Source organism: Medicago sativa, chromosome 3 (genome assembly GCF_051527215.1).
Source record: "Medicago sativa cultivar Bolivia chromosome 3, Bolivia_mono, whole genome shotgun sequence".
Classification (NCBI taxonomy): domain Eukaryota; kingdom Viridiplantae; phylum Streptophyta; class Magnoliopsida; order Fabales; family Fabaceae; genus Medicago; species Medicago sativa.
The window spans coordinates 53,167,720-53,311,898 of NC_140751.1; the positions used below are offsets into that span (position 1 = coordinate 53,167,720).

Genomic DNA, 144,179 nt, shown 5'->3' on the forward strand with positions numbered 1-144,179 from the left:
AGCGAAAGAAGGATGAGTTAATAGTAACTCTTAATGAGATCTATACTCTAATTGAGTGGGGTACACAGCTACAGGAGTACCCTTGATAGACTCACCTATACGAATGTGGAACTTAGGCCGGTCCTATGGAATTTTGAGGCAGAATTTCTAGAGCATTCGTTAAAACCGGGATACACGTGCAGGGCCTTAAAACGCACGGGCTTTTAGAATACACCTATGAAAAGGTTTGTGTGTGGATTCTATGTCTGAGATAGAGTTCAATGCTGTAAGCAACTCTTGTTAAATCAGAATACCTTCCACTATGCAAAGGTTCAAGTTGTTAACAACACCTTTGTATATTAGCAAATCTTATGGAAACGTTTTACGTTATTTCTCGAAACCATTTTGAAGTCAAGTGGGGGATTGTTGGAACACTAGTTAAAGTCTAGTGAAAAAATTGGAAAGAAAGAAAACACTATGAGAAACTAGTGTGTGGGTATGTGACTTAAAAATGTCCCACATTGGAGAGTCACCCCAACTAGTAAGTGTTTATATAAGGGTGGGGTGACCTCCAAGGGTGTGCCCTTGGGGTACCCATTTTTGTGAACGGGTGAACGCTTACAAAATACATATATCACACGCGAGACGACGACGCCGCCGTCCGTCCGACCGGCCGGGCCGGGCTTGGGCTTGGGTCGTGGGTTGGAAAATTGATATATATTTTTTTGTCACTTGAAAATGTTAAATTAATTAATTAATTTTTCATTATACGAAAGCGTTCGCGTAACAAATTGATGTGTTACACTTCGACCCGATCCAAACCAGTATCCAGAAACTTCCGGATATTTCCAATTAAGAAAACGCGTTTGCTTTGCTTAAGGATTAAGCAAACTTAATCCCCAAGTCACGCGTAAAACGCGTTTGCTTAAGGATTAAGCAAACTTAATCCCCAAGTAATTCTCGCGAACTCTGCCTATAAAAGGAGAGCTCCCCCCACTCATTCTTCACACCAAAATCTCACAGTTGATGCTTCCTGTGCGGTTTTCTCTCTTCTCCCTTCGATTTTAAAGTATGTAAGTTAGACAAATCTCTGTATGGTCTAAAACAAGCCCCTAAGCAATGGCATGAAAAGTTTGACAACTTAATGATTTCGAATGAGTTCAAAGTGAATGAAAGTGACAAATGTATCTACTACAAGTATGATAAAAACATTTGCACTATCATATGTCTATATGTAGACGATCTACTCATATTTGGGTCAAACATTCCTGCCATAAATTCTGTGAAATCACTGTTGAGTAACAACTTTGATATGAAGGACCTAGGAGAAGCTGATGTAATTCTTGGCATCAAGATTACTAGATCAGATAAAGGAATTTCCTTGGATCAGTCTCATTATGTTGAGAAGATATTAAGGAAATACAACTACATTGATTGTAAACCTGCAAGCACACCTTATGATCCAAGTGTAAAACTTTTTAAGAACACTGGAGATGGTGTTAGACAAACTGAATATGCGAGCATCATTGGCAGTCTCAGATATGCCACTGATTGTACTAGACCCGACATTGCCTATGTCGTGGGACTCTTATGCAGATTTACAAGTAGGCCAAGCAAGGAGCATTGGCATGCTATTGAGAGAGTCATGAGATACCTGAAAGGGACTATGACATTAGGACTGCATTATCAAAAATATCCTGCTGTACTTGAAGGGTACAGTGATGCAGATTGGAACACCTTGTCGGATGATTCCAAAGCGACCAGCGGCTATATATTTAGCATAGCTGGAGGAGCTGTTTCTTGGAAGTCTAAGAAGCAGACCATTCTGGCTCAGTCCACAATGGAATCTGAGATGATAGCACTAGCTACTGCTAGTGAAGAAGCAAGTTGGCTAAGATCCTTGCTAGCTGAAATCCCTTTATGGGAGAAACCATTACCAGCTGTGTTAATTCATTGTGATAGTACCGCGGCTATTGCAAAGATTAAGAATCGTTATTACAATGGTAAGAGACGACAGATAAGGCGAAAACACAGCACGATTAGAGAATGTATCTCTAATGGAGCGGTTAGAGTTGATTTTGTACGTACAAATGAAAACTTAGCTGATCCTTTGACGAAAGGACTTAATAGAGAGAAAGTCCGAGAAACATCCAGTAGGATGGGACTAATGTCTATAGCCCACTAAATGATGGTAACCCGACCTATATGACTGGAGATCCCAAGATTTAGGTTCAATGGGTAAAAACAAGTCATGAAGTGGTAGAACATGCTATGAGAGAAAGAATATAGAAAGCATGATCCTGCAGCGAAAGAAGGATGAGTTAATAGTAACTCTTAATGAGATCTATACTCTAATTGAGTGGGGTACACAGCTACAGGAGTACCCTTGATAGACTCACCTATACGAATGTGGAACTTAGGCCGGTCCTATGGAATTTTGAGGCAGAATTTCTAGAGCATTCGTTAAAACCGGGATACACGTGCAGGGCCTTAAAACGCACGGGCTTTTAGAATACACCTATGAAAAGGTTTGTGTGTGGATTCTATGTCTGAGATAGAGTTCAATGCTGTAAGCAACTCTTGTTAAATCAGAATACCTTCCACTATGCAAAGGTTCAAGTTGTTAACAACACCTTTGTATATTAGCAAATCTTATGGAAACGTTTTACGTTATTTCTCGAAACCATTTTGAAGTCAAGTGGGGGATTGTTGGAACACTAGTTAAAGTCTAGTGAAAAAATTGGAAAGAAAGAAAACACTATGAGAAACTAGTGTGTGGGTATGTGACTTAAAAATGTCCCACATTGGAGAGTCACCCCAACTAGTAAGTGTTTATATAAGGGTGGGGTGACCTCCAAGGGTGTGCCCTTGGGGTACCCATTTTTGTGAACGGGTGAACGCTTACAAAATACATATATCACACGCGAGACGACGACGCCGCCGTCCGTCCGACCGGCCGGGCCGGGCTTGGGCTTGGGTCGTGGGTCGTGGGTTGGAAAATTGATATATATTTTTTTGTCACTTGAAAATGTTAAATTAATTAATTAATTTTTCATTATACGAAAGCGTTCGCGTAACAAATTGATGTGTTACACTTCGACCCGATCCAAACCAGTATCCAGAAACTTCCGGATATTTCCAATTAAGAAAACGCGTTTGCCTTGCTTAAGGATTAAGCAAACTTAATCCCCAAGTCACGCGTAAAACGCGTTTGCTTAAGGATTAAGCAAACTTAATCCCCAAGTAATTCTCGCGAACTCTGCCTATAAAAGGAGAGCTCCCCCCACTCATTCTTCACACCAAAATCTCACAGTTGATGCTTCCTGTGCGATTTTCTCTCTTCTCCCTTCGATTTTAAAGTATGTAAGTTAGACAAATCTCTGTATGGTCTAAAACAAGCCCCTAAGCAATGGCATGAAAAGTTTGACAACTTAATGATTTCGAATGAGTTCAAAGTGAATGAAAGTGACAAATGTATCTACTACAAGTATGATAAAAACATTTGCACTATCATATGTCTATATGTAGACGATCTACTCATATTTGGGTCAAACATTCCTGCCATAAATTCTGTGAAATCACTGTTGAGTAACAACTTTGATATGAAGGACCTAGGAGAAGCTGATGTAATTCTTGGCATCAAGATTACTAGATCAGATAAAGGAATTTCCTTGGATCAGTCTCATTATGTTGAGAAGATATTAAGGAAATACAACTACATTGATTGTAAACCTGCAAGCACACCTTATGATCCAAGTGTAAAACTTTTTAAGAACACTGGAGATGGTGTTAGACAAACTGAATATGCGAGCATCATTGGCAGTCTCAGATATGCCACTGATTGTACTAGACCCGACATTGCCTATGTCGTGGGACTCTTATGCAGATTTACAAGTAGGCCAAGCAAGGAGCATTGGCATGCTATTGAGAGAGTCATGAGATACCTGAAAGGGACTATGACATTAGGACTGCATTATCAAAAATATCCTGCTGTACTTGAAGGGTACAGTGATGCAGATTGGAACACCTTGTCGGATGATTCCAAAGCGACCAGCGGCTATATATTTAGCATAGCTGGAGGAGCTGTTTCTTGGAAGTCTAAGAAGCAGACCATTCTGGCTCAGTCCACAATGGAATCTGAGATGATAGCACTAGCTACTGCTAGTGAAGAAGCAAGTTGGCTAAGATCCTTGCTAGCTGAAATCCCTTTATGGGAGAAACCGTTACCAGCTGTGTTAATTCATTGTGATAGTACCGCGGCTATTGCAAAGATTAAGAATCGTTATTACAATGGTAAGAGACGACAGATAAGGCGAAAACACAGCACGATTAGAGAATGTATCTCTAATGGAGCGGTTAGAGTTGATTTTGTACGTACGAATGAAAACTTAGCTGATCCTTTGACGAAATGACTTAATAGAGAGAAAGTCCGAGAAACATCCAGTAGGATGGGACTAATGTCTATAGCCCACTAAATGATGGTAACCCGACCTATATGACTGGAGATCCCAAGATTTAGGTTCAATGGGTAAAAACAAGTCATGAAGTGGTAGAACATGCTATGAGAGAAAGAATATAGAAAGCATGATCCTGCAGCGAAAGAAGGATGAGTTAATAGTAACTCTTAATGAGATCTATACTCTAATTGAGTGGGGTACACAGCTACAGGAGTACCCTTGATAGACTCACCTATACGAATGTGGAACTTAGGCCGGTCCTATGGAATTTTGAGGCAGAATTTCTAGAGCATTCGTTAAAACCGGGATACACGTGCAGGGCCTTAAAACGCACGGGCTTTTAGAATACACCTATGAAAAGGTTTGTGTGTGGATTCTATGTCTGAGATAGAGTTCAATGCTGTAACCAACTCTTGTTAAATCAGAATACCTTCCACTATGCAAAGGTTCAAGTTGTTAACAACACCTTTGTATATTAGCAAATCTTATGGAAACGTTTTACGTTATTTCTCGAAACCATTTTGAAGTCAAGTGGGGGATTGTTGGAACACTAGTTAAAGTCTAGTGAAAAAATTGGAAAGAAAGAAAACACTATGAGAAACTAGTGTGTGGGTATGTGACTTAAAAATGTCCCACATTGGAGAGTCACCCCAACTAGTAAGTGTTTATACAAGGGTGGGGTGACCTCCAAGGGTGTGCCCTTGGGGTACCCATTTTTGTGAACGGGTGAACGCTTACAAAATACATATATCACACGCGAGACGACGACGCTGCCGTCCGTCCGACCGGCCGGGCCGGGCTTGGGCTTGGGTCGTGGGTCGTGGGTTGGAAAATTGATATATATTTTTTTGTCACTTGAAAATGTTAAATTAATTAATTAATTTTTCATTATACGAAAGCGTTCGCGTAACAAATTGATGTGTTACACTTCGACCTGATCCAAACCAGTATCCAGAAACTTCCGGATATTTCCAATTAAGAAAACGCGTTTGCCTTGCTTAAGGATTAAGCAAACTTAATCCCCAAGTCACGCGTAAAACGCGTTTGCTTAAGGATTAAGCAAACTTAATCCCCAAGTAATTCTCGCGAACTCTGCCTATAAAAGGAGAGCTCCCCCCACTCATTCTTCACACCAAAATCTCACAGTTGATGCTTCCTGTGCGATTTTCTCTCTTCTCCCTTCGATTTTAAAGTATGTAAGTTAGACAAATCTCTGTATGGTCTAAAACAAGCCCCTAAGCAATGGCATGAAAAGTTTGACAACTTAATGATTTCGAATGAGTTCAAAGTGAATGAAAGTGACAAATGTATCTACTACAAGTATGATAAAAACATTTGCACTATCATATGTCTATATGTAGACGATCTACTCATATTTGGGTCAAACATTCCTGCCATAAATTCTGTGAAATCACTGTTGAGTAACAACTTTGATATGAAGGACCTAGGAGAAGCTGATGTAATTCTTGGCATCAAGATTACTAGATCAGATAAAGGAATTTCCTTGGATCAGTCTCATTATGTTGAGAAGATATTAAGGAAATACAACTACATTGATTGTAAACCTGCAAGCACACCTTATGATCCAAGTGTAAAACTTTTTAAGAACACTGGAGATGGTGTTAGACAAACTGAATATGCGAGCATCATTGGCAGTCTCAGATATGCCACTGATTGTACTAGACCCGACATTGCCTATGTCGTGGGACTCTTATGCAGATTTACAAGTAGGCCAAGCAAGGAGCATTGGCATGCTATTGAGAGAGTCATGAGATACCTGAAAGGGACTATGACATTAGGACTGCATTATCAAAAATATCCTGCTGTACTTGAAGGGTACAGTGATGCAGATTGGAACACCTTGTCGGATGATTCCAAAGCGACCAGCGGCTATATATTTAGCATAGCTGGAGGAGCTGTTTCTTGGAAGTCTAAGAAGCAGACCATTCTGGCTCAGTCCACAATGGAATCTGAGATGATAGCACTAGCTACTGCTAGTGAAGAAGCAAGTTGGCTAAGATCCTTGCTAGCTGAAATCCCTTTATGGGAGAAACCGTTACCAGCTGTGTTAATTCATTGTGATAGTACCGCGACTATTGCAAAGATTAAGAATCGTTATTACAATGGTAAGAGACGACAGATAAGGCGAAAACACAGCACGATTAGAGAATGTATCTCTAATGGAGCGGTTAGAGTTGATTTTGTACGTACGAATGAAAACTTAGCTGATCCTTTGACGAAAGGACTTAATAGAGAGAAAGTCCGAGAAACATCCAGTAGGATGGGACTAATGTCTATAGCCCACTAAATGATGGTAACCCGACCTATATGACTGGAGATCCCAAGATTTAGTAGAACATGCTATGAGAGAAAGAATATAGAAAGCATGATCCTGCAGCGAAAGAAGGATGAGTTAATAGTAACTCTTAATGAGATATATACTCTAATTGAGTGGGGTACACAGCTACAGGAGTACCCTTGATAGACTCACCTATACGAATGTGGAACTTAGGCCGGTCCTATGGAATTTTGAGGCAGAATTTCTAGAGCATTCGTTAAAACCGGGATACACGTGCAGGGCCTTAAAACGCACGGGCTTTTAGAATACACCTATGAAAAGGTTTGTGTGTGGATTCTATGTCTGAGATAGAGTTCAATGCTGTAAGCAACTCTTGTTAAATCAGAATACCTTCCACTATGCAAAGGTTCAAGTTGTTAACAACACCTTTGTATATTAGCAAATCTTATGGAAACGTTTTACGTTATTTCTCGAAACCATTTTGAAGTCAAGTGGGGGATTGTTGGAACACTAGTTAAAGTCTAGTGAAAAAATTGGAAAGAAAGAAAACACTATGAGAAACTAGTGTGTGGGTATGTGACTTAAAAATGTCCCACATTGGAGAGTCACCCCAACTAGTAAGTGTTTATATAAGGGTGGGGTGACCTCCAAGGGTGTGCCCTTGGGGTACCCATTTTTGTGAACGGGTGAACGCTTACAAAATACATATATCACACGCGCGACGACGTCGCCGCCGTCCGACCGGCCGGGCCGGGCTTGGGCTTGGGTCGTGGGTCGTGGGTTGGAAAGTTGATATATATTTTTTTGTCACTTGAAAATGTTAAATTAATTAATTAATTTTTCATTATACGAAAGCGTTCGCGTAACAAATTGATGTGTTACACTTCGACCCGATCCAAACCAGTATCCAGAAACTTCCGGATATTTCCAATTAAGAAAACGCGTTTGCTTTGCTTAAGGATTAAGCAAACTTAATCCCCAAGTCACGCGTAAAACGCGTTTGCTTAAGGATTAAGCAAACTTAATCCCCAAGTAATTCTCGCGAACTCTGCCTATAAAAGGAGAGCTCCCCCCACTCATTCTTCACACCAAAATCTCACAGTTGATGCTTCCTGTGCGATTTTCTCTCTTCTCCCTTCGATTTTAAAGTATGTAAGTTAGACAAATCTCTGTATGGTCTAAAACAAGCCCCTAAGCAATGGCATGAAAAGTTTGACAACTTAATGATTTCGAATGAGTTCAAAGTGAATGAAAGTGACAAATGTATCTACTACAAGTATGATAAAAACATTTGCACTATCATATGTCTATATGTAGACGATCTACTCATATTTGGGTCAAACATTCCTGCCATAAATTCTGTGAAATCACTGTTGAGTAACAACTTTGATATGAAGGACCTAGGAGAAGCTGATGTAATTCTTGGCATCAAGATTACTAGATCAGATAAAGGAATTTCCTTGGATCAGTCTCATTATGTTGAGAAGATATTAAGGAAATACAACTACATTGATTGTAAACCTGCAAGCACACCTTATGATCCAAGTGTAAAACTTTTTAAGAACACTGGAGATGGTGTTAGACAAACTGAATATGCGAGCATCATTGGCAGTCTCAGATATGCCACTGATTGTACTAGACCCGACATTGCCTATGTCGTGGGACTCTTATGCAGATTTACAAGTAGGCCAAGCAAGGAGCATTGGCATGCTATTGAGAGAGTCATGAGATACCTGAAAGGGACTATGACATTAGGACTGCATTATCAAAAATATCCTGCTGTACTTGAAGGGTACAGTGATGCAGATTGGAACACCTTGTCGGATGATTCCAAAGCGACCAGCGGCTATATATTTAGCATAGCTGGAGGAGCTGTTTCTTGGAAGTCTAAGAAGCAGACCATTCTGGCTCAGTCCACAATGGAATCTGAGATGATAGCACTAGCTACTGCTAGTGAAGAAGCAAGTTGGCTAAGATCCTTGCTAGCTGAAATCCCTTTATGGGAGAAACCGTTACCAGCTGTGTTAATTCATTGTGATAGTACCGCGGCTATTGCAAAGATTAAGAATCGTTATTACAATGGTAAGAGACGATAGATAAGGCGAAAACACAGCACGATTAGAGAATGTATCTCTAATGGAGCGGTTAGAGTTGATTTTGTACGTACGAATGAAAACTTAGCTGATCCTTTGACGAAAGGACTTAATAGAGAGAAAGTCCGAGAAACATCCAGTAGGATGGGACTAATGTCTATAGCCCACTAAATGATGGTAACCCGACCTATATGACTGGAGATCCCAAGATTTAGGTTCAATGGGTAAAAACAAGTCATGAAGTGGTAGAACATGCTATGAGAGAAAGAATATAGAAAGCGTGATCCTGCAGCGAAAGAAGGATGAGTTAATAGTAACTCTTAATGAGATCTATACTCTAATTGAGTGGGGTACACAGCTACAGGAGTACCCTTGATAGACTCACCTATACGAATGTGGAACTTAGGCCGGTCCTATGGAATTTTGAGGCAGAATTTCTAGAGCATTCGTTAAAACCGGGATACACGTGCAGGGCCTTAAAACGCACGGGCTTTTAGAATACACCTATGAAAAGGTTTGTGTGTGGATTCTATGTCTGAGATAGAGTTCAATGCTGTAAGCAACTCTTGTTAAATCAGAATACCTTCCACTATGCAAAGGTTCAAGTTGTTAACAACACCTTTGTATATTAGCAAATCTTATGGAAACGTTTTACGTTATTTCTCGAAACCATTTTGAAGTCAAGTGGGGGATTGTTGGAACACTAGTTAAAGTCTAGTGAAAAAATTGGAAAGAAAGAAAACACTATGAGAAACTAGTGTGTGGGTATGTGACTTAAAAATGTCCCACATTGGAGAGTCACCCCAACTAGTAAGTGTTTATATAAGGGTGGGGTGACCTCCAAGGGTGTGCCCTTGGGGTACCCATTTTTGTGAACGGGTGAACGCTTACAAAATACATATATCACACGCGCGACGACGACGCCGCCGTCCGTCCGACCGGCCGGGCCGGGCTTGGGCTTGGGTCGTGGGTTGGAAAATTGATATATATTTTTTTGTCACTTGAAAATGTTAAATTAATTAATTAATTTTTCATTATACGAAAGCGTTCGCGTAACAAATTGATGTGTTACACTTCGACCCGATCCAAACCAGTATCCAGAAACTTCCGGATATTTCCAATTAAGAAAACGCGTTTGCTTTGCTTAAGGATTAAGCAAACTTAATCCCTAAGTCACGCGTAAAACGCGTTTGCTTAAGGATTAAGCAAACTTAATCCCCAAGTAATTCTCGCGAACTCTGCCTATAAAAGGAGAGCTCCCCCCACTCATTCTTCACACCAAAATCTCACAGTTGATGCTTCCTGTGCGATTTTCTCTCTTCTCCCTTCGATTTTAAAGTATGTAAGTTAGACAAATCTCTGTATGGTCTAAAACAAGCCCCTAAGCAATGGCATGAAAAGTTTGACAACTTAATGATTTCGAATGAGTTCAAAGTGAATGAAAGTGACAAATGTATCTACTACAAGTATGATAAAAACATTTGCACTATCATATGTCTATATGTAGACGATCTACTCATATTTGGGTCAAACATTCCTGCCATAAATTCTGTGAAATCACTGTTGAGTAACAACTTTGATATGAAGGACCTAGGAGAAGCTGATGTAATTCTTGGCATCAAGATTACTAGATCAGATAAAGGAATTTCCTTGGATCAGTCTCATTATGTTGAGAAGATATTAAGGAAATACAACTACATTGATTGTAAACCTGCAAGCACACCTTATGATCCAAGTGTAAAACTTTTTAAGAACACTGGAGATGGTGTTAGACAAACTGAATATGCGAGCATCATTGGCAGTCTCAGATATGCCACTGATTGTACTAGACCCGACATTGCCTATGTCGTGGGACTCTTATGCAGATTTACAAGTAGGCCAAGCAAGGAGCATTGGCATGCTATTGAGAGAGTCATGAGATACCTGAAAGGGACTATGACATTAGGACTGCATTATCAAAAATATCCTGCTGTACTTGAAGGGTACAGTGATGCAGATTGGAACACCTTGTCGGATGATTCCAAAGCGACCAGCGGCTATATATTTAGCATAGCTGGAGGAGCTGTTTCTTGGAAGTCTAAGAAGCAGACCATTCTGGCTCAGTCCACAATGGAATCTGAGATGATAGCACTAGCTACTGCTAGTGAAGAAGCAAGTTGGCTAAGATCCTTGCTAGCTGAAATCCCTTTATGGGAGAAACCGTTACCAGCTGTGTTAGGATGAGTTAATAGTAACTCTTAATGAGATCTATACTCTAACTGAGTGGGGTACACAGCTACAGGAGTACCCTTGATAGACTCACCTATACGAATGTGGAACCTAGGCCGGTCCTATGGAATTTTGAGGCAGAATTTCTAGAGCATTCGTTAAAACCGGGATACACGTGCAGGGCCTTAAAACGCACGGGCTTTTAGAATACACCTATGAAAAGGTTTGTGTGTGGATTCTATGTCTGAGATAGAGTTCAATGCTGTAAGCAACTCTTGTTAAATCAGAATACCTTCCACTATGCAAAGGTTCAAGTTGTTAACAACACCTTTGTATATTAGCAAATCTTATGGAAACGTTTTACGTTATTTCTCGAAACCATTTTGAAGTCAAGTGGGGGATTGTTGGAACACTAGTTAAAGTCTAGTGAAAAAATTGGAAAGAAAGAAAACACTATGAGAAACTAGTGCGTGGGTATGTGACTTAAAAATGTCCCACATTGGAGAGTCACCCCAACTAGTAAGTGTTTATATAAGGGTGGGGTGACCTCCAAGGGTGTGCCCTTGGGGTACCCATTTTTTTGAACGGGTGAACGCTTACAAAATACATATATCACACGCGCGACGACGACGCCGCCGTCCGTCCGACCGGCCGGGCCGGGCTTGGGCTTGGGTCGTGGGTCGTGGGTTGGAAAATTGATATATATTTTTTTGTCACTTGAAAATATTAAATTAATTAATTAATTTTTCATTATACGAAAGCGTTCGCGTAACAAATTGATGTGTTACACTTCGACCCGATCCAAACCAGTATCCAGAAACTTCCGGATATTTCCAATTAAGAAAACGCGTTTGCTTTGCTTAAGGATTAAGCAAACTTAATCCCCAAGTCACGCGTAAAACGCGTTTGCTTAAGGATTAAGCAAACTTAATCCCCAAGTAATTCTCGCGAACTCTGCCTATAAAAGGAGAGCTCCCCCCACTCATTCTTCACACCAAAATCTCACAGTTGATGCTTCCTGTGCGATTTTCTCTCTTCTCCCTTCGATTTTAAAGTATGTAAGTTAGACAAATCTCTGTATGGTCTAAAACAAGCCCCTAAGCAATGGCATGAAAAGTTTGACAACTTAATGATTTCGAATGAGTTCAAAGTGAATGAAAGTGACAAATGTATCTACTACAAGTATGATAAAAACATTTTCACTATCATATGTCTATATGTAGACGATCTACTCATATTTGGGTCAAACATTCCTGCCATAAATTCTGTGAAATCACTGTTGAGTAACAACTTTGATATGAAGGACCTAGGAGAAGCTGATGTAATTCTTGGCATCAAGATTACTAGATCAGATAAAGGAATTTCCTTGGATCAGTCTCATTATGTTGAGAAGATATTAAGGAAATACAACTACATTGATTGTAAACCTGCAAGCACACCTTATGATCCAAGTGTAAAACTTTTTAAGAACACTGGAGATGGTGTTAGACAAACTGAATATGCGAGCATCATTGGCAGTCTCAGATATGCCACTGATTGTACTAGACCCGACATTGCCTATGTCGTGGGACTCTTATGCAGATTTACAAGTAGGCCAAACAAGGAGCATTGGCATGCTATTGAGAGAGTCATGAGATACCTGAAAGGGACTATGACATTAGGACTGCATTATCAAAAATATCCTGCTGTACTTGAAGGGTACAGTGATGCAGATTGGAACACCTTGTCGGATGATTCCAAAGCGACCAGCGGCTATATATTTAGCATAGCTGGAGGAGCTGTTTCTTGGAAGTCTAAGAAGCAGACCATTCTGGCTCAGTCCACAATGGAATCTGAGATGATAGCACTAGCTACTGCTAGTGAAGAAGCAAGTTGGCTAAGATCCTTGCTAGCTGAAATCCCTTTATGGGAGAAACCGTTACCAGCTGTGTTAATTCATTGTGATAGTACCGCGGCTATTGCAAAGATTAAGAATCGTTATTACAATGGTAAGAGACGACAGATAAGGCGAAAACACAGCACGATTAGAGAATGTATCTCTAATGGAGCGGTTAGAGTTGATTTTGTACGTACGAATGAAAACTTAGCTGATCCTTTGACGAAAGGACTTAATAGAGAGAAAGTCTGAGAAACATCCAGTAGGATGGGACTAATGTCTATAGCCCACTAAATGATGGTAACCCGACCTATATGACTGGAGATCCCAAGATTTAGGTTCAATGGGTAAAAACAAGTCATGAAGTGGTAGAACATGCTATGAGAGAAAGAATATAGAAAGCATGATCCTGCAGCGAAAGAAGGATGAGTTAATAGTAACTCTTAATGAGATCTATACTCTAATTGAGTGGGGTACACAGCTACAGGAGTACCCTTGATAGACTCACCTATACGAATGTGGAACTTAGGCCGGTCCTATGGAATTTTGAGGCAGAATTTCTAGAGAATTCGTTAAAACCGGAATACACGTGCAGGGCCTTAAAATGCACGGGCTTTTAGAATACACCTATGAAAAGGTTTGTGTGTGGATTCTATGTCTGAGATAGAGTTCAATGCTGTAAGCAACTCTTGTTAAATCAGAATACCTTCCACTATGCAAAGGTTCAAGTTGTTAACAACACCTTTGTATATTAGCAAATCTTATGGAAACGTTTTACGTTATTTCTCGAAACCATTTTGAAGTCAAGTGGGGGATTGTTGGAACACTAGTTAAAGTCTAGTGAAAAAATTGGAAAGAAAGAAAACACTATGAGAAACTAGTGTGTGGGTATGTGACTTAAAAATGTCCCACATTGGAGAGTCACCCCAACTAGTAAGTGTTTATATAAGGGTGGGGTGACCTCCAAGGGTGTGCCCTTGGGGTACCCATTTTTGTGAACGGGTGAACGCTTACAAAATACATATATCACACGCGCGACGACGACGCCGCCGTCCGTCCGACCGGCCGGGCCGGGCTTGGGCTTGGGTCGTGGGTTGGAAAATTGATATATATTTTTTTGTCACTTGAAAATGTTAAATTAATTAATTAATTTTTCATTATACGAAAGCGTTCGCGTAACAAATTGATGTGTTACACTTCGACCCGATCCAAACCAGTATCCAGAAACTTCCGGATATTTCCAATTAAGAAAACGCGTTTGCTTTGCTTAAGGATTAAGCAAACTTAATCCCTAAGTCACGCGTAAAACGCGTTTGCTTAAGGATTAAGCAAACTTAATCCCCAAGTAATTCTCGCGAACTTTGCCTATAAAAGGAGAGCTCCCCCCACTCATTCTTCACACCAAAATCTCACAGTTGATGCTTCCTGTGCGATTTTCTCTCTTCTCCCTTCGATTTTAAAGTATGTAAGTTAGACAAATCTCTGTATGGTCTAAAACAAGCCCCTAAGCAATGGCATGAAAAGTTTGACAACTTAATGATTTCGAATGAGTTCAAAGTGAATGAAAGTGACAAATGTATCTACTACAAGTATGATAAAAACATTTGCACTATCATATGTCTATATGTAGACGATCTACTCATATTTGGGTCAAACATTCCTGCCATAAATTCTGTGAAATCACTGTTGAGTAACAACTTTGATATGAAGGACCTAGGAGAAGCTGATGTAATTCTTGGCATCAAGATTACTAGATCAGATAAAGGAATTTCCTTGGATCAGTCTCATTATGTTGAGAAGATATTAAGGAAATACAACTACATTGATTGTAAACCTGCAAGCACACCTTATGATCCAAGTGTAAAACTTTTTAAGAACACTGGAGATGGTGTTAGACAAACTGAATATGCGAGCATCATTGGCAGTCTCAGATATGCCACTGATTGTACTAGACCCGACATTGCCTATGTCGTGGGACTCTTATGCAGATTTACAAGTAGGCCAAGCAAGGAGCATTGGCATGCTATTGAGAGAGTCATGAGATACCTGAAAGGGACTATGACATTAGGACTGCATTATCAAAAATATCCTGCTGTACTTGAAGGGTACAGTGATGCAGATTGGAACACCTTGTCGGATGATTCCAAAGCGACCAGCGGCTATATATTTAGCATAGCTGGAGGAGCTGTTTCTTGGAAGTCTAAGAAGCAGACCATTCTGGCTCAGTCCACAATGGAATCTGAGATGATAGCACTAGCTACTGCTAGTGAAGAAGCAAGTTGGCTAAGATCCTTGCTAGCTGAAATCCCTTTATGGGAGAAACCGTTACCAGCTGTGTTAATTCATTGTGATAGTACCGCGGCTATTGCAAAGATTAAGAATCGTTATTACAATGGTAAGAGACGACAGATAAGGCGAAAACACAGCACGATTAGAGAATGTATCTCTAATGGAGCGGTTAGAGTTGATTTTGTACGTACGAATGAAAACTTAGCTGATCCTTTGACGAAAGGACTTAATAGAGAGAAAGTCCGAGAAACATCCAGTAGGATGGGACTAATGTCTATAGCCCACTAAATGATGGTAACCCGACCTATATGACTGGAGATCCCAAGATTTAGGTTCAATGGGTAAAAACAAGTCATGAAGTGGTAGAACATGCTATGAGAGAAAGAATATAGAAAGCATGATCCTGCAGCGAAAGAAGGATGAGTTAATAGTAACTCTTAATGAGATCTATACTCTAACTGAGTGGGGTACACAGCTACAGGAGTACCCTTGATAGACTCACCTATACGAATGTGGAACCTAGGCCGGTCCTATGGAATTTTGAGGCAGAATTTCTAGAGCATTCGTTAAAACCGGGATACACGTGCAGGGCCTTAAAACGCACGGGCTTTTAGAATACACCTATGAAAAGGTTTGTGTGTGGATTCTATGTCTGAGATAGAGTTCAATGCTGTAAGCAACTCTTGTTAAATCAGAATACCTTCCACTATGCAAAGGTTCAAGTTGTTAACAACACCTTTGTATATTAGCAAATCTTATGGAAACGTTTTACGTTATTTCTTGAAACCATTTTGAAGTCAAGTGGGGGATTGTTGGAACACTAGTTAAAGTCTAGTGAAAAAATTGGAAAGAAAGAAAACACTATGAGAAACTAGTGCGTGGGTATGTGACTTAAAAATGTCCCACATTGGAGAGTCACCCCAACTAGTAAGTGTTTATATAAGGGTGGGGTGACCTCCAAGGGTGTGCCCTTGGGGTACCCATTTTTTTGAACGGGTGAACGCTTACAAAATACATATATCACACGCGCGACGACGACGCCGCCGTCCGTCCGACCGGCCGGGCCGGGCTTGGGCTTGGGTCGTGGGTCGTGGGTTGGAAAATTGATATATATTTTTTTGTCACTTGAAAATATTAAATTAATTAATTAATTTTTCATTATACGAAAGCGTTCGCGTAACAAATTGATGTGTTACACTTCGACCCGATCCAAACCAGTATCCAGAAACTTCCGGATATTTCCAATTAAGAAAACGCGTTTGCTTTGCTTAAGGATTAAGCAAACTTAATCCCCAAGTCACGCGTAAAACACGTTTGCTTAAGGATTAAGCAAACTTAATCCCCAAGTAATTCTCGCGAACTCTGCCTATAAAAGGAGAGCTCCCCCCACTCATTCTTCACACCAAAATCTCACAGTTGATGCTTCCTGTGCGATTTTCTCTCTTCTCCCTTCGATTTTAAAGTATGTAAGTTAGACAAATCTCTGTATGGTCTAAAACAAGCCCCTAAGCAATGGCATGAAAAGTTTGACAACTTAATGATTTCGAATGAGTTCAAAGTGAATGAAAGTGACAAATGTATCTACTACAAGTATGATAAAAACATTTTCACTATCATATGTCTATATGTAGACGATCTACTCATATTTGGGTCAAACATTCCTGCCATAAATTCTGTGAAATCACTGTTGAGTAACAACTTTGATATGAAGGACCTAGGAGAAGCTGATGTAATTCTTGGCATCAAGATTACTAGATCAGATAAAGGAATTTCCTTGGATCAGTCTCATTATGTTGAGAAGATATTAAGGAAATACAACTACATTGATTGTAAACCTGCAAGCACACCTTATGATCCAAGTGTAAAACTTTTTAAGAACACTGGAGATGGTGTTAGACAAACTGAATATGCGAGCATCATTGGCAGTCTCAGATATGCCACTGATTGTACTAGACCCGACATTGCCTATGTCGTGGGACTCTTATGCAGATTTACAAGTAGGCCAAACAAGGAGCATTGGCATGCTATTGAGAGAGTCATGAGATACCTAAAAGGGACTATGACATTAGGACTGCATTATCAAAAATATCCTGCTGTACTTGAAGGGTACAGTGATGCAGATTGGAACACCTTGTCGGATGATTCCAAAGCGACCAGCGGCTATATATTTAGCATAGCTGGAGGAGCTGTTTCTTGGAAGTCTAAGAAGCAGACCATTCTGGCTCAGTCCACAATGGAATCTGAGATGATAGCACTAGCTACTGCTAGTGAAGAAGCAAGTTGGCTAAGATCCTTGCTAGCTGAAATCCCTTTATGGGAGAAACCGTTACCAGCTGTGTTAATTCATTGTGATAGTACCGCGGCTATTGCAAAGATTAAGAATCGTTATTACAATGGTAAGAGACGACAGATAAGGCGAAAACACAGCACGATTAGAGAATGTATCTCTAATGGAGCGGTTAGAGTTGATTTTGTACGTACGAATGAAAACTTAGCTGATCCTTTGACGAAAGGACTTAATAGAGAGAAAGTCCGAGAAACATCCAGTAGGATGGGACTAATGTCTATAGCCCACTAAATGATGGTAACCCGACCTATATGACTGGAGATCCCAAGATTTAGGTTCAATGGGTAAAAACAAGTCATGAAGTGGTAGAACATGCTATGAGAGAAAGAATATAGAAAGCATGATCCTGCAGCGAAAGAAGGATGAGTTAATAGTAACTCTTAATGAGATCTATACTCTAATTGAGTGGGGTACACAGCTACAGGAGTACCCTTGATAGACTCACCTATACGAATGTGGAACTTAGGCCGGTCCTATGGAATTTTGAGGCAGAATTTCTAGAGCATTCGTTAAAACCGGAATACACGTGCAGGGCCTTAAAATGCACGGGCTTTTAGAATACACCTATGAAAAGGTTTGTGTGTGGATTCTATGTCTGAGATAGAGTTCAATGCTGTAAGCAACTCTTGTTAAATCAGAATACCTTCCACTATGCAAAGGTTCAAGTTGTTAACAACACCTTTGTATATTAGCAAATCTTATGGAAACGTTTTACGTTATTTCTCGAAACCATTTTGAAGTCAAGTGGGGGATTGTTGGAACACTAGTTAAAGTCTAGTGAAAAAATTGGAAAGAAAGAAAACACTATGAGAAACTAGTGTGTGGGTATGTGACTTAAAAATGTCCCACATTGGAGAGTCACCCCAACTAGTAAGTGTTTATATAAGGGTGGGGTGACCTCCAAGGGTGTGCCCTTGGGGTACCCATTTTTGTGAACGGGTGAACGCTTACAAAATACATATATCACACGCGCGACGACGTCGCCGCCGTCCGACCGGCCGGGCCGGGCTTGGGCTTGGGTCGTGGGTCGTGGGTTGGAAAATTGATATATATTTTTTTGTCACTTGAAAATGTTAAATTAATTAATTAATTTTTCATTATACAAAAGCGTTCGCGTAACAAATTGATGTGTTACACTTCGACCCGATCCAAACCAGTATCCAGAAACTTCCGGATATTTCCAATTAAGAAAAGGCGTTTGCTTTGCTTAAGGATTAAGCAAACTTAATCCCCAAGTCACGCGTAAAACGCGTTTGCTTAAGGATTAAGCAAACTTAATCCCCAAGTAATTCTCGCGAACTCTGCCTATAAAAGGAGAGCTCCCCCCACTCATTCTTCACACCAAAATCTCACAGTTGATGCTTCCTGTGCGATTTTCTCTCTTCTCCCTTCGATTTTAAAGTATGTAAGTTAGACAAATCTCTGTATGGTCTAAAACAAGCCCCTAAGCAATGGCATGAAAAGTTTGACAACTTAATGATTTCGAATGAGTTCAAAGTGAATGAAAGTGACAAATGTATCTACTACAAGTATGATAAAAACATTTGCACTATCATATGTCTATATGTAGACGATCTACTCATATTTGGGTCAAACATTCCTGCCATAAATTCTGTGAAATCACTGTTGAGTAACAACTTTGATATGAAGGACCTAGGAGAAGCTGATGTAATTCTTGGCATCAAGATTACTAGATCAGATAAAGGAATTTCCTTGGATCAGTCTCATTATGTTGAGAAGATATTAAGGAAATACAACTACATTGATTGTAAACCTGCAAGCACACCTTATGATCCAAGTGTAAAACTTTTTAAGAACACTGGAGATGGTGTTAGACAAACTGAATATGCGAGCACCATTGGCAGTCTCAGATATGCCACTGATTGTACTAGACCCGACATTGCCTATGTCGTGGGACTCTTATGCAGATTTACAAGTAGGCCAAGCAAGGAGCATTGGCATGCTATTGAGAGAGTCATGAGATACCTGAAAGGGACTATGACATTAGGACTGCATTATCAAAAATATCCTGCTGTACTTGAAGGGTACAGTGATGCAGATTGGAACACCTTGTCGGATGATTCCAAAGCGACCAGCGGCTATATATTTAGCATAGCTGGAGGAGCTGTTTCTTGGAAGTCTAAGAAGCAGACCATTCTGGCTCAGTCCACAATGGAATCTGAGATGATAGCACTAGCTACTGCTAGTGAAGAAGCAAGTTGGCTAAGATCCTTGCTAGCTGAAATCCCTTTATGGGAGAAACCGTTACCAGCTGTGTTAATTCATTGTGATAGTACCGCAGCTATTGCAAAGATTAAGAATCGTTATTAGAATGGTAAGAGACGACAGATAAGGCGAAAACACAGCACGATTAGAGAATGTATCTCTAATGGAGCGGTTAGAGTTGATTTTGTACGTACGAATGAAAACTTAGCTGATCCTTTGACGAAAGGACTTAATAGAGAGAAAGTCCGAGAAACATCCAGTAGGATGGGACTAATGTATATAGCCCACTAAATGATGGTAACCCGACCTATATGACTGGAGATCCCAAGATTTAGGTTCAATGGGTAAAAACAAGTCATGAAGTGGTAGAACATGCTATGAGAGAAAGAATATAGAAAGCATGATCCTGCAGCGAAAGAAGGATGAGTTAATAGTAACTCTTAATGAGATCTATACTCTAATTGAGTGGGGTACACAGCTACAGGAGTACCCTTGATAGACTCACCTATACGAATGTGGAACTTAGGCCGGTCCTATGGAATTTTGAGGCAGAATTTCTAGAGCATTCGTTAAAACCGGGATACACGTGCAGGGCCTTAAAACGCACGGGCTTTTAGAATACACCTATGAAAAGGTTTGTGTGTGGATTCTATGTCTGAGATAGAGTTCAATGCTGTAAGCAACTCTTGTTAAATCAGAATACCTTCCACTATGCAAAGGTTCAAGTTGTTAACAACACCTTTGTATATTAGCAAATCTTATGGAAACGTTTTACGTTATTTCTCGAAACCATTTTGAAGTCAAGTGGGGGATTGTTGGAACACTAGTTAAAGTCTAGTGAAAAAATTGGAAAGAAAGAAAACACTATGAGAAACTAGTGTGTGGGTATGTGACTTAAAAATGTCCCACATTGGAGAGTCACCCCAACTAGTAAGTGTTTATATAAGGGTGGGGTGACCTCCAAGGGTGTGCCCTTGGGGTACCCATTTTTGTGAACGGGTGAACGCTTACAAAATACATATATCACACGCGCGACGACGACGCCGCCGTCCGTCCGACCGGCCGGGCCGGGCTTGGGCTTGGGTCGTGGGTTGGAAAATTGATATATATTTTTTTGTCACTTGAAAATGTTAAATTAATTAATTAATTTTTCATTATACAAAAGCGTTCGCGTAACAAATTGATGTGTTACACTTCGACCCGATCCAAACCAGTATCCAGAAACTTCCGGATATTTCCAATTAAGAAAACGCGTTTGCTTTGCTTAAGGATTAAGCAAACTTAATCCCCAAGTCACGCGTAAAACGCGTTTGCTTAAGGATTAAGCAAACTTAATCCCCAAGTAATTCTCGCGAACTCTGCCTATAAAAGGAGAGCTCCCCCCACTCATTCTTCACACCAAAATCTCACAGTTGATGCTTCCTGTGCGATTTTCTCTCTTCTCCCTTCGATTTTAAAGTATGTAAGTTAGACAAATCTCTGTATGGTCTAAAACAAGCCCCTAAGCAATGGCATGAAAAGTTTGACAACTTAATGATTTCGAATGAGTTCAAAGTGAATGAAAGTGACAAATGTATCTACTACAAGTATGATAAAAACATTTGCACTATCATATGTCTATATGTAGACGATCTACTCATATTTGGGTCAAACATTCCTGCCATAAATTCTGTGAAATCACTGTTGAGTAACAACTTTGATATGAAGGACCTAGGAGAAGCTGATGTAATTCTTGGCATCAAGATTACTAGATCAGATAAAGGAATTTCCTTGGATCAGTCTCATTATGTTGAGAAGATATTAAGGAAATACAACTACATTGATTGTAAACCTGCAAGCACACCTTATGATCCAAGTGTAAAACTTTTTAAGAACACTGGAGATGGTGTTAGACAAACTGAATATGCGAGCATCATTGGCAGTCTCAGATATGCCACTGATTGTACTAGACCCGACATTGCCTATGTCGTGGGACTCTTATGCAGATTTACAAGTAGGCCAAGCAAGGAGCATTGGCATGCTATTGAGAGAGTCATGAGATACCTGAAAGGGACTATGACATTAGGACTGCATTATCAAAAATATCCTGCTGTACTTGAAGGGTACAGTGATGCAGATTGGAACACCTTGTCGGATGATTCCAAAGCGACCAGCGGCTATATATTTAGCATAGCTGGAGGAGCTGTTTCTTGGAAGTCTAAGAAGCAGACCATTCTGGCTCAGTCCACAATGGAATCTGAGATGATAGCACTAGCTACTGCTAGTGAAGAAGCAAGTTGGCTAAGATCCTTGCTAGCTGAAATCCCTTTATGGGAGAAACCGTTACCAGCTGTGTTAATTCATTGTGATAGTACCGCGGCTATTGCAAAGATTAAGAATCGTTATTACAATGGTAAGAGACGACAGATAAGGCGAAAACACAGCACGATTAGAGAATGTATCTCTAATGGAGCGGTTAGAGTTGATTTTGTACGTACGAATGAAAACTTAGCTGATCCTTTGACGAAAGGACTTAATAGAGAGAAAGTCCGAGAAACATCCAGTAGGATGGGACTAATGTATATAGCCCACTAAATGATGGTAACCCGACCTATATGACTGGAGATCCCAAGATTTAGGTTCAATGGGTAAAAACAAGTCATGAAGTGGTAGAACATGCTATGAGAGAAAGAATATAGAAAGCATGATCCTGCAGCGAAAGAAGGATGAGTTAATAGTAACTCTTAATGAGATCTATACTCTAATTGAGTGGGGTACACAGCTACAGGAGTACCCTTGATAGACTCACCTATACGAATGTCGAACTTAGGCCGGTCCTATGGAATTTTGAGGCAGAATTTCTAGAGCATTCGTTAAAACCGGGATACACGTGCAGGGCCTTAAAACGCACGGGCTTTTAGAATACACCTATGAAAAGGTTTGTGTGTGGATTCTATGTCTGAGATAGAGTTCAATGCTGTAAGCAACTCTTGTTAAATCAGAATACCTTCCACTATGCAAAGGTTCAAGTTGTTAACAACACCTTTGTATATTAGCAAATCTTATGGAAACGTTTTACGTTATTTCTCGAAACCATTTTGAAGTCAAGTGGGGGATTGTTGGAACACTAGTTAAAGTCTAGTGAAAAAATTGGAAAGAAAGAAAACACTATGAGAAACTAGTGTGTGGGTATGTGACTTAAAAATGTCCCACATTGGAGAGTCACCCCAACTAGTAAGTGTTTATATAAGGGTGGGGTGACCTCCAAGGGTGTGCCCTTGGGGTACCCATTTTTGTGAACGGGTGAACGCTTACAAAATACATATATCACACGCGCGACGACGACGCCGCCGTCCGTCCGACCGGCCGGGCCGGGCTTGGGCTTGGGTCGGGGGTCGGAAAATTGATATATATTTTTTTGTCACTTGAAAATGTTAAATTAATTAATTAATTTTTCATTATACAAAAGCGTTCGCGTAACAAATTGATGTGTTACACTTCGACCCGATCCAAACCAGTATCCAGAAACTTCCGGATATTTCCAATTAAGAAAACGCGTTTGCTTTGCTTAAGGATTAAGCAAACTTAATCCCCAAGTCACGCGTAAAACGCGTTTGCTTAAGGATTAAGCAAACTTAATCCCCAAGTAATTCTCGCGAACTCTGCCTATAAAAGGAGAGCTCACCCCACTCATTCTTCACACCAAAATCTCACAGTTGATGCTTCCTGTGCGATTTTCTCTCTTCTCCCTTCGATTTTAAAGTATGTAAGTTAGACAAATCTCTGTATGGTCTAAAACAAGCCCCTAAGCAATGGCATGAAAAGTTTGACAACTTAATGATTTCGAATGAGTTCAAAGTGAATGAAAGTGACAAATGTATCTACTACAAGTATGATAAAAACATTTGCACTATCATATGTCTATATGTAGACGATCTACTCATATTTGGGTCAAACATTCCTGCCATAAATTCTGTGAAATCACTGTTGAGTAACAACTTTGATATGAAGGACCTAGGAGAAGCTGATGTAATTCTTGGCATCAAGATTACTAGATCAGATAAAGGAATTTCCTTGGATCAGTCTCATTATGTTGAGAAGATATTAAGGAAATACAACTACATTGATTGTAAACCTGCAAGCACACCTTATGATCCAAGTGTAAAACTTTTTAAGAACACTGGAGATGGTGTTAGACAAACTGAATATGCGAGCATCATTGGCAGTCTCAGATATGCCACTGATTGTACTAGACCCGACATTGCCTATGTCGTGGGACTCTTATGCAGATTTACAAGTAGGCCAAGCAAGGAGCATTGGCATGCTATTGAGAGAGTCATGAGATACCTGAAAGGGACTATGACATTAGGACTGCATTATCAAAAATATCCTGCTGTACTTGAAGGTTACAGTGATGCAGATTGGAACACCTTGTCGGATGATTCCAAAGCGACCAGCGGCTATATATTTAGCATAGCTGGAGGAGCTGTTTCTTGGAAGTCTAAGAAGCAGACCATTCTGGCTCAGTCCACAATGGAATCTGAGATGATAGCACTAGCTACTGCTAGTGAAGAAGCAAGTTGGCTAAGATCCTTGCTAGCTGAAATCCCTTTATGGGAGAAACCGTTACCAGCTGTGTTAATTCATTGTGATAGTACCGCGGCTATTGCAAAGATTAAGAATCGTTATTACAATGGTAAGAGACGACAGATAAGGCGAAAACACAGCACGATTAGAGAATGTATCTCTAATGGAGCGGTTAGAGTTGATTTTGTACGTACGAATGAAAACTTAGCTGATCCTTTGACGAAAGGACTTAATAGAGAGAAAGTCCGAGAAACATCCAGTAGGATGGGACTAATGTATATAGCCCACTAAATGATGGTAACCCGACCTATATGACTGGAGATCCCAAGATTTAGGTTCAATGGGTAAAAACAAGTCATGAAGTGGTAGAACATGCTATGAGAGAAAGAATATAGAAAGCATGATCCTGCAGCGAAAGAAGGATGAGTTAATAGTAACTCTTAATGAGATCTATACTCTAATTGAGTGGGGTACACAGCTACAGGAGTACCCTTGATAGACTCACCTATACGAATGTCGAACTTAGGCCGGTCCTATGGAATTTTGAGGCAGAATTTCTAGAGCATTCGTTAAAACCGGGATACACGTGCAGGGCCTTAAAACGCACGGGCTTTTAGAATACACCTATGAAAAGGTTTGTGTGTGGATTCTATGTCTGAGATAGAGTTCAATGCTGTAAGCAACTCTTGTTAAATCAGAATACCTTCCACTATGCAAAGGTTCAAGTTGTTAACAACACCTTTGTATATTAGCAAATCTTATGGAAACGTTTTACGTTATTTCTCGAAACCATTTTGAAGTCAAGTGGGGGATTGTTGGAACACTAGTTAAAGTCTAGTGAAAAAATTGGAAAGAAAGAAAACACTATGAGAAACTAGTGTGTGGGTATGTGACTTAAAAATGTCCCACATTGGAGAGTCACCCCAACTAGTAAGTGTTTATATAAGGGTGGGGTGACCTCCAAGGGTGTGCCCTTGGGGTACCCATTTTTGTGAACGGGTGAACGCTTACAAAATACATATATCACACGCGCGACGACGACGCCGCCGTCCGTCCGACCGGCCGGGCCGGGCTTGGGTCGTGGGTTGGAAAATTGATATATATTTTTTTGTCACTTGAAAATGTTAAATTAATTAATTAATTTTTCATTATACAAAAGCGTTCGCGTAACAAATTGATGTGTTACACTTCGACCCGATCCAAACCAGTATCCAGAAACTTCCGGATATTTCCAATTAAGAAAACGCGTTTGCTTTGCTTAAGGATTAAGCAAACTTAATCCCCAAGTCACGCGTAAAACGCGTTTGCTTAAGGATTAAGCAAACTTAATCCCCAAGTAATTCTCGCGAACTCTGCCTATAAAAGGAGAGCTCACCCCACTCATTCTTCACACCAAAATCTCACAGTTGATGCTTCCTGTGCGATTTTCTCTCTTCTCCCTTCGATTTTAAAGTATGTAAGTTAGACAAATCTCTGTATGGTCTAAAACAAGCCCCTAAGCAATGGCATGAAAAGTTTGACAACTTAATGATTTCGAATGAGTTCAAAGTGAATGAAAGTGACAAATGTATCTACTACAAGTATGATAAAAACATTTGCACTATCATATGTCTATATGTAGACGATCTACTCATATTTGGGTCAAACATTCCTGCCATAAATTCTGTGAAATCACTGTTGAGTAACAACTTTGATATGAAGGACCTAGGAGAAGCTGATGTAATTCTTGGCATCAAGATTACTAGATCAGATAAAGGAATTTCCTTGGATCAGTCTCATTATGTTGAGAAGATATTAAGGAAATACAACTACATTGATTGTAAACCTGCAAGCACACCTTATGATCCAAGTGTAAAACTTTTTAAGAACACTGGAGATGGTGTTAGACAAACTGAATATGCGAGCATCATTGGCAGTCTCAGATATGCCACTGATTGTACTAGACCCGACATTGCCTATGTCGTGGGACTCTTATGCAGATTTACAAGTAGGCCAAGCAAGGAGCATTGGCATGCTATTGAGAGAGTCATGAGATACCTGAAAGGGACTATGACATTAGGACTGCATTATCAAAAATATCCTGCTGTACTTGAAGGGTACAGTGATGCAGATTGGAACACCTTGTCGGATGATTCCAAAGCGACCAGCGGCTATATATTTAGCATAGCTGGAGGAGCTGTTTCTTGGAAGTCTAAGAAGCAGACCATTCTGGCTCAGTCCACAATGGAATCTGAGATGATAGCACTAGCTACTGCTAGTGAAGAAGCAAGTTGGCTAAGATCCTTGCTAGCTGAAATTCCTTTATGGGAGAAACTGTTACCAGCTGTGTTAATTCATTGTGATAGTACCGCGGCTATTGCAAAGATTAAGAATCGTTATTACAATGGTAAGAGACGACAGATAAGGCGAAAACACAGCACGATTAGAGAATGTATCTCTAATGGAGCGGTTAGAGTTGATTTTGTACGTACGAATGAAAACTTAGCTGATCCTTTGACGAAAGGACTTAATAGAGAGAAAGTCCGAGAAACATCCAGTAGGATGGGACTAATGTCTATAGCCCACTAAATGATGGTAACCCGACCTATATGACTGGAGATCCCAAGATTTAGGTTCAATGGGTAAAAACAAGTCATGAAGTGGTAGAACATGCTATGAGAGAAAGAATATAGAAAGCATGATCCTGCAGCGAAAGAAGGATGAGTTAATAGTAACTCTTAATGAGATCTATACTCTAATTGAGTGGGGTACACAGCTACAGGAGTACCCTTGATAGACTCACCTATACGAATGTGGAACTTAGGCCGGTCCTATGGAATTTTGAGGCAGAATTTCTAGAGCATTCGTTAAAACCGGGATACACGTGCAGGGCCTTAAAACGCACGGGCTTTTAGAATACACCTATGAAAAGGTTTGTGTGTGGATTCTATGTCTGAGATAGAGTTCAATGCTGTAAGCAACTCTTGTTAAATCAGAATACCTTCCACTATGCAAAGGTTCAAGTTGTTAACAACACCTTTGTATATTAGCAAATCTTATGGAAACGTTTTACGTTATTTCTCGAAACCATTTTGAAGTCAAGTGGGGGATTGTTGGAACACTAGTTAAAGTCTAGTGAAAAAAATTGGAAAGAAAGAAAACACTATGAGAAACTAGTGTGTGGGTATGTGACTTAAAAATGTCCCACATTGGAGAGTCACCCCAACTAGTAAGTGTTTATATAAGGGTGGGGTGACCTCCAAGGGTGTGCCCTTGGGGTACCCATTTTTGTGAACGGGTGAACGCTTACAAAATACATATATCACACGCGCGACGACGTCGCCGCCGTCCGACCGGCCGGGCCGGGCTTGGGCTTGGGTCGTGGGTCGTGGGTTGGAAAATTGATATATATTTTTTTGTCACTTGAAAATGTTAAATTAATTAATTAATTTTTCATTATACAAAAGCGTTCGCGTAACAAATTGATGTGTTACACTTCGACCCGATCCAAACCAGTATCCAGAAACTTCCGGATATTTCCAATTAAGAAAAGGCGTTTGCTTTGCTTAAGGATTAAGCAAACTTAATCCCCAAGTCACGCGTAAAACGCGTTTGCTTAAGGATTAAGCAAACTTAATCCCCAAGTAATTCTCGCGAACTCTGCCTATAAAAGGAGAGCTCCCCCCACTCATTCTTCACACCAAAATCTCACAGTTGATGCTTCCTGTGCGATTTTCTCTCTTCTCCCTTCGATTTTAAAGTATGTAAGTTAGACAAATCTCTGTATGGTCTAAAACAAGCCCCTAAGCAATGGCATGAAAAGTTTGACAACTTAATGATTTCGAATGAGTTCAAAGTGATTGAAAGTGACAAATGTATCTACTACAAGTATGATAAAAACATTTGCACTATCATATGTCTATATGTAGACGATCTACTCATATTTGGGTCAAACATTCCTGCCATAAATTCTGTGAAATCACTGTTGAGTAACAACTTTGATATGAAGGACCTAGGAGAAGCTGATGTAATTCTTGGCATCAAGATTACTAGATCAGATAAAGGAATTTCCTTGGATCAGTCTCATTATGTTGAGAAGATATTAAGGAAATACAACTACATTGATTGTAAACCTGCAAGCACACCTTATGATCCAAGTGTAAAACTTTTTAAGAACACTGGAGATGGTGTTAGACAAACTGAATATGCGAGCATCATTGGCAGTCTCAGATATGCCACTGATTGTACTAGACCCGACATTGCCTATGTCGTGGGACTCTTATGCAGATTTACAAGTAGGCCAAGCAAGGAGCATTGGCATGCTATTGAGAGAGTCATGAGATACCTGAAAGGGACTATGACATTAGGACTGCATTATCAAAAATATCCTGCTGTACTTGAAGTGTACAGTGATGCAGATTGGAACACCTTGTCGGATGATTCCAAAGCGACCAGCGGCTATATATTTAGCATAGCTGGAGGAGCTGTTTCTTGGAAGTCTAAGAAGCAGACCATTCTGGCTCAGTCCACAATGGAATCTGAGATGATAGCACTAGCTACTGCTAGTGAAGAAGCAAGTTGGCTAAGATCCTTGCTAGCTGAAATCCCTTTATGGGAGAAACCGTTACCAGCTGTGTTAGTTCATTGTGATAGTACCGCGGCTATTGCAAAGATTAAGAATCGTTATTACAATGGTAAGAGACGACAGATAAGGCGAAAACACAGCACGATTAGAGAATGTATCTCTAATGGAGCGGTTAGAGTTGATTTTGTACGTACGAATGAAAACTTAGCTGATCCTTTGACGAAAGGACTTAATAGAGAGAAAGTCCGAGAAACATCCAGTAGGATGGGACTAATGTCTATAGCCCACTAAATGATGGTAACCCGACCTATATGACTGGAGATCCCAAGATTTAGGTTCAATGGGTAAAAACAAGTCATGAAGTGGTAGAACATGCTATGAGAGAAAGAATATAGAAAGCATGATCCTGCAGCGAAAGAAGGATGAGTTAATAGTAACTCTTAATGAGATCTATACTCTAATTGAGTGGGGTACACAGCTACAGGAGTACCCTTGATAGACTCACCTATACGAATGTGGAACTTAGGCCGGTCCTATGGAATTTTGAGGCAGAATTTCTAGAGCATTCGTTAAAACCGGGATACACGTGCAGGGCCTTAAAACGCACGGGCTTTTAGAATACACCTATGAAAAGGTTTGTGTGTGAATTCTATGTCTGAGATAGAGTTCAATGCTGTAAGCAACTCTTGTTAAATCAGAATACCTTCCACTATGCAAAGGTTCAAGTTGTTAACAACACCTTTGTATATTAGCAAATCTTATGGAAACGTTTTACGTTATTTCTCGAAACCATTTTGAAGTCAAGTGGGGGATTGTTGGAACACTAGTTAAAGTCTAGTGAAAAAATTGGAAAGAAAGAAAACACTATGAGAAACTAGTGTGTGGGTATGTGACTTAAAAATGTCCCACATTGGAGAGTCACCCCAACTAGTAAGTGTTTATATAAGGGTGGGGTGACCTCCAAGGGTGTGCCCTTGGGGTACCCATTTTTGTGAACGGGTGAACGCTTACAAAATACATATATCACACGCGAGACGACGACGCCGCCGTCCGTCCGACCGGCCGGGCCGGGCTTGGGCTTGGGTCGTGGGTCGTGGGTTGGAAAATTGATATATATTTTTTTGTCACTTGAAAATGTTAAATTAATTAATTAATTTTTCATTATACGAAAGCGTTCGCGTAACAAATTGATGTGTTACACTTCGACCCGATCCAAACCAGTATCCAGAAACTTCCGGATATTTCCAATTAAGAAAACGCGTTTGCCTTGCTTAAGGATTAAGCAAACTTAATCCCCAAGTCACGCGTAAAACGCGTTTGCTTAAGGATTAAGCAAACTTAATCCCCAAGTAATTCTCGCGAACTCTGCCTATAAAAGGAGAGCTCCCCCCACTCATTCTTCACACCAAAATCTCACAGTTGATGCTTCATGTGCGATTTTCTCTCTTCTCCCTTCGATTTTAAATCGTTCTTCTTCTTCTACTCCTTTCTGTCCCATCGGTTTCTAATAGAGCGGTTACGTACCGTATCGAGTTGAACCATACTTTGAGGTGTAATTCTCGAGCGACTATATATTGTGCAGTATATACTCGTAACAGTGATCTGGGCTGTTTTATCCTGGAGACGGCGTGGTTGTTAGTCTACCTTGCACAAACTAGGGTAGTGCCGCGAAACGTCTTAAAGAAAGCGACCTGGTCGTGACTCACCCAGTAATTTCGTTCGGTATAATTTTTTTTTTTTTTTTAAAACGAAAAACAACAATTTCAAAATCACAAAACGCACTTTATTCTGAACGGGAAGACAATTTTGACTTTGGCAACAGATCAAGTTTATTAGGAGACAAACAAATGTGATTGCTCATACTCTTGCAGGAGAGAAGCCACTTTTCTAGCTAATCCAGCTGTTTATTTGCATAAACCCATTTGTATTGAATCTTCGATTATTAATGAAATGTTATAAGCACATTTCTTTCCAAAAAAAAAATATATATTTGTTTATCTATCTCTAGATGTTAAATAATAAATTATTTAACTCACGATGGATCTTTTGGATTTCTAAGTTTAGTATGCTCCTCTTAGGTTTTAAAATATATTTCATTGTAAGTCTTATTTCGATAAGTTATGGTAATGATATTTATATTTGAACTCTAGTCGTTTTTGTTTTGTTCTTTATGATTCTTTATACTATTACAAGGTATCTGGAGCATGATTCGATCCACCTTAAACTATTGGTCACTTCCCCCGTATGTTTGGTTTCTTCTTCTTTTGTTTGATTGCTTATCTCTCTATTGGCTTCTTTTGTTTGATTGATCATCCCCATATTGATTCTTTTGTTTGATTGACTCTTTCTTAATCGATTCTTCTATTTGATTGATTCACTTTGTGTTGATTCTTTGTTTGATTGCTCATCTTCTTATTGGTTCTTATGTTTGATTGATTATTTTCATATTGAATTTTTTGTTTGATTACTTCTTCTCCATATTGAATTTTTTGTTTGATTGCTTCTCTCCATGTTTAGGCTTAAATAGGTCTTTCGTCCCTGCAAATATAGGTCATTTGAATTTTCGTCCCTGAAGTAACTAATCCTTTCAATCTGTCACTACAAAATTTAATCATTTGACTTTTGGTCCTAATTAGATTTTTTTTTGCTGAGGTGGGTTGTCATTAGCGACATGATGCCCATGTGGCAAGTGATGATTGGGCGAGGCGGTTAGCTTAAATAAGTCTTTCGTCCCTGGAAATATAGGTCATTTGAATTTTCGTCCCTGCAAATATAGGTCATTTGAATTTTCGTCCCTGAAGTTACTAATCAGATGTAATTTGGACCATTTTTCAAATGATTAATATTTACAATGGCAAAATGGAAGGATTAGTAACTTTAGGGACGGAAATTCAAATGACCTATATTTGCAGGGACGAAAGACCTATTTAAGCCTTGATTATTTTGTTTGATTGATCATCTCACTGCTAATTCATCTCGTTTGGTTATTTCTCTCGCTATTGACTCTTCTATTCGATTTTGATTTGGTTTGTTACGGTTTCTCTTTGATTGCTTTAAGTATAGTCTAGTCCTTTTAGGTTTTACTCTTTTTTCGCTTGTAACCATTATTTTGATAAGTTATGTTAATGATATTTATACTTAAACCCGAACCGTATGTCTTCGTGAGCTTAACTCAGTTGATAGGGACAACGCATAGTATATACAAGGTCCGAAATTCAAACCCCGGCCACCGTAAAAAAAAAAAACCAACCGTCTTTGTTATTTTGTTCCCTCTTCTCTCATTCTCTATATTGTTACCACTAAAGACACATTTTAATCATTAATTGTTCAGTTGTAGTTATTTTAAAAATGCACATGAATTAACATCTTGTAACTCTAGATTTCACCTATGCAAATGCTAATTATCCTCATTTTATATTACTTTTATGTCTCATATCAAGTATCACATTAAAATATTTGTTTATCGCATTATTTATCCTTTTTATTTGCACACATTAAAAGACCTAACACCTTAATGTGCTCACTAAAGTCACAAGCTTGCATGACCAAGCTTGACCTTTGTCATTTTAGATTATCAGTAAAATATTTATTACTTTTTTCCAAAGATATACCTTTGTTGTATCTTAACTCCACTCTCTGCGTTTTTAACAAGAGTGTCTATTCCATATTCGACGTCGACCGCTCCACTATCTAAATTTAACAATATCTTTATTCTATAAGTGTAGCTCGGTTCGTAACTATCAGGGACATTATTTGCTGGGGTCAGTGTTAGAACTCCGGATTTCCAATTTCTTCACACCCAAAGCATATAAATCTACCCACTAGACTACTTCACAGTAAAAAAAAAAAAAAAAATCCATGAGAGGAATATAATAATTTGATTTATATAACCATTCTTTTAAAAACTGAATCAATCTTGAATTAAAGACAAATGAGATGCCTAATATTGACACTTAGGCATTGATAAAGGTTATTCTATTAAAGGTGTCTATCATATGTTAATTTATGTGGAGGTGCAATGTACTCTTATTGAAAGTGTCAATGTTCGTTTGGAGGCCCTTACACAATAGAATTCCAGCTAAGGATATCTTGTTACGTCCTGATGTCTTACATGAGGATTCTCGCATATGCATGAGAGGATTAGGGGCAGATGAGTTTGTTGATTTTTTTTATTGTGATAGATTTGGTAAAATTTAGGACCTAAGTTTAAATTTGCTCAATATTTATAGGGTTCTCTCTAATTCTCCTTCTGATCATGCCACCCTATTAGATGGTTTGATTTTGTGCTCTAAAAAGATACAAACAAGTTTTAATGTTATTTTGCTTGGTTATGTTTGGAGTGTTTGAAAGGAGAGAAACGCTTGCGTTTTTGCAATAAGGAGATTTCGATCTACCATGTGTTTGATAAGGTGAAAGAGTTGGTCCTTTTTTAAATTAAAGCTAAGTTTTATAATTTATCTTTTCATTTGCATCTTTGGTGGGTTAATCCCTTAGCTTGTCCTGGGAAGCCCGCTTAGCTATCCATTTGCTTTCATTTTGTCGATTTTGTTGGTTATCCATTTGCTTTTGTTTTGTTGATTTGGTTTTGAGGTACTTTAGTATACGAATTTTGCTCTTCACCATGCACATTTTGCTCGCGCCCTGCAGCCGTTCCAATTATACCCTTGCGCATGTTAACTAACGCAAGTGTAAATGTATGCGTTAGTTAACATACGTTACGCAACTTAAGTAACGCAAGTGTAAAACACTGCGTCAGTTAACTTGCGCAGCCAATTAGCCATGTGTGAGTTAACTCACGCACATTTTGTGCATACAACCAGAAGAGGCAGAAACCTCTATTTTCCCTATTTTTTCAATCCTTTTTTCATACATTCATTCAAGCATACATTTTTCATCATTCATTCAAGCATTCATTCAATCAAGCATTAACTCATAATTATATTACGAAAAATAACATAATAAAATAACGGAATAAAATAACGCATAATGTCATAAAAACGCTAAAAAGCGCAAGTGTGATAGGATTACACCAAAATCCAACAAAATGTCAAACAAAAAAAACTACACAAGTCATAAAAGCTACACAAGTCATGCTGGTCCATCCCGTGGACTCCTACTCCTCCTCCGTGGAGCCGGCACCTGCTCCAGCATGCTCCACTCAGACTGTATGCCCTGCATGATGCGAAGAAGCTCTGGATTACCAAACACATCTGGATGCCCAATTGCACTTTCCACTCTAACTCTGATGTTGCTGATGATCTGGTATGGGTCGGGAGGATGTTTGGCCCACTGCTGCTCAACAAGAACCTCCTCGTAAGGAGGGACAGGACGAGGAGGGGCATCAGCTGCGTAGTCAGGAATGGCCGCAGGGGGGTTCAAAATAGGATGTGATACTCTAACGAACCATCTCATGTACCCCCTAGTATGAGACCACGGCTCGTTATCTGGAACCGGATGACCCCTCTGCTGATGGCTGAGGACATGTAGAGCAAACTCCGTGAAGGTCTGGGCCACGTCATCCGCCGCAAGAAGCTCAATGTCTGTAGGAGGCCTGGGAATTCTCTGGACATGCCCGTACTGCCGAAGAACCCGCTCTGGCAAGTGACGGACCATTCTGTCGCTGCCGGCCATGATCCATCCGGAGTACCAGCATATATCCTGAAAGGGCGTGATGTGTCGTCGTCTCTCGTACGGCCTCCAGATGACATTAGAAAGGTCCATCGAATCGATGGCAGCTCTGTAGTGTCCGGGATTGGAAAAGCCCCTGGGAGGTTTTTATTGACTCACAAGCGGGGAAACAGTAGGGTCATAGGCATCATCATCAATCCTCGGAATGATGTTCGAGAAGTGCGCCAAAGTTCATCCCTGCAAACACAAAGAAACAAATATTTATATCACCGCAAATATTATACAAACAACTAAACATTTACGATCCAATAAGTAAAAAAGAAGAAAAACAAATATTACCACAACCAATGTCATGTAACCACCAATGGAGGCCACAGATGAGTCGGAGGTAAGAGATAGCTGCTCATATAGGAAAGCAAGTCTCATCCCACCCCATGACCAGCTGTCCAACTCGTCCATATCTTGCAGTGCAAGCAGCCAAAGAAGATTAATGTTTTTGGCGGAAAAAATGGTCCAGCCAAGCAAGAGCAACAGAAATGCCTTAACGCAGGCCACCCTAACTTGAGCTCGCTCGTTTTGCTCCCCAACTGTGTCAATCTCAAGAAGCTGATTACACCTATTCAAGAGCTCCTCGTATCGCCTCTTCAGTACACCAAAACTGATGTGAGAACCACCCTGTTTTGTCAGCTCCTTAGCGACATCCTCCTTTGTAAACAGTAGGTCCGCCTACATCATCTCTAGCCCCTCCTCACGGGTTAACTCTCTATCAGGAAGGAGTCTCCCAGTCATGGGGATGCCTAGGAGACACGCCACATCATCTAGTGTCATGGTTATCTCTCCAACCGGTAGATGGAAGCTGCTGGTCTTCTCATGCCATCTCTTTGTCATCGCACAAACGAACCCGTGAGATATGTTCTCGTACCCACTAGTCAGGAGGGGAGTCAGACCAGACATATTCACTTCATCCCAAAACCACTCATTTTGTTCCCCCGACATAGGCAATGCCAAATTTTTAATGGTCAGCTTCTTCCCGTGCGAGATACCTTTCACCCTATGTTTTCTTCGAAACTGAAATACACAAACAAAACACAACAAACAACACCGTTAAATAAATAATAAGTAAAACAAACATTAAATATATGCTAACATAAATGTTAATTCTAACATTAAATAAGTAAAATAATAATTAGAATAAGTTGTATAAATAGTAAAAGAAGTAAAATAAACACTGATAAGAATAGCGTAGACATTTAACAACAACATTAATTATTTTAATTGAATTTCAAAACAAAAAAGAAGTAAAATAAACATTAAATTATACTTATATCGGCATCAACCCATATCCTGCATGCCGCATGTCCACCAAAGTGAGGTAAAAGCGTGAGATCAGAAGGCCCCCCTGCATAGCCGTCCGGGCCGGCCTCGTACACCACCCTCGGCACCCCCTGAAAACGAGCCCTACCATCATGCTGCTCGGGCTGCTCATGCTGCTCAGGCTCATCATTCTGCTGAGGCTCCTCAATAACAGGCGGCTCCTCAACAGTAGGCTCCTCAATAACAAACTGATACTGGTGAGGCTGAGGCTCCTGAAACTGATACGCATGATCTTGCGGCTGCTGGTAGACCTCATAATGCTGCTGATACTGCGTCGGGTCTACCGTCTGGGATGGACCCGTCTGCAACGTTGACCCCCTGCAGCATCAAGTCTACCAAGTCTCGTTCCCCCACCTCTCTCTCGACCAGCCATAGGAGGGCGTAATGCTTCTTTCTCCCTCCGTGCACTACCAGTAGGGGCCATCCTCCCTGCCCTAAGTATGTCACTCCTATCCTGAGGCGGCTCAGGCGGCTCAGGCGGTCTCTGAGACGTATTCCTCCGAGGCATATCTGCACAACATTTAACAAAACACAAATTCAATATACATTTTCACACGCACATTGTGTCATTTCCAACAATTCAACAACACTGAAATTCCAACAATGTCATTTCAATCCGTAAACTACCACATTGCAGTCAAACATGTTATAATCAAAATTAACAAACCATATGCTAACTAATTTGATAAGTCACAATCCAAAAAAACAAAATAATTACCATTGAGACATTTTACCAAACACATAGTATGCAATTTTCAAACAACTACATTAATCTAAAAATTTGTAAACCCTAAACTACCACATTCTACTCTAAACAACTTCTAAACAACAATTCCTAAGTTAATTCGTCACTAACAATCATCAAAACTAACATGCAAGCAAAATTTATAAAAACCTAAAAATGTCATATTTCTTAAAAAAAAAAAAAAATTCTACAAGTTAAATGCAATTAAGTAGAGTAATCATCACTTACTTGATAATGTGGGAGAAATTGGCTTTGAATGGCGCAAGAATGATGAAAATCGGATATTGGGGGAAAAATTTCGAAGTTGGGAAGTTGGAGAAATGAGGGAAATGTGTTTTTGTGTTGCTGATATATGACTTAAGTAACGCTGCGCAAGTTAACTCACGCAACTCCTCTTAAGTCACGCATAAAATACAACTTGCGCAAGTTAAGGTGCGCAGCGTTACTTAACTTGCGCAGGGGTAAAAATGGAAACGCTGCAGGGTGCGAGTGATTTGTGCTGGGTGAAGAGCAAAATTCTTAGTATACCTTATTTATTGGTCAAGACATGGAAGCGGATCCAAGGTCCTACTCAAATCTTGGCCGTTAATTTCAACTTATTACTAACTGGACTTTCATATCAACGCATGACAATAAATATGACGGAAAGTGCAAGAGATGAACCCGGCCTTGTGCACGCACCATAGACATGACCTATAATTTAAAATTGGCTAAATTACATCAAAAGTTCTTTAAATCAACGGTTGCAAGTTTGGTCCAAGATTTTTCTACGTAACAATTTGTCAAATGTTTCTTAGTTAGGTCCCTCTTTACAACATGTGACAAAAACATAAAGACAAATTAGTTTAAAATATTAATAGAGTGAATGACCAATTTGAGAGTGACTTTCAAAAATAGAGACCAATTTGGTAGTTTACTTAAAATCCAACTGAGTTTGAATATGAACCCAAGTACTTAGAAACGTTAATTCATGCCTCTTATTAAGATTAAAACATAAACCAACCGCCTCTTAATTCTCAGTCTTGTAACTCATGCCTAATAAATGGTATCCCATTCCCAACGCAATATAGTACTTCACAAATCAATTTCAGAACCAGAAAAACGCATGACAAAAAGCATGTTCGCATTATTTTCTTACATGAGGATAACACAACACAAAGCAGATCCATAGGAATCTCATCGATCGGTACCTCAATGTCAGACAAGGTAAGTTTTCCATGTCTAATATGCTTAAGAGAAGAACAATAACGCTATGTTTCAACCAATGCTTCACTTTCGCAAGTTTTTTCTTTTCTTTCTAGTTTTAACCGGTTTAAGTATAGAGATTTTCTGGCTTAACCAGACAGACAACAAGACCATTACCAGTTCAACCAGCCGGTCAGCTATTCAGAACATTGGTAACCATTAAGTGACTTCAAAGTCAACATGGTCATGTCAATATTAACAAACTGCTATAACCTGTGAACCATCAAAATTAAAACTCACATACATTCACATTCATATGCACATACATACTAATTATGATCAAGTTCAATCACTTTAAGGCAAGATGACATGAGCTGAACATCGAATAATCGCTTCAGAGTTGAAATATATTCAATAAATGCTTCAGAGCTGAACAAGCTCAAGACAAATGAGTATAAGCTTTCACAAGCATAAATATTATAAAACCACTCATAATCGTATTAACAAAGGAAGCATCGCCCTTACAAAGTCCAGCTGCAGCAGCTGTATGAGATACTAGTAGATAATAGAAGATGCATTATATGCATTAGCCTGGCCCTAGGTTAAACTAATTCTATTCATAGTCCATAATATAGCAGAAGCTTCATCGCTTCGTTCAGACAACAGAACCTCCTGTCTGATGAAGCATGGCATCAATTTCATCCCCATCTTCCATCTCCAACTGAAACAAGACATATTTTCATGCCATAAAACATGGATGTCAGACAATTATTATCAAAATATATTTGGTAGAGATAAAGTAGTGAAGAGATGTCATATTCACGAACCTCATCGGGAGTCTGCTCAGCACGGAGACGACGCCCATCAAAGAGAAAAGCAATGGAGTTGAAATCCACAGACTGACGATCACAGTAAGCATTCATAAGCTTTTTCAATTGAGTGTTTCTCTTGATCCTGAAAAACACTTCGTTACCATCCTACAACATCCAAAACAGACCAAGATTAGCATATAATTCCAATGTTTAGTTTCATATATCCACCAATTTACGACAGTAACCAAGACTAGTTCCATGTAACCAATTTACAACAGTAACCAAGACTGATGATATGAAAACTACTCATCAAGAATTTAAAGTATAACTTATGTTTTTGATATTTATCTCGATAATAACACTTTCAATGGCCACCAAATCCAACACCAGAGTAAATCTCTTTAGAAAATCCAGTTCACTTTGAAATGTCCAATTTTGAGTATAGAGATATAATTGATCTAAAAGGCAAACCATCAAACAATAGAAACAAAAAAAGCTACAATATAAAATTTAAGGAACCTCTTTGTAAGCCAAACTTATACAGATTGCAGAAACAGTGAAACATTCCGACATTAAAAAGAAACACATTCATGCATACTTTCTTTTTAGAAAAAATAATTAGAGATGTGGGGAGGGGAAAATGATTGTTGTGATTTTCAACCATAAAAGATGAAACACAACTGCCCATTCTCTCCAATTGATATTGCAAGGGAACACTTTCGGAAGAATGCATTGATCATAGCACAACACCGATACACACTATCCCTGCTCTCTAATTAAACATCACCTATGTTTTTCTGAAGAAACCAATAGTGCCACTATAAAATTTAGATAACAAAAACAGATACAAAGATATAAAACAAGCAAAATCTCAGATTATAGACATGAAATAATGCAACAACAAAGAAACGTGCAAACATGAAAAGTGGAACCAAAAGATATCCTAATGAAAACATGAAAAGATATCCTAATGTTTCCATATCACCCAAAAGTGGAACCAATAGATTTGGCTATCACCCGAATGAACAATAATTCATAGCATGTAAAGCTTAATGAAAACAAAAACCAAAAAATAACCACTAACATAGTTTTTTGAAGTTTCTTACCAAAAGCAATACATATATCCCAACTCATCAACAAGATACCACATAAGCATTCCAGCATTCATTATTAAAAAAGAGTACTAGTGATCCTCTTTTTTCACACATGATTTATTATGTAAAACGAATAATAATCAATTTGAGATTGTTTTCGTCTTTGGTAAAAGAACTTATTTTGCAACTAATAATGGATAGAAATTAATTCCCTCTTTGGTAAAAGATCTTATTTTGCAACTTATATAAGCACTTATAAACAAGCTAATTTGATAAACTTAAAACACAGTAATAGTAAAGCCAAACTGTTATTTTATTTTAAACACTAAGTTGGTTTCATCACATGGTTTTTTCACAGGTTCTTCCATACAATGTCAAAAGTGCTTATAGCAGTATAACTCAAATAAGTCAATAGAAATAAACCAAGTAATCAAAAGCTATATAGAGATTATGAACACACAAATAAGGGATCAGAACAATAAAATTAAATTCCAAACCATAAAGCACAGTTAAAATAATAACAAAATTCAAACAAAAAAGAAAAAAAATCGATCCATGAATCAAAAAAAAAAACTTTAATCAATCAAATCAAAACAGTGAAAACCCTAATGCTTCAAAAAACAATCATAAACACCACAAAGCAATTTCAAATATCATAAACCAAGTAACCGAAGTTAAAAATCACCGATCCACAAAGTTTAAATCAAACGGAAACCCTAAAAATTGAAAATTTCAAAAAACGAAACCCTAAAATCGAAGGAAGAAACAAACGAACCTGACCCTTGACCTTGAGGTTGATGTGAGCACCACCTGCTTCGGGCTTCTTGTCTTCCTCGGTGTTGGGAGCAGCTGCACCTGACGACATCTTCAGAATCTCCGATTATGCAAACGCGCTTTTCTGTAGAATCACGGCGACGATTGCAAAGTGTGTTCTGTGAAACACTGATGATGGGTATTTATAGAACGAGAAAATCGACGGATCAGATTCTCTTGCTTTCTTGTTTCTGGGCCGGGTTTGGGCTTAGGCCTGATAAGTTTCTTTTGACTGAAATAATTTATTTTTAAGAGCTTCTTTTTTCTAATTATCAGTGCTTTTGGCATGGTTTTTATGGATTATTCGTAAGTTTGTTAATGTAGTTTACGAAAAACAGTTTAAATAACTTATAAATTAATTTGAAAGTTTATTTATTTGTATAAGTTATTTTCTGTGAGTTAAAAAAAACTAATCCAAACAAGCTCTAAAAATACAATTTCTTTTGTCGTAACAAAATTTGAGACAATTATGGATATGAAGAAATCCTAGATAGTTCAATTAAGAATTATATGAAAAATATTTAAAGAAATCTAGTTTAGGAAAGACCGATAGTTTCACTGTAGTTAAGAGTTAGTAGTTCTTGCTTCTTTTATGTCTCTTTATTTGGTTTTCTGGTTGTTTGTTTGTTGAGAGAACTTTTTGTAAGTAATCTTGTTTTGAATATATTTGAATAAGTTGATGTCATGGAATTTTCAAAGCTGTTAATGCACCAATGTTAAGTTGATTTTAGTTCAATTTTACTGAAATTAGGTTAAATGTATACGTTGTTTCAAATTTTGACGAACTTTGAGGTTCACAAAAATTTCATCGAGAGACTTATATATTGATATGTGATGCCATTGTTTTTCTAAATGAAGTATTAGAATTTTCGTCGGATGATATTTTTGTTAATCAATGAAAATTTATAATCGATGATTTATTAGAAATTTTATCATCAACCTAAATCCTTCAACGTTGTTCTTTAGAACTCAGCATAAGGAAAAAAAAAACTTATGTCAAAATCAAAACCTATCGCTCACAACGATCCATATCTATCCAAAAAATAAAACATAAAAACCTAGAAAAAATCTAACATAAAGAAGGTGAAACAAGCATATGAGTTGCATACCTGCCTGAGTTCATCGCCAAATATTACAAACTTAGAAAACAACAATTTATTTCCATTCTTTAATTCATCTTGTATAGTCGAGTAAGCCACCAACAACACTTCTACATCTTCAACCCTTTCATTTTTTTCCATAAATTAGGGTGTTGTCTTAAGTTCGAGGGAAAAAGATGATTGTTTGTCTTTTAAACAGATATATGACTGGTTAGAGAGAGAGAAAAAAAACTCAGATTTACATGCAAAAAAATCTCAAATCTAGCTATCCAAAAAAATAAAATCCCAAATTTTTAAAAATTGATTGGAGGTGGAGATATAGCTGATAAAGGTACGAGTTTGCATAAGAGATGTGTGGTTTAGTGAATGATAGGGTGGGGGGCGAAGAATGGGTTTGGTGGGACGACGGAGGGGTATGTTGAAATGGATGGAAAATAGGGAGCGAGTAATAATATAAGCTTATGAAGATGATGAAGGAAAACCTAATTTTAATGTTATTTTTATTTTTTATTAAAATTATGACATGATAAGTGGAAAATATTGTACGCAAAAAAATGAAAAATAAAACTAATCATGCAATCAGTGCACCACATAATTTAACTTACACAGTTAGATCGATGGGATCAAAGTTGATATCCAAAGAATCTTGAAAAGACAAGGTCGGAATCTGTTTTTCCGTAGTGGGGGTAAACCACATTTCTCTTAAATGGCAGGGGGTAACCACATTTCCCTTTGAATTGTATTTGCTAAATCAATAATCAATACACAATCCAAGTCACAAAACTAAACTATCTCAAACCAAAACAATTGATAACAAAATATAATATCTAAGAATATGAACACTTGATATATGAATGAATTATTTAGAAGTTGATTTCCAAGTTCAATTTGGAATGAGTTGAATGTTTATATACCTCAATCATGGAGATCGAGATTAGGTTAATGCAAAATTAACACTCACAATAAAATGGTAATTATATCATTCAATAGATTCATATATCAAAATTATATTGTTGAAAGTAAAAGGATAAGAGAGAGAAAGACACCGAGATTAATAGAGGTTTCCACTATGATGAAAATGTTTACAAGTGTATGATTAAAAAGATTCCTCTGATTCCTAATCTTCTATGCTAAGCAATCACACTAGATCCAATTTTCAAGACCTATTGAAATTGGATAGCCACAAGATCTTTGAATTTCAAGCTTGCATACAATCCTTTGATCTTCTACTATGAGAAATCGTCTTTGTTATGCTTCCGCTTTGATCCCTTGAACCTTAAATTGATTATAAACAACCCCCACAATTACCTTTGGAGGTGAAAGTGTCTTCTTTTCCTTGAGATCCTTGATGCCTCACCAAGATCCTTGAGAGAAACCAATCTTACAATATCTTATAGAACCTTAACAATCTAGTCCTCAAAATCTACATAAGTTTTTAGACAAAGTGTTTAATCAGAAGAAGTTTTAAGGAGAGAGGATTTGGAGACTTTAGACTGTATTTCCAAATTGATTCTATGAATTAGTGTGTGTGTGTGTGTGTGTGTGTGTGTGTGTGGGTGTGAGTGAAAAGAGTTAATTTAGTCAAAATTACAAACTTGAATCGAATCATATGAAACTTGAATTGATTCGAATAATGTTAAATAGAAAGTCTGAAAGATATGAAGATTGATACAAATCACAAACTTTGAACCAATTCAAATTCATACCAATTGTAGATGAAGATTGAATTGAGTCAAAATTACATAAGCAAGGTTTTGAATCGAATCATGGTTACCATATGAAGGTTGATACGAATCAATGAGCAAAGATTAGATACCTGAATGCTCTAATAATTCGTTTCAAATTCTCCAAGGATATCTTTGAATCAAATCACAACTTTAGAAAAACTAAGATTCATTAAACAAATTTGGATTTATTAGGGACTAAAACTGAGTGTAGAAATTTACGATAGCGACTTAAAAAAATATTAAAAATTAAGTAAGGATTAAACTTGGAAGGTCCAAAATTCATTCATCTGGGTTAAATAAATGTTTGTTTCTAAAATATATATAGTCAATTTCTAGGTTCGTATTCATAAAAAATTAAAATATTTTGGTCCAAAATTTTTTCTCCAACACACAGTTTTAGTTTATATAAAGGTAAATTTGTTTATCTGTCAATAAGCTTGTAAGCCCTATAATGATGTTGTACACACTTATTTAAAATATTATAAAAAATACCTCCACAATAGGCTAGTTTAAAACTTCCTTTGAACGTCCATTATTTTACGAAATTAATCTTGTACATTAAGCTTTTCAAAAAAATTCACACGTACCTCACTGCTGGTTGAAAAAAAATGGACTAACAAATAAATTTGCCATATTTATAAGACTAAAAACGAAATTCATATATTTAGAAAGGTAAAAAAACAAAATTCGATATATTTACATCAACTAAATACACAATGTACCTTTATTGAATTTCTATGTCCATTTTCTCTCATTACCAAATTATAATAAATCAAAACAAAAATAATAGACAAAGCAAAAACATCGGGGATTTTTCTACAAAAAATTGTGAGACTATTCCCATATTGCAACCATGCAAATTTATTTTCTATAATAATAATTTTTGGCATTACATTTTCGCCATTAGGCAACGGTTATGAAAACAAAAGTAGTAAAAGCTGCATCATCACTCCCAAAACATATATAAAGTTGTTGACTAGTTGACCAACGACTATGGACAGTAACTCACACAGTCACAAAAACAGTAACATTTCCAGACACAGTAACAACAACAGTAACTGACACTGTGTATGGTACATTCTATAAATATATAACCTTCTTCGATAATACCTGCACCATCCTCAGAAAATTTACTTATTTATTAATACTACCAAAATGGTTAAATGTTTTCTAATCTGAATCACTCTACTTGTAGTTATTTACCTCCTTATTAACATTATCAATATTGAAGAAGTATGAGTATGTTACGTAGGAATGATTATAATTATTATTTTACCACTCTTAGTTATTGCATGGATTGTTACTATTTGTCTTGATAAAGACATGGATTAGTTCAATGGCTACTCTCTAGTACTATTTGCTAGTAAATAAGATAATATTTTCATGTCTGGAATTGAAGAGAGTTTGTATATGTCAGAGTGGGATGCTATTATTGCTTTTCTGGCTCGTGCTGCAACGAAACATCTTTCAAGAAAGCAGATGGAATTCAACTGGTTGTCACGGAAGATGCCTCGAAGCTATGTCTAGTAAATTTTATATTTAACCTTTGCAGTTAGACTAAAATAATGTCTACTATTGTATGTGGATTACCACCCTATGTCACTATAACTGTCACTCTTATTTTGAAATATTTGTCTTTTATTAGCCAATATATATAATCCGTGTTTTCGTTGTCATTACAACATGGTATTTGTTTAGAAATATTTATGTCAATTTATTGCTCACATAATCTTATTTAATGCATTAAATAATTGGTACAACCACATAGAGTTCCAAATTTCACATCAATAGATAGAAAAATCGGGACCATATGAACAACGCAAAAATAACATGGAGATAACACACATACAAACTACATCTAAACTACCGCCTGAAACATTATACAACTACAAAACAGGCGAAACCTTAATATTTCTAATGAATTGGGAATGCGAACACAAACAATGTAGATATAGTAGAAGTCACCCAAGAGGACGAACAAATGAGTTATATCTTCTAGAACACATCGTGATAGACCACTTTCACTGTCGAATTCGTTGGTTCGCAAGTATCATTAGTTATCAACATCTTCAACCCACATCTAGTTTTTACTCGTGATACAACAACATACAACTGACCATGGGTAAAAACAGGCCTCGGTAGATATAGTCCAACACTCGATAGTGTTTATCCCTGACTTTTGTTAATTGTCATGGCAAAACACAAAACCAAAGGAAATTGACGCCTCTAAAAGGTGATTGAAACACTGGCGTCAGAGGGAATCAGGTTCATTTGAGTGATGTACACTAATTCTCTGCTATGAGGACCATCAACAATTTGAGAACTAATCACATTCTTTTCGATGATGCTACAATAGTCGTGTACCATTGCAAAGACTAGAAGAGACATCAATGTTCCTATGCAACATAACCGGAACACCCACCTTTAAGCGCAATACGTGGTTAGACATTCCAGAACATTTAATATCATTCAAAAATTCAGTCGTGACCCACTGTTTGTCGATACCAACGTCCTCATAACATTTACAAACTGTATCAAAATTCTAGTATTCTTTGTATTCTCCAGGCATCAAATCAATGACATAGTCATTAATTTTCTCAAATAGCTCTAGAGTTGAGACTAGTATATCACGATCTTGGAAAAAAAAACCTTGTTTTGCATATTTATCAAGAAATTCGGATAGGTTGATTGAACAATGTCACGAATACCATTACCAGAATTTTTGACACGAAGATCCTCGGGGATTTCAACTAATCCTTCACCATCATTCATATCACCCAACTTACCATATCATATATCAAGAATCCACTGGGAAACTACCTCATGGATTTCTTCTTAAGAATGTCTGTTGGTGCTTCTAACCTTATATTTTTTGTTAGTTTCAAAACCTTGCACCCATGCCACAAACGAGACGAATTAATGGTTGTATGAACCACATCAGCACATCCACCCTTAGGGACAACCGGCAGCATCTGACGAAAATCACCACAAAAAACAACAGTCTTTCCACCAAACGGCAAACCAAAGGAATTTTCAACAACGTTGTTCATGATATGTTGTAATGTCTTGTTGAAAGCCTCAATTGCTAGCCTACTTGTTGAAGCAAAAATCTTTTTTATGAATGTTTTAATGATAACAAACCTCGTGGAATAAATGATAAGTTTTATGAATGGTGATCTACTGATGTTTGCACTTGAGTTTTTGTTAAAAGAACATGAATCACATAAGTGGATAAGCTAGAAGCCACCCACATTGATAAGTGCATTATATCTATTCAACAATGAAAGAATTAGTATATCATCAGTTGAAACAACAATATCATATCTCCATGAAGATTCATAACTCAAGAATTATGATGGAAGAACTTGAATCATGATGGAAGAACTTAGATCACAAGCTACACAAGAATGTGCTTGAAGTTATGTGGCAAAACTCACATCGAGTTTTATGTTATATGATAAAAGGAAATATGCATACAAGCTAGGAAGATTCTCAGAACCTCCTCAAAGTATCACACTTCCAAAGCTTCTAAAGATAAGAAGTTCAGAGTTCAGAATGTTCATATGAACAGAGATCAGAATGTTCATATGAATGGAGTTCATAATAATCATGAACATTAACCTTGAATATATCCAGAAATAATAAAGGATTACTTCATGGATAAACAAGAATATTTAAAGTCATCAGTTACATGCAATGATGAACTAGATGCAAAGAAATATTCTTTTGGACTTCAAAGAAAGAATCATCTTGTTTGTCAAAACAAATGATCTCTCATTTATATGCTTCAAGTAGTTTTTGTAGGAAATAAATAAACAACCTTCATAGGGTTCAAAGTGTTGAAGAACATCAGAATGTTCAGCACAAAGTACAACCGTCAAAAAGGAAGGAACCCAAAAGAAACATTCTGAGGTTCATATGTTTGAACCCATATGGAGTTCAGAAGGTTGCTCAGAAGGTTCATTAGAGCAAACACATAAATCAATATCCACACCAAGAACATGCAAGAACAGATGTGACATGAACATATCTTATGCAGAAAATGATTTTGACTTTGGATCAAGAAATCATTAAAGACATTTATGGTGATTAAAGGATTAATGGACTTTGATAGTTCTTGGTATTTGCGCGTTCTTGAGTGATAAACCAAGACACAAACAAAGTTTAAATCATACCAAGATACAAGAAATCAAAGAACATTTGCATTCAGGAACTAACTCTGAGTTCAGAAAGTTAGTTCATAATGTTGATCAATGAGTTGATCAGAAGGTTCGAGCAGAGTTCAGAAAGTTAGTTCATAATGTTGATCAATGAGTTGATCAGAAGGTTCGAGCAGAGTTCAGAAGGTTGTTCTAAAACAAACCCAGAATCTCAAGAACATTGTTGAAGACATGCAAGCTACAACGTGACATAGATAATATCATATCCAGGAAAGTACATTTGCATGGATCAATCAAGCAATAAAGGCATTTACAATAATAATGTCAAAAGGATATTTAATGTTCATCTAAGACTAAGAACATTGAAGTACTAGAAATATTCCAATGAGAATATTATACTAGATGACACATTCACTGCACTTCAGTTTTGTTTTCACTATTAGGTTTGATTACACCAGATGCAAGTCTTACAAATCATCCTAAGTGAAACAGATGGAACATTCTGATGGTCAGAATGTTCAGTTCTGCACATGCTTCAAACTATGAACAGTGTAGTTGATGGAAAGATAAAAAGCAAAGAAAAAAGGAGATCTTGTCCCAACCAACCAGTGATGGACATGTCTGAGATTTGGTACTGTATAATATCTTGCAAAATCTCCTAGAAGCACGGGCCTGAAGCTGCAGATCCACTATTTCTCTCCTGCACAATGTTCAAGGCAGATTTGACTAACTTTATCCCACTTTTTCTAGCCTTAGTTTTTAAACTCAGGATTCCATCAAAGATTTTTTGGGTATTGAAAAAGCGTAAATCGTAGGATCGTAACACGGATCGTAAGATCCCACCAAATACACAAAATTTTAGGAATAACAAAGAAAAATAACCTTAACATAATTTTTTTTTGATTTAACCATAAACATGAGTTGGTAACAAAAAAAAAATCATACATATGAGACTTCTAAACAAAAATAATAGAATCTTTTTATTAATTTGCCCCACGGAATGATAATTGTAAAGATGGATTGATTACCTTTAAATGGGAGAATGAAATATATTAAAAAAAAATACCATTTGTCGAAAACAAAAAAGAAACAAAAATAAAATAAAAGCAAGTCCCAAAAAAAGGATGAGAAATTCCCAAGTTGGGGAGTAATTTCTCACTTAAAACCCATAGAGTCCCCAAAAAAAGTGTAAGTTTAATGTATCTGTCATGCAATAAAAACGAATTAAATTTCAGGTCAGTCGGGTCAAGATGTGAAAACCGGATCAAGAACGTTGAAACCAGCACGAGAGAAAGCGCCGCTTCCACGATTTTAAGATCTTCCTTTGCGCGCTCACCGCTCCGGCATCCCTAACGATTTTCGTACCGTTTCGGCGCGGTGGAGAGAGAAAAACGTGTCAGATCTTAAGATCTCACGATCTAGATCTCGCTCTTAACAACCTTGTATCCAGCAACTTTTGGATGCATATGGAGAAGTTACTTTTTTGGATAATGCATAACAAATCTTATGGCACACATTGGACAAACCCAGAAACTCATCATACACTCAAATATGTTGAACCGAGATTAAGATCGTGTTGAACATCAACATTCTGATGAAGAACATAACAACATTCTGATGGTCAGAATGTTCACTCAGATTTTCAAGTAAAAGTTAGTGGGGACCAGGACACATGGCATAACACCATTGGAATTGAGCATCCACAATTTGGCATACAATCATAATTGTCCATGTTGTTTCAGTTCTGTCTCAAAAGCTTGTCAATCTCGACCAAACAAAGTTGTTTCAACTCATCCTTCGAAATGACGAAATATGTGTGTAATTCATAAACATGTGGTCATTTATTTTCCACCCGAGCGAAATAGACAATAAATAATAAATAAGTAACATTCAAACAATAATTTATGTATTAAAAAAATAAATATTTGTACCAAGATAATTGAGCATTCGTCGTCTATCGTATAAAATCCCATCCGCCAATGTCTTCCATGTTTGTTCCCATACATGCAACAAATCACTAAGAGATGAACATAAGAGGTAATTTACGAACACCTTGCGGAGATAAGCGCCAGAACCAAAAACAACAATCTCATTGAGAGCGTCCACAAATTCCCGATCGTTGGCTAGTAACCTTAATGCACCACAAGCTTCGCAATAAGATCCGTAAACAATGTCATCAACGGTTCTTATGTCTTCAAAACTAGTACAACCAACTTGCTCACGATTGCTCGGTGGCACAAAAATTAACTTACCAATAGAATATACACTTTAACGTGGATGCCGAGCTCGTTTGCTTGAATCATACGTAAATAATGTCGGAAAAAAGTAGGTAAACCCGTGAATACTCTTTGTTTGCCTCCATCCATGCAAGGAACATTGTGTTTTTGCCTTTATTTTGTGCCAAAATGCCACCCAAATAAGAAGTTTCCTTAAACATAAACAAATTTGTTAAATCCAAGCTCCTTGCAGGCCTACAACTAATACTACTATTAGAAAATACACATAAGAAAGTTTATTTGATATTGGCTTATATATCCCCATAGACACTGCATGACCATGCAAGACTCATTTACACAACATGACACCACAAGCTGAATACTTCTAAATGAAGCAAAGTAGAGGCAGATTAGAAGGAAAAAAGACAAATCAACCCCATCCATATATGGTAACACCATCCATATATTGTGTAAAAATACTTAACCTCAACCTCATTTATTGTACGTTTATCAATAAGATCACCCTGCTACATTTGGCCAATTCCCTATGGCCTTAGACCCTTTTATCCTGATAAATTAAATAGAAATAATTAACTATTTACTGAATAGTTATTTACAGCAAATTGTGAAATAGATAAGGGACTCAAACATTTAAATCATGATTTTTTACAGTCATAATAAACTACATGTGCTGTTAATTCTTAATGTTGTTCCACGTACAATTATTATCTAATTATATTGATAGCCTTTTTCATTGATTTAATATGTAATGTTTGAGAAACCATCATAATTATTATAATGCATGAATTGTATTAAGTGTATATGTTCACAAAACTTTAGTCATTTCACTATAGTATGTCATATGCGGTTTGTTTCCGTCTTGAGTATTAGTCTATAATAATGTATGTGTCACATACTATGAGTTAAACATATCTGCATAATTACAATTTTCCTCATGCAACCAAGTGACCATGTTTAAATATGGTTTAATTCGTGCGGTAAAAACACGTTAATCACCGTACCTGAACAACAATGCAGTTTAAACCATTTAATTAAATTGATTGATAACCAATACGAAATAATATGGGTTAAAACTATGGATTTTTTTTTCTTCTGTTTTTCTCTGATATTGTTTATGTTATCATATGTGATTTATGAAATTTTATCAAGTTTCACACATATATTTATGAAAATAATTAAGCATGTTATTTTCTATAGGGAAATAGGTGTTTATATTCCTTTAAATGATGTGATTTTTTTTCTTTTAAAGATTTTGTGAATTTATTTGATCATTAAGACTCTAACAAACATGAATGAATGAACCGAAACATTATTACTCCATTACTCTACCTAGCCCTGAACAAATAAAGGTTTAAAAATTCAAAACAATTAACCAATTGAATGAAACATTGGTTGTTCATGAATTCTATTGACATACGTACTTAACATATGTATTAACACAAGGTCCAGTCTCTACAATGAAACAAACAAACAGATGCACTACAATCTATACTGAATTAATAACATTGAGCATGTAATTTATATAATCTCATTACCAATTACTACATACTTCCTCAACTTCCATTCAACACATTCAAAAAACCTAACACCCTCACATACGTTGCACGCAAACATGCACCAAAAATTATACGGATTCCAAATTACAACAACACACTAAACATGTTGACCACAAACAAAGTATATAGAATATAGAACATTTGATCACAATGGTTGCTTTTAATATTCAACACTTCTTGTCACAAAACACTTTTAATATTCTAAACATGCATTCACAATACCATTGCATTGAACCGAATGTGAATGTAGTTAGGAAATACCAACTGACCACACACATGTATACTATCAACCACAAACCTTGGAGACTCTTCTGAAATATCCCGCGGAAACCACATGTCCATCCCCTCTACAATACCAAAATATCAGGTTATAACCACATCAACACCCTCCACTACAAGAAACATTGAAGTTAGCTAGGAATAGGAATAGAAGCGAAATTCCTAGGTCTGCAAGCATTCCTAGGAAATTTCCGAGGAAACACTTCCTAGTTATATTTATAGTTGTTCCTAGGAAATTTTCGAGGATGTGTCAGACTGTTAGCTAGGGAACACCTAGGAAAATTTCCTAAGAAACATTCCTTCAAAAAACTGCCAACACTGACACAATTCAGTTTGATGTGATAATTAACAATTCAATTTAAAATATTTTGAAATTCAAAATATTGCGCCAAAAATTTAAAATTTTAAAAATTGGGCCAATTTTTTTTTTTTTGAATTGTGCCAAAAAATTTGAAAATTTTAGAATATTTAATTATTTGTTTCCTAGGAATATTCCTCGAAAAATTACTAAAAAATAAGAAAAACGAAAAAAATACAAATTTTCCCTCTAAAATTATGTTAATTAAATAATACTTTAAAACTTTAACTTTACATTTCGAATACCCAAATAAACATAAAATAATGATAATTATCAATTTACTCATACAATATTTTTTTTTTTTGAAACAACAAATATCTTCATCGACGAGAGGGTGTAAGACACACCTACAACTTGCGGAAAAAGCAACAAAAAGTATAAAAGGGACCATATATAAGCAGCACACCTAAACCCCAAAAACAAAACCCAATCATGATGCCAGGTGTCATACCCCAAATTTGGACCAGTAGATCCTACATTCATACACCGACACGTGTCCTTTGACCCTGATCAGTCTTTGACTTTTCAGTAAAAAATTCGGCAGAGAGGTATTTTAAAATACCTCATATTTGGTTCCGAGTCGGGCCCTCTTCTCTCAAATTTTATTTATTATTACTTTTAGTTTTTATCTTTTTTTAGTTAATTAATTTTAAATTTTATATCCATAAGTTAATTGCTTTTAATTTTTAAATTAATTACTTTTAGTTTTTCTTTATTATTATTAGTATTATCATTTGTTTTTTTGTCCAAATTTTCAGTCCAAAACAGCTCAACACAGCTCAACATTTTCCGTCCAAAACAGCTCAACACAGCTCTAAACAGGCTGTCATGTTCCCTGAAGCCAGGCTAGGGCAATTTGTGTTGCTGCTTTAAGCAACTCTATGTCCCAATCCAGTTCTATAAATACAAACGCAGGCAACCAGCAATAGAGGAGCCAATTTCCAGCAAAGAAAGAAAACCAACACACAGTTTCCTCACAAAACCTGCAAAATCAAAGAAACCCCACATCACAGTTTCGAATCCAGCACACAAACAATCATCATCAAAACGTACAAGCCTCAACAACAATAATCACACACACGGACTCACAAACCAAACTGATACACACAGCCATTCACAAGCCAAACCTCCACAAACTCACGCAAGCCACACAACACAGTCACAAACATAAACCCAAACAACCTTTTATCACAATCAAATCCGAAAAGGAAATCAAACAAAAGGTAGTATTTACTAACTCTTAGATCTAGGCTCAAACTTAACTTTTGTGGGAGTTTTAAGGCCAGAATCGAATAGAGGAGAAGGAAAGGAGAAGAAACCACGAAAAAAAATTAAAAAAAGGGAGGGTTTGGGTGTCCGGTGCGGCGCCGCCGCCTCCCTGGCCGGCCAACCGCCACGCTGGAAATGAAGAAGAGGGATGAGAGAGGACAGAGCCTCTCTCTCTAGAAATAAGGAAGAGAGAGAAGAGGAATGAAAAAATGATAAAAAAAAACCGTCCTTCATGTACTTATATTGCTCACTGAACCGGTCCGGTTCTCTTAAACCGGACCGGTCTGAACCAAACCCATAAGGCCCAGCTGCACCCTGCCTATCTTGAAAGCCCAATCCTTCTGCTTTTTATTCCTGCACCCCCATATCACTGCTTGCACCCCAGCATATACTTTCATTCCTTTTCTCATGCATTCTAAATTTCTCTTGCATTTTTATTTCTTTTCTCATGCATTTTTATTTTATTTCCGCATTACATTCTATTATCTACTATTATCATATGCATATTTAAATTTTGTCATTAAATACACACCTCAATCCAGAGTGCTTCGGTCCTAATTAATTGTTAATATTATATTTTGTTTAATTTAATTATTCTCCAGAATGATCTGGTCCTTGTTTAATTAAATTAATCCAGAGTGCTCTGGTCCTAAATCAACTGTTAATATTATATTTCTGCTTATATAATTTTGACATCAATATTCAAAACAACAAAAAACATGCAAATAATCAAAATCACAAAAATATTTTCATAAACAAACCTTGATCCTAGATCAAGCGATCGTCTTTTTATTTTATTTTCTTAAATCAAGCATCAATCAATGTAATGCTACTTTGAGTGATTTTGCTTTCAATATAAAGAACACAAACCCATTCCAATTTGCTATTTGGCTTTTCATTTTAAAACCTTTTAAAAAAAACATTAAAAAACACAAAACCAATCAAACGTCAATTTCTACCCCGAACTACGAGGTTTTGATCCCTCACGGGTACGTAGGCAAAGGACATGCGTCCTTCCAAATCAATAAAAATGTAGATAAATTAGGTCTTTCTTTCCTTTTTAATCATTGCAAATTCCATTTTTTAAAGCAAGCAAGTTTATAGCACAAAAGTTAAATAAAATCAAGAGGTTCTCGTATAGTACTATGAATATTTAGGGTGCTTAACACCTTCCCTAAATATAACCAACCCCCGAACCCTTAATCCCTAAAAAATGTGGTATTTGAACCTTTTTCCACTTTCTTTTGAAAAGAATTAAATGTTCAGTCGTGAAACCAAAAGTGGGTCAAACGCTAAATGGCCTTTGACCAGTCCAAAAAATGACGCGACACCAGGAATATACAACATACGAGTCGAACAATAGGCCATAACCAGAAAAACGATGCTGACAATAGCATATCCCTGCATCAAAATCGAACACGCCCACAAAGAAGGACATAAATGCTGCAATAACAACTGAAAAAAGCTTTTCATAACAAAGACAAACTAACCCAAAAATTGCAGCATTCAGAGTCCAAAAAACCAGCCTAAAAATATCTAAACCATCATATTTAAATAAAGTAGTCAAAATATTCAATCATCACTTTCATCCTCCTCAATGTTGGGATTGTCAGATTCATCTGAACCATTTTCTACAAGGTAGCCTTGATGTGCTTGCGATCAATTCCTCAAACCGTCGATCAACGCTTTCTTGAAATTCTCTATGTTGTTCAGCGTCCCATTCCATCCTATCTCACAACTCTTGCTCCATTAGCTTATGAGCCTGTAACTCATGTGCCAATTGTTCTATCTGGGCAATCACATGAGGAGGCAACATTTCATGGTTACTTGAGGAACCTTCTCCAGATGAAGGCTCATTGAATAGAGATCCATGCTCCATGAGGGGAGCGTCCGACCAAGACCATACCACTTATGCGTTGACCTAGGTCCTGGTACCTTCCTCCAAAGTTCCAGCTTGATTGCACAAAACAATTCTTCATAGGTTGAATATTCTCGCGACACTTCCAAGAATAGTCGTACCTCCTCCCAAAAAGCCGCTTGTATACATAAATAATAAATGGAAATTGCTTAATAACTCTTAACTGCAAAACCAAACAACAAAAACAGTCCAAACCAAAACAGCCACACTACACCATAGTACTAGAATTCCAAATCAGAAAATAACACCATATTGACGACAGATACAGAAAACAACAAAACTGCTTCCTATTTAGATTCTCTTTTTTTTTGGGTCAAGAGATTATATCTTTTTTAATCAAAAGAAATGAGACTAAATTAAATAAAAAATTCAACACAGTGATAACTTGATGCTCTGCAGAGCTGAAAAATTCAACACAAAGCTTAACAACAAAATCCCCATTGATGCTCTGCACAAAAGATGAAAATTGCACCAATAACGGCGGAGACAAAAATAGCGACATTTATAGGTTACTTGAAATTAAGATGTTTGTAGCAGTACCCACAATGTGATGCAGTGCAAAATAAACTTGCCAAGTTTGCATATAGTAACAAACAGTGTAGAATTTAATGTATTGCATTAATATAATTTGTTTCATGCCTGGTAGGAAGTTGTGGGTGCCAATAGGAGGCGTCATACAATTCGTGCGTGATTGTTTCGTACCAAATAGCAAAGCTCATAAGAAATATAGTCAAGTCAAATAACAGTTGGTGGATTAAAATCTTAAAAGATAATTTAAAAATATTGAAGTAGAAATTCACCTGTTTATTATATGAGTGATCATCGACGTAGACATATGTACCATATATAATATGGTTTTCTTGATGAAGCTCGTCTACATACGGATCTCTTCCAAAATCTTTTGCCTAATTTATCACAAAAAGTTAATTAATTACGTAACCTGACTAATTAAATATATACGTATTAAAACATGTACAAAGTTCATATATTTGTACCATATGTCTCACGTGAGTTGCACCACTAACAGAATCTTGTGTGTGGCGAGCTTCTCTAAAACTTGCTCTATTCCTTTTATTAGTCGTGGATCGCCTTCTATATCTGTCATTTGTAGCCCAATTGGACAACAAATCACGCCAATCTTCTTCGCCAATCCAATGAGTTCGATCAGAACGGTGTTCAACAATATTCATCCGTTCATCATATAGCATAACTGACATACGTGAACTTGCTAAATGATGAAAAAGACGCTTGACATCAGATTCATATTGAGGATCACACACAGTGTCTCTGCAAAAAATAAATCAACCATATATAAAATAAATATAATGATTAAAGATTAAATTATTAAAAATTACTTTTTTTGAAATCAACCGCATAGAAAATAAAAGATTTAATTATTTCTTTTTACCTTAAACTCATTAAATAATTTATCCCCAACTTCTTTCTTTAGATCCTTATACACGGGACACGACTTTTTTTTACACTACTTGGATTACCTTCCTTATGTATCTTGCAGAGATTTTTGATGGTTCTAACCTGAACATTTAAATTGATAATTAATATATGACTTAAAAAAAAGTATAAAATCAAAGTAAGTAGTAAATTAATTTGTTAATACTTACGAGTCACCCTTAATTTCAAGTATATAACGCTTCTTGAACGTTGACACCACTTGATAGTAGCGACGTCTCACATGTGTCACTCATCTTTAACGTGTTGCATCCCTTTCTTGTTGCTGGCTTTGATTTTCTTGCTCACAGTGTTGTTATTGTTCTTGTTGTTGCTGCACATCGGGTACTTACATAAATCCTCCATCAATACCAAACAATTCTAAAAAAATGACCATCTTATAAAAGATCTGATGATATTGTAGGAGGTCTTGCAGAGAAAGGGGTGTTACTATATCCTGGTGAGTGTGTATATAGTGGAGGAGTAACACTAGACATAGTAACTCCAGTGAATGAAACTCCATGTATACCAGGAGATGGAGTAGGAGGCCTTGCAGAGATAGGGGTGGTAGTATGTCTTGGTGAGTGTGTATATAGTGGAGGATTAACACCAGACACAGTAACTCCAGTGAAAGAAACTCCAGATATACTAGGAGATGGAGTAGTATCACGAGGGGCACTATAAGAAGGTGGACATGCCGTGGAAGGATCCATGTGTAAGAAGGTCAACCATCACTGCTAGGCTTACAAATAACAAGGCTCTGTGACCGATGAGCTTGTGCAAGCATATGATCAACCAACTGTCTTGTCCAGATTGGCTCCACTTCGACTGTAGTCAAATACCTTGATTTTTTTTACTAGGCTCTAGTGGAGCAACCTTCTTGCCCTTATTTTCTTGCCTAGACATGGCTGTCATAATACAATGAAATAATAATTAAACATTAATAAAGATACAAAATAAAATATCATCAAAACAAACTAGCAGCATGCTTCACAATCAGTGCATCTGTAACAAAGGGGCTGAGAAGATCTCAATTGACAATTTAGACAACATTTTCAAGTCAAAACTCTATAAAAATATTGCATTAGTTCAGCCTATGCTCAACCCTACTAATTTTAATGATTTTACTACACTATAAAAATATGGAAAGATCCAATTGTATTATCAACAATACAAAATAACCCATAATCAATGTGTAATGCATTATCATCTAATCTAGAGTTCAATGAAGGACTTTACAACATCAATCATAGACTATAATATTTTCAAGTCATCAATCACTTTCTCATGAATTCAAAAGCATCATTACTCTAATTAAAGAGTTCTAACACATTTCAACAAACATGATTTTAACATTAACAACTCATCCAATAGGTAAAATATCTATTCAATTAACAACTAACATTATCAATTCAAATATTCATAATTGACATTGATGGTATTTTGAGAATAGAATAGGGTAACCGAAAATTGCAATGCAAATTAAACGAAAGAGAGGATGAGAGGAAGATAACTCAAAAAGAAAAGGAGAGAATGACATGATGAAATAAAGCGAAGAAACAAGAAGAGAGAAAAAGTGGCGTGAGAGAGGGACAAGAAGAGAGGAGAATGAGAAGAGAACCAGACATACATATGCTTGTAGCATAGAAATTAAAACTATTATCATAAGCAGAAACATAGCAATCAATCATACTATTAGTTTTATTTAAAATGTTGATATTTACAACATCATTCCTTAACAGGACCAGACCACCAACTCTACCACCTTTTTCCATACTACAATTTACAGACTAGTAATTTGAGAATGAACCACAAGTAACTTTTGAAACTAAATTACAATAAGATTGATTTTGCTTCATATCAAAGCTGATCTTAACACCACTACTTTCACAATTTGAGTCTTATGTATATCATTTTATTTCAAAAGCAAAGCTTCCTCTCTTCCTTGACACTATATTTTGTTTGTGAGAAAATAGATAAAGGATAGAAATTAAAAGAAAATAAAATGAATAAAACATGTGATAATTGTTTAATGGTATTATATAAGTGAAAATAAAGGGGGAAAAATAAAGAAAAAAGAAATAAGCATATTTTGAGTTGTAGGTCATTCAAAAACTCTCTTGTATTGTCATCATAATTGGGATCCATCACTCTACTTGATATTGTCTATATACTGTTATAAATTGTTCACAAACTTTGAGCTTGATCATGTTCCATTATAGATTCTGGTTTGTGCGGTTTGTGACAAATGCGAAGGCCGGTTATCATCTATAAAATCACAAACCAAGAAACTAAACATAATACATGCCATGATGGATTACGTGAACTATAAGTTACCATCACATAAAATTTTCAATTTTGAAAGGGCACCATTATGAAAATTAAAGTAATTTATAGATGCTATCATGAAGATTTCCATTTATTTCAGATGCACTCTCAACTATAATAGAAGATAGGGTACAACGGTACACATATTCAATTAAGAGTTGCTATGAAAATACTTCTATAATGAAAACCAATCCTTGTGATGAAAAAAAGAAGAAAAGGTGATGATGCAGAAGTAGATCATCTACATATCAGTTCAACAAAATTCAATCATAAATTAATTGGCACTATTCAAAGAAATGAGTATGTTTCCAAGTTCTAACAAACCTCAAATATCAACAACATATTTGTAATGTTTCAAGGTCCAAACATTAATTAACACAAATTAAAACAAAGCAAAGCTTCATTCATACACTAAAATAATGAAACACAACCAAAAGTTTATATTTTGATTAACAAAATGAATGTGAACCATACTTAAAGGTGGAAAGATCTGGAAATATTTAAATAAAAGTTTAAGAAATGTAAAATGAAGTCATTAATAATTCAAAAGCAGCGTGTCAAAGTTCATACCACTCACTAATGAACAAAAGGACCACAACATGCAATATTCAATACTTTCTACAAGTTTTTCCATTATGCAAAGACATATAGTATTCTCCAGAAGCATTTACTAAAGAGTTTTTACAAGATATTAACCCCAACTAGTCATAGAAATATTAAGTCCTTAAAGTAAAGGGTATATATTTATAACCTAAAATGTTTAAAAGGTCTTATAGGAAACACCACTTAGAATACATATCATCCATATGCCACTTAAATATAAAATACTTACAATTGTGATTGTCTTATTTACTCTAAACATTCACAATCTAAATTTCAACTTGCTTCAATAAAAAAGTGAGCCACTAGCAAAGAAGTGATGAAGATAACTTATTAACTAAGTTTCTTCAAAACCAATAACTAGACAAAGTCCACTTAGACATGAATCACACCCCAACATGAAACAAAACACACACACCCACACACACAAACCTAAATTGGATAATTTAACAGATACCTTGGCATTTGAAATTTTTGAGTATTTCACCCACAAAACTATGTTTTCTACTAATGCAGTCAAAAATAGAGAATTAAAATGGAATATATATTTGCCAAAACCCTTCACGACTCCTTTTCATATTTGTACTTTAAACAAAAAATCGACGGAATCATAACTAATTAATCACCACCCCTTTCTTGAGAACAAAGTTGTCAACATAACAAACACAAAAAAATTAGGTCTTTCATCCATTTGTCTCTATTTTTTTATCTTGTAAACCAGATTGCATAATCCATCTCAAAATTTGGACAAATTTCAAACAAATTGTATATACAACAGAAAATAAAAAAAAACACATACATAGATGTTTTATCTTGGTTTTTCGGGTGTCAAACATTGATTAAGTTTGAACCTTTTTAACCTTTGATATCTCATTTTTTCTTGGGAAGGGAAAAATAAGAAAAACCCTTGAGAATCGAGGTCCGGGAGTTGTTTTCGTCATGGGAAGGTGTTAGGCACCCATAACGACTATAGTATCCTATAGGAACCGTCTTTACTTTCTACGTGTGCGCTTTGTTTTTAAATGCTATTTGAAAATGTTATTTACACCTAAGGGTTTGCTAGGTTAAGAATTGGAGGGAGAAGAATGCGTTTGAATTTTTGTTTTATTGGACTTGGAGAAGTTTTGACTTCTTGCCCACATACCCTTTTAAGGGATCAAACTCCATGTAGTTCTCTTCCAAAAAATGTTTTTTATTTTTGTTGGTTGATTTTAATTTTGAAAATGGAATTTTGAAGAATAAGAAAGAGAGGCCTCAGGGGCATAAGACTTGGAAAGTGTGAGGTGGAATTAGTTATTTTGCAAAAAAGGAAGTCTAAGTATGATTAAAGTTCATTAAGGTTTTTGTTTAAGAAAATAAAGGGAAAATTCAATGGGATTTTGATCCCAAGGTTTCTTTGGAAAATTATTTGAGTGGAGTTGTTCATGTTTTTTGGAAAAGAGAATTTTTCTAGGTATCGTCATTCCTAAACATACATCTAAAGCATATATTCCCTAAACATACATCTAAAGTATCCATGTGATGTGTGTGCATGTGTCGGTGCTTGTGTCGGTGTACATCATTAGAGTCCATTGTCCTTTACATATGCCCTAGTTTACATTCTATGGTCTTGCAAGAAATTAAAAGCATAAAGAAAATTACAAAGTCCCTAAATCTTTACATGCTAAGTCTTGGTATGAAAATTAAAGTGCAAGAAATAAAACCAAAACTAAAGGATGAAAGATGCTTATGGAATGTATGAAACATGAGATGAAAATGTTAGTAGCACAAGGTATAGTATGGTGAAAAATATAAGCAAGTAACCATCACAAAAAGACTTCAAAATATACCAAAGACAAAGGTAAAATATACCTAAAATTTAATCACAAAAGCAAAGCCAATACATGACTCCTAATCCTCCCACTTCAACAAATTTTCAAAAGTTTCAATTCAGTCTTAACGATGAGGATTAGGGGAAAGCATCAAACTAGGCATCTATGATGCATTTTAGACCTATTCTACACTTATTATCCACAAACAACAACTCACATAACTTGTAAAGCAAGGAATTGACAAGGCACATTCTCAAACAGTAACATATTCACAAATTCAGAGGCATATCCCCCGCAAAGTTTACACACCAAGATTCAACATCATATATTCAAGTCTTAATATCAAGAACATGACAAAATTTCACAAAACTTAACAAAACAAGTGAAAATATTAACAAGAAACATCACATTCATTTTTTAACAGTTTTTATTATGTAAAAACACCACAAAATTATCACAAATGCATTAAGAAGTATTCACTAATTTTTTAGAGAATTTTCAAAAGATTTAGAGCCTATCAGAGGCGTGATTAGCAAAAATAGGGAGGGAAATAGTAAAAATATCAGCAACAACGCAAGACAGACAGATTATAGGCCCAAGCCCACTCATATGGATGAATCTGGATCATCCAAGAGCCTCAGAGGCGTTGGATCGATCCAGATCTTCCAAAACCTAGATCTGACGGCTCTTAAGCATACATCGCATGGTAAGGAAACGCATACATACAACAAAGTCAAATCCTAACCGTACAGCACATTATCAAGCAGATCTAACGGCCAGAAACGCATAGGGAGCATGGGAGTATAACGTACGCGCGCGCGTGGGAGAACAGAGAGTATAAAAGCCAGGCAACAACAAGAAACAACACAATTCACACCTCCTCCTCTCTCTAAGTTGCTTCTAGAGAGAGGCTCTGAAACCAGACGAACGGAGAAGATGAACGAAGCTTGCTCTGGTGCGGTGGTTCGCCGGTGGCGCCACCGTACCGGAGCATTTTTTTACGTTTTCAAAAATCTTTTTACATCAATGCATTCGTCTCATCCTCCTCGTTCCAATTCCGGCTTTGATTTTCGCATATCAAGTCTCAAAAACCCTAGATCTACAAGAATCTAAACGAACAAAAAAAAATCGCATTAAACAAAGAAAGGAGAGGAACGAACTCAACTCAAGTTTGATTCGGAGATTTGAGATGAATCGAGAGGAAAACTTCAGAGATTCTTTGAATCTTGTGAAGTGTAATCCAGAATCGAGCCAGTATCTTTCTTGTTCGTGCTTCTGGCTTTTGTGTTCCCTTCCTCTTCGTACTTCTGGCTTTTGTGTTCTTTTGGAACCGATTGGAGTTTGTTACGATCTGTAACTAACTCGGATTGGCGTTTGTTTTTCTGGAATTGGTGAAAGTTTGTGTTGAATTCGGATGAATTCGCCTGATTGCTGAGAAATCAGTGATCAATTTGGACGAATTTGGCTTTGATTGTGATGATTCTGGGAAAATTGATGAACTAGGGTTCAAGGATGAAGATGAATCTTCATCTTTGTTCTTGGAGAATTTCGGCTTTTGATTCTGTTAGAGGAGAGAGAAATTGTGGAAGTTGTTTGTGATGTGGCATTTTTGGAATGGTGAAAATCTGACTTTGACTTGAGTTTTCACTGTTTTATAGGTGCCAAGTGTGCCCTCTGGACCAATGAGCTTGCGTCATGTAGACCTGGACCTGTAACTAACTTCTGGACAGATTTGCAATTAAAAAAACAAGGACCAAACTGCAATTAACCAAAAAGGACTAAAATGAAAAATTAATAAAATTGGTTAAAAAATGTAATTTTGAAAATAACGTAAAGTGAAACCAGAAATAAAATCAACAAAAGGACTAAAATGAACCAACTACATAAATGAGGTACTTCAAAGTAACCTCTCTCTGTCAAAATTTTATGTGAAATGACCAAAATGCCCCTGGGGACTAAAATGACTCAAAATGACTCAAATGCAATTTTAAAAAGTTTTTTTTAACAGGGAATTAAAGCAAGAGTTTATACAAGCAAATTGAAAAGACTCAGATACATTTTTTAGGGATTAAAAAAGAGTTTTAACACAGGAAATGACCAAAATGCCCTCAGGGACTAAATTGGCCCAAAATGGCTCAGATGCAATCTTTGAAATGGATTTTAACATGGAATTGAAACAAGGATTTATACAAACAAATTGAAAAAACTTAGAAACAATTTTCAAGGACTAGAATGAGTTTGAATGCAGGAAATGACTAAAATACCCTTTATCATGAATTTTGCAAATAACATTGAAATAAAATGCAGAGAAATATGCAATTGATCAGAGACAATCTTCAAATAACTTGGAATGCAAGAAAGACCCTTTGGATGGTTTAAAAATGCAAGAAGACATAGACAAAGTCACAATTGAAAATTTTCAAAACAAAGATAGTAAAACATGCAGTCAAAACATAGTAAAGTATCAGGGTAAACAATATCAAATTGGCAATCTCAATAGTAATAGACACATATCAGAGATGGAAAAACATTTTGAGCAAGTATTTTTGGGTCCAAAATTAGGGTATAACAGCTGCCCCTATTTAAGTTTCTTTGTCCGGAGAGTCAAGAGACGAAGTCTTTGATTTGACGGGACGAAGATACTTAAATATTAACATTTGCACTGTTTTTGGACATAAAAATACGCTCTCACACTTTCAAAAACATGAATGCCATGCAACATTTTGATTATGAATGCAAGACAAACAACTGGAGTCTACAAAGCATGTCATATTACTGGGGATCTTGGTAGACATTGACAGGGTAGACAAACCAGGGGACAAAAGGTAGGTACAAGTTGTTCTTTGGATCGAACTAGCCACTTGACCATGTAATACAAACAGAAGGTGAGTACAAGCTGTTCTTTGGATCGAACTTGCTACTTGACTGGGGATAGAAGTATAAGACAGGTACAAGCTGTTCTTTGGATCGAACTTGTCACTTGACCGGAAACATAGACATATAGGCAGATACAAGCTGTTCTTTGGATCGAACTTGCCACTTGATTGAAAACACAAACAGATAGGCATGTACAAACTGTTCTTTGGATCGAACTTGTCGTTTGACCGATAACAAAACATAAGCCGGGTACAAACTGTTCTTTGGATCGAACTTATCGTTTGACCAGAAGCATAGGCATATAAGCAGGTACAAGCTGTTCTTTGGATCGAACTAGCCACTTGACCGATAACAAGACATATAGCAAGATACATTGGAGGTTTGATTTAACAAGATACAAATTGAGGGTAGACTGACATTGACTTAATTTGAAGATAGACATGACCATTATTGTTGGCCCAACAGCAAATTGAGAGTGAATTAGCATTGATTTAAATTGAATTGAAAGTGGACATTGAAAGAGACATTGAAAGTTGAAAATAATCAGAGACACAAACATAGACATAGTGTAACCCCCCATTTTTATTCTTTTACTTTTAATAGATGTGTGAATATTTTTATATGACTTTATCTGTTAAATATATGATTTTATGTGAAATATGTGTTTTTGGTGATTTTATGTGATATATGGTGTGATGCTATTTTATTATATGATTTAGGGAGTTGTATACTATTTAAATGAGTATGACTTTATTATTTGTGGAAACATTAGGAGAAATAAAAATAGGAGTAAAATATTAATATTTTGGTTAATGGGAGTTAATTAGTAATTATGTGAGTTTAAGGGAGTTAAGAAAAATAAAGGAGAGGTTATGTTTATTGGGAAATAGAATAGAGAGGAGTCAGAAACATTTTTCACGTACAAAAGAAAAACATAAGTTTTGGGAGAAGAAGAGAAAACCTAGAAGAGGCAAAGAGAAGAGGAGGAACAATTCTGTAAGCTTTTGATTCATCTAAACTAAGGTAAGGGTGGGATTCCTTTCAATAATCATAATATATAATTTGAAAATTGATGAGTTTGTTGTTCTTGGTTTTTAGGGTTTGAGAAGTTATGTTAGATGTTGAATTATGATGAAACTTGTTGAATTGCATGATTATATGTTGTTTTATCCCCTATGTTGTCTAATAAACCTGTAAACATGTTTCTAATTCATTTTGGGTGATTAGGGGATCAAAAATTGGGTTTTGGGGTGAAAAATGGTGCAAAAATCGTAACAGCCTGTGCCAAATCGTGCTCCGATTTTGCCAAATCGTGCTTCGATTATTTACGAATGAAAATGCAAATTTTGACCCAGAAAATCGTACTCCGATTTTCCAAATCGTACTCCGATTTGACAGCTTTCCCTATTTCGCGTTCTTGCGTCTTTTTCACCCGTTTCTGTTTTGAATTAGCTTTCGGTGTAAACATAAAAGTTGTAGATAATTGAGTTCGCTTTCTAATGGCTTTGGAGTGACTAGAAAATTATTTGTAGATTTTGAGTTATGATAAAAATAGTCAAAGTGGGTCTTTAGAAAACTTTAAGAAAACTTAGCAAAACTAATCTCAAGTTAGTCCAAAAACTTATGGTTGGTTTCCCAACTTCAAACTTAAGTGTTAGGAATTTAGTTGAAGTGCTTTATGGATATTTGACTTATGTTCTATTGATCAAAACTTAATTGCTTCTGGGGGATGTTTTAGACTTTTAGATGAATGTAGTTGATTTATATATATGTTATGTTGTTGATTTCCGTTGTTGATGTCGTTGTATCATCTGATGTCGAAGTTGGGGAGTGTGTCATAATTGTTTTAGGCACATATGTTGTTGTTGTAGTCGCTGTTGAAGTTGTATGTTGATATACACAAGTTGAGTCCATTTGCATACTCACATCTGTTGGGGGCTTATGCCCTGGAATGTTCATCATTCAACCCGTTGGGGGCTTATGCCCTGGAATGTTTATCATTCACCTGTTGGGGGCTTATGCCCTGGGATGCTTTAAACATCCAATTTGTTGAGGGCTTATGCCCTGGAATGTTTAGCATTCAACGTGCGTAGATTGGTACCACCTGCATGATGCATTAGTTGTTGTTGTCGTAGCATTGTTGGGTTGTTGTTGTCGTTGTAGCATTGTCGAGTTGTCGTCGTTGTCGCATTGTCGAGTTGTCGGTGTCGTTGTGGATAACGTTGTTGTTGTTGTTGTTGTTGCTGTACCTTGTTGCTGAAAATAATTATGTCGTTGCTTATGTGTTTATTTAAATACATTATTAATGATGTCTGTTGTGATATGCTTTGTTGTTTTCATTAATTTGATGAATTATATATTATTATTATTGGATAAGTTTCTCACCCCTTCTGCATATATGTTGCCTCGACCGTGGGTAATGTGCAGGTACTGATGACTTGTAGGTTTGGTCGGCTCAAGTGTCTAGGGCTCTGATACATACTAGGATGGGGAAATCGTTGCGAATGTCTTCTCATTTCTTTTATGTATCACATATTTTGGAAAAGACTTGCTATTAGAGTTTATCGTTGTTGAAAATAAAGTTGAATTATGTTGGGGCCTTTGTGCCAAGATTTTCATTGATGTTGAATTTTGGTTGAAATTATATTTTTAAAGAATTATTCCGCTGCAGTTTATTAAGATTCTTTATGTTGGCCTTAAATAAATAGATATTTTCTATTTATGAATTTTTGAAAAGTAGTGTGACACTCCGTTGTGTGATTACTCTGATTATAATAATTAATATTATGTTGTTGGGAGAACGGGGTGTTACAATTGGTATCAGAGCAGGTCGGTCCGTCCGGCCATTTAGTAGAGTCGTGTCGAGCCATGTAGAGGTGTTTGACAATTTATATTGTCTTAGTTGTGCTGATTTTTGTTGTTATGTAGAGTAGAGACCTGGAGGCTGCGAATATTATCTGTTACAAGAGAAATAGAATGGCTGGAAGAAACGATGATGTGGTGGCTGCTGCGTTGGAAGCTGTAGCCCAAGCTATAGGACAACAACAAAATGTTGGTGCTGGTGTTAATGCTGACGTAAGAATGTTGGAGGCCTTTCTGAGGAATCATCCTCCTACCTTCAAAGGAAGGTACGACCCTGATGGTGCACAGACACGGCTCAAAGAAGTTGAAAGAGTTTTCAGGGTTATGCAATGTACTGATGACCAGAAGGTACGTTTTGGTATGCACATGCTAGCTGAGGAAGCTGATGACCGGTGGGTGAGTCTCTTACCTGAATTAGAGCAAGGTGATGCGGTTGTGACATGGGCTGTGTTTAGGAGGGAGTTCCTGAACAGATATTTCCCTGAGGATGTTCGCGGAAGGAAAGAGATTGAGTTCCTTGAGCTGAAGCAAGGAAACATGTCGGTGACAGAGTATGCAGCCAAGTTTGTGGAGTTGGCTCAGTTCTATCCACACTATACTGGAGACAATGCTGAATTTTCTAAGTGCATAAAGTTTGAGAATGGTTTGCGTGCTGATATTAAGCGAGCCATTGGTTACCAGCAGATCCGTGACTTTTCTGCTTTGGTGAGCAGATGCAGAATCTATGAAGATGATACCAAAGCTCACTACAAGGTGATGAGTGACCGTAGGGGTAAGGGACAGCAGAGTCATCCGAAGCCTTACAGTGCCCCTGCTGACAAGGGCAAACAGAGGATGCCTGAGGAAAGAAGACCCAAGGGAAGAGATGTTCAAGCTGAGATAGTTTGCTACAAGTGTGGTGAGAAAGGCCACAAGAGTAATGCATGTACTCAACGGGATGAGAAGAAGTGTCATCGTTGTGGCAAGAAAGGGCATATCATGGCTGAGTGCAAGCGTGGTGACATGGTTTGTTTCAATTGTGATGAAGAGGGTCATCTTAGTTCTCAGTGCAAGAAGCCTAAGAAGACTCAGACTAGTGGGAAGGTGTTTGCATTGGCCGGTACACAAACGGCTAATGAAGATCGACTTATCAGAGGTACTTGTTTCTTTAATGGTACTCCTTTAATTGCTATTATTGATACTGGTGCTACACATTGTTTCATTGCTGTTGATTGTGCAAATAAGTTGGGTTTAGTTATGTCAAGTATGCCTGTGGAAATGGTTGTTGAAACTCCAGCTAAGGGTTCAGTAACCACATCGTTTGTTTGTCAGAGTTGCCCTATATCCATGTATGGTAGAGATTTTGAAGTTGATCTTGTATGTTTGCCATTGACGGGTATGGATGTGATCCTTGGTATGAACTGGTTGGAATACAACCATGTGAATATTAATTGTTTTAGAAAGACGGTGTACTTTTCTTCTGCTGAAGAAGAGAGTGGAGCAGAATTTTTATCTACCAAGCAGCTGAAGCGGTTAGAGCATGATGGAAACTTAATTTTTTCCTTGATGGCGTATTTGTCTGTAGAGAGTCAGTCGATAATTGATAGATTGCCCGTGGTGAATGAATTTCCTGAAGTTTTTCCTGATGAGATTCCAGATGTGCCACCAGAGAGGGAGGTTGAATTTTCGATTGATCTTGTACCGGGTACGAAGCCTGTGTCGATGGCTCCTTACCGTATGTCAGCCTCCGAGTTGGCAGAATTGAAGAAGCAGTTGGAAGAATTGCTTGATAAGAAGTTTGTAAGACCGAGTGTCTCACCTTGGGAGCGCCGGTATTGTTGGTGAAGAAGAAGGATGGTAGCATGAGATTGTGCATAGATTACCGTCAGCTTAATAAAGTGACGATAAAGAACAGGTATCCACTTCCGAGAATTGACGACTTGATGGATCAATTAGTGGGTGCTCGCGTGTTTAGTAAAATTGATTTGAGGTCAGGTTACCATCAGATTAAGGTGAAGGATGAAGATATGCAGAAGACGACCTTTAGGACACGGTATGGACACTATGAATATAAAGTGATGCCTTTCGGTGTTACTAATGCGCCGGGTGTGTTCATGGAGTATATGAACAAAATTTTTCATGCTTTTCTGGATAAGTTTGTTGTTGTATTTATTGATGATATTTTGATTTATTCTAAGAATGAAGAAGAGCATGCAGAACATTTGAAGATTGTCTTACAGGTGCTGAAAGAAAAGAAGTTGTATGCAAAACTATCAAAGTGCGAGTTCTGGTTAAGTGAAGTAAGTTTCCTTGGCCATATTATTTCTGGTAGTGGTATTGCTGTAGACCCGTCGAAGGTTGAAGCGGTATCACAGTGGGAGACTCCTCAGTCAGTTACGGAGATTAGAAGTTTTCTTGGTTTGGCTGGTTATTACAGAAGATTTATCGAAGGATTTTCGAAGTTGGCACTTCCATTGACTCAGTTGACCTGTAAAGGTAAAGCTTTTGTGTGGGATGCTCAGTGTGAGAATAACTTCAATGAGTTGAAGCGAAGATTGACGACGGCTCCAATTTTAATTTTGCCAGAGCCAGATAAACCTTTTGTTGTATATTGTGATGCGTCCAAGTTGGGCTTAGGTGGTGTGCTTATGCAAGATGGTAAGGTAGTGGCTTATGCTTCTAGACAGTTGAGAATTCATGAGAAGAATTACCCTATGCATGATTTAGAGTTGGCTGCTGTGGTTTTTGTGTTGAAAATTTGGAGACACTATTTGTACGGTTCCAGATTTGAAGTGTTTAGTGATCATAAAAGTCTGAAATATTTATTTGATCAAAAGGAGTTGAATATGAGGCAGAGAAGGTGGCTAGAGTTGTTGAAGGATTATGATTTTGGTTTGAATTATCATCCGGGTAAAGCCAATGTGGTTGCAGATGCCTTGAGTAGGAAAACGTTGCACATGTCGGCTATGATGGTGAAAGAATTTGAATTGCTGGAACAGTTTAGAGACTTAAGTCTTGTTTGTGAATTGGCACCTCAGAGTGTGCAGTTGGGTATGTTGAAAATTAATAATGATTTCTTGAAGAGTATCAAAGAAGCCCAAGAGGTTGATGTGAAATTTGTAGACTTGATGGGTGCTAGTAATCAGAATGCAGACGGTGATTTTCAGGTTGATGATCAAGGAGTATTGAGATTCCTAGGTAGGATTTGTATTCCTGATAATAATGAATTGAAAAAGTTAATTTTAGAGGAAAGTCACAGAAGCAACTTGAGTATCCATCCGGGAGCTAAAAAGATGTACCACGACTTGAAGAAACTGTTTTGGTGGTCTGGGTTGAAGCGAGATGTCGCACAATTTGTATATGCTTGTTTGACTTGTCAGAAGTCGAAAGTTGAACATCAGAAGCCTGCTGGTTTGTTGACGCCTTTAGATGTGCCGGAATGGAAATGGGATAGCATCTCCATGGACTTTGTGACGAGTTTACCAAACACTCAAAGAGGGCATGATGCCATTTGGGTTGTTGTCGATAGATTGACGAAGTTGGCACACTTTATTCCAATTAATATCACTTATTCGGTAGCTCAGTTGGCGGAGATTTATATTCATAATATTGTGAAGTTGCATGGTGTCCTGTCGAGTATTGTGTCAGATAGAGATCCGAGGTTCACTTCGAGATTTTGGAAGAGCTTGCAAGAAGCTTTGGGCTCTCAGCTGAAGTTGAGTTCAGCTTATCATCCACAAACAGATGGTCAGTCGGAAAGGACGATTCAATCATTAGAAGATTTGTTGAGGGTGTGTGTACTTGAGCAAGGTGGAGCTTGGGACAGTCACCTACCATTGATAGAGTTCACGTACAACAATAGTTACCATTCGAGTATTGGTATGGCACCTTTCGAAGCTTTATATGGTCGAAGGTGTAGAACTCCTTTATGTTGGTTTGAGTCGGGTGAAAGTATTGTGTTGGGACCTGAAATAGTTCAGCAGACTACGGAGAAGGTCAAGATGATAAGAGAGCATATGAAAGCGTCGCAGAGTCGACAGAAAAGTTATCATGACAAGCGTAGGAAGGACCTTGAGTTTCAAGAGGGTGACCATGTGTTCTTGAGAGTCACTCCTATGACCGGTGTGGGTCGTGCATTGAAGTCCAAGAAGTTGACTCCAAAGTTTATTGGTCCTTATCAAATATCTGAGAGAATTGGCACGGTGGCTTATAGAGTTGGTTTGCCACCACATCTTTCGAACTTGCATGATGTGTTTCATGTGTCGCAACTTCGGAAGTATGTAGCGGACCCTTCACATGTTATTCCTAGAGATGATGTGCAAGTTAGGGACAATCTTACGGTGGAAACTTTACCTTTGAGGATTGATGATCGTAAGGTGAAGACGTTGAGAGGCAAAGATATACCTCTAGTGAGGGTTGTTTGGGGAGGAGCAACTGGTGAAAGTCTTACTTGGGAGTTGGAGAGTAAGATGCAGGAGTCATATCCTGAGTTGTTTGCTTGAGGTAATATTTCGAGGACGAAATTCTATAAGTTGGGGAGAGTTGTAACGCCCCATTTTTATTCTATTACTTTTAATAGATGTGTGAATATTTTTATATGACTTTATCTGTTAAATATATGATTTTATGTGAAATATGTGTTTTTGGTGATTTTATGTGATATATGGTGTGATGCTATTTTATTATATGATTTAGGGAGTTGTATACTATTTAAATGAGTATGACTTTATTATTTGTGGAAACATTAGGAGAAATAAAAATAGGAGTAAAATATTAATATTTTGGTTAATGGGAGTTAATTAGTAATTATGTGAGTTTAAGGGAGTTAAGAAAAATAAAGGAGAGGTTATGTTTATTGGGAAATAGAATAGAGAGGAGTCAGAAACATTTTTCACGTACAAAAGAAAAACATAAGTTTTGGGAGAAGAAGAGAAAACCTAGAAGAGGCAAAGAGAAGAGGAGGAACAATTCTGTAAGCTTTTGATTCATCTAAACTAAGGTAAGGGTGGGATTCCTTTCAATAATCATAATATATAATTTGAAAATTGATGAGTTTGTTGTTCTTGGTTTTTAGGGTTTGAGAAGTTATGTTAGATGTTGAATTATGATGAAACTTGTTGTTGAATTGCATGATTATATGTTGTTTTATCCCCTATGTTGTCTAATAAACCTGTAAACATGTTTCTAATTCATTTTGGGTGATTAGGGGATCAAAAATTGGGTTTTGGGGTGAAAAATGGTGCAAAAATCGTAACAGCCTGTGCCAAATCGTGCTCCGATTTTGCCAAATCGTGCTCCGATTATTTACGAATGAAAATGCAAATTTTGACCCAGAAAATCGTACTCCGATTTTCCAAATCGTACTCCGATTTGACAGCTTTCCCTGTTTCGCGTTCTTGCGTCTTTTTCACCCGTTTCTGTTTTGAATTAGCTTTCGGTGTAAACATAAAAGTTGTAGATAATTGAGTTAGCTTTCTAATGGCTTTGGAGTGACTAGAAAATTATTTGTAGATTTTGAGTTATGATAAAAATAGTCAAAGTGGGTCTTTAGAAAACTTTAAGAAAACTTAGCAAAACTAATCCCAAGTTAGTCCAAAAACTTATGGTTGGTTTCCCAACTTCAAACTTAAGTGTTAGGAATTTAGTTGAGGTGCTTTATGGATATTTGACTTATGTTCTATTGATCAAAACTTAATTGCTTCTGGGGGATGTTTTAGACTTTTAGATGAATGTAGTTGATTTATATATATGTTATGTTGTTGATTTCCGTTGTTGATGTCGTTGTATCATCTGATGTCGAAGTTGGGGAGTGTGTCATAATTGTTTTAGGCACATATGTTGTTGTTGTAGTCGCTGTTGAAGTTGTATGTTGATATACACAAGTTGAGTCTATTTGCATACTCACATCTGTTGGGGGCTTATGCCCTGGAATGTTCATCATTCAACCCGTTGGGGGCTTATGCCCTGGAATGTTTATCATTCACCTGTTGGGGGCTTATGCCCTGGGATGCTTTAACCATCCAATTTGTTGAGGGCTTATGCCCTGGAATGTTTAGCATTCAACGCGCGTAGATTGGTACCACCTGCATGATGCATTAGTTGTTGTTGTCGTAGCATTGTTGGGTTGTTGTTGTCGTTGTAGCATTGTCGAGTTGTCGTCGTTGTCGCATTGTCGAGTTGTCGGTGTCGTTGTGGATAACGTTGTTGTTGTTGTTGTACCTTGTTGCTGAAAATAATTATGTCGTTGCTTATGTGTTTATTTAAATACATTATTAATGATGTCTGTTGTGATATGCTTTGTTGTTTTCATTAATTTGATGAATTATATATTATTATTATTGGATAAGTTTCTCACCCCTTCTGCGTATCTGTTGCCTTGACCGTGGGTAATGTGCAGGTACTGATGACTTGTAGGTTTGGTCGGCTCAAGTGTCTAGGGCTCTGATACATACTAGGATGGGGAAATCGTTGCGAATGTCTTCTCATTTCTTTTATGTATCACATATTTTGGAAAAGACTTGCTATTAGAGTTTATCGTTGTTGAAAATAAAGTTGAATTATGTTGGGGCCTTTGTGCCAAGATTTTCATTGATGTTGAATTTTGGTTGAAATTATATTTTTAAAGAATTATTCCGCTGCAGTTTATTAAGATTCTTTATGTTGGCCTTAAATAAATAGATATTTTCTATTTATGAATTTTTGAAAAGTAGTGTGACACTCTGTTGTGTGATTACTCTGATTATAATAATTAATATTACGTTGTTGGGAGAACGGGGTGTTACACATAGACATGGTATTGAATTGAGAGTTTAATAGAGACATAGACGTAGGCATTGAATTGAGAGTTAAAATTGAATTGAATTGGAAGTTGAGATTGAGTTGAATTGAAATTGAGATTGGAAATGCAACATGTATGTATGGTATAACAAGATCATTAAATGTATGAGCACATAAAATGCGTGATTATGCATGTATGAATGCTTGGAAATGCATGATTGGTTTAGAGTTTGGCGGGAAAGTTTCACAGAGATAGACAAAATATTGGAATATTGGGCACTTAGTGGCTCGTGCTATAACATATACACAGGAATCCTCTTTGGAGAGACCGTCGTTGAGAGACGTATCGAAACCATGGCTGAGGGCAATATCTCACCTTACATATACAAAACTTGCAGAAGAGGGAACCTTGGAAGATTCTTTGATACAAGTCGCCATTGCTAGGCGTGTCAGCGCTGGGTAAACATTGGATGTTCGCATCTGTGGTCAATGCTTTTCATATCATTTTCATTCTTTCTTTTTCATTCTTTCATTTTTCAATCCCATTTTTGCCTGAACCGCCCTTTCGGGTTTTCGATCCACCGGGAATAAATTCTTTTCATTGCCCCATTTTTGCCTGAATTGCCTTCATAGGTTGTCAATCAGCGGGGTGCTCATTTTTGCCTAAGCTGCCCTTTCGGGTTTTCGACTTAGCGAGCCTTTTCATTTTCATTTTTTCACTTTCATTCTGTTTTTTCATTCTTGCCATTAACCACAGATCATCCTGGGGAACAAACTGCTTGTAACATGTATTGAAATAGACATTGACACTTATTTATTCATGCATGTTTCACTGGAATGTATCCTATTGCTCATGTTTGCTTTCAAAATAAACGGAAAAGATTTTTCAATTTTCAAAGATGTTTGTTTCAGGCATTGGCATTATCAAATAGAAAGAAAAATATTCTGTATATAGCATTGAAAGTAGAAAGAAGGTAGAGTTTCAAATAACAGCACGGGCTCAAATTGATGTAGAAGAGTGAGAGTCAACCAAAGGCATAACTCCACGGATTTACAAAGCTTGGAAAATGATAATTTTATTGGTTGGTGGTACATTGAACACGATGACCGCTACATTTCATAGAAATTTTGAATTCACAAGTACAGAAGCTTCTGATGAAGACGATCATTGACAGTTGCAGATGCCCCAAGGGGTGATGGTGATTTGCCAGATATAGTTACTTGTCTTTTATTATCAATCTCATTTTTGCATGAACCGCCCTTTCGGGTTTTCGGCTCATCGAGACGCTCATTTTTGCCTGAGTTGTGTACAATCTCAGCGAGTTTTTTCATATTATTATTTTTTTGTCCCTAACTTTTGCCTGGATCGCCCTTTCGGGTTTTCGATCCACCGGGAAGCGCATTTTTGCCTAGGCTGCCCTTTCGGGTTTTCGACCTACCACGCTGTTCTTTTCATGTTTATCTCTTGACTATATCGGCATTTACAGGATTCGGAAGTTCAACACCATCCATGTGTGTAAGGATCAAAGCACCACCAGAGAAAGCCTTCTTGACAACATAAGGACCTTCATAGTTAGGTGTCCACTTGCCCCTTGGGTCAGGTTGCTGGCTTATCCTTCTTTTCAATACAAGTTCGCCGTCCTTTAATTCCCGAGGTCGGACTTTCTTGTCAAAAGCATTCTTCATTCGCACTTGATACAATCGTCCATGAGCCATAGCATCCATGTGTTTCTCTTCAATCAAATTCAACTGATCATACCGACTTTGACACCATTTAGCCTCAGTTAATTTTGCTTCCATGATCACTTGAAGAGACGGGATCTCCACTTCCAGAGGGAGAACTGCTTCCATACCATATACCAGAGAAAAAGGCGTTGCCCCGGTTGAACTGCGCACCGTAGTACGGTAACCATGCAAGGCAAACGGTAGCATCTCATGCCAGTCTTTGTAAGTAGTGACCATTTTCTGAACAATCTTCTTGATATTCTTGTTAGCGGCCTCAACTGCACCATTCATCTGAGGTATATAAGAAGAAGAGTTGTGATGTTCAATTTTGAATTCTTCACATAAAGCTTGCATCATGCTATTGTTCAGATTGGAACCATTGTCAGTGATGATCTTGCTGGGAACACCGTATCGGCATATGATATTATTCTTGATAAACTTCACTACCACTTGCTTGGTCACATTCGCATAGGAAGCAGCTTCAACCCACTTGGTGAAGTAATCAATTGCCACTAAAATGAAACGATGTCCATTGGAAGCTTTTGGTTCAATTCTTCCGATCATGTCGATGCCCCACATAGAGAAAGGCCATGGGGAAGAGATAACATTGAGGGCATGTGGAGGCACATGAATCTTGTCAGCATAGATTTGACATTTGTGGCATCTCTTGGCATGTCTGTAGCAGTCACGCTCCATAGTCATCCAGTAATAGCCGGCTCTTAACAGTTTTCTTGACATGGTATGGCCCGGGGCATGGGTCCCGAAGGTACCGTCATGTACATCATGCATCAATTTCTCAGCTTCTTGTTCATCAACACATCTCAACAAGACCATGTCATAGTTCCTCTTGTATAGGATTTCTCCGTCTAGAAGGAATCTACTAGCCCATCTCCTCAGGGTCTTTTTATCCCTGTTGGAAGCACCAGGTGGATATTCATGATTCTGCAAGAACTGTTTGATATTATAGTACCAAGGTTTTCCATCATTTACACCTTCATCAGCCTGATCCGGCATATTTTCAATAGTAAACACATGAGCGGGTCTATCAAGACGCTGCACCTTGATTATGGGCACGTCATTCCAGTGATTCACACGAAACATGGAAGACAAAGTAGCAAGAGCATCAACCATCTGGTTTTCATCCCGAGGGATGTGGTGCAGCTCAACCTTTGTAAAGTATGTCAACAGTCGTCTTGCATAGTCACGGTAAGGGATCAGCTTCTCATGATGAGTCTCCCATTCACCTTTTATCTGATTAATAACAAGTGCAGAATCTCCATAGATGTCAAGGTGCTTAATTCTCATATCAATGGCTTCTTCAATGCCCAAGATGCATGCTTCATATTCAGCCACATTGTTCGTGCATTCAAAAGTTATTCGTGCAGTGAAAGGAATGTGGTGCCCTTGCGGAGTTACAATAATGGCCCCAATCCCTTTACCATAAGTATTGACAGCACCATCAAAGACTAATCCCCACTTGCTATAGGGATCCGGCCCTTCATTGATCAGTGGTTCTTCACAGTCTTTGGCTTTCAGATACATAATCTCTTTATCAGGGAAATCAAACTTAATCGGCTGGTAATCATTAAGAGGTTGACAAGCAAGATGCTCAGCAAGGATACTTCCTTTGATTACCTTTTGAGCTTTGTACACAATATCATATTCAGACAACAACATTTGCCAACGTGCAATCTTTCCCGTAACAGCAGGCTTCTCAAAGATGTACTTGATTGGATCCATTTGGGATATCAACCAAGTTGTATGATTTACCATATAATGACGCAGGCGTTTGGCAGCCCAAGCTAAAGCACAACAAGTCTTTTCAAGCATTGTATACCGAGTCTCACAGTCGGTGAATTTCTTACTCAGATAATAGATAGCATGTTCTTTCTTTCCAGTCTCATCTTGTTGACCGAGAACACAACCCACAGACTCATCTAACACTGACAGGTACATAATCAAAGGCCTTCCTTCCACTGGCGGGACAAGGATAGGTGGTTCCAACAAGTATTCTTTAATGCTATCAAAAGCTTCCTGGCATTCATCATTCCATACAACATGCTGATTCTTTCTGAGCAATTTGAATATTGGTCCACAAGTAGTAGTCATGTGAGATATAAACCTTGAAATGTATTTCAGGCGTCCGAGGAAACCTCTGACTTGCTTTTCAGTTTGAGGGGTCGGCATCTCCCTGATGGCTCGGACTTTGTCAGGATCAACTTCAATGCCTCTTTGGCTGACAATGAAGCCCAGCAACTTTCCAGATCTTACACCAAATGTACACTTGTTAGGATTCAACCGTAGCTTGTACTTTCTCAATCTTTCAAACATCTTTTTCAAATACACAACGTGCTGCTCTTCATCACTTGATTTCACAATCATGTCATCAACATACACTTCAATTTCTTTGTGAATCATATCATGAAACAAGGTAGTCATACCTCTTTGATAGGTAGCACCAGCATTTATCAAGCCGAACGACATCACTTTATAACAGAACGTTCCCCATGGAGTGATGAAGGATGTCTTTTCCCTATCTTCAGGTGACATCCGTATCTGGTTATAGCCAGAGAAACCATCCATAAAAGAGAACACTTTAGACTGAGCAGTACTGTCGACAAGCACATCAATATGAGGCAACAGGAAGTTATCTTTCGGACTGGCTTTATTCAAATCTCTATAATCAACACACATTCGTACTTTCCCATCTTTCTTTGGTACGGGTACAATGTTGGCGATCCATTCAGGATATTCAGCTGTCAGGAGGAAACCCGCATCAATTTGCTTTTGCACTTCAGCCTTAATCTTAAGAGCCATGTCTGGACGAGACCTTCTCAATTTCTGCTTGACGGGAGGGCATTCAGGTCTTGTCGGTATCCGATGCTCCACAATCTTGGGATCTAGACCCGACATATCTTCATAGGACCATGCAAAGACATCTGGATAATCATGGAGAAGCTGAGTAATCCTCTTTTTCGCTTCTAGCTCAAGTGCAGCACCAATCTTGATCTCCCGCTTATTTTCTTCGGTACCCAGGTTGACAAGCTCAATCTCTTCCTGGTGCGGCTGAATGGCTGTTCTTTCTTGCTCAAGCAGTCGAGTGATCTCATACGGTATCTCTTCATCAACTTCCTCATATTCAGCTTCATATACAGGGAATTCAAAATTTGGAGGAACTGTAGGGTCACTGTGTTCAACGGGTTTATTATGGTTCAATCTGCATAATATGATTGGGATGATTTTTAGAAAAATGTTTTTCATGCAGATTTTTTGAAATTAATAAGAAAATACAGATGTTTTGGTTTTTTCTGGCATTACCATTATTTCCAAGAAAAAGGCACTAAAAGTAAAAAACAACGAGTCTCGGGAAAGACGACAACTTTTATTGATAACGGCAATGCCGAAACAAACATGCCCTTACAAAGACATCACTTTCGCCTTGGGCAGAGCGAAAGGATTGTTATTTTGAAAACAAAGAAAAGCATGAGCAACAAGACACATTACAAGGAAGCATGCATGACTAAAGGCACATCAATGGCCTCCCAATTTCTCACGGTGCCTCCTGGTACAACAAACGTAGGCACATAACTACTTTCAGCAGCATCTTCAGCAATAGCATTGATAAACCCAGCACTATAGAAAGTTCATGTTGAAACGCGTGAGGTCGGGGAGAACCCAAGGCCCTCTTTGCGCTTGTTCTCCAAAATTTGTATCACTTTGCCCTAGCCAGCAGCTTGCCCTTCTTGAACAGCTTTCTGGGCGTCTTTCAATGAAGCCATACTAGCACTAGCTCTCCGGGGTTCCGCACCTTCAACAGTCAAGCCTTGAAATGACGTTCCTTCAGCGGACCCTGCTTCAACACAAGAGAAAGATGACACTTGGCTAACCAGATACGCTTCTTCACCATGTACAGTGACAAGCTTACCATTCCTCACAAACTTGAGCTTTTGATGTAGAGTAGAAGTTACTGCCCCAGCGTCGTGAATCCACGGTCTTCCGAGGAGACAACTGTAAGAAGCATTGATGTCCATGACCTGGAAAGTGATCTGGAATGTCTCAGGACCAATGGTAATTGGCAGATCTACTTCTCCAAGAACATCTTTACGAGATCCGTCAAAAGCCTTAACCAAATAGCTGCTTCCCCTTAGTTAAATTCCATGATGCCCCAACTGTCTCAGTGTAGACTCAGGCATTACATTTAAGGATGATCCAGTGTCCACCAGCACATTGGATATCATGTCAGACTTACAGTGCACTGAGATATGCAAAGCTAAGTTGTGGTGCTTCCCTGCTTCGGGGAGTTCATCGTCACCAAACCCCAAGCTATTGCAAGCAGTAATGTTACCCACTATTCCATCAAACTGATCCACGGAGACTTCATGATCAACATAGGCCTGTTCCAGTACTTTCATCAACACTTTCATGTGAGCTTCTGAGCTCAGGAGTAAAGACAAGATGGATATTTTTGATGGAGTTTGCAGCAGCTGGTCTACAATCTTATAATCGCTCTTTTTAATAAGTCTCAGAATTTCATTCAGATTAGACTCTTCAATAGACTGGCCCGATGGGCCGGCGTTCTTGTCAACAGGAGGAGCAACTGGTGGAGTTACTGTAGCAACAGGTGTAACCACCTTCTTTTGGAACAAGGGTGGACGGACCTTTCCACTTCTCAGAGTTGTAATTTCTTCAGCAACGTTATCAACCGTAGCTGGGGATACCAGAGGCACTTCCACTCCATTCTCAATCATAGTTGCATCATACTTGTAAGGGATTGCCTTAGTAGAGGCATAAGATACCGGGCCAGGTAATCTGATTACTAAGGGTTCAACATTCCTTGCCTGGGGCCCACTCCCAGTTGGAGAATCATGAAACACTGGCACAATCACACAAACATCACTGTCAATCAAGTGTTTGTTATCCATTAGGCTCTGTATATCATCTTGCACCACACAACAGCCCATAGGGTTCTGAAGACACTCTGAACAAGAAGCATGATCGTGATTAAACAGGGAAGCTTGGCAAAGTTTGACATGTAACGGCACCAAAGGAGTACCAACATTACAGACACCTAAGGTGGGAGCCTCTCGAGGGACACGAACTCCTTCAAAAGCCTCGATCATGTTAACAGCAGCATGGTTTGGAAGTGGATTGTCAAGAACGTGTGGAACACTGTTTTCAAAAGTCAACCGTCCTCTGTGTATCAGATCCTTCACAACATACTTCAGAGCATAGCAACCTTCCACATCGTGGCCTTGAGCACCTTGATGGAATTCACATGTGAGATCCTGTCGGAACCTGGGAAGCAAAGGCGTAGGCGGAGGCTTGCCTGGTCTGGTAACGCAATGGCCTTTAGCAAGTAGAGTTGGGAGCAGATCAGCATACCGCATTGGTATTGGTGGAAAATAAGTCTTGGGCCGAGGACCCTGTTGTTGCTGCTATTGCTGTTGAGCAGGAGGCTGCTGTTGTACCTGCTGAGCAATGGCATTAACAGGCACTGGTGGTTGACCCGGTGGCAGAGGATATTGCTGGTAGAATGGTGGGAAGAAAGGATGTTGAAAGTACTGCATATATTGGTAGGGCAGAGGTAACTGAGCAGCAGCTGTAGACTGGTTACCGGATACCATCCCTACTTCGGATTCTTTCTTCTTATGGTGGCTATTACCATACTTCTTTGGCGCGCTAGCTGAGGACTCGCCTTTTTCAAGAACAATGATACCTTCTCTGACAGCCTCCTCTAGACGAGTTCCCATAGCAACCATGTCGGAGAAATTATTTGGAGCAGAGACTATCATTCTTTCAACATATTCCTTCTTCAAAGTTTTCAGGAATGTCTGTGTCAGTTCTTCAATATCGAGCCGAGGAGAAACACGGGCAGCTGCCCCTCTCCATCTCTGAGCATATTCAGGGAAGGTTTCATCTGACTTCTGAGACAAATATTTAAGAGAATCCCTATTCGGCTTCAAGCGGGTGTTAAACTCATAATGATTTTCAAAAGCAGCAGCGAGTTCCTCAAAAGTATGGATATTGTCTTTACTCAAGCCAGTGTACCAGTCTGCTGCATCTTCCATCAAGCTATCCTGGAAGCAGTGGATTATCAGCGCATCATTGTCTGCGTAGTTAGCCATCTTTCGGACGTACCGAATGACATGGCTATGTGGACAAGAAGTTCCATTGTATTTGTCAAAATCTGGCACTTTGAACTTCTTAGGAACCTCAAATCGGGATACCAGGCATAGATCACGAGCCTTAGAAGAAACACCGTTCCCACGGCTAGCTTTAACCTCTCGGAGTTCTCCAGCTAGCTCTCTTAACTGTTCCCTCATAGCCTCCATTATAGGGTCCTGTCCACGCAGAGTATCAACATCGATTACCTGTTGCACAGTGTGTACAATAGGATCGGTAACAACAGTAGTCACTTGAGGCATGGAGGTACTTGTAGAAGCAAAAGTTGTTATAGGGATCTGTCCTTGATTGCCAATACCAGGAATACCGGCTGCGGTATTAGGAGCATAGAAGGCTGAGAGTCCATAGGGACGCCAATTGGGCATAACAAAACGAACATCGGAAGCCACAGTAGACAGTGGGATAGATGGAATCATCTCAGTAGAAGCTGGAACAGATGTGGCTGGTTGTTCTTGCGCAGCCATCAGGGTAGACATAGTGTCATGAGCCTTAGCCAAGTATTCTTTCATAGCAGCCAATTCAGCGCGGAGCAGAGCATTTTCTTCTTCAAAGTTAGTCATGTTTCTTCTCTTGTATAATCTTGTTTGATGAACTCTATCTGGTTGGTGAACCTTACATGCACGAGCCACTTTTCAGACTGCGGCGGAAAAACCAGGAGGCAATGAGCACGAGGGAAGTTTTTTGTGACCAATGAATGCATATGATGCATGAGATGTGTAAATGCATATGCAAAGAAAGACTCTTTTTGTGTTATCGAAGTGTTTTAGACAAATTAGAAATTTGTAAACATTACTAAACAAACTGAAACATCAAAACCAGACGAGACACTCATACATCACAAGGTCTTACAATATAATTCCCTTTGAAATACTAAGCCAAGGGATAGACTTTGAAATGTAAAACAACAATAACAACTGGAAATAACAACAGGAAACAGAAATCCTCAAACATAGGAAGTGGAAGGACTATCCTCAGCCTCAGACTCAAACTCATAACTGCAGTATCGGGTATAGAAGTTACGGGCACCCCTAGTCCTCTTGGAATCTCTTATAAGCAACTTATCTTTTTCTTCAATTTCTTTCCTAGCTTTAGCCAACTCCTTCTTCAATGTCAAAACCTTATGAGTCTTCTGCTCATCTTTTCCATCCAAAGTCATGATCAAATTCTCAGCCTCATAGTATCTAGTCTTCCACTGATGCTTCTCTCGACTCTCCATAGCTAAATGTTCTTGATACATCTCCTGAGTAGGCGGTAGTAGAGGCAAAGGCATGGTTGGAATGGATGCAGACACATATCTCATGGCGGGGTAAGGCATGCCAATCTTCTTAGCTTGGTTTATCACCCACTGAGTATAGGCCTCATGAGCAATACCGGACCTCACACCTATATGCTTCACCTCTTTCTTTCGAAGCTTAGACCAAGCCTCTATGAAATCTTCTCTTATTCCCATGGGAGCGTTGGTGTAATGGAAGAAGTAAGGAGATGTCGCAAGATAGATGGGCTTCTCTTTCATCAGGAGACCAAATTGTCGCAAGGCAAGCTCCGGGTTATAGTTGATTCCACCCCGGGTACCAAGAAGAGGTACATTAAGAAACTTTCCACCACCGAAGATAATTTCTTTGACTCTAGCAGCGGGAGTGAGCCAAACCACTTCATTAGGGGTGAGAGCCATGATCCTCTGTGAAATAGTCCAATTCTCTGGATTATCATGGAAAGACTTCGGAAGGTGCGAAATAAACCACCTATAGAGGAGAGGTACACAGCAAAGAATGTATCCACGACCCTTGCCGGATCGATCGTGAATAGCATGGTATGTATTAGCTAGCAAAGTAGGAACCAGATTCTTGGAACTGAAGATCATGATAGCATTCATATCCACGAAGTCATCAAGATTTGGAAAGAGAATAAGCCCATAGATGAGTAGTGCAAGAATAGCCTCAAGAGTGTCCTGACAAGTAGTCTTGAGATTGGCTTTCTCAAGTAGATACTTCGAAGTGAACCCTCGGATGTGAGCCTTAGTGACAAGATTCTTGGAAACATTGGTGGTCTTGAGATAGAGATCACGGGCAATAACCAAAGGAGTAGGAGGATTCTCAAGTCCCGCGAAAGGTGTCCCTTTGGCTATGGGTAAACCTGTCAAGGAAGAATAAGCCTCAAGCGTAGGCATCAACTGAAAGTCAGGAAAAGTGAAACACCGACAATCCTGATCATAGAATTGCACGAGAGTGTGCACAAGCTTCTCATCCACATTCGTCATGGGAAGGTGTTAGGCACCCATAACGACTATAGTATCCTATAGGAACCGTCTTTACTTTCTACGCGTGCGCTTTGTTTTTAAATGCTATTTGAAAATGTTATTTACACCTAAGGGTTTGCTAGGTTAAGAATTGGAGGGAGAAGAATGTGTTTGAATTTTTGTTTTATTGGACTTGGAGAAGTTTTGACTTCTTGCCTACATACCCTTTTAAGGGATCAAACTCCATGTAGTTCTCTTCCAAAAAATGTTTTTTATTTTTGTTGGTTGATTTTAATTTTGAAAATGGAATTTTGAAGAATAAGAAAGAGAGGCCTCAGGGGCATAAGACTTGGAAAGTGTGAGGTGGAATTAGTTATTTTGCAAAAAAGGAAGTCTAAGTATGATTAAAGTTCATTAAGGTTTTTGTTTAAGAAAATAAAGGGAAAATTCAATGGGATTTTGATCCCAAGGTTTCTTTGGAAAATTATTTGAGTGGAGTTGTTCATGTTTTTTGGAAAAGAGAATTTTTCTAGGTATCGTCATTCCTAAGCATACATCTAAAGCATATATTCCCTAAACATACATCTAAAGTATCCATGTGATGTGTGTGCATGTGTCGGTGCTTGTGTCGGTGTACATCATTAGAGTCCATTGTCCTTTACATATGCCCTAGTTTACATTCTATGGTCTTGCAAGAAATTAAAAGCATAAAGAAAATTACAAAGTCCCTAAATCTTTACATGCTAAGTCTTGGTATGAAAATTAAAGTGCAAGAAATAAAACCAAAACTAAAGGATGAAAGATGCTTATGGAATGTATGAAACATGAGATGAAAATGTTAGTAGCACAAGGTATAGTATGGTGAAAAATATAAGCAAGTAACCATCACAAAAAGACTTCAAAATATACCAAAGACAAAGGTAAAATATACCTAAAATTTAATCACAAAAGCAAAGCCAATACATGACTCCTAATCCTCCCATTTCAACAAATTTTCAAAAGTTTCAATTCAGTCTTAACGATGAGGATCAGGGGAAAGTATCAAACTAGGCATCTATGATGCATTTTAGACCTATTCTACACTTATTATCCACAAACAACAACTCACATAACTTGTAAAGCAAGGAATTGACAAGGCACATTCTCAAACAGTAACATATTCACAAATTCAGAGGCATATCCCCCGCAAAGTTCACACACCAAGATTCAACATCATATATTCAAGTCTTAATATCAAGAACATGACAAAATTTCACAAAACTTAACAAAACAAGTGAAAATATTAACAAGAAACATCACATACATTTTTTAACAGTTTTTATTATGTAAAAACACCACAAAATTATCACAAATGCATTAAGAAGTATTCACTAATTTTTTAGAGAATTTTCAAAAGATTTAGAGCCTATCAGAGGCGTGATTAGAAAAAATAGGGAGGTAAATAGTAAAAATATCAGCAACAACGCAAGACAGACGGATTATAGGCCCAAGCCCACTCATATGGATGGATCTGGATCATCCAAGAGCCTCAGAGGCGTTGGATCGATCCAAATCTTCCAAAACCTAGATCTGACGGCTCTTAAGCATACATCGCATGGTAAGGAAACACATACACACATCAAAGTCAAATCCTAACCGTACAACACATCATCAAGCAGATCTAACGGCCAGAAACGCATAGGGAGCATGGGAGTATAACGTACGCGCGCGCGTGGGAGAACAGAGAGTATAAAAGCCAGGCAACAACAAGAATCAACACAATTCACACCTCCTTCTCTCTCTAAGTTGCTTCTAGAGAGAGGCTCTGAAACCAGACGAACGGAGAAGATGAACGGAGCTTGCTCCGGTGCGGTGGTTCGCCGGTGGCGCCACCGTACCGGAGCATTTTTTTTACGTTTTCAAAAATCTTTTTACATCAATGCATTCGTCTCATCCTCCTCGTTCCAATTCCGGCTTTGATTTTCGCATATCAAGTCTCAAAAACCCTAGATCTACAAGAATCTAAACGAACAAAAAAAATTTGCATTAAACAAAGAAAGGAGAGGAACGAACTCACCTCAAGTTTGATTCGGAGATTTGAGATGAATCGAGAGGAAAACTTCAGAGATTCTTTGAATCTTGTGAAGTGTAATCCAGAATCGAGCCAGTATCTTTCTTGTTTGTGCTTCTGGCTTTTGTGTTCCCTTCCTCTTCGTACTTCTGGCTTTTGTGTTCTTTTGGAACCGATTGGAGTTTGATAAGATCTGTAACTAACTCGGATTGGCGTTTGTTTTTCTGGAATTGGTGAAAGTTTGTGTTGAATTCGGATGAATTCGCCTGATTGCTGAGAAATCAGTGATCAATTTGGACGAATTTGTCTTTGATTGTGATGATTCTGGGAAAATTGATGAACTAGGGTTCAAGGATGAAGATGAATCTTCATCTTTGTTCTTGGAGAATTTCGGCTTTTGATTCTGTTAGAGGAGAGAGAAATTGTGGAAGTTGTTTGTGATGTGGCATTTTTGGAATGGTGAAAATCTGACTTTGACTTGAGTTGGCACTGTTTTATAGGTGCCAAGTGTGCCCTCTGGACCAATGAGCTTGCGCCATGTAGACCTGGACCTGTAACTAACTTCTGGACAGATTTGCAATTAAAAAAACAAGGACTAAACTGCAATTAACCAAAAAGGACTAAAATGAAAAATTAATAAAATTGGTTAAAAAATGTAATTTTGAAAATAACGTAAAGTGAAACCATAAATAAAATTAACAAAAGGACTAAAATGAACCAACTACATAAATGAGGTACTTCAAAGTAACCTCTCTCTGTCAAAATTTTATGTGAAATGACCAAAATGCCCCTGAGACTAAAATGACTCAAAATGACTCAAATGCAATTTTAAAAAGGTTTTTTTTAACAGGGAATTAAAGCAAGAGTTTATACAAGCAAATTGAAAAGACTCAGAGACATTTTTTAGGGATTAAAAAAGAGTTTTAACACAGGAAATGACCAAAATGCCCTCAGGGACTAAATTGGCCCAAAATGGCTCAGATGCAATCTTTGAAATGGATTTTAACATGGAATTGAAACAAGGATTTATACAAACAAATTGAAAAAACTTAGAAACAATTTTCAAGGACTAGAATGAGTTTGAATGCAGGAAATGACTAAAATACCCTTTATCATGAATTTTGCAAATAAGATTGAAATAAAATGCAGAGAAATATGCAATTGATCAGAGACAATCTTCAAATAACTTGGAATGCAAGAAAGACCCTTTGGATGGTTTAAAAATGCAAGAAGACATAGACAAAGTCACAATTGAAAATTTTCAAAACAAAGATAGTAAAACATGCAGTCAAAACATAGTAAAGTATCAGGGTAAACAATATCAAATTGGCAATCTCAATAGTAATAGACACATATCAGAGATGGAAAAACATTTTGAGCAAGTATTTTTAGGTCCAAAATTAGGGTATAACAATAGACACTGCGTAAGTAACCCTACATATACTCACAGTGTGTTACTTCGAAATGAAGTGTAAGGTTATTTTAGGAATTGGAGATTGGAAGATTAGGGTTAGAAGAGATTTGGGAGGGAATTGAAAAGATGAGCGGGGGTAATGAAATTTGGAGAAAGGAAATTGATTTTTTTTTTTGGTAGATGAAATTGATTATTTTTTTAACAATAAGAAATGTTGCTTTAGTGTAAAAAGAAACATTTAAAATGATAAAATAGTTTCATTAAACATTAAACACTTAAAATGATAAAATAGTTACATTAAACATCATAGTTGTGTTTTGTTACAAGCTTAATTCATCATCATCATTATAATATGTATCATCCTCTTTGTCTTCAAGGTTATTTGCTTATTCCAAATTGTCTTCAGAGCTGCTTGACTCTTCATTGTCATTAAACAACATTTCAACAATAATTTCCTGACCATCAACTTCTCTGTCAACCAAATTTGTAATCGGGTCGACTTCAATCACCTCTGGAACATGTCACATTTCATTGTCTTGGTAAGCTACTTCAATATTTAGAATTATGTCATCTGTTTCTATTTGACCCCTTGGTTTTGTCTTGATAGCTGCACACCATCCCCGTTTGCGCCGGTGATGAGAATGATATGGTACATAATACACTTGACTAACTTTGCTTGCCAAGATGAACGGGTCAAATGCATTATATCTTCTATCCATTCTTATGTCAAAAGTTTTGTACTTTGGATCAATTTTTGTCCCACTCGTCGGGTCAAACCACTCACAGTAAAATAACACAACTTTGTTGTCTTGTTCAACATATGCGTAACTCAACTAAAAAAATGTGCTTAATCACACCATAGAAGTCATCTTCACCTCCCTCACTGACTCCTTTAACGTAAACACCACTGTTAATTTTTTTTTTGCCTACCATCCATGATTCAGTATGAAATTTAAATCCATTGACAAGTGCCATTTTTTGACACGTCTATGCGGACCATCAGCTAATCCTCTCAAATGTAATATATGCATATTGGGCCCAATATTTAACACTTGATCTTTAAACCATCTTGAAAAACTAGTGTATATCTCCCCAACATTTAATACTATAAAGATGTGAAGGTATGGTCCAACTTCATGACAATTAATCAACACATGAACTTCGGCCGACCGCAACTCTGCATCATTCATCCAATACTCTTTCCTTGACCCAGAAGGACTACCGAGAAGACGAAAGACTGATAAGGTTGACGGACTCCATTCACTTTTGGCAATAACTTCATTTCTAACACTTATTGGTGTCAACATCAAGTGATTGAAGTAATGAGAACAAAAATATGCGGTTTCCCGAGCCAAGTAAGCTGCAACTATTGATCCTTCAACCCTTGATTTATTGTTCACCGTTCGTTCGCTTCGAATAACCCATGAACCTTTCAAAAGGATACATCCACCTGTAGCGAGGAAACTGAATTCCGCAGTATAATTCCTAGCTAAATTGATGATTTCTTGTAGTGCTCCTCAGTCAAAGAGAAAAAGTTAGAAAAACTTGTTACGCCCTTCTCCCCCACAAATTCGGATAACTCTCCCCATTGTATGAATATTGCAATGAACTACAAGTATAATCTAATACAAACGTTAAACTTAAAAAAAAAAAAAAAAAAAAAAAAAAAAAAACCACATGATATATTTGATCAATATTTAAACTAGCTACATATATCTGAGTTCAAAGTTGGCCGAAAGAAAATATCTGAGTTCAAAGTTGGCCGAAAGAAAAAACACATGACGTATTTGATCATATATTTAAACTAGCTACATGCCATCACGATATCTCAGTTCAAAGTTGGCCGCTGGGATTGACAACAGTTCAATGTGTACTACTGCTAACTTAAGTATTTTTCTTCGGCGTACTAACTTACGTATACAAATGGATGCTGGATGTTGATAGCCAAACTGTACAGAAGCAAAACATTGCAACGGAAATTAAGTAATATTAGCAAGTAATAATAATTTTTTACTTTAGAGAAAAAGTAAAGATGTCAATCATTACCAACATGGTTAGAAAAGATGGATCATATTGACATATTGCTAATTTCATTAAATAGAACTGCTTAAAGTTAATAAGAGAGTGGCGGCGACATGTATTTTCATATTTTTTGTTGTTTATATTTGAGATTGGAGGAGGATATTGCTACCAAGTATCCCTTCAAAATTTGAGAGAAAGCATGCAGTTCAAACTTAATAACAAAGAACACAAGTAATTTTAAGGTGCACATGTTTCACTATTTTCCCTTAAAAATTGTGTTGTTCTGAGGTGAGAGAAGAAAATAAAGAGAACATCAAGTAGAAGAAAAATAACATTGTAAGAGCATATATGTAAATTTAGTTGTGTTCTGATGTGTCCATGGTTTGGTTTTGATTCACACCGTGTAACTCTTTCTCATGTCCGATGATTTTTTAATGTGGGTTTACAGGCCTTAATTTTGGTATACATTTCTGTACTACAACTAAAGTACAGATTTTTCAATTATATTGTATAACGTCATAGGCTTATAAGGGAAAAGAGTAATTTTAATTGAACATTTTAAAATGAGATAGAACTAATCAAGTAGTTAGCAACTAGGGAAAATTACTACAAGAAAGTGATAATCCGTTGATTGTTATCAAGAGAATTGTTTCAACACCAATGCTTTTTGCTTTTTGTTGTGAATGCGAAACTCAAAATTACACGAATAACCAAAACAAATTATAAACAACAATAGATTTAGATTTAATTTAGCAATCAAGTGTAAATCAAAACCAATATTGAACCAAAGAACCACAAGATATAGAGAGTAGAGAATAGAGAACAACATATCAAGAAGTTTTTTTTCACCTAGCTCGTCTCATTATTGGGTGACCTTCATCTCTCTCCACTTCACCATCAAAGAGTTTATTGAAAAGAGATACAAAAGAGTTGCAAGAAATACTTCAACGACCTTTCCAGACACAATCCTAATTTCACTAACCAAGAAGTTTCTCAATTGTTTTCCAACTCAAGAATCTAACCCCAAAATGACCTTAACCTTTGATTTCCTAAGGATCTTCGCTTTTGGTATCAAAAGGTTCACCCAAGTTTCTGTTGTGTACAAATGAGTTATATGTCCCATATCGGATAAAAAAGTGGAGGTCGAATACTTTATAAGTGACAAGACGCATAAACCCATTGCCTTAAAAAAGTTTTGGTTAAGAGTGTGATGTCTCTCTCGCTTGTGTGGTTGCTCTAGATGTGGGTGGTCCCTCAGACTCCCCTCATGACCCAACAGTTTCCCACTCAAGTGTTTTCCAACTTTACCAAGCCATCAATCTCCTCTTTCAACCTCTCACGTGTTTTCCAACTTTACCAAGCCATCAATCTCCTCTTTTGGTTCTTCAATATTCATGTAATTGGATCCTCAACAACCTAAGCCTCTAAATGAAATTTGTACAACTATTTTTTGACAACTTTTTCTCATATACTCATATTATGTTTTTCCTTTCTCTCTCTATTGCTTTGATTTTTATGCCAATACATTATTTTCCGTGAAAATTATAGTTGCATCACAAGTTATCATTGGAAATAACTGTTAAATAACATAACTCTATCCCTGTATGTGACAAAGCCTACAGTTCAACATGGTTTTTTTTTTTTTTGTTGTTGACAAATGTGCGTCTAACTTGTGTTTTTGACAACTACGTATCTGACCGGCCAACAGTTCAATGTGCACCGCTAGTAACTTATGTTTTAAAAACAGTGTACTTAACTACTTACCATGTATTATGTAGTATCTGACAAGTCTTTTTTTACGGTGTACTTATGTTTCAAAAACGGGTAAACTAAGTTTTCCTAGCAGAACATGAATTGATTTCATAGTCAACGATCCCCCTAACAATATTTAGCAAACTCCTAACTTGTGAACAATCAAAATTGAAAATCACATACCAATTCACATGCACACACATGATTATTATCATCTAGTTTAATCCCTCTAAGCCAAGAGGACAAGCGCAGAACATTCGATAAATGCTTCAGAGTTGAGATATATCAACCACCCATATGGATTTATTGAACAAGCTCGAGTATTACCTTCACTGGTATATTATAATCCACTCATAACCATATTAACAAAGGAAACATCGCCTTTACAAAGTCCAGCTTCAATGGCTGTATGATATGCTAGCAAATAGAAGATGCAAAATATGCATTATAGCCTAGCACTAAGTCACAAACTAATTCTATTCATAATATGGCGGAAACATCATTGCTTCCTTCAGACAACAGAACCTCCTGTCTGATGAAGCATGGCGTCGATTTCATCCCCATCTTCCATTTCCAGCTGCAACAAAATATATTTTAAGTCATAAAAACACGAATGATAGACTTATTTGAACATAATGATAGAGACGAAGTGTTGAAAAAATGTGGTTAACACAAACCTCATCTGGGGTCTGCTCCGCACGGAGGCGACGCCCATCAAATAGAAAAGCAATGGCATTGAAATCCACAGACTGACGATCACAGTAAGCATTCATAAGCTTTTTCAGTTGAGTGTTCCTCTTGATCCTAAAGAACACTTCATTCCCATCCTAGAACATATTAAAATCCAAAAATTAGCATACATAACTCTGATGCGAATTTCAATGATGTCTACAAACATTTGACAGTAACTAAGACTAATAATATAGAAAACTATAAACATGACAAGTTTCAAATATAAATTCCATTTCTGAAAATGTTATAACTTAAGATTAGACTAATATGTTTTTACAAGAACGCAACAAAAAGAAACGAACGAAAAACGAGATAACATATAGGAGACAAGTTAGAGTGGTAGATAAACTAAAGAATGAACACTGATACATAGCATCTAAAGTTTATCAATGAAACTAATAACAGAAACCCAAAAAGTCCTACCATATGGTATGTAAACAGTCCAACACACAAATTCAATACAAAAAAAACCATCAAGATGTTTGGATTGGAATTGGCAAAATCACAGTGACCAAGTGTTTTGATAAGAACTGCACTTTGAAACCTCATTAAATCAAAGTGCCACCGTGAGTTTGTCAAGTTCACCGTTAATTTAAACATGTTTAAAAAATAGCATTAGTGATTATCCTATTTTCAACAAATCATATACTCCTATTGAGATTAACCCTATTTCTTCAACAATATCGTACAGGAAACAAGTTAGAGTGATTGATAAACTGAAGAATGAACATTAATACATAGCATCTAAAGTTTGCTAATGAAGCTGACAACAGAAACCCAAAAAAGGGACCCTGACCAAGGTTTTAAACAAGGTCGGGGCCGCGTTAAGGATTTCGCAAATATTGATGTTGCGTTATGGATTGTGGTCGGCGCGATTGATTTAATTATAATATTGCACAAATCTTACCGAAATCAATGCATCGTCTCCAAAACAAAAATTCCTTACAAATTGTATATAATTCAATAAAATTAACACTATAAATTCCAGTCTCAATTATGTTTGGATTGACGCTGGAATTGGCAAAATCACAGTGACCAAGTGATTCTGATAAGAACTACACGGAATTACACAAAATCAAAGTTCCGCACTGATTTTGTGGAACTCACCGTTAATCTAAACATGTAAAAATTCTCTTTTTATTTTTTAAATTTTCATACTTATGCTATATAACACAAATAGCAATCAAATTAAACCAGAGAAACCCTAGTTCTTCAACAAACAATCACAACACAACAAAGGCAAAAAAACCCTAAAAAATTAACGATCGAATACGTTTGAATAAGACGATTCATAAAAAGACAAAAACCCTAAAATCGAAGAAGAGACAAACGAACCTGGCCCTTGACTTTGAGATTGATGTGAGCACCACCTGCTTCGGGCTTCTTGTCTTCCTCGGTGTTGGGAGCGGCTGCACCTGACGACATCTTCAGTTTCCGACTCAACAAACGCGATTCTCTGAACAAAAGTGCTTATCTGTGTTACCGCCGACAATTGTGTTCTGTGCGTTGTGAAACGCTGATGGGTTTCTTATACGATGGAGAAATCGACGGTTCAGATTCTCACGTTTTGGGCCCGCAGCTACATAATTGCTTTGGGCCTAGGCCCGATGATGTTTTTTAATACTTGAAATATATTTTCAAGAAACTGATTTTTTTTTTTAATAATAAGAAATCTTGTTGTCTCTGTAAAATGAGTATTCTCGGTGCGCAATTGTGAATACTAATCTCTTGAATTTTGTATGATCAAAATAGACGACAATCTCTCTCATAGAGTTTTAAAACTATATGTTGTGAATACTAATCTCTTGAATTTTGTATGATCAAAATAGACGACAATCTCTCTCATAGAGTTTTAAAACTATATGTTTAAGGTTGTATTTGTATCTAAGACATTGGTTAAACTAAAAAACTTTGAGTTTAATGGTGGTGTGGTTAACAGTCTGTTAGCCAATATATTTTACTAGCTGTAATAAATGTGGTCAAAGTATAGTTGACCTAGATTCAAAGAAGATTCGAACAGAGTGTTGTGTTGAAAGCAAATATGGGTTCGAAGATGGCAGAAGACTTCGATAAAGCAGTTTTCGAAGGTGGTTATCAGCAGTTATTCTTTAAGTCAGTTTTTATTTTAAGTTTGTTTTCAAATAAGGAAAACTGTCGACTTGTGGCAGTTGTAGTTTTAGTTTCAAAGAAATGTAGTTATTTCTAGACTTAGTATAAATAGTAGTTTTTCATAGGAAAAACAGGTCACAATTTCGTCATACAAACTTACACTCAAAGTATCCGTATGGAAGCGAGAAACGAGTCACAAGTTGCAATGTATGAATCTGTGTACCAACTTTTGTTTAATCAATGCAATTTACCCTTTGTTCTTTAAGTGTTCTTGCACTTTACTTTATCAAGTTCGATTGAGTTCAAGTGGATTGAATTCGATTGTTTTTTGTCATATTTCTTACATTTTTGACACCAAAAACACAGAATTTCTAACAACAAGAACAAACACAATATGTCCTAAGATTTACTGGTTGATCTTGCAAGTTACCATTTGTAAACCAGCGGTTGTTTACGAAAATCCAACGTAAACAAATTGGCACACCCGGTGGGACCGTTTGTGTTTTTGTTTATAGTTTTGTTAGAGTTTCTTTTAATTCTGGTTTGTTTTGTTGTGTATGCAATTAAGAAACAAGAAATTGCTTCTTAATATGACACGCGCTAACAACCAAAAGAAAACAAATCCAACATCTTCAAATGAAGATGTGGATCAAGTGACGGTTGAAGATGATGTTTCATCCCTAGGGAATGTTAGAACATCACAGGCTGTTCCAACTAGTAATACAGTCACTCAAATATCGTCTCAGGCCATGCCTTCGATGGCCACAGTAACTTCTCAAGCCATGCCTTCGATGGTTACCCAAACTTCCCATGATTATCCAAATAATACTTCTATTCAAGAAGGGGTTTGGGATCATAGATCAATGCCGTATGGTATGCCATCATCATTGATGCAAGGCTTACAAACTAGTGGTAATATGTTTTCAGAGAATTTAAATGTTTCATTACCACAACTTTTTGGTCCTGGGGTATCTACAACATATAGAAGTCCCCAACAAAATTTAATCAACGCTTCTATGGCTGCCATTAGGCAAACTATGGAAGAAACTAATCATGATATGGTTAATATGATGACCCAACAAATTGGTACTGTCATAAATCCTTTGATTCGAGATACCAACACTAGTTATCAACGGTTGTCTGATCAAATGGAAAGAATTGCCAATTTCTTTGGCGCTCCACCAATCCAAAATAACCCATTGCCTCAAAATCGAAATGTGAGGGCAATTGAAATAATTGCTGATGAACCAGTGGTTCGAAATCATGAAAATTTTGTCCAACCACAAGTAGTACAACCACAAGTTCAGGCAGAACCTGAAAGACAACCCATTTTGGTTAACAGAAACCAAGATGCCGATCAAGTGGTTTTACAAGCCCGTCGGAACAATTTCGATGGTCAGAATAATATAGCGGGTATTGTCGAGGCTTTGTTAGCCCAAAATGGTTTTAATATGGGTTTACGTAGACCAAATTTTGCGTCTCCTTTGTCTGAATATGTTTTAGACGCTGAATTGCCTAGAAATTGGAAAATTCCAAAGTTTACCAAATTTGCTGGAGAAACTAATGAATCTACTGTCGAACACATTGCTAGGTTTCTCATGGAAGCAGGAAATATTGCAGAAAATGAAAATTTGAGAATGAAATATTTCCCAAGTTCTTTGACAAAAAATGCTTTTACTTGGTTTACAACTTTACCTCCTCATTCAATTTATAGTTGGAACCAATTAGAAAAAGCCTTTCATGAACAATTTTACATGGGTCAATCTAAGATTAGTTTGAAAGAATTGGTCAGTGTTCGACGTAAAAGTCATGAGTCAATCGATGATTATCTCAATAGGTTTCGTCTCCTTAAGGCTAGATGTTTTACTTCTGTTCCAGAATATGAATTAGTCGAAATGGCTGCTGGTGGCCTCGATTATTCTGTTCGGAAGAAATTAGATACCCAGTACTTAAGAGACATGGCCCAATTGGCAGACAGAGTTCGACAAGTTGAAAGACTTAAAGCTGAAAAAACTAGAACTCATAACAAATTTCCCAAAAAAGAAAAAATTGTCTATATAGAAACAGGAGATAGTGAACCCGAATTCGATTGGGGTTTAGATATCATTGAAGACAATGATATAAACCTGGCAGAATTAAAAGATGGACCTCCATATGCTTGTAAAATGTTGAGGCCATCCAATGGAAAGAATCCTGAAGATCCCAAGAATGATAAATATCCTTCTAAAACTTATACTTTTGATATTACTAAAAGTGAAGAAATTTTTGATCTTTTAGTTAATGATGGCATAATATTAGTGCCACCTAATATGAAGTTACCTCCTTTGGAACAAAGGAAGAAAAGAGGATTTTGTAAATTCCATGGTTTTTTAGGTCATAACCTATCTCGATGTACTCGTTTCAGGGATTCTGTACAAAAAGCTCTTGATGAAGGGAGGCTGAAATTTGGAGAGAAATCAAAACAACAAGTGGATGGAGATCCTATGAAAAAGGCAGAGTCCATGTTTGCTGATGTGTCTACCAATGTGGTAGAATCCATGTTTGCTGGTATTTCTATCAATATGGTGGAAATTTCAGATAATATTGATGTAGAAATGGTTACTGAGGACCATCGAATTGAAGAGCCAGTGGTTACTGAAGATCAATTGGCCAAGGAAATGGAGAAAGCATATCCAAAGGCTGAAGAAGATTTGGTTGATTTTTTAAATCGATGTAAAATATCTAACACCCATGCTATGCTTTGTCCTCGATGCAGTGCAGTGTTCGATAAAGAAGCTGCGAAATCAGTTGAAGGATATCAACCTCAAACAAAACGTAAAGGAGGGTGGTTCGAGAACCGTTCTAAGTTTGGCTTTAACAAAAGAGGTGTTCCTTACAAGATGAAAACTTCAGAGAAGTATCAAGTGAAGAACCATAAGAAGACGTTCGTTCCTTCATCGAAGTCTCCTATTGATACTTGGGTTTTCTCTGGAGGCAAGAAAACTGGTCATTCTGCGCCTCCAGCACCACCAACAAAATGGGTAAAAAGAGTTGTCAAAGTTCCAGACCAACCAGAGAGTTCTAATCCTAACAAGTATGCTTACAAAAATAACTATAAAGGTAAGAATCCTATGACTAGAACTCAATGGCGCCGTTTTCAACGCCAGAAAAAGGAAGGAGTTTTGAAAGACGTCACTAATGGTGACAAAAGTAAGGGAAAACAACCAATAGTTTTCGAAATGGTTAAAAAACCAGCTACTGAAAGAATTTTCCCTCCATTATCTTCTGCTTTAAACATCCCTAAAGGGGATGATGATATTCTAACTTCTACTTTTTCAGATTCTGAACCAAGTCTTGACATTATATGTGTGGTTTCTGTACTACCAATTGAATATGCACATGATGTATCTTCGAAGGCCAATCATGATGATGAATGTGATTTCACTGAGGAAATGGCTCGTCATAGGCCTCTATGTTATTATGTTATGAATAATGGCTGTATCGAAGATCAACATGCAGTGTTCGAGAAACCTGATGATAGCATGAAGCTTCATTTAAAGCCTTTGTTTATTCAAGCTAAATTAAATGGTGTTGGAATTAACAAAGTATTAGTAGATGGTGGTGCTACTGTTAATCTCCTACCACAATCTTTTCTAAGGAAACTTGGTATTTCTGAATGTGATTTGAAACCACATAATGTAGTGCTCACTAATTATGAGGGATCTACTGGACAATCTCTTGGTGCCATCGAACTAGAATTGGTAGTAGGAAGCATAACCAGAGCAACTGTGTTTTTGGTAGTTCCTTCTAAAGCCAATTTCAATGCATTATTAGGAAGGGAGTGGATCCATGCTGTAGGTGCAGTTCCTTCTACAATGCATCAAAGGATTGTGATTTGGAGGAAAGATGGTTTGGTAGAGAATATTGAGGCTGATCAGAGTTATTATTTCAAAGCTGAAGTTGATAATCAAGATATTAACAAAAAGAACTTTGACAAACAACTTCAATTTATTGCACCATTCATGGAAAATGATGCATCAAGTTCTATGACTAAAGAAGAAAAATTCTTTGTAAAACTTGCTCCAGAATGGGGTTTTCGTTGGAAAACTGCATTCGACGATGACTTCGTAGTGGTGAACAACGAAGATTGCCATGAGAAAATACCTGTAAAGGAGAAAGATTTGCTGAAGACAAGAAGTACTTCGTACAAGAGGGTTACTGATGACCAAGGATGTTCAGCAAAGGGAATCTCACCAACCAGGTGGGATATCAATAATTGATCAATGGTTGAGCCCAGCATATGGGAAAAGATTACGGCTTATGTAGCCGAGAAAAACTTCGATTTGGCTGAAACAGCCAAAGAAGAAGAGGTTTTCGATGCTTCAGTAGGAAATAATTCTGATGACCTCATTGATGATAAAAAATTAGACTGTATTTATGATGATGAACCTTTGGGTTTTGAAGAAGATCCAATGGGATCTACAATAAAAATGAAGGCCCAAGATCCTCTTGAAGAAGTGGATATAGGAGATGGTTCTGTAAAAAGACCAACATACATAAGTTCAAAGATTCCTAAGAGCTTCAAAGATCGAATTGTGGCGCTTTTGAAAAATTACAAGGATTGCTTTGCTTGGGATTATCATGAAATGCCTGGTTTGAGTAGAAAGGTAGTAGAGTTGCAATTGCCAATCAGGACAGACAAGAAACCAGTGAAGCAAATTCCAAGAAGGTTTGCACCAGAGATTCTACCAAAAATAAAAGAAGAGATCGAAAGATTCCTCAAATGTGGCTTCATCAGACCTGCAAGGTATGTTGATTGGTTAGCTAATGTAGTTCCTGTTAAAAAGAAAAATGGTAGTATAAGAGTTTGTATTGATTTTAGAGATTTAAATCTCGCTACTCCCAAAGATGAATATCCTATGCCAGTAGCAGAAATGTTGGTAGATTCTGCAGCAGGTTTCGAATATTTGAGTATGCTTGATGGTTATTCAGGTTATAATCAAATATTTATTGCTGAAGAAGATGTTTCTAAAACAGCGTTTCGATGCCCAGGAGCATTAGGATGTTATGAGTGGATAGTAATGCCATTTGGTCTTAAAAATGCTGGTGCTATATATCAAAGAGCAATGAATTCAATGTTTCATGATTTTATTGAAGATTTTATGCAAATTTACATTGATGATATTGTTGTGAAATCATCTTCTGAAAACAAACACTTAGAACATTTACGTTTATCATTCGAAAGGATGAGACAATATGGATTGAAAATGAATCCATTAAAATGTGCGTTTGGTGTTTGTGCAGGTGATTTTTTAGGATTTGTTGTCCATAAAAAGGGCATCGAAATCAATCAAAATAAGACTAAAGCTATAATGGAGGCTAAAGCACCCTCTACCAAAAAAGAGTTGCAGTCTTTATTAGGCAAAATAAATTTCCTCAGAAGATTTATCTCTAATCTCAGTGGCAGAGCGCAAGCATTCTCGTCATTACTTCGATTAAAGAAAGAGGAAATTTTTAGATGGGAGCCTGAGCACCAAAAGGCATTTGAAGACATAAAGTCATATTTATCTAATCCTCCTATTCTTTCACCTTTGTTGAAAAACAAGAAGATGAAGTTATATATAGCATCATCTGAAAGAACTATAGGGAGTATGTTAGCACAAGAGGATGAAAATGGTATAGAAAGAGCCATTTATTATCTTAGTAGAGTTTTAAGTGATGTTGAAACAAGATATCATCCTAGTGAGAAACTATGTCTTTGTTTATATTTCTCATGTATGAAACTTAAACATTATATAAAGCCTTTTGATGTTTATGTTTATTCCCATTTCGATATTATTAAGCACATGTTATCTAAACCTATTCTACATAGTAGAGTTGGTAAATGGGCTTTGGCACTCACAGAATATTCTTTAACTTATCAATCTTTGAAAACTGTGAAAGGCCAAATAGTGGCTGATTTTATTGCTGATCATTCCATTGAAGAACCTGTGACTGGGGGCATCGAAACATTTCCATGGACATTGTATTTCGATGGGTCTAGTCATAAAAATGGTTCTGGAATAGGTATAGTTATAGTTTCACCAACAAATGAAGTAACCAAATATAAATTTCGAATTAGCCAATATTGTTCGAATAATGAGGCAGAATATGAAGCCTTAATAAATGGTTTAGAGATTTTGCTCGAACTGGGGGCAAAATGTTTAATTATTAGAGGTGATTCTGAATTAGTAATAAAGCAAATAACAAAAGAATATAAATGCCTCAAAGAAACTTTGATAATGTATTACACTATAGTTAATGCATTACTTAAACATTTTGTTCAAATTGAAATTCAACATGTTCCTAGAACAGAAAATCAAGAAGCTAATGATTTAGCTCAATTGGCTTCTGGGTACAAACTTTCGAAGGGACAAGAGCAAGAGGTAATTGAAATTAAAACAAAGCGTAATTCGATAGACATTGTGCCTAACAAATTGTTAAGACCAAAACTTGGGGGCATGGAAGCATCTCAAGGATACCTTCAGAGTGCAAAATTTTCTGAAATTTTGGTCATTAACAATTTGGATGATGATGATTGGCGAAAACCCATAGTCAATTTTTTGGAAAATCCAGATGGCACAACTTGTAGAAAAGTCAAATATAGAGCCTTGAGTTATGTGATAATAGGCAATGAATTATTTAAAAAGACTCCAGAAGGAGTTTTACTTAAATGCCTTAGTGAAGCAGAAGCATATTTGGCTGTATCGAATACTCATAGTGGTGCTTGTGGTACACATCAAGCAGGCCATAAAATAAAATGGCTTTTGTTTCGACAAGGTGTTTATTGGCCAACTATGTTAAAAGATTGCATAAACTTTGCTAAAGGTTGTAAAGAATGTCAAGAACATGCTGGAATTCAAAAAGTACCAGCTAGTGAATTACATTCAATAGTAAAACCTTGGCCATTCAGAGGATGGGCTTTAGATGTAATTGGGGAAATTAAACCTAAGTCATCCAAAGGCTACAAATATATTTTGGTTGGAATAGATTATTTCACTAAATGGATAGAAGCTGTTCCACTAAAAGATGTTACTCAAGATGAAGTTATAAACTTCATTCAAAAATTTATTGTTTATAGATTTGGCATACCAGAAACTATTACTACAGATCAAGGATCTGTATTCACTGGTCGAAAGATGGTAAAATTTGCTGAAGAAATGGGATATAAATTGTTGACTTCAACACCATACTATGCTCAGGCAAATGGTCAGGTAGAAGCAGCAAATAAGAATTTGATTACTATAATCAAAAGAAAAGCTAGCCAAAAGAAAAAACCCAAAGAATGGCATGAGTTTCTTTATGAAGCTTTATGGGCAGTTCGAACTTCTCCTAAAGAATCTATAAATACTACTCCTTTTCGATTAACATATGGCCATGATGCTGTATTGCCAACAGAAATCTTACTTCAATCTACTCGAATTCAAAGACAAATCGAAATTCCAACAAATCAATATTTGGATATGATGTTGGATGAATTAGTAGATATTGATGAAGAAAGATTGATGGCTTTAGAAGTGCTTACAAAGCAAAAAGAAAGAATAGCAAAAGCCTATAACAAAAGAGTTAAATCGAAATTATTCCTGCAAGGAGACTTAGTTTGGAAAGTCATTTTGCCTATGGATAAAAAGGATCGATGTTTAGGAAAATGGTCTCCTAGTTGGGAAGGACCATGGAAAATTCTAAGAGTTTTTTCGAATAATGCGTATGAGATCGAGGAACTACAAGAAGATCAGAGAATTCTACGCATAAACGGTAAATATTTGAAAAAATATAAACCGATGTTACAAGAAATTAAAATTACACAAGAGTAATTTGATTCGAAATAAAACTTGGCATTAATTTAAAAATGCCAACTGATGGGCAGGTTACATCGAAATGCTTAAAACGGAAAAACCATTACAAAAGAAAACACAAAGTACTTAAAGACAAAAAGCATTTAGAAATGGTTTTCACCATTCAGTTACAATCCCAAAGCGATCGAGAAACCAGCGAATTTCTGTATCGAGACGACACCTGAAGCAAGCATTGACCAGGTAGTAGTCATGATCTGGCCCAGGTAGAAGTGAATACCAGCCTCCAATTCTCCCATCTCCTGCACAGTTGTGGTAGTTGTTGCAAAAACGACGCCTAGTAAGCCAAATAGGCATGGGCCTATTCCACCAAGGACAGCGAAATCGATAACTCGAAGTTCCTCCCAAAATGTCGCTTCGAAATTCTGCCAATCGATGTGTCCATGCAAGATCTTTGAAGTCTTCGAGGATGTTTTCTGGCATAGGCATGGAGAGCGCATTGATGAGAAGAAGGTAGTACCTTGCACTCAGAGAGCCAGTGGCATTGATAGCAGTAGTAAGGAGGCGTTTCATTTCTTCAACATTTGGATTAGCATCCAACATGTGTTGAGTGCTTCGAAGAATACAGAACATGGCGTTGCCATGATTCCAGAGTCTAAGTTTAAAAGCAAACTTAGAATGAGCCACCATAGCATTGTTGTACCATTCATTGGGGTCGTAGAGGAAGTAGAGGACATCATCTCCAAAAGCCTTAGAAACTTCAGAATCCTCACTGACGCGCCAATGCCTGCTATTGGTATGGCGAAAGGCGAAAAGATCTTTCCTGCTTTGAGCAGCAATCTTTGTAGCAATCTTGACTAAAAGATCATCACTCAGATTATCAATGGTGGTCATGATGATTTAAGAAAGAAAAGCTTTGAGTAAGAAGGATTTTTTCGGACGAAGACGAAACAAAGAAAAGAATGATTTTTATAAAAGGGAAAATCATATTTATAATGGAGGGAAGTTGAAAGAAGTGGCTCAATCAAACGGTTCTTCTTGCTTTGAAGATGATGACACGTGGGAGCAGTTATTCTGATGGCCAATGGTTACTTAACTTTGTAATCTGAGGGAAGTTTTAAAGGTTTTATTTTAAAAAGGATTAATTCATGATTAAAAGATCATTTATTTGTTTTATTTCTTTTCAACTTCCTAGGCAAGTTTAACTTGTTGGGTTAAACAAAAAGTTACTTTTTTGTTTCCTCATCATTAAAATGTCTTGGAAATTGTTCCAATCTTATTTGGATTTAAATAAAATTTAAATTCGATACAAGAAAATAAGAAAGGAATTTCGATGATTGAAAAGAAATTGTCGTTCGAAATAGAAAATGGTCCACAGATTGTTATAAAGACATTACAGACCAAGATATTCGATAAGGCTGAAACAAAATAAAAGTCTTAGAAAATAAAATAGAAACAGAACTAAATCTCAAATGATGAGATGAGTTTCTCAATTTGGCTTTTGTATTTAGCCAGTTGGGTATCGAGAGTATGGTTGTCATTTGCAAGTTGAGCAATGGTAGACTCTAGTTCCTTGGAGAGCTTGAATTTGTTAACAGCTTCATTGGCTTCTCGATTTCTGGCTTCATCCTTAGCCAAAATTTCAGCTTTCTGAGCTTCCAGTTCTTTAATTTTGGCATCGATGTCAACCACTTGCTGTTTCGCATTGTTTCTTTCTTGCTGAAGAGTTTTAAATTTCTCTTGGAAGGATGACAGTTCGATCACAATTTGATCATGATGCGCTTTCTTCTCTGCCATTTGAGCTTGACCAGTTTTCCTCTTCTGGAAATTTTGATTAGCACTCTCCAACATTGGTTCAAGATAATTAAACAGGTTTCGAAATTTCCAACCAGTTGGGAGAGCATCAAGTTTTTCAAATAAACTCTTGATTTCAGCGAGAGCTCCAGCATCCTTTTCAATCAACTCTAGCAAGTTGGCTTCGATGATCTTCTTTTGAAATTCTGCTAGCAGGTTGTTTTTTGAAGTCTCAGAGGGATTTCCCTTGGATGAATCAGAAGTTTGGCCAGTGCTAGTTGAGAAAAGAGTATTACTCTTAGCTATCAAAGCAAAGGCATTGAAAGGATCATCTTTGGCCAATCGATCGATTTCTTCCAGATCGATCATAGGGGCATCTTGTTGAGCAATCATCTCTGCATCACCAGGAGCATCTTGTCGAGTAGTTATGTTTGTATCTTCAGTAACATAGTTCGATACATTATCTCCAAGGGTGGGTGCAGAATGAGATTGGTCATTGTTGAGTGATTCATCATTTACCAAGTCATCAGTGGGTGTTTCTGCCTGTTGATGTTGAGGAGGATCCACTTTAAGACCTTCTGGACTGCTAGCATCATCATGCTCATCCTCTTTATCTTCAGCAATTGGTGAAGTGGTCTTCGAAGAAGGAAGAACTTGCCCATGTTGTGATGGAGTAGTTTGTTCTTGTTCGATACCCTAAAAAGAATAAGATAGATGCTTAAAAAACAGGACATTTAGAGATATTTTGTATAAAATATGGTTTTGATAAAATACCTTCGAACCATTATCACCAACATGTGAATGAGCACTAGAATGAGAAGTCTTTCGACGACGTTTGAGTGGTTTAGATGGCGAGATGGGGGGAGAACTTTCAGAAGCTTCCACTTCGACTTCTTTTTCTTGGACAAGTGATATTTGTTCTTGTTTTCTTTTCCTTCTTCCTTCAGTATGGACTTTGGGAAGTGTTACTTTGGAAGCTTCGATCTGTTCTTTAGTTATCTCCACCTCACTATCATCATCAGAGAGATCAACAGTTGCTTGTTCTTTCTTGCTCTTCGATCTAGAATGTCCTTTTGATGAAGTTGTTTTCACTTTGGGTTCCTTTGATTTAGGAGGTTCCTTCGATGCAGCCTCAGATTTCTTCGATTCAACTTCTTTAGTTTGGGAAGCTTTCTTTTTCTTCTTGTCAGACTTGCTTTTCGAAGTGTTCTGGGTGCTGGCATCATCAAGCTTTGCTTCTCCTGGAGTTAAAGGCAAAGCTGAAATATGTGATCATACAGATAAGTACTATTTCTTTTAACAATAGTATTAATGTGTTTTAGCGAAAGAAAAAATCATACCCATGATACTGGGAGTTTCGATTCGAACTTGGGACAATTCATAGCCAAGTTCACCATTATATTGGTATAAATGGCATTTAGCATAGGTTACTAAATTATTTTGTGGGAATTTGAAATTATAAAGTAACCATTTTGGGTATGGTGGCCTGAAGGCCAAAGCAAGATTACAAGATGGAAGTCTTGCTAGTCTCATTTTCTTTTCTAAAACATAAAGATATTTATTGGGTGTTCCAGGGGGAAAAATTGTTTCTGAAATTTTCTCTCGAACTTTATCTCTCAGAGTTTGAGCAGCATAGTATACTGTCCTCTTTGGATGTAAAGGGTCATATGTTGTTTGATAATATCTTTGAAATTGCTGAATTTCTTTAATGTGCGTACCTCTAGTCTTCTTGTCTTTGTTCTGCAAAGTGTGAAAAGTACTGATCAGTTGAGGCAGCAATTCATCAGGATTCCCTCGATTGGATTGGCGTATGTAATAATTTCGCCACCATCGAAAAAATGCTTCAGAGCATGCAAATGATGTTGAGAAATATGTAGGCTCGAACACAGTTGTTCTCTTGGCTTGAATTATGGATTTCCATACAGGTTCGATCAGAGGAATTTTCCATTCACTTATACTTTTGAACAAAGAGCTGGGTTTTGATTGAACCATACCAAACTGTCTAGCTACATGGTTAGGTTGATAACCATATACTCCATAAGGGCTACCAGGTGTAAGTCTGCTAGATAGATAGGTAGGGGTCAAATAAGCTTCCCATATAGCATTGATTTCTGTTTTATTGGTTTTTTTCGAAGTGGTGGGAAAGTCTTCTTTGAACCAGTTAGGTCCATATTTCCTAGTGCTAAATGGTGCCATCATAGGGGTGAAAATGGGACAATCAAGCAGGGTTTCATAAGCATTTGCAAAAAGTTGTTGTGAAGACTTGTTCCCATCGGGGTGAAACATAGCTAAGCCTATACCTTCAGTGGTCTTGTCTGAGTATGCTGATGTGTAAAAGGAAGGTAGGATCGAAGCAAGTTTTGATCCAAAAATGGCTAAAAGCCATAGTTGGAACAACCATATGGGTCCTGATACAACTAAATTTCCACCAGTTTGGGGATAATCTCTAAGATTATTAGTTGTTTGGTTAAGGGTTTCATATAAAGAACCTAGAATCAGTTTGCTTAAACAGATATCTGTTCCTTCATGTAACTGACTAGCTAGACACATGAATTTCTTAGGGACTTGGACTGACCTTGAGCAAAAAACATGCATAGATAACCAGTAGGTCAAAAAAGCTACATGTTCATCTGCAGATACTTCAGCACATTCGGTATCATGGTTGTTAGCTATAAACATACCATAAGCAGGGCTATCGAAATTGACTGAGTATTGAGAGGTGGTAACATCTGGATTAAAGGTGTATCCAGTTGGTTTTAAGCTAGTAAGGCCAGCCACATCTAAAAGGGTAGGAGTGAGCATTCCACATTTCAAGTGAAGGCTGTTGTTCGATGGGTTCCAAAAATGTAAAGCAGCAAATATCAATTCATTATGGTATTTTGGACCATATCGAGATATTTGGATGAGATCAAAAAGCCCTTTCTCCTTCCAAAATTGGCCCTTTTGTTTTTGAACTTTGTCTAACCAAGCAATATATTCGGGATAAGTTTTTGGTTCAGTCCTAATTTTGGATTTTACAAAACTTAGGTCAAAAGGACCTTTTGTGAAAATTAAAGGAGGTTGAGTTTCAATGCATGGGAAAAGAGAATTAATTTCTGGAGTTTCAGGTTCTAGAGAAATGGGGCCTAAAAATGCATGTGGAGTATCAGTACAAGGGATGATTACCTGGGTTTTCCAGATAGCTTTTTCAGCTTCATTGATTTCTGGTTCGTTCATAAAAGCAGGAGCAGCACTGGCGATTTCTTTGGTAAAATCAATGGGTTCTTCGCGATTCACATGAGAAGTTCCTGCTGCGTTCGTCATTGTTTAAGTGTTTTGGTGAGAATTTGATGAATAGTTCGTGTTTAAAGATAGGAGTTGCAGAAAATTCAAAGTTTTTCTTCGGGAGAACTTTTGGCGGAGAAGAGGAACAGTGAAAGTGAAAATGAAATGGTGAAAAGTGAAAAGAGTAAAGGTGAGTTTGCTTCTATATGGACCTTTGATCATGACACATGTCAAGATCTTATTTTGACAATTTTACCATTAAAGTGTTGTCTTTTCCAATGTTAGAGAACGTGGCCCACTAACTAAGATTGTGGGGTCAGTATTTAAAGGGAATTTGAATTAGTTTTGAATTAAATACTGACATCATTCATTTCGATGGAGAATGTTAGTTTTTTTCTTTCAAAAACGTCTTTTTCTTCTTTAGAGAAATCGAAAATGGCGTTTCTGGGGGGCAATTTGTTAGCCAATATATTTTACTAGCTGTAATAAATGTGGTCAAAGTATAGTTGACCTAGATTCAAAGAAGATTCGAACAGAGTGTTGTGTTGAAAGCAAATATGGGTTCGAAGATGGCAGAAGACTTCGATAAAGCAGTTTTCGAAGGTGGTTATCAGCAGTTATTCTTTAAGTCAGTTTTTATTTTAAGTTTGTTTTCAAATAAGGAAAACTGTCGACTTGTGGCAGTTGTAGTTTTAGTTTCAAAGAAATGTAGTTATTTCTAGACTTAGTATAAATAGTAGTTTTTCATAGGAAAAACAGGTCACAATTCCGTCATACAAACTTACACTCAAAGTATCCGTATGGAAGCGAGAAACGAGTCACAAGTTGCAATGTATGAATCTGTGTACCAACTTTTGTTTAATCAATGCAATTTACCCTTTGTTCTTTAAGTGTTCTTGCACTTTACTTTATCAAGTTCGATTGAGTTCAAGTGGATTGAATTCGATTTTTTTTTGTCATATTTCTTACATTTTTGACACCAAAAACACAGAATTTCTAACAACAAGAACAAACACAATATGTCCTAAGATTTACTGGTTGATCTTGCAAGTTACCATTTGTAAACCAGCGGTTGTTTACGAAAATCCAACGTAAACACAGTCCAAAACAACTTTGCACACACAACCAATCAAAACATTCTAAATTGCCACGTAAATTAAAAACATTAATTGTTGTGGCGATTCTAAATGTTTTTATTAGTTGTGAGTGCAAAGTTAATTGTACTCAGAAACTTTTATCATCTCTTTTAAGTCTGGGTTGAACAACAAGAAGTTGATAATTATCTTTGGTAAAAAAAAGTTGATATATTCTCTCTCGTTATCTCTTATACTAGTAACAAAATTAGGAATCTAAAAAAAGTAAGATAATTAGGGTGTAACTCGTCACTTTGGTTCGATTTTAGAGAGAAAAATCCAAACCAATGAGAAATCGATGGTTTGCTTTAGATTTTGCAATATACTCTCACAAAATATGGGTCAAACTAATCAATGAACAGTTGGTTAGTTTGTTACAGATCAATTAAAAAAAATGAATTACATGATTAATTATTATCGAAATGTGTTAAAGGAGTGTGTCAAATGATGTATCTTAGCATTGCTAATATTCTTGCTCTCCAATTCCCACCAAAGGCTTGCTAAAAAAAGATTACTAAAAGGATGAAAAACATTCAAATACACTCAATCATCGGAGGATGGGATATAGTAAAAGAAAAGCTCCACAAAACCTAACCCAATCAACACATAATCGACATCATTACGATCTCTGATTAAGTGGACAATGGTTTTCACATAGTCACCGCATCTGGTACAAATGTTAGAACTTGCCATATTCCTACAATAACCTAAAATGACATGTCCATTAAATTGGGGGTGTATGGATTCGTTTATGTGTTGGTGGACAAATTCATTTGTCATTATAAAGAGATCTTATTGATGCTCATCCGTTCACACACATATCTTTTTTGCAACTTGCTTTCGCACCTGTACGCAGACTCAATGGATTGTGCCATTGTTGTGTGGTTGATTATTCCAGTTTCAGATGTGTGGTTCTCGTATCCATTGAGATTGTTATGTATTTACTCAATTGGATTTTTCTTTTTTGCACATAAGTCAAGTTTTATATCCCTTAATTTATTGTACTTTTTTTTAACAAGGCAAAATGTTCCTACAAGCATTATGCCAAAGGAACTTAAAAGTTTTACAAACAATCACGAACAAAGATAAGCGGAAGAAACTACACAATATTTGGCAACCATTAAAGGGTGCAACCACCACTTATGAAAATCAAAAGCTAAACAAGGATTCTTTGCCTTCAACCACCAAAAAGACAAAAGTTTGACTCTATCTAGCAATTGAGAAATTGATTCCTCCTTGTTTTTAAAATTATCCACACACAAACATGCCCACAATATGCATTGTATTTCGAGCTGATTTTGAGAAACCACAAAAAATAATAAAATGAAGAAATGTGATCAGACATTGCAGAAGGAACATCAACTTAAAGTACTAGCGCCTCCCTACTCAATGGTGTCAGGCCCATCAACTTCAATCGGTGTAGGGAGCGCTACCACTTTATTTGCAATGTTGTCCGACAGATTTTCAAACAAAATGTCGTTGACCTAATTTCCATAGGAATCTTCACCCTCTGTTTTATTAATTAAAAGTCTTATTTTTATATATTTTATTTAATCAACTTAGTATGATAATGGCATAACCATTCATTACATGATTACCTATTTAATAATTTACTTTTATTTCAATTATTATTTGGTTTATTTTTATTTTATTGTTTGTTTGAATTGACTTATTTTTTAGATTATGCAAATAAATAAACTTTCATGTTTTTTTCATATGTTTGTCAATGTAGTTTATGAAAAAACAAATTACGAATATAGTGAAATTTTATGTATTAACATAATAACTTATTTATTTGCATAAATTATTTTTCATAAGTTAAAAAATAAGCAAATCCAAACGAACCCCTAGTCATTCAATCGATCAAGGAAGCTTTCAACGTTCCATGTGCCAATTTTTTGTTATGCTCGTTTAACACAAGTGCTAAAATTCATGAGACCTTATGCAAACGTCCTCTTCCATTCTTTACCGTTGTGTCCCTTTTATTTACGTTCAAAACTCAAAATTGACCAGGATTAATAGCTTCTCTCTCACATGAACAAGATAGCCAAGAATGGTCCATGCTGGTTTTAAGCCTCAAATGCTTTTAATACAAAGGATTCCATTCCATAAATTTTACATGTGGTCTGCTCCTCTATGATAAGATCTCATGAATTATGAGCATAATTCTCTACTGAATTAACAAGAAAACAAAAAAAATTCTAGAGGAACGAAATTATCGTCTACTCTAGATGCATCAATTGCAGGAATGTAGTCGTCTTCAGATTTGTAGTTTCAAGCATGATCAGGGTGGATCCACGAGTCACAGTGAAATTCGCGAGTGATTGTAGCAAGGGCACCAAGTATAATCTGAGCGCGTGTGAGTCCACGAGTGTTTGGGACAATGTCCCAGAAGCTTCCATGGTGGTAGTGGGCAGCATCGCAGTTGGCAGGGAGCAAGTTGACATTGTAGGTAGAAGCAGCATAGAGATGGGATTCAGGTATGCCTTCGATTGTTGTAGAGGCAGAGAAGTTGAGAGTGGAGGTTTGGTTCATCGAGTAGTGTCCAACTTGGTTGTCACTTCTGTGGGTTGTTGCATTGTGGGTGCCTGATTGCGCAATCCAGCCAGGTTCCTTGAATAACGAACTAAAGAGTTGTCGGCAGGCAGCAGATCCATTAGGCGAGCATTCAGAAAGCGGTTGAGACGCTCTCCAAAATTGGCAGTAATTAGCCATCATATAATTGAGGGTGCCGAACCATTCAATAGATTCGTTAAAGCCAAGGAAAGAGGCCCAATTGTTTACTACTTCATGTTCATTTACATCGAGTAGTACGGGGCAGCCTAGATGATCGATTTGGGCAGCAGCTTCTTGCCAAAGTTTGAGATTTCCTGCATAAACAGGAGAGGCGCCGGGGCCAGTGAGATTAGCAATTTCATTTGCATTGTGAGCCAAGGCTGACTGAATAGGGTGGCCAAGTATATGGGGCCGTCAACATCAGTGGTGAATGATGATCCGGTCACATTGGCACGAGTAGCAGCAGTGCAAGTTGATCTGAGTCGAGAAGCAAATAAATATATGTGAGGAAGATGAGTAGTGATGTGGTTTTTGAGACGGTAACGACGGTCATGACTCCATCCCGGGCGGGCGGGAATTGAAGGGGAAACATTTCCAGACCAAAAACAAGAAATGTTCTTGAAGCATTGAACAAGAGGACCAGGGACGTAAACATCCTTCAGGGAGTATTGAGTCTGAAAATCATTGAGCAAAGTCAGGATTTCAGAACCGGGGGACAGCAAACCAGCGCAATCCATAGCACGAAAGGTCTGAATGTAGAACAGAATACCAAAATAAATTTGAGAATAGGGGGGAACCCATCCCATACAGTCGTCGGTCCATCTTTTGGTGGAAGCCATGAGATAGTCCATATGTTTAAGGTAGCACATAGGAGTAGCAAAGCAAGGTAGGAAGGTAGATATCCAAGGATAAGTGATTGTGCGGAACGGGAAGTTTGCAGCGGTATTGAAAATCAAAGTTCAATTTCAACATCATCTCTTGATCTAGAGGGGGTGGTGACATTTTTACGAGCTTCAAAGCGAGTTCGCTTAAGAGAGGCAGTAGCTTTGTCTTTTTCCATCTGAGCATTGGATTTTTAACCAGGTCTCTATCAGTTGCACGACAAAGACAATTGGATCAACAGGGTCTGGAATTGTGGATCAGTGTATGTTGTTTGCATCTTTTTCATCTGCTTTTATGCACGTTAATTAATCTCTCACTCTCTCACACCAATATCTCTATTCTTAACTTGATTTTAATCCCCTATTCAATTTTTATAATAACCCTTAATAACCCTTGAATGCAAATCAATTATAATAACCCTTGAGTTCTTTTTGGTCAAATTATTGAGTGCGCCTCTTCATTGACAAGTATAATGTACTTTCAAACTTTCCTTCATTTATCCGTAACACCAACCCCTAAAATTAAGCCATTCGTTTCAAACACCAGCATATGCTAGCCTCTTGACTTCTTTTCTCAAGTCAACAATGCTAGCCTTCTTCATTGGAGTATATCTGAAACCATCCAAAATACTCCATTTGTCCTTGTATATAAGCCCCCCTTGCAAATTACACACACACACACACATATAGGGTTATGATAGAAGACACATTTTATGAAGGTGTCTTTTATCAAGTTACTCTATGAGCATTTGCGAAAAGACACCAACTTACTTTTATGAAGGTGTCTTTTAGCAAAGTTATAACCAAAAAGTGAAAATCACACCTTAAGGTGTGACTTGTTAAAAGACACCACCAAAGGGTGGCTTGTAACAAAACCTATATATATATATATATATATATATATATATATATATATATATATATATATATATATATATATATAATGCTAACCAGTGCCCTCAGGGCAATGGTTAAGCATCTAAATCAAGTAAGTTTTAATGAAAAAGATGTGTAATCATTACTTTATCAAAAGTAATATCTTATGTTTCCAAGACAAAATTTCTAATTGTAGGTTTCTTAACCATTACCCTGAGGGCACTGGTTAGCAAGACCCTATATATATATATATATATATATATATATATATATAAAGGGTGTATCAAATGAGAGGAGTGTTATAATGAGAGGATGAGAGGATTTAATAGGAGCCCTTAGATTAAATTAAATGGCTATGATTAATTCACTTATTAAAAAGATAACATGTCCACCCTGTATTGTACACTCACATCTTCTTTTTCCGTCCTCTCATCTACCTGCATCATCCAGATACCAAAACCACCACTTGTGTAATGATTGCAGCTCAAGAGTAAAAGATTCTATTTCTCCATTTTCTATTTGCAGAATGAAATTCAATTTTGATATCTATAATTTAAAAATGATATTTTTGAACAAATTAGGGATTTTTGCTCCTACGATGTTGAAGCAACTTGATATTTTGAATTCAAGATCTTTAATCTTCCTTCATCTCGTTTGTGTTCTTCATCGTTCGATGGCAGTAAAGTTGCAAAGTGAAATCTGGTTGTCTCTATGTCGTTCGATCTGGTTGTCGCCAATGTCTTTCGGTGGTTGTTCGTCGTCGTTTAGTGTTAGATCTGGTAGCTTTGACTTCGGTGGTTGTAATTTCTTGGTTAAAACAGAAAAATGATTTACTAAAAATCAAATTGATTTGCCAACATTCAAATAATTAGCCAGTTCCTAAAAAAATAAAGAATGTGATGTATCTTCAAAACTTCAATGAAACTGCGCAGCACACCACATTTCCAGGGAGGGAGATAAAAGAGATTGTGTGTGAGTGCTTGTTTAATGACTAACTTAATACCATCCATTGATATTAATCCAACGACTGTCAATTGATCCTCTCATCTCTCATTATAATTACTCTTCTCACTTGATATGTCATATATATATATATATATATATATATATATATATATATATATATATATATATATATTAAGAAAAATTGTAGTTTAATTAATGTGCATGTTTTATGTGAGAATATTCAATATTGACTTTTGTCTTTTGTTTACGGTGTATTCAATATTGACTTTTCAAATTTCAAAGGGAAAGTAGTAATATTAGTTAAATGGAAATGTTAACTTGTGCCCTTGAGGAATAAAATAAATGCATCTTGAAAGTTGGAAGAGAGATTATACTAGTATTTAAGAACAATTTTTTTTGCTTCTAATGAGTGCTTATAATTAGAGACGGATATAGTACTATATTTAGCCCCTAAAATAATCATCTAGCAACTCTTTTTTCTCAAAATTCATGGAAGTTCTAAGCGTAAAATTATGGCTGAACCTTCGTTAACTTTTTTATCTGATTAATTTTTGGACAACATGTTTGTAACACGTAGTTATTTGTTTTCGACAGTTGAATGGTCAAAGTGATTCATAGTGCAAGATAAATAGGGTCTTCTTGTAGTTGTGAACTTTGAGGATTAGAGTTGTTGGCTTAGGATGGAAAGCGCCTAGGGTAAGGGACACTTATCCATACTAACTATAACTATAACTATAACTAATGGTTAGGTATCATCATTTAAAAAGAATGATTTATAACTGTTGTTAAAGAGAAATGAAATTAAAGCATGTTTGTAACACGTAGTTATTTGTTTTCGACAGTTGAATGGTCAAAGTGATTCATAGTGCAAGATAAATAGGGTCTTCTTGTAGTTGTGAACTTTGAGGATTAGAGTTGTTGGCTTAGGATGGAAAGCGCCTAGGGTAAGGGACACTTATCCATACTAACTATAACTATAACTATAACTAATGGTTAGGTATCATCATTTAAAAAGAATGATTTATAACTGTTGTTAAAGAGAAATGAAATTAAAGCATGTTTGTAACACGTAGTTATTTGTTTTCGACAGTTGAATGGTCAAAGTGATTCATAGTGCAAGATAAATAGGGTCTTCCTGTAGTTGTGAACTTTGAGGATTAGAGTTGTTGGCTTAGGATGGAAAGCGCCTAGGGTAAGGGACACTTATCCATACTAACTATAACTATAACTAATGGTTAGGTATCATCATTTAAAAAGAATGATTTATAACTGTTGTTAAAGAGAAATGAAATTAAAGCACAATCATGTGGTAATATTTAATTTTTATGAAAGTGATGATTTTTATTATGTTCTATATAATATTTGTGTATAAGGATGTAACGTGGAATGAGATTTTTATTATACCTTATATGTTTTTGTGATGTTTGAGAAAGAAATTTAGATCTTTGATAAATTAAAGGGTTAATTATGTTTCTAGTCCCTATAAAATAACGACCTTGTAAGTTTAGTCCTTACTTAATTTTAATAGCATTTTTAGTCCCTATAAAAAAAATTTACTTATAATTTTAGTCCCTGCTAAAACAAAGATTGATTAATTATCCTTAAACTCTTAAATTTTTGAACGATTTTTTTGAGACAAAATTAGAACACTATGAAAGGTTCGTTTACTAAAATTTAGAATTTTCTGACATGAAATGAATTAAATATGAATTTTTTAAAACGACAAAAGTTAAAGATAAAAAGTAATAAAATCTGGATGTAGAAATCAAATTTTGCAATAATTTTTTGCTGACGAACTTTTATTAATGTTCTAAACATGTCTGCAAAAAATTGTTCAAAAATTTAAGAGTTTAAGCATAAATTAAACAAATTTGAATTGAGTAGGGACTAATACTCAGTGCAGAAAAACAAAATTAGGGACTAAAAATGCTATTAAAATTAAGTAGGGACTAAACTTACAATGTCGCTATTTTATAGGGACTAGAAACATAATTAACCCTAAATTAAAGAAAAAAAAATGAAAATGTGGGTTTTATGAAAAGATTGATATTTGATTCATGTGCATGATAATATGGTAATATTTTACTATGTTTGTTTAAGTGGAGGGTATTTTATTTGACTGTGTATTTGCTTAAGTGGTAGGGACTTTATTATTTTCATCATCATGGCATTACACGTGCATTTCTGTTCCGTGTGTTGTCTGACAAAGTACAATAACGACTTCTTTCTCAATTTAGCACCATGCTAAATATGCACCCCTATTGTGACATCAATAAATTGGGTGTTTATAGAGATACATGTTTTTATAGGCACCCCTTATCTCCTATCCACTTGCACAATCAAGGGACAATCTTAGGAGACTTAAAAGCCAAGAAAACTAACATTGAGTCAGTTTCTAACCATATGTTATGCTAGTTCTTGCAATGAGCAATCCCAATTGTCATCATAGATCCAATAAGCTCAGAGTTCAATGCTGAAGTGGCCCCAAGGTTGATTGCAAGTGCTCATAGCCCACATTCCTTTAAATTTAGGACAAGAGTTTTCTTAAAGACTTCGGCAAGCTAATAGCCTGACCTAAGACAACTTCATACATATTAAGAATACTCTTCAATTTGTGTGCTACCTCTTCTGTAGCCCTGAAAAGGTGAGTAATAATAGGCGCATCCCGACATATTTTTGTTCCATGTAATTCGCCTCTGACCTCTGCCTGATGTATAAAAGTTTATAGTCCTTCAGCACACAAGATAACAGATACGGGAACAGCGGGTCTCCTTGACGGAGACCCCTTATAGGTATAATAGGCCCAACTGACTCTTGATTTACTAACACCGAATAATCCACAGTCTCTATACACATCATAATCCAGTCCACGCATTGTTGGCAAAACTCTATCTTTAACATCACCTCCTTTAAATACAACCAATCAATTCGGTCATAGGCCTTGCTAATGTCAAGCTTCAAGGCCACATTACATTGCTTACCTTCAGTTTTCAACTTCATATAGTGAACAACTTCAATAGCAACCATTGCATTATCTAAAATAAACCTCCTTGGAATAAATGTTGACTGGTTGTCAGAAAACACTTATGCAGCACTACATTTAGCCAATTTGCTAGCACCTTCGACAATACTTTGTATAAAACATTACAAAGGGCTATTGAGTGCCAATCTCTCATAGTTTTAAGTTCGGTACCTTTTGGAATGAGTACAATATTAGTAGCATTTAGGGACGCCAGTATTTGACCATTGGCTAACCAAGAAACACAGTCCCTAAAAATATTAGGACTACATATCTTCCAAAAATGCTGATTAAATCCGTCTGGCCCTGGACACTTGTTTGACTGCATTGAAAACATTGCTTCCTTAAATTCCTCTATCCGAAATGGTTATTATCCTTATTGGTAATTACTGGTTTAATTGCATTCAACACCGATGTTCTTACAATATCTTTGCCCTGAAACAATTCATGAAAATAATCTCTAGCTACACTTGCCATCCGGGCTTCATCTATCACCCTCATTCCATCATCCTTTTCTAATGAGGTGATTTTATTTACCTTTTTTCTTGTTGTGGTTGAAGCGTGAAAGAACTTTCTGTTAAGATCACCATCCTTGTACTAGTGAGTTTTCGCTCTTTGTCTCCAATACATATCCTCTTGTACTAACAAATGAGTCATCCTTATCTGTAAACCTTCATAATGCATCATGTCATTTGATCCCTGTAATCTGAGAAGATCTCTTTTGTAATCTTCTATATAATTTTCAACCTATTACAATGAGTCTTGTTCCAATGCTTTAAATCTTTGGCACACCCTTTTAATTTGAAAAGAACATCTCTGCCAGTGTGTTGCTGCCAGCTAGACTCCACGACATCATCTAAACTCGGTTCAATCCTCCAAGCATTCTCAAACCTGAATTTTTTTCGGATTCTTCGGGGCGCACCATAGGGACTTGAGTAAGAAGAATGGGGTAGTAATCAGATATCAGAGCAACTAAATTATCCAACGACGCATTTGGGAAGAGGTTAAACCATGCTTCATTTGCCAATGCACAATCAAGTCTCTCCTCAACCGCTCTATCTATGCCCAAAACTAGTCAATTTAATATTGTCTTTATAGATATGGTCAAAAAAAATATTGTCTTTATAGATTTTATCATTATTACTATTAGAAAACACACAACTGTTATAATAAAATATAACTATTCATTTATAATAAAATATTCTAATAATACTATTTAACTGAAATTACAATATTGATTTTTCAACTTATTTTTATGAAAATCAGAAGGACTATGTTTGTAGATACTTTTACAAACTTATTGTAAAATTGTAGTTGTTAAACATAAAGATCTCTGGCCTTTCGGATTGGGAACTTGCAACAACAGACGTCTGTGCGTTCTATACACTGCCCTTCTCTAAAGCCCCTTGACATGCAAAATTTGGGGCAAGTCAATGAACGACATGCGTCGTTAAGAACACAATTAGATGTACCTTCTTCTACAAACAATTAAACACCATTAGAAATATAGTCTAATATATTATTCTAGAGAAATATTTTACATTTCAATCATATTATTTACATTTTCATAAAATTCTACAACTTTAGTATTGAAATAAAAAATATATTCATATAAAACATCACTCTTATATTCTACAAATGCAAGTCATTTGAAAGCTTAACAAGGTTTAATTGTGGAACTAGTTTTTACCTGCAACTTCAACTGAAGCAATGAACATAATCGCAAAGGTGAACAGGAGAAGAGTTACGCGGGTTGTCATTATTTTTAGATAGGCTGACAAATAACACCTTCTATAGGCTATTTAAGATGACTATCAAAGTTAATGCAATAAATGAAAATATATAATAAAAAAGTCAACTGATTACTATCGTGTCAAAAAAGCCAATTGATTAGTATTTTACTTGACTGACATTTATTATAATAAAAATATTTTTTGACTATAATAATAATAATAATAATAGTAATAATAATAATAATAATAATAATAATAATAATAATAATAATAATAATAATAATAATAATAATAATAATAATAATAATAATAATAATAATAATAATAATAATAATAATAATAATACCCATTAACTTTACACAAGTTGCACATTGACCCCTATTACAAAAACAACAATCTAGCCCCTTAACTTTACCATATTTGTAAGTTATGTAGCACCTCACTTAAGTGAGTTGGATGCCACATAAGTAAATTTCGAATTAAAAAAAGGGAAAATCCACTTGTGTATATGGCCAATTAAAAAAATAAAATAAAAAGGAAAGGGAGAGAGGATGGGCACATGACTTCTTTTTGGTGGTGGTCGGGGTTTGAATCCCGTGAAGGTGAGAAAAACACAAGAAGGGGGGTTGAATTGTGTTTTTGAAAAATTCTTCGTTTCTCCTAAAAACTGAACACACTGATCAGAAGCTAAGTGAGACAGCTTCTGAAGTGATAATCAGAATCTAAATGCAGCGGAATAAAACAGAGAGAGAGAGAAGAAGAACGACACAAAGCAATTATACTGGTTCCTTCCACAATCCGGAAGTAGTCCAGTCCCCCTTGCACTTCCAAGGAGATTTCACTATGAGTAATATCTGATTACAAATGCTCAAGCACACAAGCAAGAGACTTCCAATGCTCAAGCACACAAGCAAGAGACTTCCTTTGCTCAAGAACACAATCAAGAGACTTCCTGCTCAAGCACAACTGCAAGAGACTTCCTAACTAAACAAAATTACACAGAAAATTGTTTAAGGTTGAACACTTGATATACAATCAGAGGTGCTCACAATACAAATCAGATACAGACTCAATGGACTTAAGAATTTCTAAGATATGACTTTGAGACACAGAAATTCTAAGTGAATGCAGAACAATTTCAGCAGAGGTTTGGTACTTGTGAAAATCTTGTGAGTCTTTCGTTCAGCGTTCTTGCATTACCAATTCTCTAGGTCTTCACTCCTTCATATAGAGGTGTGAGAGAGACGTTGTGAAATTGCCAGCACACCAAAGAGTCGTTGTTGAAGCTTGATCTTTCACCAATAATCTTTTGCCTGATTTGGCTGTTGTCCTATGAAGAACAAATTTGAAATCCATTCCTTATCCAAAGGAACATCTATGCAGGCGAAACCGTATTCTGGAGCTGTTTTCTTGTCCTGTAGCGCGGACACAAAACAGAGTAGTGGAGAACGTGGTTGTACAATTCGTACAAAGTACAATGTCAACGCTTTCGTCCAAATTGCAAGCACACGCCTTCAAACACCTTTGAAATGACCGTTGCAAACTCCACTAATCCTTTGTTTGTGTTTTCGAATCCAATTGACAGCTTTTGCATTGATAATTCTTCAATTCTTGATTCTTTGCAAATCCAGTTGAGATTCAGCTTCTGGTGAAATAGCTTCTGATGAGGCAGCTTCTGATGATATGACTTCTGCAGCTTCTGATGATGCAGCTTCTGATGATACAGCTTCTGATGATGCAGCTTCTGGACTTCTTGTCTTCAGGAGCACTATTCTTACTTCAGAAGCGTCTTAACGTCAGGAGCACTATTCTTACTTCAGAAGCGACTTAACTTCAGGAGCGCTTTTTCTTCTTCAGTAACAAGTTGCCTTCAGGAGCGTCCAAGCTTCAAATTTTTGTTGATTCCATTGCTCTTTATTTGCTCATTCAGAACCAATGATGATGTAACTTTGTAATTATGGTCCTGTACACTTGAACAAATATTAGCTAGTCCAATTTACAATTTTTAATACCTTGTTATCATCAAAACTCTTTAAGGTTCATTGTTAAACACATTTTGTTCCAACAATCTCCCCCTTTTTGATGATGACAAACAAAAGTATTTAAAATTGATCAATTGTTGTTAATCTAATTAACAAGTTGACTTTGGGGTTCTGAGGTTTGTAAGCTCAGAATCTGAGGTTTGTAAGCTCAAACTCCCCCTGAGTCTGATAGTCTTTAAGGTGAGGTTTGTAAGCTCCCCCTAAGTTCTATCCAGGTTAATTAAATTCATTTTTCGCGCAATAATATTATCAGAGCTTAAAAACAAAATTGAATCATTGAAAGAATTAACTTATAGATAAGAAGAATGGTTCAATTAATTTTACTTGAATTTTGATACTCCTTCGTTCGTTCATAGCTTATACCAATAAGGTAAGAATGATAGAAGTTTTTCAAAAATTTCAAATGCCATTAATGGGGCTCAGAGCCTTTAAATACTTGTCACAAATACTCCCCCTTTTGTCATTATCAAAAAAGATAAAAATAAGCATAAAAGACAAAAAGATTTGAGAAAAACTCAAACAAAAGAGAGTATACAAGAAATTAATTAAATAAATCAGATCAAAAATATATGAACATGAATATCTAAAATATCAGAAGCAGCTAAACAGTCAGAATCAGTAAGCATTCAGAAGCAAGAGAAATAAGACAAGATGGTTTCAGAAGCAAGGACTAAGAAATTTTAAAACAGACAACAAACAAAGAAAAACACAAGGGTGTGCAACTAAGGGTTGGTTTGTTGTTGTTTCTTCATCTCCTCCATTTCTTCAATTTTCTTCTGCAACAGTTCTTCAAGCTGTTGTTGCCTCTGGAGAAGAGCTTGTTCCCTTTCTCTAGCTTCTTGCTGCTGCTGTGCCATCTGTTTCTTCAGAAGCTTACACAGCCTTGCTTCTCTGGTCAAGTAATCCGTTTCAAAGAAGAAAGGCTGGTTTGCCAGAAGCAGTGTAGAACTTCTTACTCTAAGACTCTGATTCACTTGCTCCATTAGCCTTCTGACTGAAGCTTGCTTGACTCTGATGCATTTGGCCTTGATTTCTTCAATAACCGCAGCTGCCCGGTTTTGAAGAGATGCCCAGGAGTCTTCATATGCACCTGTGAGATCAATTGTCCTTCTTTGATCCACCAGATTATGCATCTGACTCAAGATTGTGAGAAGCTCAGAATTAATATATCCAGATTCCAGGATGTTTGTGGGTGGATGATCAAGGGTTTCAAGATCAGAATCACTGATTTCTAAATCTTGAATGGGGTTAGGAATTGGAAAGGTAAGGTGTGTTTGTGTGTTTGAAGATGAAGGCTGGTCAGAGGCAATGTGAGTGGTAGAGGTTGAGGCTTGAACATTGACTAGAGAGATGTCAACATCCATGGGAGTTGGTTCTGGGGATTGTTCAGGTAAAGGTTGAAAGTCAGTTTCAGTTGATGGTTGTTGTGGTGAAGTTGATGTTTGAGTGTTGAGTTGGGGGTCAATGGTAGCTATTGGTGATTGTGGGGGTGTTGTGGGTTTATGTGGTTCGGGTGTTTGTTGATGGGGGTTTTCTGAAACAACATTTTCAGAAGCAGCTGCTTCTGGAGTTGTTTCAGAGGCCTTTTCTGAGGTAGACTCAACATTTTCTGGAGGAATCATGTTGAGAGGTTGAATGTTAAGGGGTTGAGGGTTAAGGCGAAAGATAGTATCAATGACTCTTTCTCTCTGCTCAGCTAGTTCAGCCAACTTCTCATTAATTATGTGACCAACTGGTTCATAAGTAGTTGACTGAGAGGGCTTTTTGTTGGTTTTGGTTGATGTTGATTGGCTTTTTAATGGTTTTTGAAAAAGTTGAGCTAAGGGTATATCATCATCAGAATCATCAGAATCTGATAATGATTTGGATGCGGAATCTGATGATATATTAATTACCTTCTCTGGTTCAGGATCAGAATCCTCTTTAGCAAACTCACTGGTCATCTGCAACAGTTGCTTGGCTTCTGAAACTACAGACTCTTGTAGCTCAGCAGCAATTTCCAAGACTTTTTCAGCTGCTGCCTTCTTCTCTTGTAACTCCTTTAACTCCAAATCAGAAGCAGCTTGAGCTGTTAAGGTGATATGAGGAAAATCCTTGGTCCTCCTCAAGGCTGGCTTCCTCTTCCTCTTTGGTATAGCAGGTTGATCAAGAGAAATGCCAACATCCATGATCAACCTGGAATCCATGTCTCCAATAGCTTCCTCAATTGATGGTACTGAAGAACCACCAATCTTGAGCTTGTCAGAAGCAACTCTTGCCTTCTTAACAGACTTTTCAACGTCCAGGTATTCTTCTGCAGACAATTTCCTCTTAGCTCTTCTGCCTTTTGCCAGAGGCACAGTACCACCATACATTTCCTCAGGTACTTCATCCAACCTGATGACTTTGTTGGTTGCCTCATAGTGATCTTTGATGTACCTCATCTGCACTTCAATAGGATCCTTTTTGCAGATGGGTGGAAATTCTCTCATAAGATCAGATACAACAAGAGATTCACTTAAATCAGTTTGAAGTTTGGTGACTTCACTGATTAGCTTCATATTCATGAGAGTATGAGCATTAATGAATTTTCCAGTTTTTGTGTCAAGTAGCTGATCTGTGAAGCCTTGAGATTGACTGAGACTGTCCAAGATACCTCCTTGATAGAATATCTCTGAGAGGAGTCTTCCATAAGGAACCCAGGGTTTATCCAGTAGCTGACTCTGTTTCAAACACTCTACCAAGTACTTGAACATGTATTTGGGCACATTCACCTTTTCCTTCTTGATGAAGTGCTGGAGAAGGACCTTCTGAGCTAGATTTGGTTTCACACAGTCACCACATGGAAACAGGTTCTCATTCTGAATCTTCAGAAGCATCTTAATTTCCATGCTTAATTCAGCATATTTCTTCTCCTTCTCAGAATTGTATATCACCAAGTTGGCTTGCTTTTTCCAAATGCGTTTTTCAGCAGCATCTGAAAGATCAACTCCAGAGTAGTATCCAGAAGCTGCAGCCTTAAGAACATACTCTATGTGCCATTGTGCAATTCTTACTGGAATACCACAGATGCTAGACCTGATTTCATCTTCAACAAACGGCGCAAGACCCATTTCTTCTCTTGTTTTCCCTTCTAATTCAGGATACATTAACACCATCTGACTTTCCTCAGCTAAGGATGCCGCTTTGTTGTAAAATTTTGCTCTTACCCAGAAGTGTCTAACCAGAGCTTCATATGTTGGTCCATTCAACATTTTGAAATAATGCATGAGTCCTTGCTCTTCATAGTAGCTTCTGATACAACACTTATGAAAATCCAGAGAATCAAAATCCACTGGATTCTCTATCTGAACTTGCAAATCCCATTCTTCCAATTTCATGCTTCTTCCTCTGTAGTCATATTCAGGGACCATTCGTGAAGTAGATACTGAATCTTCTCGTTGCGAGCTTGATGATGCCATTTGATGATTGACGAAGATTTGAAGAAGATGAAGATTTTAGGGTTCTAAGGTTGAGAGAATGCGCTTACTTCGCAAGAGGTTTGAGAGCAAATGTGTTTGTTGTGAGTGAGTAGTGTGTGAATTGTCAAAGTGTTAAAAGTAAAACGATTGCAATTCAAAAGAGACAAACAAACATAACATTAATGACAAAATTGGGGGCGCGTGAAAAGTACTTTCAAAGCTATTAAATCATCATTGCCCTTTTAGTTATACACCAACACATACAGGCCACGTAAGAAGTTCACAGAGTAACTACCAAGTTAGTGGGCCAAAAGTTACTTTTTAAAAGGTAACTTCCAACGTTTCCACTAATTCAACTATTCAGAAGCAATAAATCCAGCTTCTGGACTTCAGATGCTGACGTCATCATCAGAAGCGAGTTTTCCTCAGAACCTCAATAAAGAGCTTCTGATGGATTACCGCTTCTGAGCTAACTTCAGAACCTAAAATCCTATTCAGGAGCAAGCAAGCATTTAATCAGATACAAAGTGCATGTTCAAATTTTTCTTTATAAAATCAAATCTTTCAACAGTTAAAGGCTTAGTAAATATATCAGCCCATTGATTTTCAGTATCAATGAATTGTATATCTAAAATTCCTTTTTGAACATAATCTCTGATAAAATGGTGTTTGATTTCAATGTGCTTCGCTCTTGAATGCAAAATTGGATTTTTAGACAAACAAATAGCAGCAGTATTATCACAATAAATGGGAATACTGTTAGCAGTTATCTGATAATCTTCCAACTGATGTTTCATCCAAAGTAGTTGTGTACAACAACTTGCAGCTGAAATGTATTCTGCTTCTGCTGTAGACATAGCAATAGTTGTTTGTCTTTTGCTAGCCCAGGATATAAGATTATCACCCAGAAATTGACAATTGCCACTGGTTGACTTTCTTTCAATCCTATCACCAGCATAATCAGCATCACAGAATCCAATTAGCTTATAATCTAAGGATTTCCTATAAAGGAGTCCAAGATTGGTTGTTCCTTTCAAATACCTGAAGATTCTCTTGACAGCAGTCATATGAGATTCTCTAGGATCTGATTGGAATCTTGCACACAAGCATACACTGAATAAAATATCTGGCCTAGATGCAGTGAGGTATAACAAAGAACCAATCATACCTCTATACAGCTTCTGATCTACTTTAGTTCCTTCATCTTCTTTGCTCAGGTTGCACGTAGGATGCATTGGAGTGTTCATCACTTTACAATCTTCAAGTTTGAACTTCTTCAGAAGCTCCTTTGTGTACTTTGATTGATGAACATAGACTCCATCTTTGCATTGATTGATTTGAATGCCAAGGAAGAACTTCAGCTCTCCCATCATGCTCATTTCAAATTCATCCTGCATTAACTCAGAAAATTCCTTGCAAAGAGATGCATTAGTAGAACCAAATATTATATCATCAACATATATTTGCACAACAAGAATATCTTTCCCAAGGGTCCTTCTGAAGAGTGTAGTGTCAACCTGTCCTCTCTTAAAATTATTTTTGATTAAGAAATTACTTAGTCTATCATACCAAGCTCTGGGAGCTTGTTTCAAGCCATATAGTGATTTCTTCAATTTAAAAACATGGTCAGGATATTTAATATCCTCAAATCCAGGAGGTTGCTTAACATACACTTCTTCTTCTATGACACCATTGAGAAATGCACTCTTGACATCCATCTGATATAATATTATGCCATGATTAACTGCATAGGAAAGAAGTAACCTGATTGCTTCCAATCTTGCAACTGGAGCAAACGTTTCAGTGTAATCAATGCCTTCTTGTTGACTATACCCTTGTGCAACAAGTCTGGCTTTGTTTCTTGTTACTTCACCTTGCTCATTCAGCTTGTTTCTGAATACCCATTTTGTTCCAATAATGTTCTTGTGCTGAGGTTTGGGTACCATATCCCACACATCATTTCTTTGAAATTGATTCAACTCTTCTTGCATAGCTAGGATCCATCCATCATCTGAAAGTGCTTCATCAACTGTTGTAGGTTCAATCATTGAGATTAGTCCAATCATTGACTCTTCTTGTCTGAAATGTGATCTTGTTCTTCTTGGACTATCTTTGTTTCCAATGATTAGCTCTTCAGGATGTGAAGACTTGTGTTTGAATGTGTTTCTGGGAGGATCTTCTTGATGTGAGTCATCTTGTGCTTCATCAGAAGCAGCTTCATCTTGTGCTTCTGATGTGGGTTCAGCTTCTGGACTATTTTCAGACTCAGCTATCTGATCAGGTTCTGGAGTAGCTTCAGGAACCTGTATCTCTGCAAAACTTTCACCTTGCTTTGAAGTTTTATCTTCAAGCTCTTTGTCATCAAATTTAACGTGCATAGATTCTTCAACACAGAGTGTTTCTGAATTATACACCCTGTATGCCTTTGACCTTTCAGAGTAACCTAAAAAGATTCCTCTTTGGGCCTTGGCATCAAATTTCTTTAGGTAGAGCTTGTTGTTCAGAATGTAACATGTACATCCAAATTGATGAAAGTAAGAGATATTGGGTTTTCTTCCTTTAAAGAGTTCATATGCTGTTTTCTCCAAAATAGGTCTAATATAGATCCTGTTTTGAACATAGCATGCTGTATTCACTGCTTCTGCCCAAAAATGTTTTGGTAAATTGTTTTCATGAATCATGGTTCTGGCCATTTCTTGTAAAGTTCTATTCTTTCTCTCTACAACCCCATTTTGTTGTGGTGTTGTAGGAGAAGAGAATTCATGGAAAATTCCATGTTTTTCACAAAAAGCTTCAAATGGCTCATTTTCAAATTCTCCACCATGATCACTTCTGACTTTCAAAATTTTTGATTCTTTTTCAGATTGAATTTGAGTGCAGAAGCTACTGAATACATCACACGCAACATCTTTACTCTTTATGAATTTCACCCAAGTCCATCTGCTGTAATCATCAACAATGACTAATCCATATCTACTTCCATATAAGGATGCAGTACTTACTGGTCCAAATAAATCAATATGGAGTAATTCTAAAGGTCTTGAGGTTGAAACAATATCTTTTGTTTTAAAAGATGATTTCACAATTTTCCCTCTCTGACATGCACCACAGAGTGCATCTGAATAATAGTCAATGTCTGGTAGCCCTTTCACAAGTTGTAACTTACTAAGCTTAGAGATTAACCTCCAGTTAGCATGTCCCAACCTTCTGTGCCACATCCATTTCTTATCATTCACTGATAGTAGGCACATCACCTTCTGATCAGCCAGTTCAGAAAAATTGATTTTATAGACATTGTCAACTCTCTTTCCTTTGAACACAATGGATTTGTCTTCCTTGTTGATTACTGTACAGTTGGGTTTTTCAAAAAGCACATTATAACCATTATCACAAAATTGACTAATGCTCAAAAGGTTATGTTCAAGACCATCTACCAACCATACATTATTAATTGAGGTAGAGGAGTTACCAATAGTTCCTGTACCTATGATCTTGCCTGACTGGTTGCCTCCAAATTTCACATTTCCTCCCTCTTTAATTGTTAGGCTGAGGAACATGGACTTGTCTCCTGTCATGTGTCTTGAGCAACCACTGTCTAGGTACCATGATCTTTGCTTTGGCACTGCTCTTAGACATACCTGCATCATTGACATTTTTAGATTTAGGTACCCATTGTTCTATGGGTCCTGGAAGGTTAGTACTTAAGGCTTTACTCTTCACTTCTTGTACCTTGTGCTGTGAGTTGGGTTGCTTCTGATTAACCATCACCTTAGGTTTTGGTACTTCAGAAGCAGTAACTGTCTTCTTCTGAAACTTAGACTTCAGAACCCCAGATTTTGGTTTCACCAGACTCTGAGGAATAGGTTCTGATCTTTTCAGGATCCTAACCTTTGAAGTTTTGGAATCAGATTTGATCATAGCCTTTGACTTAGAGTTCTTTGGCTTTGAAGTAATCTTAGCCTTAGAACTAGAAGCTTCAGGTTCTGATTGAACAACAGTTTCCAACTCAGCCCCTTCTGGTACAAAGAATGTTTTCAGACCTTCCTTGATGCATTCACAACAAGACTTTAGATTGGTTTTCTCCAGTTTTACTTCTGGAAAGCCAATTCCTCTGCCATTGTTCTTGTAAATGCTATAAATCATAGAAGCCACTCTGCTTCTGTCAATGCCAGATATAATAAAATCTTCAAGAGCAATTTCATGGTTACTTAAAGGTTTTTCATTACACTTTTCTTGTAGCTTTTGACATAAGAACCTGAGCTGATCTTCATATGTTTTACACATGAAGTCAAAGCCCCTAAGTCCTTGTTCAGAAGCTTTCAGATCCAATAAAGTTGATTTTTGCTGTTGTACCAAATCAGCATATTTTTCTTTTAAATCCTTCAACTCATTGGTTCTTACTTCAAAATGTGTAAGAAGTTCTTTAAGTGACTCAACAAGTTCATCTCTGGGAATTTTGGAATATACCTCATTTTCATCTTCTGAGTTTGAATCTGACCCAGCTTCTGAAGTTGCTGTTGCTACCAACCCAACAGCTACCTTTGCATCTTCATCAGCTTCCTCTTTATCAGATCCAGATTCACTACCCAAATCATCCCAGGTTGCCATTAAACTCTGCTTAATCTGCTTCTTGAATTTGCTTGGTTTGAATGTAGACCTCTTTGACTTGTCCTTTGACTTTTCTCTTTGAAGATCAGGGCATTCAGCAATGAAGTGACCTGGCTTCTTACAGTTGAAGCATCCCTTCTGATCTTCTTTCCTTGAGCTTCTGGAGTTACCCCTTCTGGAGAGAAACTTTCTGTTCTTCTTGGCCAGATATTGAAGTCTGTTTGAGAGCATGGCCATTTCTGCAGCATCTGGTTCAGAATCTGAACTTGACTGTTCTTCCTCTTCAGATTCAACCACTTTGAGAGCTTTTGATGACTTGCTTTTGGATGGAAGAGCTATTGATTTACTCTTTTTAGTAGACTCATGTTCATTAAGACTTAACTCATGAACTTTGAGAGAACTAACAAGATCTTCGACACTTAAAGTGTTTAAATCTTTAGCTTCCTCAATGGCAGTCACCTTCGGTCTCCATCTGGCAGGTAAGCTTCTGAGAATCTTGCTTACATGATCAGAAGCAACATAGCTCTTCTTTAGAATCTGTAGACCAGAAACTAAGGTTTGAAACCTTGAGTACATCTCCTCAATAGTTTCATCATCCTTCATTTTGAATAACTCATACTGATGTACAAGCAGGAGAGCCTTTGCTTCTTTGACCTTCTTGCTCCCTTCATAATTTGAACAGAGAGAAGCAAACATAGCTTTAGCAGTGGATTTGTCACTCATCTTCATGTATTCTGCTTTGGGTATGGCAGTGACAAGAGCTCCTCTGATAATATGATGCTTCTTGTAAAGTTTCCTCAGTTCTGGAGTATGTTTCTTTCTATCCACAGCAGCTCCTTCTTCATCAAGGACTAAATCACCAACACCATCTTCCAGAATATCCCATAATTCTTCATCTAGGCTCATGATGTAACTGTAAAAGTTGGTCTTCCACCAAGAGAACTCTTCAGCATCTCCATTGAACTTTGGAATTTTTCCAATACTGGTTTTCTTACTATCACTATAATCATGTGAAACATTTTTATAGCTAGTATCACTAGAACCAGAACCATTAGGAGGAGGAGTAGTCATGTTTTTCTCAGATCTTTGACTGTTGCACGGTTAAGTGTTACACAACAGACCAAGGCTCTAGATACCAATTGAAGGTGAGAAAAACACAAGAAGGGGGGTTGAATTGTGTTTTTGAAAAATTCTTCGTTTCTCCTAAAAACTGAACACACTGATCAGAAGCTAAGTGAGACAGCTTCTGAAGTGATAATCAGAATCTAAATGCAGCGGAATAAAACAGAGAGAGAGAGAGAAGAAGAACGACACAAAGCAATTATACTGGTTCCTTCCACAATCCGGAAGTAGTCCAGTCCCCCTTGCACTTCCAAGGAGATTTCACTATGAGTAATATCTGATTACAAATGCTCAAGCACACAAGCAAGAGACTTCCAATGCTCAAGCACACAAGCAAGAGACTTCCTTTGCTCAAGAACACAATCAAGAGACTTCCTGCTCAAGCACAACTGCAAGAGACTTCCTAACTAAACAAAATTACACAGAAAATTGTTTAAGGTTGAACACTTGATATACAATCAGAGGTGCTCACAATACAAATCAGATACAGACTCAATGGACTTAAGAATTTCTAAGATATGACTTTGAGACACAGAAATTCTAAGTGAATGCAGAACAATTTCAGCAGAGGTTTGGTACTTGTGAAAATCTTGTGAGTCTTTCGTTCAGCGTTCTTGCATTACCAATTCTCTAGGTCTTCACTCCTTCATATAGAGGTGTGAGAGAGACGTTGTGAAATTGCCAGCACACCAAAGAGTCGTTGTTGAAGCTTGATCTTTCACCAATAATCTTTTGCCTGATTTGGCTGTTGTCCTATGAAGAACAAATTTGAAATCCATTCCTTATCCAAAGGAACATCTATGCAGGCGAAACCGTATTCTGGAGCTGTTTTCTTGTCCTGTAGCGCGGACACAAAACAGAGTAGTGGAGAACGTGGTTGTACAATTCGTACAAAGTACAATGTCAACGCTTTCGTCCAAATTGCAAGCACACGCCTTCAAACACCTTTGAAATGACCGTTGCAAACTCCACTAATCCTTTGTTTGTGTTTTCGAATCCAATTGACAGCTTTTGCATTGATAATTCTTCAATTCTTGATTCTTTGCAAATCCAGTTGAGATTCAGCTTCTGGTGAAATAGCTTCTGATGAGGCAGCTTCTGATGATATGACTTCTGCAGCTTCTGATGATGCAGCTTCTGATGATACAGCTTCTGATGATGCAGCTTCTGGACTTCTTGTCTTCAGGAGCACTATTCTTACTTCAGAAGCGTCTTAACGTCAGGAGCACTATTCTTACTTCAGAAGCGACTTAACTTCAGGAGCGCTTTTTCTTCTTCAGTAACAAGTTGCCTTCAGGAGCGTCCAAGCTTCAAATTTTTGTTGATTCCATTGCTCTTTATTTGCTCATTCAGAACCAATGATGATGTAACTTTGTAATTATGGTCCTGTACACTTGAACAAATATTAGCTAGTCCAATTTACAATTTTTAATACCTTGTTATCATCAAAACTCTTTAAGGTTCATTGTTAAACACATTTTGTTCCAACATCCCGGACCTTGCATATATTATATATTGTCTCTATCAACTGAGCTAAACTCACGAGGACGATAGACACGTGACTGAATATGTTGTTTGTTGCCTCCATCTATATGCAAATCCCACTCAATCAAACTTGTTGCAAGGAAAAATCCCATAAAACTCAATCCGTCAATTCTAAACCCTTCATTCCAAATCCTATGTTACCTTCATCTTTCAAATCCTTCAAACCTTTCAAAAACTAAAGCAAATCTTTTCTGAAAATTTTCAAAACTCGAATTCGGTGTTGAAATCCAGCACAGAAGAAGACAGAAAACAACACCTCTAAAGATGAGAAAAACAAAAGAAGGGGGTTGAATTCTGTTGGATTTTTCTGATTTTTCTAAGTGTTTTAGCACTAGTTAGAGTCTGATGAGTTTAGAGTCTGACACAGAGTCTGATAGCAACGTATAAAATCAAATACAAAGGTAAAGAGAGGGGGAGAGAAAGTAGACACAAAACAATTACACCGATTCCTCCTACAATCCAAGAGTAGTCTAGTCCCCTTGCACTTCCAATGGATTTTCACTATAATCACAACTAATTACACAATGCTCAAGGACACAACCAAGAGACTTCCAATGCTCAAGGACACAAGCAAGAGACTTCCAAATGCTTAATCACAACTAAAAAAGACTTCTAAAAGATTACAAATAAAATATTTGTTCTTACACTTGATATACAATCATATGTGTAAACAATTAAGTACAAAACATACTTTATGAACAGAAATTCTAAGATATGAACATTGTAAGAAATTCTTAAGTGTTCTATGCGCTTTTGAAATTGACAGAGTAAGACCACAATAAAGATAACAAAGTCTTGTTGTTTTTCTTCAAGTCTTCAGCTCCTTATATAAGCAAGGATTTGAGAGACATTGAAGAGGTGCCAACACATTAAGATTTGTTGAGAAGCTTCAAATCAAGGACGTTGGGCCATTGCCTGATATGGACAATGTCATTGATTAGACATTTGAAATTCTTTTGCTGCAACTGAAATTATTCGTTCATTCTTTTTATCCTTGAAGTTCTTTGTTTGTTTCCACACGTGGTCAAAAGATGACAAATTGTACTATTAGAGTCTTGATAGAGATAACTCCAAAAGAGGACAAATTTGATGTGTCTTCTAGGTCCCTCAGGATCTTCTGTTCTTCAGAGTCTGATTCTCTCTACATGTCCAAACCACAAAAGCATATTTTTCACAATATTTTATACTATAGGTACTACCCCCAACTATCTCTACAATGTTGTCATTTCGAATCTTATCTGATCTAGTCTTACCACACATCCAACACAACATCCTCATCTCTGCACACCTACTTTATTCTCATGTTGATTCATAAAAACTCAATACTATATTCCATAAAACATTGTTGTTTAACAAATGTGTGATATTTTTTCACTTTAACTAAAACGGTACGTTTGTATCACAAAAACCACATGAGGCTCTTCTCCATTTCAACCATCTAATTTGAATACGATGATTTAAAACAACTTTTATTTTTCCGTAGTTTTCTACTATGAACCCAAGTTCTTTAAACTGTGTAACTTGTAGGATATGATTTCCAACTTTCACCTTGAAGGTCGAACTACTTCGCCTTTTGCTGAAATTACATTACATATACTATGTCTTGCTTCTACTTAGATGAAATCCATACACTTCTAAGACTTATCTCCAAATCTTCAACATCCCATTCAATTCCTCCTTCGACTCTCCAATTAAGACTATATCATCTTCAAAACGCATACATCTTGGTGCTAGCAGTTGGAGAAGTTTCGTAAGTACATCCAAACTAATGTAAGAAGATAAATGATTAGGGTTGACCCTTGGTCCAATCCTTGTTATTAAATTATCAAAAAAGCATTCATAATGCTTCCAAAAGACAAATAATAAAACTCCTGAAGCAATTTAGACTTCATATTATCACATCAGAGAGATTGTTGATAACAATTATCTAAAATCTCTTGCTAACTCCATTACAATATAATAGATCCAAAAACTGAGATAAAAAAATATCAACGAATGTAATTACCTCTTAAAGAAAGAATTTCAAATTTATGCATGATAGTAAATTTCTGGACGGACAAGTGGTTAGGTGATGTCCCCTTGTGCGATAAGTTTAGTCGTTTGTATGCGTTGACTGAAAACCCATCGTGCACGGTGGCAGAGATGCAACACTTAGGCTATGTTTGGATTGGTGGAGAGTGATGAAATGGAATGGAATGGAGTGGGATAGGGCCACATTCCATTGTTTGGTTTTGTAAAAAATGAATAGAATGGAATGGAGTGTGATGGAACCCATTCCATCCAATACCACTCATTCCTTCAATTTTCCATTCCACCCAATTTGGAGTGTATCCAATGGAATGGAACATATTAATAATAAAATTACAACTTTGTACTTAGTTTTTCTATTTCATTGCCTGCATCTCATTCCCTCATTTTTTTCAATCACCGATTCTTATTGCTTCTTGCTCTCATCCTCTACAACTCTTCACTATCCATGTGATTTTCTGTTATGGCAACTCTTCACTCCAATAAGATAACTCAACTTTCTTATCTTTATTCATGTTTTTTCTCTTTAACTCATATTTCTTCTACGTCTTTTCCCTAATTGATAGCCATGATTCTTTTCTTGATCTTAATTATATTGAAAACCACAGACAAGAGTATTGTGCACTGTCTGCAAAATCACAAAGGTTACAATGTGTGAACAATGATGCTTATAACATGGAGCAGAAAAGCTGTCCTACGCCAAGCTATGAGTTCATGATTAAATTGGTATCCTAATACATACCAGTTTAAAATAACTATTGATTTAATTGAGAATTCAATTGTTGATGTTTTATTGTTGTTTTTTAAATAAAGGGTAAAATTATAATCCATTCCGTTCCATCCATTTTCCAAACAATGGAATGGGAAATTAGTTCCATTCCATCATAAAATATTCAAACAAGAAAATGGAATGGGAAATTAGTTCCATTCCCTTCTGTTGCTTTTTGTTTCATAACATTGTTTTGCAGGATGGTGTTAATGACCATTGGACATTGTTACTTGACACAATCAAAAGTTTCCCAGTCAGCGACGTTTATCACATGTTCACAACATCAAAACAGAATACTGAGTGGGTTAATATAACTAATGTTTGTCTCAAACACGTCCCTCTCAAAATATCTTTATTAGCGTGGCGCCTCTTCCGCAAGCGTCTTCTAACAAAGGATAATCTCACTACGAGAGGCATCATTCAAGCTGAATCAAATGTTTGGGTAGGTGGTTGTGGTTTTCAGGAGTCGGCAAATCATCTTTTCATTACTTGCCGTCATTTCAGTCAGTTATGGACATTTATTCGTAGTTGGCTCGACATCTCTTCGGTCAACACTACTGGTGCTCATGACCATTACTACAAATCCATAGACAAGCACATCCGTTCCTGAAAATCATCTGGTTCGCATGTGCTTGGACGATATAGAAAGAAACAATCAGATATTCAACAATAATTTTTTGGAGCTTCATCAACTGCTAGAGAAAGTCAAATTACTCTCTTTTACTTGGCTCAAGGCTAAATCGATAACCTTTGCCTACACTTACCATGAGTGGTGGCGACACCCACTTCAGTTACACACAACTTTACAAAGATATATATATATATATATATATTGTTTACTACTTTACAATGATATAAATATAAAAAATTAATAAATTGAAATATGAAAATCATTTGATAAAGGAATGGAAATATCAAAGAAATATAAATGACATTATGAGAAAAATTAAAAAGTACCAGGATTATTAAGTACACATAAAACAATACACTTATTTCATCGGAAGTTTACAAATGGACTAAAATTATACGCTTATAAGTAACATAAATATTTTTTTTTCTAACTTATAATTGTTACTCACACACACATACATTTGAAACAAATGCACTTCATTTTTAGACCACGTAAACAAGAATATTGTGGACATTCAACATCATTTCTGCAACGGGTAAAACCTACCATGTCAAATAAGAACGGAGGATTGTTAGTAATCGGAGGCCAAGTTGTTTGTATATTGTATAAAATAAAATTAGAAAAGACATGACTTACTACTACTATTGGTTACAACAAAAAATAAAGATAGAAGGATTATAAAAGCATATAGACAAATTTGTGAATTTGAGCCATATTTTTTCTTCCTATCTATGTAATAAATTGAAAATTGTTTGATCCTTTTATAATAAAAATATCATGGTTTTTTAAATTGATGTTAGTACTTCCGAGTTGCAAAAAGGCAATTGCAAAATTGAATATTTTTAAGTGTCTCTTAGATACGTCAATGTGTCATGTTCAATGACTGATGCATGTTGCTGCAATTGAGGGCCACTTCCGGTAGTTATTCTATTATTTTGTTAAAAGCTTTTGAGTAATTTTATTTTTTATTATTAAATATTAAGTGTTAGCCCACAAAAAATTATTAGGTAAAATCCCCAAAATCAGCTAAATATTAAGTCCTTATACTTATTAGATCAGTTTAGTTGCTTTGACCTATTTCTCTTCCTTTGTGTAGGCCTTTTGAGTTGAATTGTTAAGGAGAAGGAAAAGAGAAAAGATTCTTAGTTTAAGCAATTCCTTAAGTGAGCCAAAGTGATCCGAATGCGAGTTAAGGCATAAAGTTTCATAATTGTCACTATTTAGAATCCTGTCAAATCCGCTTGGCGAGCAGAAAGCCAGCCACTGAGCGAATTTAGAAATCGTGTCAAATCTGAGTGGATAGAAGGCGATTTTTAATATACAACATAATCTTTTGTCCCAAGTACAAGTTGTCTGAAATATCAAAATAAATTTTTTCTCACCAACCATCGGACATACAAAAAGTTGTTCAATACCTTAAAAGTTTGTTATATGTTGTTCTGTGTCTTGTACTCTTCAATATCTTAAAAGTTTGTTATGTGTTATTTTGCGTCTTGTACTCTTCCTTTCGTATTTACATTTTGACATATCAAAAGCATCCAAAGTGTTGATGTGTGCTGCCTCATTCCTTTCATCCGTTGAACTCGTTTCTCAGCTTCATGTAGCCGTCACTCTCGTTTTTCCATTTCAGTCTGTTCATTCAAGTCTTTATCTCCGTATCTTCCTTTCTATCATATTGCACCTCTTCAGAATTGCAAACCCTTGTTTTGTCTTCCATTGTGCCTATCACACGTAACCATCTCTTTTCAATACTTGACCACAAATTAAAGTTTCCTTTTTAATTGGGCAAATCATATTGAAACCTTGTTTTCACAATATTTCGTAAGAACAACAATTAAGTTCCATCAGCCACACTATTAAAAACAAGAACGCTGGGGATAAAGCTCTGCGTGAGACATTAAATCTTAGAGAGATGATATTTGTGCAACCATTTTGTGACAACTTTAAAGACAATTCTCTCATACACTTATTATGTTTTTACTTTTTCTTTATTATTTTGGTTTTTGTGTCAATACATACTTTTCTTTCTATATTCTTGGTTGTTTCATAAGTTGTATAAAAAATGATTGTTCAAATAATATACCTCTACAATTTAACACAATCTTCAACTTTGAGAGAAGGATCTGTCAAAAGGTCACACCTATACATCTTAAAGAGCATGTGAGCTTGACAAAAAAAATCGCACAACGGTTGTCTTCTCTACACGCATGTTGGAATGAAATTTTAAGAATATGCTCTTTCAAACCAAAATCGCCATCAACATCAATGGCTCAAGAAAGTATGTACGACCGTGTATGTTACGGTAGACTTACAACTTTACTTTAGCTTCTAAATATATAAACTACTAATGCAAGATTAGTAGTGTTATTATTCTTTTTTATGGTAACCCTTTTAGGTTCTTAAGAAAAGAGCCTTTCATAATCTAGAGTCCGGCCATTTGATAAGTAGTATTGTATGATCGGTAATTGTTTTACATATAAATTGAACTAAGGTTTCACGAATGATTTATCTTTTAGTGAAGCTCGTTATTTTTTTTTGAAAAGGCTAAAAGAGAAATATATTAAAACATACAAAAAAGTCCCACAAACACAAGGTGTATCAAAAAACTTAACAGTCACAACATTACAAACCAACTAACAACGAAAAACAAAGGAAGAAGAGCTAGGAAACAACCGTTAAACAATACAAGCTTTCAGCCACCAAAAAACCTATAATATGACCTTTTTCGCTTAACGCTTGAAGATGATTAGCCTTATTTTCAAAAATCATCTTGTTCCTTTCCTTCCATATTACCCAAATAACATAAATCCAGATAATATTAACAAGACCGCTAAACATCAAGTTACCATGAAAAACCGTTACAACACTTAACCAGCTGAAAATATAATACCAAATGCTTCTAAACACAACATAATTAGTGAATAAATGATGAATATTCTCAACGCCACAGCAAACCGTTGAACAATAAACATCATAAACATCCAAGATATGTCGCCGATGTAAACTATCCATTGTTGAAATTCTATTATGCATTAACCTCTACACAAAGATATTGATTTTAAGCGTAATCAATTTAATCCACAACACATGCTTATAACACACATCAAAATCAGTTTCTACATTAGTAAAAAAAAATTATAAGCACTTTTGACTGTATATCGTTGGAAAGAGTGAAGTCTCCAAACCCAACGATCAGCGACATCAACCTGCAAAGTAGCAGAAGTCAATCTCTCCACATACTCCCTCACCAACTTCTTTTCTCACACAAGCAACCTCCTACACCACTTTCATGCCTCACTATTCACATCTCAACCCAACTTATACATGTCCGCCACCGTTACTAATTTATTTTCAGCTAAGTCAAAAAGCCTACTAAAAGTAACATCAAACGAAGAATCATCTAACCACGGGTCACTCCAAAACAAAGCAGAAGACCCAGCTCCCACTTCACGTTGAATGTTATCGAACCAACACCTAACTTCTAGCATACCCGCCCCCTCCCTGATATTATTCAAATTCTTCCAACACACCAAACCTCCCCCTCCCCCAAAACGTAATCTCCCTCTGACCTCAACATACCTCGCACATAAAACTTTATGCCAAAAACCCTTTCTTTCTTCCAACACCCTCCAAACCAATTTACCAAGTAAAGATAAATTAAATTCCTTCAACCTCCTCACCCCAGAACAACCTTTCTCCTTTTACAAACATAAAATATATATCTCATTTAATCCAAGACATTTTCCTAATATCCTCATCCCGACCCCGTGAAAAAACACTTAAAATAGAATTAGGAGAAAAAATGATACCTTAGGGAGCTTTGAAGAAGAAGAAAAAAATAAATCGGTATGGATGACAGAACAAATTTAAGAGAATCGGCCGACCCCCAAAGATAAATTCATACTCTTCCAACCCGACAATCTTCTTCTAACCCACTCAATCAAAGGATACCGAAATTAAATCTTTCTAGGATCTCCACCAAAGGGAAACCCAAATACAAAAAAGGGAGGCGTCCATGTTTATAGTTCATTACCAAAGCCACTTAATGCAACCACGACTCAGCAACATTAACACCAAATAACATACTTTTATGGAAATTAATTTTTAAACCGGAAATCTCCTCAAAAAGATTAATACAGCCTTCAAAGCTCTAACATTGGCCCAACCTTTAACCTCCACCAACTACAAATGAGAAACATAAAAGGAGAAAGAGGGTCACCTTAACGAAATCCTCTTTCAAGCTTAAATTCACCCGTTGGGCCAATGAAGCTCATTATTCACTTGAGCTCAATCATTTGGATGTAGTGGTGCTATTACGATGACTTTTTAATTGAAATACACCCATTTTAATAAAAAAAATGCAGTTTTTTTAATAAAAAAAAGTACTTTACTTTGATTTTAGAATATTTTTTCAAAAAAATTAATCAGAGTCAATTCTTAATTTTTGAGAAATTTGATTTTTATGGTTTACTTTGTTTTTCACTAAGTTTTATTTTAACGCTATGAAAAATAAAATAATGAATTTTTTTTTTGGGTATATAATTAATGAAACTTAATCAGCATATATACGTTGTCACGTTTCCTTGTGATTTATTTGCCCATTGCTTTTTTTTTTTTTTTACAATATTAGCCCATTACTTAAGTTGGCACATTAGAAAAAATAAATCATAAATTCAGGAGTATTACTTTTCCCACCCTATGCCTTTCCTCGCGCGCCCTATTTTTTTTTTCCAATTTTGCCCCTAATCCGGATTACATTGTTAAAATTTTGCAGATGTTTCCGGATTTTAAAATCCGGAATAATGTTTTACCAGAACTTTTGCAATTTTAAGCTTTACAGTTCGTAAAATAAAATGCGAATAAAAATAATAAACAGAAATAAAAAGACATAAGAATGAAAAAAAGTCATTTTATTAATATATGAGCAATACATTACAATAATTTTCTAGCTTTTTAAGCTTATTACATACGATCCTAAAACTATTTCTAATCTTATTACATAAGATCCTAAAACTATTTCTATACCAGTGGCTCCAGCCACTGGTGGAGAGGAAAGAGGGTGGGAGGAAAGAAGATGGCGGGGAAGAAGAAACCAATGCTTCCTGATGGGACATACCAGTAGCATTGATGTTGGTGGGGAGACAGAGGGGGCACAAGGGCCTCTAGGGAACAAGAGACCATGATGGTCAACATGACACCCAGGCAAACCAACCTCACACCCAGACTGACCCCTACCCTATTGACCGATCATATGACCCCTGATGGATTTCCAAAGAAGCCTCTTTCTATGAAAGGCCAACGATGGAAACACATTGTTGTAGAAGACGAGAAGAGGAGAAAGAAGATGGCGTGAGAAATTGTAGAAGAGGACCATATTTATAGGGGAGGGGGAATAAAAAAAAGGTGGGTAAGCTATCAATGCCGGTCAAAAAACATGTAAAAAATCATTTTTTAACCTGACCACCGCCCAAAACGTTTGAAAAACGTTTTCTTTGTGGTGCAGACCACCGGCCATAAGCTTCTGGTGCAGTCTGGAATATATAATCCGGATTACACATGGACTCCGGATTGCGTATTCTGGAAAAAGACGATAATGGGGTGTACCAAAGGGAAACTTCGGCCTTTGTGTATGGTGAGGGTTGGTTCGGATTTTAGAATCCGGATTGCTTCAGCATTGGATTCTTCTATGTGGCCCACATTGCACCGACAATTTTTGTGGTCCACAGCACCCAAATACCTTTATAAATAGGGGTCCCTGATTTCATTACAAGTAAACTACACCAGAAAAAAAATCATGGAATTTCTGGCTTTGATCCAAACACCAAGCTAGCGTCAGTCTACTACAACGGTGGAACACCACCCCATCAGTTTAGGATTCGCGACGATGTCACCCTCTCCGGGATGAAGGATGAGCTGGATCAAATCAACCACAGAGACACGAGGAGGGTGGTCGGTGTTGAATATCGATGTCCATTGTCCGACTCAGCCGGATCTCTTTGCTTCAGCAGGATGAAACTCACAAACGACGGCGACGTGAGAACCATGTTCTCTGTCTTCGGTCAACATAGCACTAGAGGACCGATCGAGTTGGACGCTTCGTTGGTTAGATCTGCTGAACAAATTCTGAAAAGTTTGCATCGGCCCAAAAACTACGAAGAGATCAGGGCTCTGCTGGAGGGACCAGAAGAGGAAGAAGTTAGTTTAGATGATCCGTGATAATGTGTTATGTTTTATTTAATCGCGTGTTTTATGTTGTTTTAATTGCGTGTTAGTTATGTGTTGTTGAATTAAGTTGTTGCATTATGTTTTTAATTATATATATATATATATTATTTAAACTTTCATTATGTTTTAATTTACGTCAAAGATGTTCATTTAATCGATAAAATAACCAAAGATATGCTTTTCGGATTACGAAATCTGGAATTACATAGGGCATAAGTGTATTCCGGAAAACGTAATCTGGAATGCCTCAGCATAGGATTCTTTTGTATGGACCACATTGCACCAAGAGTTTGTGTGGTCCAGAACATCCAAGGACCACATCCTCTCCGGTTTTCACCTTCACTACCATCAAAACACACAAACACACCAAAGAAAACCATGCAAATTTTTGTCATTAAGCTGAGGATCTTTCTCATGCTGTCGCGAATGGATGAGTTAGCTCTTTATTTGACGGCATGATGAAGATCCTCAACATGCTGTAAAAAATATATAGATAGTCCTTGATGTCTCCTTGATAAATATCAAGAGGTTTCTATGAGTTAGATCATGCTGCCTGCCAGATGAATATGTCATTTGGCAAGGCAGCAGGATCTAACTCAAAGAAATCCTCTTGAAAACACCTTGCCTTTCTTCATTGTGTTGCAGATCTAACTCCAAAGAATAGGTTCTTATGAACTCGATCATGTCGGCCTGCCGATCGTAACATGTCAGTTGACAGGCCGACATGATCGAGTTCAAAAGCTCCTCTTTGAACACCTTCCCAAAAGATTCATCATTTATGTTATTATGGTTTTTTTTTTAACTATTTATTTGTCTTATGTTGCTTTTATTTATGTTATGTATCTTTGATCTATTTTTTTCCAAGGCATTCGCAACGAAAACGATCCAAATAAAGGGTCAGGTGCAATTCGGACTATATAATCTGGAACAACTGCATGCATTTCGGATTATATTTTCTGAAAACCCTCAGTAACATTTTGGCCGGTGACGTTTCACCAAAGGTTAGGCCGGTTAGTGGAGTTTGAATGCATTTTTTTACGGTTTTAAATGTGGAACAAGTTTTATTTGACTGTAATTAAGACCTATGACTTATATAAGGCTATAAAAAGGCTTGGATCTTCAACATTTTCCTTCATTCTTCTTCACCTCCTTTCTTACATTTTCTTCAATTTTTTTTAAGTTTTTTAGGTAGCTTTTAGGAGTGTTTGTGGTGTCATGGTCATTGTTGACCGCTCATATGACCCCTGCAATTGCATTGCAACTTATGCGGGGGTCGTATAACGGTCAACAGAGACCGTTGACACCAGAGGTATTTTTGGAATTTTTGCAGGGCGCGCGAGAAGGCAGTAGGGTGGGAAAAATAAATCTCTAAATTCAGTGGGGGGAACAATTTATGAAAATTTAAAATTTAGTAGATTATAATTTGACTATTATCTTTTGATCATTACTTTTCCCATCTAATAAGTTTCTCGCACGCTTTATTCGGATTCTAAAATGTGAAATATTTTAACGTGTTTTGGAGGGTTTTATGGCGTTCGGATTTTATAATCCGAACTACATATATAGGGCGTGAGAAATCAATATGGTGGGAAAAGAAGGAGTTTTACTTTTTCCACCCTATCCTTTTCTCGCACACCCCTTTTCTTTTAAAATATGTCATGGGGTTTTCAGATTCTATGATCGGAAATGAGTTTTCCCCCAGTTTTGGGGTGGAAAAATGTGTTTTTCTCCATTTTGAAGTATACAATTCAAACACCTGCTAAATAGGGCACGTTTTTTTGTTTTTGATTATAAAATTCAAATACCCCCTGTTATACCCTAATTTTGGACCTAAAAATACTAGTCAATTTTTCTTTTCTTGCATTATAAGTCATTTGAACTGTCTCTGATCAATTGCATCTCTCTCTGCATTTTATTTCAATGTTATTTGCAAAATTCACATGCAAGGGTATTTTAGTCATTTCCTATGTCAGTTTTTCTCAATCCTTAAAAATTTGTTTAAGTCCTTTCAAATAGTTTGAATAAGTCCCTGTTTCATTCTATGTCAAAATCCATTTCAAAATTGCATTTGGAGTCATTTTGAGTCAGTTTTGCCCCTAGGGGCATTTTAGTCTTTTCAAGTGTCAAAACCCTGTTTAAATTCTAAAAATTGTCTCTGAGTCTTTTAATTCGCTTGTATAAACTCTTGCTTTAATCCCTTGTTAAAAAAAATCATTTTAAAATTGCATTTGAATCATTTTTAGTCGTTTTAAGTCCCTAGGGGCGTTTTGGTCATTTCACATAATATTTCCGATTCGTTTTAATCTGCTTTGTTGTTTTTAATTGTCTCATTTTACGTTAATTTTCAATTTACTTTTTCAATTCAATTTTAGTTTTAATTTTCATTTTAGTCCGCGCACTTTTGTTATTTACGTTTTAATCCCTTTTAAGTTTGTTAGAGTCCAAGTGCCATGTGTCCAAATGCTATTGGTCCTTAAGAGTTTGTTACAAGTCCAAGTCCATGTGGCATTTCCTCATTGGTCCAAGCTTACCATGACACCTATATAAGTCAAAGTCTTGGTCAATTTTTCATAACCATTAATTATTTTTACACATCCACAAATATCACAAAAACCTTTTTCTTTCAATTTTCCCTCTTCTCTAACTAACTTTCTCATCCCTAACCACCTCCATCAACAACCTCTAACTAACTTTTCCTCCACCCTAACCAACCTAAACCACCACTTCCTCCACCCTAACCAACCTAAACCACCACTTCCTCCACCACTCAACCACCTCTAACCACCACAATCCACTTCAATTCACCACCAAAACCATTACAATTTCATCTTCAACCTTCACCAATCCTCAAATTCTCATCCAAATTCCAAAATTCATCATGATTTCACAACAATCAAAACTGATTCTATCATTCAAATCCAACACAAATTCGTTTTCTTCACTTCCCACGCCGTAATTCCGTCGTTTCACGAATCCATCACCACAACAAGAACCGCAACCTTCAAACCTTCAACAATGGAGAAATCATGTGTTTCATCGTTCGCTTCGATCAAAGGAACACCAGCACAAGTGCGAAGGCCTTCACCATCGTGAATTCAATTTTGTCCGATATCAACGCCGCATCGCAAAGAAAAACGGACAGCTCCATGCCGTGAACAAAGTTGCAGAAGAATCTGAACCTTCTCGTTCAAACTCCGCCGAAAAACCAATTCAATGGTGGCGGATCCTCCGTCCAGACTCAATCAACGCCGTTCTATGTGTTGCAAAGTTTCCGTGGCTTGAATATTGGGGATGGAAAGGGACAGTGACACCACTCGAATCACAGTTCGCCCCAGAGGAAGTTCAGAACGCTACCAAGCACGTTCAAGATGCTATCGCCGCCAAGAACAACGAACTCCATCAACTACGAAGCTTTCATCGATGACAACAACAACCTTGTTAGCCTCGCTCAGAAACTTCCTGAACAACTCTCTCACGATATCATGATTCCGTTTGGGAAAGCTGCGTTTTTTCCTGGTTGTTGATTCATACCAATGAGTTCATGGTTCAATTAGAGAAGCTCCTGATGGTGTCTCTCGACCTGGATCTTTTGGGAACTGCAGAAATTTGAAGCAGGACGTTCATTCTATTCCTAATCTGCCTATGATGGAGACTCCCATGGGCCTGGGCTT

At 37.0% G+C, this 144,179-nt stretch overlaps 8 protein-coding genes, 2 long non-coding RNA genes and 1 other non-coding gene across 12 annotated transcripts; 4 read left to right on the forward strand and 7 right to left on the reverse strand.

Annotated features, from left to right (window-relative positions):
* Positions 1-33,992: 33,992 nt before the first annotated feature.
* LOC146938280 (uncharacterized) lies at positions 33,993-34,517 on the reverse strand. The gene has a single exon (XM_085749604.1). It carries the CDS (start codon positions 34,515-34,517, stop codon positions 33,993-33,995), a length of 525 nt encoding a protein of 174 aa, XP_085605730.1.
* Positions 34,518-38,206: 3,689 nt separating this feature from the next.
* On the reverse strand, positions 38,207-40,671 carry LOC146938281 (small ubiquitin-related modifier 1-like). Its single transcript, XM_085752254.1, has 3 exons — positions 40,518-40,671; positions 38,664-38,813; positions 38,207-38,557 (listed from the first exon to the last, which is right to left on the reverse strand). The coding sequence occupies exons 1-3, from the start codon at positions 40,605-40,607 to the stop codon at positions 38,492-38,494; spliced, it is 306 nt and encodes a 101-aa protein (XP_085608380.1). The 5' UTR covers positions 40,608-40,671; the 3' UTR covers positions 38,207-38,491.
* LOC146938282 (small nucleolar RNA snoR135) lies at positions 39,276-39,420 on the reverse strand. Its single transcript, XR_015033873.1, has one exon. It is a non-coding gene; the product is annotated as a small nucleolar RNA snoR135 (small nucleolar RNA).
* Positions 40,672-52,798: 12,127 nt separating the features above from the next.
* Positions 52,799-56,367, reverse strand: LOC146938283 (uncharacterized). Its single transcript, XM_085749605.1, has 6 exons — positions 56,155-56,367; positions 55,960-56,064; positions 55,545-55,560; positions 55,069-55,277; positions 54,533-54,642; positions 52,799-52,955 (listed from the first exon to the last, which is right to left on the reverse strand). The coding sequence occupies exons 1-6, from the start codon at positions 56,365-56,367 to the stop codon at positions 52,799-52,801; spliced, it is 810 nt and encodes a 269-aa protein (XP_085605731.1).
* An 8,508-nt stretch (positions 56,368-64,875) lies between these two features.
* Positions 64,876-66,878, forward strand: LOC146938284 (uncharacterized). Its single transcript, XR_015031251.1, has 2 exons — positions 64,876-65,247; positions 66,652-66,878. It is a non-coding gene; the product is annotated as an uncharacterized LOC146938284 (long non-coding RNA).
* Positions 66,879-67,623: 745 nt separating this feature from the next.
* LOC146938285 (uncharacterized) lies at positions 67,624-70,335 on the forward strand. Its single transcript, XM_085749606.1, has 4 exons — positions 67,624-67,649; positions 67,800-68,221; positions 68,321-68,442; positions 70,312-70,335. The coding sequence occupies exons 1-4, from the start codon at positions 67,624-67,626 to the stop codon at positions 70,333-70,335; spliced, it is 594 nt and encodes a 197-aa protein (XP_085605732.1).
* Positions 70,336-70,818: 483 nt separating this feature from the next.
* LOC146938286 (uncharacterized) lies at positions 70,819-73,695 on the forward strand. The gene is made up of 2 exons (XM_085752253.1): positions 70,819-71,568; positions 73,463-73,695. The coding sequence occupies exon 1, from the start codon at positions 70,947-70,949 to the stop codon at positions 71,565-71,567; it is 621 nt and encodes a 206-aa protein (XP_085608379.1). The 5' UTR covers positions 70,819-70,946; the 3' UTR covers position 71,568; positions 73,463-73,695.
* A 17,785-nt stretch (positions 73,696-91,480) lies between these two features.
* On the reverse strand, positions 91,481-93,494 carry LOC146938287 (small ubiquitin-related modifier 1-like). The gene is made up of 3 exons (XM_085752256.1): positions 93,292-93,494; positions 91,902-92,051; positions 91,481-91,801 (listed from the first exon to the last, which is right to left on the reverse strand). The coding sequence occupies exons 1-3, from the start codon at positions 93,379-93,381 to the stop codon at positions 91,736-91,738; spliced, it is 306 nt and encodes a 101-aa protein (XP_085608382.1). The 5' UTR covers positions 93,382-93,494; the 3' UTR covers positions 91,481-91,735.
* An 8,743-nt stretch (positions 93,495-102,237) lies between these two features.
* On the reverse strand, positions 102,238-106,973 carry LOC146938288 (uncharacterized). Its single transcript, XM_085749608.1, has 5 exons — positions 106,709-106,973; positions 104,445-104,929; positions 104,075-104,366; positions 102,550-102,733; positions 102,238-102,301 (listed from the first exon to the last, which is right to left on the reverse strand). Exons 1-5 carry the CDS (start codon positions 106,971-106,973, stop codon positions 102,238-102,240), a joined length of 1,290 nt encoding a protein of 429 aa, XP_085605734.1.
* A 15,351-nt stretch (positions 106,974-122,324) lies between these two features.
* LOC146938289 (uncharacterized) lies at positions 122,325-134,262 on the forward strand. The gene is made up of 3 exons (XM_085749609.1): positions 122,325-122,425; positions 133,492-133,609; positions 133,852-134,262. Exons 1-3 carry the CDS (start codon positions 122,325-122,327, stop codon positions 134,260-134,262), a joined length of 630 nt encoding a protein of 209 aa, XP_085605735.1.
* Positions 134,263-134,566: 304 nt separating this feature from the next.
* LOC146938290 (uncharacterized) lies at positions 134,567-135,025 on the reverse strand. Of its 2 annotated transcripts, none has more exons than XR_015031252.1 (2): positions 134,923-135,025; positions 134,567-134,825 (listed from the first exon to the last, which is right to left on the reverse strand). It is a non-coding gene; the product is annotated as an uncharacterized LOC146938290 (long non-coding RNA). The 2 variants fall into 2 exon arrangements; XR_015031253.1 differs by having other exon boundaries at positions 134,920-135,018.
* Between the last annotated feature and the right edge of the window lie 9,154 nt (positions 135,026-144,179).

Excerpts from the sequence above, each read along its gene's own strand:
- LOC146938280 (XM_085749604.1), bottom strand. The coding sequence starts at position 34,517 with ATGGTCCGTCACTTGCCAGAGCGGGTTCTTCGGCAGTACGGGCATGTC.
- LOC146938281 (XM_085752254.1), bottom strand. The coding sequence starts at position 40,607 with ATGTCGTCAGGTGCAGCTGCTCCCAACACCGAGGAAGACAAGAAGCCC. Across the intron at positions 38,814-40,517 it reads ACCTCAAGGTCAAGGGTCAG|GATGGTAACGAAGTGTTTTT; the intron begins GTTCGTTTGTTT and ends TGGATGTTGTAG. Across the intron at positions 38,558-38,663 it reads CTGAGCAGACTCCCGATGAG|TTGGAGATGGAAGATGGGGA; the intron begins GTTCGTGAATAT and ends GTCTTGTTTCAG.
- LOC146938283 (XM_085749605.1), bottom strand. The coding sequence starts at position 56,367 with ATGCTATATGATGAACGGATGAATATTGTTGAACACCGTTCTGATCGA. Across the intron at positions 54,643-55,068 it reads ATCTGGAGAAGGTTCCTCAA|GGATATGCTATTGTCAGCAT; the intron begins GTAACCATGAAA and ends ATTTTGATGCAG. Across the intron at positions 52,956-54,532 it reads CTGGTCAAAGGCCATTTAGC|GTTTTGTGAGGAAACTGTGT; the intron begins GTTTGACCCACT and ends TTGATTTTGCAG.
- LOC146938285 (XM_085749606.1), top strand. The coding sequence starts at position 67,624 with ATGTCGGTGACAGAGTATGCAGCCAA. Across the intron at positions 67,650-67,799 it reads GTGACAGAGTATGCAGCCAA|ATGCAGAATCTATGAAGATG; the intron begins GTTTGTGGAGTT and ends TTTGGTGAGCAG. Across the intron at positions 68,443-70,311 it reads GAGATTTTGAAGTTGATCTT|AGGAAAGTCACAGAAGCAAC; the intron begins GTATGTTTGCCA and ends AGTTAATTTTAG.
- LOC146938286 (XM_085752253.1), top strand. The coding sequence starts at position 70,947 with ATGGCACCTTTCGAAGCTTTATATGGTCGAAGGTGTAGAACTCCTTTA.
- LOC146938287 (XM_085752256.1), bottom strand. The coding sequence starts at position 93,381 with ATGTCGTCAGGTGCAGCCGCTCCCAACACCGAGGAAGACAAGAAGCCC. Across the intron at positions 92,052-93,291 it reads ATCTCAAAGTCAAGGGCCAG|GATGGGAATGAAGTGTTCTT; the intron begins GTTCGTTTGTCT and ends AATATGTTCTAG. Across the intron at positions 91,802-91,901 it reads CGGAGCAGACCCCAGATGAG|CTGGAAATGGAAGATGGGGA; the intron begins GTTTGTGTTAAC and ends ATTTTGTTGCAG.
- LOC146938288 (XM_085749608.1), bottom strand. The coding sequence starts at position 106,973 with ATGACGAACGCAGCAGGAACTTCTCATGTGAATCGCGAAGAACCCATT. Across the intron at positions 104,367-104,444 it reads TTGGTGATAATGGTTCGAAG|GGTATCGAACAAGAACAAAC; the intron begins GTATTTTATCAA and ends TATTCTTTTTAG. Across the intron at positions 102,302-102,549 it reads GCTATGGTGGCTCATTCTAA|AATTTCGAAGCGACATTTTG; the intron begins GTTTGCTTTTAA and ends ATCGATTGGCAG.
- LOC146938289 (XM_085749609.1), top strand. The coding sequence starts at position 122,325 with ATGTCTCCAATAGCTTCCTCAATTGATGGTACTGAAGAACCACCAATC. Across the intron at positions 122,426-133,491 it reads ACAGACTTTTCAACGTCCAG|ACAAGAGTATTGTGCACTGT; the intron begins GTATTCTTCTGC and ends TGAAAACCACAG. Across the intron at positions 133,610-133,851 it reads ATGAGTTCATGATTAAATTG|GATGGTGTTAATGACCATTG; the intron begins GTATCCTAATAC and ends ATTGTTTTGCAG.